Genomic DNA, 120533 nt, shown 5'->3' on the forward strand with positions numbered 1-120533 from the left:
TGAGAGCCTGAAAGGAGGTTCCTTGTAGCTTTCCAAAGGATTTCTGAAACCTTAATATGCTGGCAGCTGCCCGGATTGTTTGCAAGGAAGGTTGGCATGCAGGTTGGTATATTTATTTTGTATCAAAAGCATTGCGTAAATTAGTATAAAACTGATAAAAATAGAAGGAGCGCAAGCGGCTAAATATCTTTTGACCAAAAACAAGCAACAGCAATGGCATTGTCTGTAGCCTCCAACAATTCTTCCTCTGTACATGAGGCAGGGCATAGTGGACAAGCATACAGATGTGGAGTTGGCTGTTCTGCTCCACAGTCACATAAGGTGTTGGATTCTTTTAGGTAGTGCCATTTTGCCAGGTTGTCTTTTGATCTGCCCACTCCACTTCTGAGTGTGTTCAGGGACTTCCAAGTTGCCCATTCTTGGTTTGCCCCTGAAGGAAGACCCTTGTGGGTGGTCATCACATGATTCACATGCAGGTTGGCATGTGAAGCAATTTATTTATCATGTCAGAAGCAAATTGAGGGTACAGTTAAAATGCATAAAAAACACAAAGTTTAAAAACTTGGCATTATTTTAAATGTCTTTTGACCAGAAGCTGGCCACTTGAAGTGCCTCTGGTGTTGCTATAAGAAGGTTCTCCATTGTGCATGTGGCAGGGCTCAGGTTGCATTGCAGCAGATGGTCTGTGGTTTGCTCTTCTCCACATTCACATGTCATGGATTCCACTTTGTAGCCCCATTTCTTTAGGTTGGTTCTGCATCTCGTGGTGCCAGAGCGCAGTCTGTTCAGCGCCTTCCAAGTCGCCCAGTGAGTACTAAGTAAGTACAGTGAGTACTAAGCAGTGATATAGCTGTAAATGTGGAAGCGCTGGCATTCATTGCAATAACCCCCGTCTCTACACTCCCAAGGAAAGTCCCAATTATAGCATTAGTTCTTTTTGCCTTTTACATCAGGTTAGAACAGCATTTCTCAACCTGGGGGTTGTGAGGGGGTGTCAAAGGGTCAACAAAGACCATCAGAAAACATAGTATTTTCTGTTGATCATGGGGATTCTGTGTGGAAAGTTTGGCCGAATTCTATCATTGGTGGGGTTCAGAAGGCTCTTTGATTGTAGGTGAACTATACATTCCAGCAACCACAACTCCGAAATTTCAAGGTCTATTTTCTCCAAACTCCACCAGTGTTCACATTTGGGCATATTGACTATTCGTGCCAGATCCATCATGGTTTGATTCCACAGTGCTCTCTGGATGTAATTGAACTACAACTCCAAAACTCAAGGTCAATGCCCACCAAACCATTCCATTATTTTCTGTGTCATGGCAGTTCTGTGTGCCAAGTTTGGTTCAATTCGATCATTGGAATTGAACCAAACTTGCTCTTTCTTTGATTGTAGGTTAATGATAAATCCCAGCAACTACGACTCCCTAATGGCAAAATTAATGACATTAAGTCTAGTCGTGTCCGACTTGGGCGTAGTGCTCATCTCCATTTCTAAACCAAAGAGCTGGCATTGTCTGTAGACATTTCCTACATCATGTGGCTGGCATGACTTCATGGAGCACCATTACCTTCCCACAGTAGCAGTACCTATTGATCTACTTACATCTGCATGTTTCCAAACTGCTAGATTGGCAGAAACTAGGACTATCAGCAGGAGCTCACCCGGCTCCCTGGATTTAAACCGCTGACCTTTTTGTCAGCAAATTCGGCAGCTCAGAGGTTTAATGCATTGTGCCACTGAGGACTCCTTATGGACCCCAACGATTCTCTAGGATCTATAGGAAATCTTTTTTCCCTACATACAATCTCTGATTTTCGGTTGTACTTCTGAAATCAAGAAAACCTTGTGCAGGGGGAAATCAATCACACTTTTTGAAAATGTCAGCTTTATTCTTAAAAAGGCTAAATCTTTAGCAGCTTTTTAATGCAAAAGAGACCACCTCTGAGTGATCGACACCAACCCCCAGAACCTTCCCCAGTGCAAGCCCTCTTGAAATAGAGGAGACGCAGATGTGTCCTTACAGAGGTTCTTTCCTGCTTTCACTGGGGAATGACTCAGGTGCCCCCTGGCACAGCATTCATCCTTTTCCCAGCATACCATGTCCGCTCTCTTCTGCAAATGTCAAACTAATTAATACTAAGTACAGAATAACCAGCAAATTAATACTAAAATTACAATCTCTTAAGGGTCCGTACTGACCTAGACAGTTCACCCTCCCTTTTAGGGTAATTGAGTCAACATCGAAAGAGTTGGCTGTGTCAGTTCGTTTGAAAAGTAAAATCCGACGCATTCTTTGAACATGGCACTACAGGTGTCGTCATGATGGACATGAAGGCAGGACACATTCCATAATGCTTCCAAGGTTGAGGTTTCGGATCTACGGAGTTGCCCAAGCCGACAATTATACATCCGCACGCACACACACTTGAGACCAAGAGAGCAGACAAATCAGAGGAGCTACAATCGCAAGAGCCTGCAAGCGACTAGGTTATAGGGAAGGCCTTTGGACGCCGTGATTTGAAATCACTACTCGGAGCCGTAGCTTTGCAAGATGATCGCAGCCTGGCTAAAACTTGGTAATAAATTTGGAACATGCGCTGCTTTCTTTTAAATTCCTAAGCTTATAAAAAACCCTATGAAATTGTGCACTTGCTTCACAATGAGAAATCTTCCCCCCCCCCCTCCCCAAATGGCTGCCAGTCAAGTGCCTTATGTGTTGCTGTTTCAATTAAAAGCATGACACATAGTCATCTTGTGGTTGATGACGACACAGTTTTAGGCCTTCAAGGGCCTTCAGAGATCAGGTTTTGGCAAGGAAGGTGAAGATAAGAGCCTGAAGGAGTACACTCCACAAACCACCTGTACTGACATTGGCCACATGTATATGTCAGTCATCAGATCTCATAGGACTTAGCATAGTAATATTTATTTACCTTATTTACCTTACTTATATACCGCTGTTCTCAGCCCGAAGGCGACTCACAACGGTAATATTCCTGTAAACAGCAGAGTATGCTGTCCAAAATTTAAGGTACCAGCTTTCCCAAAGAAAAGGCTATTTCTCAAGTCCCAAAATAATCAAGGACATTATTCAATCAAGGCTCATGTATGCATGGTCTATTGGGAAGGGAAAACCCACTGTGTGAGGGAACAATACAAAAAACATTATTTTTACACTTTGTGGAACACTTACTTGACCAAGTCAAGCTGACAAGAGGACTCATAATGCTCCTCTTCAATAAGCCTTTCTGGGAGCCAACATTTAAATCCCCATAAAATGCATCCAGTCTAAAAGAACTACTCTAGGAGTTGCTTTGTACCAACAGAAGAAACGTTTGCTTGCTTACAACCAGCACATTATTTGAGAGCATTTTCTAGCTCCTGTACAGAACAGAATGACCAACAAGGGACAGTCTCTAAAATTTAGCCTCGGGGAATTGTTTGCTCAGCGGCTATACCCAAAGAACATTGGTTTCATAGTATTGGCGTTACTTTTACTTCCATTTCAGTGAAAGTGCCTGAACGTGGGAGAGACATTAACACTTAATTGTTTTTTAAAAAATGGAATACACACATTCACACAAACACACGCACACATACTTTGTTGAGTTGTGCCCTAAGAACCGATGCTTTGGGGCCATAGTCTATATACAGGTATTGGCTGAGCTAGCAACCCAGGGCAACCGCCAAATGGCTGATGTGCATTTTGATGTCCTTATTCAAAGAACCGAAACACCTTGCGCAAGAGAGACCTTGCATTATTTGCCGTTCCCAGGAGAAGCTTTTCTAATTGTTTCCAAGATGCGAAGAAACAACCTGATGTCTACTTGCCGTCGATATCTAGCCCACCTTCTTGAATCCTAACCTCCTCCATGTTACAGGGAAATGTTTTTGTTTTTTTTAATAAAGGAAATAAACCAGGTTATATTCTACGCTGACCCCGCAGGCGAAGCGGCCAGCTGGCCATGCTTCAAGATTGGGAAGCTGACTACATCCACCAGTCAGGCTGGGTCAAGGCGGCAGGAACGGCCTCTCTCAGGAGAGGACATGGCAAGGAGAAACAGTCATCACCCTTGGGGGGCTGGACTTATTATCAGTTGAAATTACAGCAAGTCAAATAGCTGATGTTTTTCCCTTCGCCCGGTAAGGGCGACTCCACATTGTTCACAAGCGTGTTCTGCCTTGCCTCGCTGATCAGCCGGCAAGCCAAGTCCAGAAAGAGTTTTTCCACATTATCGGACTCCTTTGCTGAGGTCTCCAGATAGTACATGTCTTGGGCTTCGGAAAACTCTTCTGCTCGTTGTTGGGAGACTTCTCGTTTGTCTGCCAAATCGATCTTATTCCCTGTGTAGAGAAAGCCAGGAGAGGGAAGATTAGTTTTTGACGCCAGAGGGAAAAACTCATAAACCCATCAGCGGTTCTGCATAATTTGGGGACTCGGCACAAAAGCCTAACACAAGTCAAAAAGAGCAATATGGGGATACGCAATAAATGAAAAAAAAGTATGTGTGTGTGTGTTTTTTTTTCTTGTCATGGGCAACTTGAGAAACTACAAGTCGCTTCTAGTGTGAGAGAAGTGGCCATCTGCAAGGATATTGCCCAGGGGATGCCCGGACGTTTTGGTATTTTACCATCCTTGTGGGGGCTTCTCTCATGTCCCCACATGGGGAGCTGAAGCTGACAGAGGGAGCTCATCCATGCTCTCCCCAAACTTGAACCTCCAACCTGTCAGTCTTCAGTCCTGCCGGCCCAAGGGTTTAACCCATTGCACTGCCAGAGGCTCCTGAGTGTGTTCGTGGGGTGGAATCTGCTTCTCTTGAGGTTTTTAAGCATCTGTCACATGTGTTGATTGTATGTTTCTACTTGGCAGAATGGGGTTGGACTGGTCGACCCTTGTGATTTTGATTTTGTGTCCCAGAAAGAGAAATCACTATAAAAACACAACAGAAAAACAAAACTATAGATCCCTTTCATTTGTGGCAGGTGTGGGCCACATATGGTCCTGGGGCCACATATTATTTTCTTAAGGCACAACACTGCAGATCCTTAGTAACTTTTTGTGGTCCCTCTCAATCAGTGGTTCTCAACTTGTCCAGGTGTTTTGGCCTACAACTCTCAGAAATCCCAGCCAGTTTACCAACTGTCAGGATTTCTGGGAGTTGAAGGCCAAAACAACTGGGGACCCACAAGTTGAGAACTGCTGACCAAAGGGTGAATCGATTTTCTAGGGTGGGAATTAACTTATTACACAGGTAGCAGAGCTCCTTTGGACTGTTCAAAAATACCCGCTTTTTAAAATCCAGAAGTGGACTTTTGAGCACTTCTATATTTTTTTTCTTTCCTTTTGAGATGTTCTTTGCAGTCTCTGCAATCCCCAAACTGTCTCAGGAGAAGGAAATTGGCCCTGAGACTTACTGCAGTTGGCCAGCTCTAATTTATGGTGTTACTATTAAAAACAGATGAAGGTGAAGATTGTGAACATGGGAAGTCAATTAATACATTTAACAACTAACTACAGTTTTGGACTAGAAGAGTTTTAGCTTTTGGAATACTTGTATCTGAATTTTCGTAGGTAAAAAGAGATCTTTGAGATTGGGCCCAAGTCTATATATGAAATTCATTTACATTTCATATACACATATACAACATTTAAAATAATATTGTGCATGAAACAAAGCTTGTGTATACTGAACCATTAGAAAGCAGTGGTGTTGCTATCTCAGCTACTGACATGGACAATTTTAGATTATTTTGGATTCCATGGAGCTGTGTTTCCCAATATTTTTTGACCAGGGGCCACTCTCCAACATTAGTACCAAAAGGGTTACGAATCTGTTTTTGGCCAACTTTAAATTTGGTTTGGTTATTTGAGTGCTGATTCAGAAAACTGCATTGGATAGACCACATCAGCTCTAATTACTGATACAAACATGTGTCATCCAGTAGTTGGCATCTGCTTGCCCACAGAAAACCATATTTAATGGTCTAGAGCTGATGTGGTAGTAGTAATCTTTTGTGGGTAGTCAGCCCCTTCCTTTCCAACATCCTTGGAAGGAAGAGGGTTTTGTGAAACCAGTCACTCTCATTGCCTCGTGGTTTCAAGACGACGATGTAGTAATGGTGAGGCCGTGGACCATATTTTCGTTCTTGGGGACCACTGGTAGTCCACAGACCACAGGTTGGGAACCACTGCCACAGAGAGATACTCAAACAAAACCCTTAAACTGTTTATAATGTTCCCATGAAATTACTTCGAGGAAAGGTGGGGATCTCATGCCTCTCCAAATGATGTTGGTTTGCAAATCCCCAAAGCCAATGGTGAAGAATGCAGGGAGTAGCAATGCAATTTTCATTCCAATTCAAGAGCCATGAATTGGGGGGAGAGAGTCCAAAGAGAAATTTGACCAGTTAGCTCTTTCCTTGAGGAACTCTTCTGGGTTCATAAACAGCTTCTGGACCACAAGTCCTAATTCTGAATTGATTGACTCCAAAAACAAACAGTGAAGCTCAGGCTGTAATGGTTTGATTGTTGAAACTCCGAACTGAAAACAGATGAGCTGTAAAAAGATTCAAGACTCTAGCAGAGAGAGGGAAGGTTGTGTTTTGTTAAAGGATTCTTTTAAATATTTTTCTATTAGAGGTCAGGATGGATGCTTCCTGCCTCACCTCCAAATGTAATGTAAATATGAGCCACAAGGAGAAATGCAATCCAAGGCAGAGTTTCTCTCTCACTCAAAGAGATTTCAAAAAACTATCCTGTGTCTCTCACGGATAAATGTGCAACACAATTCACTATATATATTCATGTATATTTCATAGAATCATGGAGTTGGAAGAGACCTCATGAGCCATCTAGTCCACCCCATTCTGCTGAGAAGCAGGAACACTGCATTCAAAGCACCCCTGACAGTTGGCCATCCAGCCTCTGTTTAAAAGCCTCCAAAGAAGGAGTCTCCACCACACTCCGGAGCAGAGAGTTCCACTGTTGAACAGCTCTCACAGTCAGGAAGTTCTTCCTAATGTTCAGGTGGAATCTCCTTTCCTGTAGTTCGAAGCCATTGTTCCGCATCCTAGTCTCCAGGGCAGCAGAAAACGAGCTTGCTCCCTCCTCCCTATGACTTCCCCTCACACCTTGATCCAAGGCCCTCATCAAATCTCCTCTCAGCCTTCTCTTTTGCAGACTAAAGATGCCCAACTCTTTAAGCCGCTCCTCATAGGGCTTGTTCTCCAGACAGTTGATCATTTTAGTCACCCTCGTCTGGACACATTCCCTTCAATTGCTATGCCCAGAATTGGACACAGAATTCCCGGTGTGGTCTGAGCAAGGCAGAATAGAGGGGTAGCATAACTTCCTTGGATCTAGACACTATGGCCCCTTTCACAAAGCTGAATAAAATCCTACACTTTCTGCTTTGAACTGGAATATATGGCAGTATGGACTCAGATATCCCAGTTCAAAACACATATTGTGGGATTTTTCTGCCTTGATATTCTGGGTTATATGGCTGTGTGGAAGGGCCTTAAATTCCTATTTATGCAGGCCAAAATCCCATTGACTTTTTTTGCTGCTGCATGACATTGTTGGCTCTTGTTCAACTTGTTGTCCATGAGGACTCCAATATCTTTTTCACACATACTGCTGTTGAGTCAGGTGTGAAAAAAGATCTTGGAGTCCTCATGGACAACATACACATGAGCCAACCTCATGTATAAAATGAGGGTAGGTTCTGGGGCCAAAATTATGGATTTTGATATGATCCATGGATAGATCAAGGGTCATTCTGTGCAAAGGGGAAAGACCAAAAGCCTCCTTAGAGGCCCAACCAACTTTGGTCACTGCTGCAATTTCCCCACCTAGACCTTCATAAAGGTCTGAAGCAGCACAACAGAAGAGAGAGAGCAGAGAGGGTCAGTGCTGCTTTCAGGTTCTCCTGGAATGGACTAATTTCTTGCGTTTCGCCACTCTTCTTAGAGAAGATGACAGTTTCTTGTTTTGATAAGAGCCAAGGTATTGATCCATGGATAAGTCAACACATTTTTGAGTAAAAATTCCAGACTTATGTATAATAATATAGGGTAATTACACAATAAAGATTTGCTAGAGCTAACAGGATTGGATGAAACTGATTTCCAGGAATCACTGTGGTCTTTGGGCATCCCTTCTTGCCAGAAAGAAATGGCTGCAGATGCCTGCTGCAGAACACGGCAACAATCCTGCCCAGGGAAGCAATGTAGCACATTGCCCTCTCCCCTCTAGAAATGCTTCCTGCTGCTCTGCCATAAGGCTACCCTCTGCTAATGTGCCGCTTACCTACGAGGACAGTTATGACCTTATTGCTGGCATATTGCTCTATCTCCCGCAGCCACTCTGGGAGGCATCGGAACGACTCTTCGCAGGTGATGTCATAGGTCAGTATTAATGCATTTGCGCTGCGATAGTAACTCTGCGTAATGGACCGGAATCTCTCTTGTCCTGCTGTGTCCCAGATCTGCAGCTTTTTTTCCAGAACAAGGAAAGGAGGGGAGGAAAAAAGGAGGAGGGGGGAAGGAGGGAAGAAAATGACTGCATTAGCACAAAACCCCTGTAACCAATCATAACACATCTTTGGCCTTCATGCACTTCTCCTCCACTGCAAGAATAAATCTAACAATGCCTCAATTGAAAGAGTCCTACTGTTTCATACTCCATGCCCCAAGGCCTGGAAAAGTTACTTTTTTTTGATGACAGCTTGCAGAATCCCACCACCACCACCACCACCAATGCAGCTAAATAGCTTATTTTTTCTATTTAATTTAGAGTCTGTCATTATCCTCGTGCAGCACTGTTTCTCAACCTTCCTAATGCGATAACCACTGATGAGATAACCACTTGGTTTGTCCTTCTGTGCTCAACAACTCAAAATATAGTAGACTCTCAGCCGGCACCATAGAGATTTGGACATGCCAGAAAAAATGAGATTCTGGTTGCCTGATAATTACTATTAAATATTGGTCTAATACAGTGGTTCTCAACCTTCCTAATGCCATGACCCCTTAATACAGTTCCTCATGTTGTGGTGACCCCCAGCCATAACATTATTTTTGTTGCTACTTCATAACTGTAGTTTTGCTACTGTTATGAATTGTAATGTAAATATCTGATATGCAGGATGTATTTTCATTCACTGGACCAAATTTGGCACAAAACCCAATATGCTCAAATTTGAATATTGATGGGGTTTGGGGGATTGATTTTGTCATTTGGGAGTTGTAGTTGCTGGGATTGATAGTTCTCCTACAATCAAAGAGCATTCTGAACTCCACCAATGATGGAATTGAACCAAACTTGGCACACAGAACTCCCATGACCAATTTATTATTTTATTTCAAATATTTGTACCCCAACCTTCTCAACCCCCAGGGGAGGGGGCAGAAAATACTGGAAGGGTTTGGTGGGCACTGACCTTAAGTTTTGGAGTTGTAGTTCACCTACATCCACCTACTGTGGACCCAAACAATGATGGATCTGAACTAAACTTGGCACAAATACTCAACATGCCCAAATGTGAACACATTTGGGGGAAACAGAACTTGACATTTGGGAGTTGTAGATGCTGAACCCCACCAATGATAGAATTGGGCCAAACTTCCCACACAGAACCCCCATGCCTTAAAGGGACTCACTGGCACAAGCCTACCTTCAGCTTCACACTCTCTCTTGCCCACACATGCACACCATGATGCTTAACCCCTCATGCCAAAAGATGTCAGTCACCAGGATCTACCCCCATAACATTTATTTATTTATTTATTTATTATATAAACTTATATGCCACCACTCCCCTGGGGCTCGGAGCAGCTTACAAGAATAGCTAAACATCACAAAGAGCTGTCCTTAAGTTTCATGTTTTGGCACTGCAATCTCAGGTTGGCAGAAAATCCTGATATGGCGACCTTGGGAATGAGCCTTGTTTTTAAGGAGAATCACCATTCCTGAAGTATTGGTTTTCTTTTTCTTTCTTTTTTTAATGATTCTAGGAGTTACTGAAAAAAATGTCTTTTCCCTGCTCCTGAACCAAGAGTTCCATCTTACAACCAAACACAGAGAAATCATGTTCATTTTAAGCTATGGTTGTTAAAAAGACTCAATCCTAAACCTTACTTTGATCCTGGCTTGTTTGAACAAACCATTGTTAGTAACTGGAGTACCCCCAAATTTAAAACTACTTTCAAACTGGAAGCAAAAGCTCTATGAGCCTTATAAATCATGTCTGCAGCATTGGAGAAGAAGGAGAAGACCTCCCTTTCCTCTGCAAAGTTGATAATGTTATTAGGTCTCTTATGAAACCTGTCTGATGGTCTTCTAGCTCCCTCATCCATCAAAGCTTCTGCCTTCAGACATTTGGATTCAGGACACAAAGCTAAGATGACACACATGGTGACTCTCCTCTGAGGAAGAAGACGTGTCTGGAAATACGCATTTGAAATTTATCACTTGTTCCTATCGGTGATGGGGAGTGGCAGCTTTTCTGATGCAGAATCTTAATGGCATCATTAAAATCTAAAGGCCCTACACAAGATACACATGTCAGAACCACAGAAACAACAACTAGCTTAAGCAAAGGGTCAGAGGCAGGGAAAAGTCTCCCTAAACCCAGATAAGGACCTAACACGCTTGTACTGGATTTTTCTCTTTGCATTGGCTTGCTTGAAAGTTGCAAGGATGAATCATTTCAAAAGTCACAGAATAGTTGAATCTTGAGGAGTTGGAAGGGGTCAAAAAGACCATCTAGTCCAGTGATTCTCAACCTGTGGGTCCCCAGGTTTTCTGACCTACAACTTCCAAAAATCCCAGCCAGTTTACCAGCTGTTAGGGTTTTTGGAGGTTGAAGATCAAAACATCTGGGGACCCACAGGTTGAGAACCAATGATCGAATCCAATCCTCTGCCATGCAGGAAAACACAACTAAAGCACTCCATTCCACCCCTGTTTAGCCACCTCCAAAGAAAGCGAGTCCACAAGCATGATTTCATTTAGCTTAGTGTTGGTACTCCAATCCATAAAAATAGTTAGAAATACGTAATTAAAATAACCATTTCAAAAACAGACATAGGTAAAATATACAAATACATGGCTAGAGAATGTATTTGTTTTATTTATTTACCCTATTATATACACCACCTTTCTTTACCTCGAAGGGGACTCAAGGTGGCTTACATATAGGCCAGTGGTTCTCAACCTGTGGGTCCCCAGATGTTTTGGCCTTCAATTCCCAGAAATCCCAACAGCTGGTAAGCTGGCTGGGATTTCTGGGAGCTGTAGGCCAAAACTTCTAGGGACCCACAAGTTGAGAATCCCTGATATAAGCAATTATTCAATGTTTTAAAACACATACAAAACATTAAGCTTAAAATAAATTCCATTAAAATTAATACATATTAAGCATTTAAAAGCATTGCATTCAATATGAAAATCACGCCATCCAGAAATCGTAGTCCAAAGCTGTTCCACGGTAATTGCAAATCTATTATTGCACTAGAATTATTCTCTAAAGGCTTGGTCCCAAAGCCACGTTTTCACTTTTCTTCTGAAAACCAGGAGAGATGGGACTGATCTAATGGGGAGGGAGTTCCACAGCCAAGGGACCACCACTGAGAAGGCCCTGTCTTGTCCCCACCAGTTGCTCTTGCGAGGAAGGTGGGACCGAGAGCAAGGCCTCCCCAGTAGATCTTAAAATCTGAGATGGTTCATAGGGAAAGATATGTTTGGACAGGCAAACTGGGGCGGAACCATTTCGAGAATTGTTTCATATAAAATCTAAAATGATACTGCAATGGGCTAAAGATAGATCAGGTACATATATCCTTTTAATTTTAAAATATTGCTAAAAAGTAAAAAAAACCACTTAATATGGGACTGCACCTGCTAGTAAATAGTTGATACCTTCCTCTTTTGACCCTGAGCGTCTTACAATAACATTGCTCAGAAATCTCCCTCTATAAAAAGGACAAAGTAAATCACAATGTTTAATACCTTCCACTTGACCTGCCTCATAGGGACAAAGGTGCTGTCTATGCTCTGAGGGAATCAGTCCCCCTTCCAAACAGTCAGATTAAATCAGTTTAAAAGGGAGGGTTGATATCGGTTTAAAAGTCAGTAGATTAATGTGCCAAAGCTAAGCAAAGTAATCCTGTGCATTTGTCTGTGTGTGCGTACACGCGCCTTCAAATCCTTTACAACTTATGATGTATCAAGGGGGCTTCTTTGCAAGATTTGTTCAGAGAGGGTTTATCTCTGCTTTCCTCTGAAGCTGAGAGAGTGTGACTTGTGAAAGGTGGGTTTGCATGACCAGGTGGGGATGCGGATCCCGATCTTCAGGCGCTCAAACCACTGCATTACAAGCAAATTATACTAATTTTAAGGACTCGAACAGAAGTTCTCTACGAACTATTATTTGCCTTCAAAGCTAATCAAATAGAAAGGGGGGTAGCTATGTCAGTCTCCTCTATCTCTTCTCTCCTCAAATAACCCCTCATGGAAATAGATTTCCCCCAGGCTGGTGAGAGATCACGATGCTTCGATTCTTTGAAGCTTTTAGCCGAATGGTCTCTGCATCCTTGCTGCCTTTTATCTGAGCTTATTTGATTTATTAATGTTCTGCAGGGTGCCTGTTCCATTGCCCTTCTACCACAGTATTATTATTTTTTTGCTCGAATTGGATTTGTTTTAATCAGATAGCTTTTATCAGCTGTTCTGCATATTTTTAAATAGAAAAAGGAAACTTTAGACTGAGGTCAGGAAAGTAAATTAGAAGTGTGCAGTCCGGATTATTCCTAGGTAAGTGTGTCTAGGATTGTAGACTCGTAGATTCACCACATAGATCAGTGGTTCCCAAGCTTTTTTTTTGACCAGGGACCACTCTCCAACATTAGTACCAAAAGGGTTACAAATCAATTTTTAGTCAACTTTAGATTTGGTTTAGTTATTTGGGGTGCTGATTCAGAAAATTGCATTGGATAGACCACATCAGCTCTAGTTTCTGATACAGAATGTATGCCGTCCAGCAGTCGCCATCTACTCGCCCACAGAAAAAAAACATATTTAATAATCTAGAGCTGATGTGGTAATAGCAATCTTTCGTGGGATTGTGCCGAGATTGTGGCGCAGCTGACTGAGTGTCAGCTGCATTAAGATCACTCTGACCAAAAGGTCATGAGTTCGAAGCCAACCCGGGTTGGAGTGGGCTTCCAACCAATTGTGTAGCCTGTTGTCGACCTTTGCAACCCAAAAGACAGTTGCATCTGTCAAGTAGGAAAATTAGGTACCACCTTGTGTGGGGAGGCTAAATTAACTAATTTATGAGGCCATAAAAAAAGACTCCAGCAAAAGCATGCGAGGAATGCATCATCAGTGTCGCAGATGGATGATGAAAGCGACAGCTCCCCTGGTGGCCAGAAAAAAATTAATAGCCTCAGTTTATGTCTGTATATGTTGTATGTCAATTGGCATTGAATGTTTGCCATATATGTGTACACTGTAATCCACCCTGAGTCCCCTGTGGGGTGAGAAGGGCGGAATATAAATACTGTAAACAATAAATAAATAATAAGTGGGTAGTCAGCTTCTCGCCTCCTTACATCCCCGTTGCCTTGGCACTACAAGAGGGTTTTGTGAAACCAGTTGCTTTTGTTGCTGTGTGGTTTCGAGGCAACAGTGTAGTAATGATGACGCTGTGGACCATATTTTCGTTCTTGGAGACCATTGGTGGTCCACGGACCACTGACATAGATTGATTGGAAGGCACCCTCTTCTGTGATTTGTTAAAGACCATTTACACACCGGAGGCCAAATATCCGCCATGACATTGAAATATCTAAATTCATTACAGTGAGACCTCTGTATCTGATTGGATTTGGTTCCAGGGCCCTCCATGGATACCAAAATTTGTGGATGATCATGTCCCATTATATACAATGGCATAGTAAAACAATGCTCCTTATAGAAAATAGCAAAATCAATGTTTGGTTTTTGGATTTAAATAAATATATATTTTCAAGCTGTGGATGGTTCAATCCATGGATATGGAGGGGGGCACAACTGTATATGCTTTGTTCTTTTACTATATACCAGACTTTTTTCATGATTACGCTTTTAACATTACTGTAGTACTTTTGGAACTTACATTGTTAGTGTTGCTTTATTTTGATTTTATTTTGATGTAGTAAACCTGACGGGCCACCTGGTGGTGCAGCGGCTTAAACCACTGAGTTGCCAAAATTGCTGACCAAAAGGTTTGCGGTTCAAATCCGGAGAGCAGGGTGAGCTCCTGCTGTTAGTCCCAGCTTCTACCAACCTAGCAGTTCGAAAACATGCAAATGTGAGTAGATCAATAGGTACTGCTTCTGCGGGAAGGGAACAGTGCTCCATGCAGTCATGCTGGCCACATGACCTTCAAGGTTTCTATGGACAACGCCAGCTCTTTGGCTTAGAAATGGAGATGAACACCACCCCTCAGAGTCGGACATGGCTAAACTTAATGTCAGGGGAAAACCTTTACCTTTACCTTAAACTTGATAAGTGGGGAGGGGGGGGGAATAAATGAGAATTCTTCTACCCACAAATATAATAAAATTTTCAAAATACAATTCCACCACACGCAGCTGAAAATTTCCTTCACTCCTCAAATTTCTAGCCCTGCAGAGAGTAAGACATTGAAAAATTGTTCACACCTGGAAACCTTATAATGTATGGTGTATTCCAATAATCTTGGTATTATTGCCTGCCACACTTTGTCTCAGAAAACACATGAATAATAGGGGATAAAAATAAGCAGAGGATGAGTGTCTGGTTTGTAGAACTGTTTCTATGCTCTTTGTTTCATGTTAGTATAGTTTGTGTGTACACATTAATGTAGGTAGGTGTTTCGTAAGTGTGTTTGCTGTTGATTTAGTTCTGTAGTATGCTGCAGCAGCTACTTAGGTGCACAGTTTTGGTGATATATATTATACAAATCTGCTCTTTTTGTGTTATATTTGCTCTTTTATTATGTTTTCATTCCCACATTTATGTATATTCATATTTGAACATTTTACAAGGAAATACAGTGCAGGTCCGTAACTGGGGGTCCTTCTGGACTCAATGCTGTCACTTTTGGTTCTCAGGTGCCGGCGGTGGCCAGGAGGGCCTTTGCACAACTCAAAAGTTGTGCGCTAGCTGCGGCCATACCTTGTGAAGTCTGACTTGGCCAGTGTGGTCCATGCCTTGGTTACATCCAGATTGGACTATTGCAATGCGCTCCACATGGGGCTACCCCTGAAGACGGCCTGGGAGCTCCAGTTGGAACAACGGGCCACAGCCAGGCTCCTTACTGGAGCAAACTATAGGGCACATACATCGCCCTTTTAAAAACAGCTTCACTGGCTGCCAGTAAGTTGCCAAATTCAAGGTGCAGGTTATGACCTATAAATCCCTAAATGGTTCGGGCCCTACCTATCTTCGCAATCGCATCTACCTCTATGAACTGGCACAAACTTTCCAGGGAGGCCCTCCTCTCGCTCCCACCACCGTCACAAGCATGGCGATGAGAGAGAGGACCTTCTCAGAGGTGGCCCCCCACCTCTGGAACGCCCTTCCTAGAGAAATAAGACAAGCCCCATCCCTCCCCTCCTTTTGTAAGAGCTTGAAGACCTGGTGGACTAAACAAGCCTTTGAGAACGACTAGTTCTAGCTCAGCCCCAGATATTGTTGAATATGGCCATATCTTTTTCTACCACTTATCCAGGTCACTTCCTCCTATTAGGCCCCAGAAATGAACAGCCATAGACTATACCTATTATTGTTGTTGCCTGCTATAGCATTGCACTTAATTTCCCGGGCCCTCTAGAAATTGCACTAGCCTCGGCCCGGCCTTTTTAAATTGCCTTGAACAGGCAGGATTATTTGAAATACATATGTACTATTGTGATTTTTATGCTTATATTGCTTTGTTAATTTTATGTTTATGTTGTTTACTCTGTATGTATTGATGATGTTACTTGGAAACCGCTCTGAGTCCCCTCGGGGAGATAGAGCGGTATATAAATAAAGTTTTATTGTTGTGGTTCTTGTTCATGGTTGAATAAAAATGGTTCAAAAATAAAAGAAAACTCATGATATGGGTTGGTATAAGTTGGTAATGATTTGGAGGCACACAGCAACAAACCCCAATCTTGCTCTCACTCCTGCTATATTTCTCTGAAACTCCACATTCCCATCCATGTGTGGCCACCTCATTCATCCACTTCTCCCGTGTTTTGGCTCCAACGCTGTTGGCATTCATCTGATATCACAGTCAGAGGGAGTGACTCACCAACTGGTCCAAAGTACAGAACGAGATCAACAACTCTTATTTCACCCTGCACGACACTGCATGAGTGAAGACACCACTGTTTCAATCTTACACATTGAGATACGGAGTGCAGTATTTTGCTCTTACAAGAAAGACTCTTCCATTCCTGGCAAGAAAGAAGAAACCGCTGCTTTCCTTGCTCTGGAATTGCAAGCTCCCCAAAGCCTTGGGAAAGCCTGTGGCTCATTTATTTACATCATTTTTCCTCTGCTCTTCAATGTAAAGCACTCCCAGAACTGTTTACTTGAGATCAATAATGACAGCCCTTGCCTGCAGGCTTACAATGTTTAAAAAGGGGAAATACAAAAGGAAACAGGGATAGTAATGGAAAGGCTGGGAGGAGATCCAACTCGTTTTTGAATTCAGAAAGTTCGTGAAACAAGGAGCTTGAAGGATATCAGAGACCCAATGGAGTCAAAAGAGCCAGATTATCAATGGTGCAAAAGTCTAAATACCCTAAAGCAGTGGTTCTCAAAAATGTATCCCAGTGACCGCCATTTCATCTATATGTGGACATCGCAACTCATCCCATTACACTGTACTATATGAATAAAAATGTTTTGTTTAGTGTACATATCTTCATTCTCACATTTATATATATTCATATTTGAATATTTTACAAGGAAATACAGACAGCCACCCACATTTATGGGTTTAACATCTGTGAATTTGATTATTTGTGGGTTTGCCATTAGTAAAGGGTAAACATTTCCCTTGACATTAAATCTAGTTGTGTCTGACTCTGGGGGGTGGTGCTCATCTCCATTTCTAAGCTGAAGAGCCGGTGTTGTCCGTACACACTTCCAAGTTCATGTGGCCAGCATGACTGCATGGAGCACCGTTACCTTCCTGCAGAAGCGGTACCTATTGATTTAATCACATTTGCATGCTTTGAACTAGTAGGTTGGTAAAAGCTGGGTCTAACAGCAGGAGCTCACCCTGTTCCCCGGATTCGAACCACTGACCTTTCGGTCAGCAAGTTCAGCAGCTCAGCGGTTTAACAGCAGGTTTGCTGTTGCTTCTCCAAAACTCAAGATGGATCAAAGCAGGGAGGAGTCTGGGAGGGCTGCTTGGACAAAGGGTGGGAAGCTGAGCCCTGCAAGCCTCCTCCTACTCCTCTACCTGCTTCTTTGACATTCTCTGCTAGCCATCTCTACCTCCTAGGGAGCCGTGGTAGGGCAATGGATTAAACCCTTGTGCTGGCTGAACTGCTGACCTGAAGGTCGGCAGTTCAAATCTGCAAGATGGAGTAAGCGCCTATATGTCAGCCCCAGCTTCCCATGCAGGGACATGAGAGAAGCCTTCCACAGGATGGTAACACATCTGGGCACCCCCTGGGCAATGTCTTGGTAGATAGACAATTTTCTCACACTAGAAACAACTTGCAGTATGTTCTCAATATGCTTCTGATATTATATTTTAAAAAAGTATTTCTCTGCCTGCCCTCTTTCCTGCCTCTTTCCCCAAAGATAAAGTGTGTGTGGAGACGCTGGGAACTGGCAAGGTGCATCCCTCAGAAGCGGGAAGCAGGATCTGCCTCAAAAGGTAGATGTTCTGTCCTTTCAGAGATGATTACCAACTGCTGCTCTGTCTTTTCCAAGCCCAATGGGTGTGTGCATGTGCATGTGTGTGTGTACATGCATGTGAGAGAGATGTAGAACCATTGGACCCAGAAAGGGATAAACACCTTTCCACACCAAGCCACTGCCATTTGCCTTTGGGAGGAGGAAAGAGAACAGAAAGCCACTTCACTCCTTCCAAATCTCTAAATCTTTCTCTCTCTCTTTTTCACACACAGACAGACAGACAGACAGACAGACAAACTCTTCCCTGTGTGTCCCTACATTAGGTTTGGGATAGATGGACCTGCAGGGATCACTGTAGCCAAGTACCTCTGCAAGTCCAGAGCAGCCAGCCACCAATTGAGTATGGCTGTGGAACAATGGGAATGTACATACACACCACAAAAGTAGGATTGCTTTTCCTCGCTGGAAGCCCCTGTTTCTTCAGAAACACATGCCATCTCAAAATGAAATCGGAAAAATCAAGGAAGGTCTTACCTTTACTTTTTCACCATTTATCTCCACTGTCTTAATCATAAAGTCCACCCCAATCGTGGCTCCTTGCCCTGGTGGGAAAAGACCCTTGAAAAAAGAAAACAAAATATCATACATAACACTATTTTAGAGACAAGAGATGCTTGGTATTTTCCCACCCTATTTGCTGAAAAGGGGAGAAAAGTGACAATTAGAAAGACACACAACCATTTCACAACTGTAAAGCAAGAGACTCCCATGATGTGGACTGAGAGCTTCCAGACGTGTAGCACTAGGAGTGTTTCTCAACCTTCCTAATGCTGTGACCCCCTTAATGCCGTTCCCCTTGTTGTGGTGACCACCCCAATCATAAAATTGTTTTCATTGATACTTCCTAACTGTAATTTTGCTACTCTTATGAATTATAATGTAAATATCTGATATGCAGGATGTAGTTTCATTCACTGGACCAAATTTGGCACAAATAACCGATACCCCCCAAATTTGAATACTGGTGTCGTGTGATGGTGGTGGTGGTGGTGTTGGGGCGGGGTTAATTTTGTCTTTGGGGAGTTGTACTTGCTGGGATTTATAGTTCACCTACAATTAAAGAGCATTCTGAACTCCACCAACAATGGAACTGAACCAAATTTGGCATACATAACAGAAATACTAGATGGATTTAGTGGGCATTGAACTTGAGTGTTTGGACTTGTAGTTCACCTATATGCAGGGAGCACTGTGGACTCAAACAATGATAGATCTGGACCAAACTTGGCACAAATATCCAATATGCCCAAATGTGAACACAGTGGAGTTGGGGGGGGGGGGGGAATAGACCTTGACATTTGAGATTTGTAGTTGCTGGGATTTATAGTTCACCTATAATCAAAGAACATTCTCAACCCCACTAACGATAGAATTGGGCCAAATTTCCCACACAGAACCCCCACACCTCGAAGGGACTTGGTGGCACGAGCATCCCTCCAGCCTCACACGCTCTCCCTCACCTGCACATGCACACCACGCTGTCATGCGCCGCTCATGCCTGCTCTCCTTTCCCCGCTTGGAGTCTCAGGGACAGTCCCCCCTTGTTGGAGGAGGGCTTTTGGTGGGAGGATTCACCATCTGTTTCCAAAAAGGAAGAGAGGGACAGGCAGAGAAATCTTTAGCCTTCTCTGCCAAAGGAGTTACTAAGACCATCAGAAATATATGTTTTCTAATGGTCTTTGGAGACCCCTCTGAAACCCCCTTGCAGCCCCCCAGAGGCCCCGACCCTAAGGTTGAGAAACACTTTCATAGTAGAAGCTCTCCTTTCTATTTCCTGAGCTGTTGTTCCTCAGGAGTATTTTGATTATGGCAGCAGTCCTTTGGCAATAAAAGGAAAAGGAAATTCATAGCCATTTCCATGTTTATGCAAGCAAAGGTTCACCCAAGAGTCCTCAGCAATCTATTTCTGCCTAGTACAAGGCTTGGCCAAGTCAACAGCTTTGTACTCCACCTTTGGTCTACCAGACCCTGTGCCAAGTGGATCATACTCAAGAATCCATCTGTGCCACATGGATGAAAACAATGGCATGGGGGTACACTGAGGTTCAGAATTAAACTGGGATTGAAGAGATGTTTTTCCAAATCCCCTTGAAATTAGCCACGATCTCTTGACCTAACCTACTTTACAGTGTTGTGTTTTGTGGACGACCTGGGTAAGGGCATTTGACAGTCAGAGAGCTGTATTTATTATTTATTTATTTATTTATTTATGACATTTATATCCCACCCTTCTCATCCCAAAGAGAACTTGGGGCAGCTTACATAAGTGGCATTATTCCATGCCCGAACAACAACAATGAAAAGCAATTAAACAACAATTTAAAACAACATTAAAACAACATATGTAAACACAGACCAGTTAGATATGATCTCACTAACATTCCTAGCGAATATACAGTGGAAGTGAAGAACAGATTTGAAGGACTAGATTTAGTAAACAGAGTCCCAGAAGAACTATGGACAGAAGTCCGCGACATTGTTCAGGAGGCGGCAACAAAGTACGTCCCAAAGAAAAAGAAAACCAAGAAGGCAAAATGGTTGTCTGCTGAGACACTGGAAGTAGCCCAAGAAAGGAGGAAAGCAAAAGGAAACAGGGATAAGGGGAGATATGCCCAGTTAAATGCGCAATTCCAGAGGTTAGCCAGAAGAGATAAGGAACTATTTTTAAATAAGCAATGCATGGAAGTGGAAGAAGACAACAGAATAGGAAGGACAAGAGACCTCTTCCAGAAAATTAGAAACATTGGAGGTAAATTTCAGGCAAAAATTGGTATGATAAGAAACAAAGATGGCAGGGACCTAACAGAAGCTGAAGAGATCAAGAGAAGGTGGCGAGACTATACGGAAGATCTGTATAGGAAGGATAATAATATTGAGGATAGTTTTGACGGTGTGGTGAATGAATTAGAACCAGACATCCTGAGGAGTGAGGTTGAATGGGCCTTAAGAAGCATTGCTAACAACAAGGCAGCAGGAGACGACGGGATCCCAGCTGAACTGTTTAAAATCTTAAAAGATGATGCTGTCAAGGTGATGCATGCCATTTGCCAGCAAATATGGAAAACACAAGAATGGCCATCAGACTGGAAAAAATCAACTTATATCCCCATACCAAAAAAGGGAAATGCGAAAGACTGCTCCAACTTCCGTACAGTGGCCCTTATTTCTCATGCCAGTAAGGTAATGCTCAAGATCCTGCAAGGAAGACTCCAGCAATACATGGAGCGAGAGTTGCCAGATGTTCAAGCTGGGTTTAGAAAAGGCAGAGGAACCAGAGACCAGATTGCCAATATCCGCTGGATAATGGAGAAAGGCAGGGAGTTTCAGAAAAACATCTACTTCTGCTTCATTGACTATTCTAAAGCCTTTGACTGTGTGGACCATAATAAATTGTGGCAAGTTCTTAGTGGGATGGGCATCCCAAGCCACCTTGTCTCTCTCCTGAGGAATCTGTACAAGGACCAAGTAGCAACAGTCAGAACTGACCACGGAACAACAGACTGGTTCAAGATTGGGAAAGGCGTACGGCAAGGCTGCATCCTCTCACCCAACCTTTTTAACTTGTATGCAGAACACATCATGCGATGTGCGGGGCTGGATGAATGCAAAGCTGGGGTGAAAATTGCTGGAAGAAACATTAACAACCTCAGATATGCAGATGACACCACTCTGATGGCCGAAAGCGAGGAGGAGCTGAGGAACCTTCTAATCAAGGTGAAAGAAGAAAGCGCAAAAGCCGGGTTGCAGCTAAACGTCAAAAAAACCAAGATTATGGCAACAAGAATGATTGACAACTGGGAAATAGAGGGAGAAACCGTGGAGGCCGTGACAGACTTAGTATTTCTAGGTGCAAAGTTTACTGCAGATGCAGACTGTGGCCAGGAAATCAGAAGACGCTTACTTCTTGGGAGGAGAGCAATGTCCAATCTCGATAAAATAGTAAAGAGTAGAGACATCACACTGGCAACAAAGATCCGCCTAGTCAAAGCCATGGTATTCCCTGTAGTCACCTACGGATGTGAGAGCTGGACCTTAGGGAAGGCTGAGCGAAGGAAGATCGATGCTTTTGAACTGTGGTGCTGGAGGAAAGTTCTGAGAGTGCCTTGGACTGCGAGAAGATCCAACCAGTCCATCCTCCAGGAAATAAAGCCCGACTGCTCACTGGAGGGAAAGATACTAGAGACAAAGTTGAAGTACTTTGGCCACATCATGAGGAGACAGCAAAGCCTAGAGAAGACAATTATGCTGGGGAAAGTGGAAGGCAAAAGGAAGAGGGGCCGACCAAGGGCAAGATGGATGGATGGCATCCTTGAAGTGACTGGACTGACCTTGAGAGAGCTGGGAGTGGTAACGGCCGACAGGGAGCTCTGGCGTGGGCTGGTCCATGAGGTCACGAAGAGTCGGAGACGACTGAACGAATGAACAACAAATGTAAACATTGGACAGCTATTGTGCATATATCCTAGTGATTCCCAACCTGTAGGCCATAAGACCTAAAATAAGGTCCATGGCTCTAGATTATTAAATATAGTTTCTGTGGGTGAGCAGAAGGCGACCATGGGATGGCATACGTTCTGTATCAGAAACTAGAGCTGATGTGGTCTATCCAGTGTATTCTTCTGAACCGGCACCCCAAATAATCAAACCGAATCTAAAGTTGACCAAAAACCAACTTTTAACCCTTTTGGTACTAATGTTGGAGAGTGGTCCCTGGTCAAGTGGTCCTTAGTCTAAGTGGTCCCTGGTCAAAAAAAGGTTGGGAACCATGGATATATTCAAAACCAGATAATCTGAAAATTATATTCAACCATCCAAAGATAATTCCAACTGTATTGCACAGATAATTATGCTGGGCCAAAAGCTTGCTCACAAAGCCAAGTTTTCACTTGTTTGCAAAATGACAGGAGGGAACGGGCCAATCTAATCCCACTAGGAAGGGAGTTCCATAGATGAGGGGCCACCACTGACAAGGCCTTGTCTCTCATCCCCAACAGTCGCACCTGTGAAGGTGCCTGCTTGGCCAAGGAAACCCACTACTGTCCTTGGATGAGTCATACGCTCTCACTCCTAGAAAACCACGTGATAGGGTTTGCCTTAGGATTGCCATAAGTCCAAAACAAATTAAAGGCAGACAACATCAGCAACAGAGCACTTAAAAGGAAGGGAGATATAGTAATTAATTAATATTCTGCTAGAAGGAAAATGAAAATTAATTATACCAAAAAAAAAAAAGGATTATTAATTCCCTGGGACAATATAATGATGAATACCAACCTAGGGAATTCATTCTTTAACATCTCGTATACTATTTTTTTTCAATGGATTCAGAAATACCACTCTCCAGCACCAGCCAAAATTCAAACAATGTAGAGTCAACATATGAAATTCCTTCCATTGCTAAAAATCAAATCCAGCAGTGTCAGCAAAACCATCATCTGGAAGTGATTGGAGGGTGGTTGAACAAGCCCAAATAGTTCTCATTTGTTAAAACACGCCTGCCTATTACCTCTCCTTCCATGGAAGAGTTGCTTTCCTTTTTAAAGAGCACACCTCAAGAAAAAAAATTACAAACATTATAAGGAAGTGCAAATCACATATACTGGATTTTTAGAAATAACTACTTCAAAAAGGATTGGACAATGCATTGCAGTCTTATCAGTCTATCTGAGATGTAGACTAGCAGGGTTTTCCCCCCTCCCATAATGTGTAAGGGAGTAGTACCATATTGAGCCATAGGCTATAATTATTTGTTTCTTTCCTGGAAACTGGGAGCTGGTGGCTCACAGACTGGTTCACCAATTTGAGTACTACAGTCTCCAATATTCTTGTTGTTGCTTGCACTCAAACTTAGAATAACCAGAAGGCAGACCTATCACAGTGTTTGCTTGGCAAGATTTCTTCAGAGCCATTTGCCATTCCGTTCCTCTGAGGCTGAGAAAGCATATTTCTCTCAAGGACACTCAATGGGTTGCCATGGCTGAGCAGGGATTCGAATTGTAGTCCAACTGGCTCTGAAGTCTACACTATTACTAGTGTTATCTCAAGTTCGTGAAGTTGGAAAAGAGAGGCAAGAAAGAGCCACCTCTCAGCTGGCTTTGCTCAATGACTTGTTCATCTTCTTACATCAGAAACATTCATTTCACAGAGCAGCTGCAGAAATACCCCAAATCTTTTTTAAATTTTTATTTTAGATTTCTCTGTGGAGTAGAGGTCACTGTCGCTCTAGTGCCCATGGCAGCAGGCCCACAGTCACGGAAAGAGAAGAATTAACTTTCCCAAAGATCAGTTCTTTCAAAGCTCGCCACAAGGAAGTGGAGCTGGCGAGTTTGTACATCAAATTGCCAAGAAACACTCCATGTGTTACATAACCTCAACACAAACTGCCTTTCTTTCTATCCAGCCACAGAAGCACGGATTGAGGGGAGAGAAACCACAAGGACATTGCTTACTTATAAGAACTTTAGAAGGGCACAGCAAGATCTGACCAAAGCGCTATGAAGAATTCCTCTGTACCAGTCTAATTCCACAAGCAACCGGCAATCAGAAACAAGGAAAGCCCACAAGCGGAACATGACCAGAGCACTATCCTCCACCCATTGGTTCAAAGAAGCTGGTATTGACCGGCACATTGTTTCTCACTCTGGAAAAAATACACAACTGGCCATCCACAACAGCAGGCTTAACTTTTCTGGATGTGATGATTCACAGATTTTATTATTATGTTTTCACAGATTTTATTATTATGTTTCACAGATTTCATTATTATGTTTTCTCTGGTCCTCCAGAATGACTCTTTGGACAACTTCCACTGAAGGTTGAACATGGAGTCATGCTGGAGGACCTACAGATTCATACAGGGATCACTTCTTTAGGTATATACAGGTATACTTCAGTTAATAAAGTCTATGACAAAGTCTTCTCTCATTTTCTGTCTATCTTACTGGGTGGTGGGGTTTCCCGAATTAACACTGGGTGAATGATGAAGGAGGGGTGGAGAAATAAAGGCTTTCAGTGTTGGGTTGCAGAAGCATGTCTACAATAAACAATGTAATAACAATTGATCTATGAAAGAATGGGATTGAATTATTCATTTATAGCTGTGCCTGCTAATGAACAACAGGCAAGATGAACAGCAGTTACCTCCAGAATCACTGACTGAGAATGGATGAAGAGCAAAACAGAAAGAAAAGGAAAAGTTAAATTAGCCTGTCTCACCAACTACCCTGGTCACTGAAAACATAGTTGCACCAAAATGGAAAACATAAGAAAAATGGAAACTGTTGAAAGAAAAAAATCAACCCAGGATTCATTATGGAAGAATCCATATGGAAGAAGCAGCAAGTAAAAGAAGATTTTAACACTTATGACAATGATTTGACCCAGGCTGGATTTTAGACTCTGATTTCAATAGGCATGTGTTAATCAATTGTTTTAATTGTTTTAATATTTTTAATATTTTAATGTATCGTTGATTGTTTTATTATGATGACACCGTATGGTGTGTGTGAGGCCGCCCTGAGTCCCCCCTCGGGGGTGAGAAGGGTGGGGTATAAATATAGGAAATAAATAAATAATAAGAAGATTTCAAATGATCTCTTTGTTGTTGTTCACCTTAGGATGATTTCTGACATATGGAAACCTAACTCAGAGTTTTCTTGGCAAAATTTGTTCAAAAGAGGTTTGCTATTGCCTTTCTCCAAGGCTGAGAGTGTGTGCCTTGCCCAAGATCACCCAGCCGGTTTAATAGCTGAGCAGGCATTCGACCTCTGGTTTCCAGATTCACAATCCCAATGCTAAAAACATTATATCACACTGCTTCCCCAAGTTGTCTCTTGAAAATTGAAAATGTTTTTGTTTGTGCAGGCAAAGCTTATTCTTTCCATATTATTTCTAGCTCTGCTACGAAAGTTTTTGTTTAAAGAAGTAAAGCCCAGGAACACATTCTCTTCAATAAGTGGAGTATACCTGTATTGCATTCATGAATACTAGCAATGATAGCTACATCCTCCATAAATTTGTCCAATTGCCTTTTAAGACCATTCAAGTTGGCGGCAGCAGCAGCAAAAAAGAAAGAAACAAACAAAAAAGAAAAAAGAAAAAAAAGGGGGGGGGGAGAAAAATACTTCCAATGGCAAATTCCATGGCTTGGGATAGATAGTCCCTAACCTTTCATATAGGAAAACTAGGGCAGTGCCCAAGCAATATTAGAATGTGATCCAAAAGATATGGCAAGTCAACAGGAACACAAAAGTTAATAATGAGGAGACACATAAAACTACTGTTTAAGCAAATAAACATGGAAATGCACATACTGAGTTTAGGAAAGCCTGAAAAAAATACTGCTAAGTAAGCATAGGGCAATCCATGGTTCTAAATGGTTCTAAAGTACTTACAAAACTAGGGAGTGCTAGTGCTTTGCTTCTAAAGTGTTGCTAAAGTTTTGGTGGTGAAAATTTCAGAACTCTAACAAAACTTTCAAAATTTCATTATAAATGGCAGTTCCCAATTGGTTCTGTCATAAAAATCGCCAATAACGAAATAATAATGAATTTTTTGAAAAATTTGTTAAAGTTCTGAAATTTTTTGCCACCAGAACTTTAGCAACACTTTAGAAGCACCAGTGCCCTCTAATTTTGTAAGTTCTTTAGAACCATTTAGAACCATGGATTACCCATGTCTACCGCTAAGCCCAAATGAGCGTAAAGGAAACTCCCTCCCCTCCTTCCAGCTGAGTAAACTCAGTAGAAAACACTTTTTTCCTTTGAACACAGTTTACAGCAAGATGAGGACAAAGAAGGAAAAAGAGGGGAGAGACACCTGGACATTTTAAAAGCAGCTGAGAAAGTAGGACAGCAGAGGGTTAACTGGAACTGTTCCTGTTATTGGAGAGTTGGAAGGCATTGTTTAACTATTTGTGAAAAAAATGTTTCTTCATCTGCAAGATTTTTTAGGGCAAGGAGTTCTGACGTGGTTGAATATAGTATTGTATAAAAGTCTTCCTGTTGCCCAGTTTTTATTCATCTGGGGAGAGTAAATACATCAGCTTTTTTCCTATACTTTTCCTATACTCTAGCCCTCCTTGTTCACTGAGGCCTCTTCTACACTGCCATATAAAATCCAGATATCTGCTTTGAGCTGGATTATATGGCAATGTAAACTCATATAATCCAGTTCAAATCAGATAATGCGGATCATATGCTTTGATAATTTGGATTATGGGGCAGTGTAGAAGGGGCCTGAGTATTATTTTTGCCTTTCTTTTTCTCTGTACCATATCTGGCATTCCAATTCCCAAGCCCCCTTTTTAATTTAGATCCTGCCTTTCTTCTCTGACCAGCTCGGAGTGAGAATGAGAACAAACAATATCAAAATGCTAAACAAGTTCAGATATTAAAACACTATTAAATTAGAAATTTAATTCAATAAAGGAAACTCAATTTGAAACACATTAGCAACAAAAGAGACAAAGAAAAAAAGCAATAACAGCACCAACTTTGCTACAACTCAGAAGTGCAGCACCAACTCTTTCCCTCAGCAACCATTCAGTTGCCAAACATTTGCTTGCCTGGCAAAAGGACAACCTCATAATGAGGATTTCAAGATAATTGTTTAAAACAATTAGACAAAAGAGCCCAGGTGGGCAATGGCATCAGTTGGAGGACATTCATATAGCTGTGTTGGCACACCATTGGCAAGTAGCATAGGTCTCAGCACACTGGTTCATTTGTTGTTCTTGTTATGTGCCTTCACTCAATTAAGGAGACGCTATCTGAAGGTTTTCTTGGCACAACTTATTCAGTGGTTAGCCATTGCCTTCCTTCAAGGTCTAGAGAACACAACCTGCCCAAGGTTACTCAGTGGGTTTTCAAAACTGACCATCATCACCATCATCATCATCATCATTAGATGGACAACAAGATGAGTCCACAGCAAACAAGATCATTATGCTGAGTGTTGTATTGGATCACATGTCGAATACTTCCCAAGTGTCTAGGACTGTGTGATGTATCAGCGAATAATGCATGCAGATCCAAGTAAGGTGGCCTTTTGCAGTTGACAGATGGTAATTCTGTCAGCGTCGATTGTTTTTAAAAGCTGGCCAAGGTCTTTAGGCACTGCATCCTGTATGGCGATCACCACTGGGACTACCTTGACTGGCTTGTGCCAGTCTTTGCAGTTTGATTTTTAAATCCTCGTATACTTTAAGCTTTTCCAGTTGCTTCTCGTCAATTCTGCTGTTGCCTGGGATTGCAACATCGATGAGCCATACTTGGTTTTTTCCATGATCTAGAGGTCAGGAGTATTGTGCTCCAAAACTGTCAGTCTGAATTGGGAAGTTCCAGAGTAGTACATTTTGTTTAACTTTTTACGGCTTGTGATTCCACCAGTTCTTTGTCATGAGCAGATGGTATTTGTGGCACAAGTTCCAGTGGATCATCTAAGCAACAGTATTGAGTCTACAGTATGGCTCGAAAAAACCCACAAGAACCTAGTATTGAGTCTCTTTGGGGAGATAGAGCAGAATATAAATATTGTTATTGTTATTATTATTATTATGCCTATGCTTATAGTCCGTCTGCGTGATCTTCTTGCAGCAGCTGAGGATGTGATCTATTGTTTCATCTGCTTCCTTGCAAAGTCTACATTTGGAATCTGTCGTAGACTTTTCAATTCTGGCTTTGATGGCATTGGTTCTAATGGCTTGTTCTCAGGCTGCAGTAATCAGCCTGCAGTAATCAGCCTGAACTCCTTGTTCAAAGTTCCATTTGTGAGCCATATCCATGTTTTTTTCCTTGTCAATTCTGCTCTCAATTTTTCCCAGGAACTGCCCATGGAGAGCCTTCTTTTGCCAGTTTTCCATTCTGCTGTGTATTGTATTTCACTCTCTGTCTTTTGCACTTTAAACAGTTTTCTACTACTGATTTCCATCAATGTTGGTTCTTGACTGCCTTTCCCATAACCTGCCAGTGAATGTTTCTCTTCTCCTACCATTTGTTTCACTTGCAGAAGCCTTCTGCCTCCTATTATTATTATTATTATTATTAGGCACTTGGATTCCACCATAACTGAGCTTGCTCACCTTCAATTTCAAAGCAATTATAAGAGATGATGAATTGCCCCTTCACTCTCACACTAAAAAAGACAAAGGCTATTTGTGTGGCTGAACAAGCAACAGGGTGTCCGTGAGTAAACATCAAAACAGAACAAACAACACCATATGGCCTTACGCTCCTCTAGGAATGTGTGTTACACAAGCTATTTGTTCATTTGGCCTCATACTGTTTACTCTGTCACTGTCTCTCCAATTCTTTTTCATCACTTGCTACAGAACTCTTCACTACACATTCCAGGGAATAAACCTAGGACCTTCTGCAGACAGCGAATGCACTCTTCCATTGAGCAACAGTCTCTGCACAGTTCATCTAGCACAAGAATGTCAACTGAAACCTTCTTGATGATTTTTGACAGCAACGTCCATAATTCAGTACGACTAGCTATGCCAGCTGGTACTAGTGACCGTTGCAAACCACCAAAATCTGAAGGAGAAGTTGCCCACCATTAGCCTAGAAGCAAGTTAAATTTATTTACCAGGATTTATTGGTAAATAGAAGCACAAATTGATAAATAACCTCACTGGCTACAGTTTAGTGAAACTAATCTGTCAGATGGAACTATGGCCCTTTCCATGCAGTTGTATAAAATCCACACTAAATTGGATTATATGTCAGTGTGGACTCAACTCAGTTCAAAGTAGATATTGTGGATTATCTGACTTTATATTCTGGATTATATGGCTATGTGGAAGGGGCCTATGTATATGTGTAACCTTGTAGTTTGTTCCACTCTTAAACTTTTCCCACTTTTAAATCTTAAGCCTGATTCCTATATCCTATCATCCGATAGCGAATGGTGATACTTGTTTTTATTAATTATAAGCCAAATGTGATGTTATTAATTGTAAATTGTTGTATTTCATCATTCTACTTTCACTTGACTTAGCAGATGGTTTGTTGACCGAAATAAAGGCTACTGACTGACTGACTGACTATATCCTAGTATACCCAATCAGGGCCAACCAATCACCTCCCAACAAAGGATGCCCCCAAGCCAGTCCTTGAAAACTGCTAAGCCATTAAATGCCAATCAAGGTGGCCAAATGCAACATTCACACCTACCTCAAACAGACAAGAGTTCTTTCTCCTAACCTGGACATTCTACAGATATAAAACCCCAATTTTCTTAGTTTCCAATAGACCTCACAACCTCTGAGGATGCCTGGCATAGATACAGGCGAAACATTAGGAGGGAATGCTTCTGGAACATGGCCATACAGCCCGGAAAACACACAGCAACTAATACTCAAATCTTTTTGTTGGTACATTACTATCTGACTGAATGAGTTTCATTTTCATTTTGATGAGCTTGAGAACCCTTCTGAACTTAACAGCTTTAGCACTATGATTCCACTTTTAGCTGCCCAGGATTATGGAATCCCAGGGCTTTAGTTTAGCTGAAAAGTCTAAATGTTTCCTGTTCTTTGCTGTCAAGTTGATTTCCATTCATGGTGGCCTTGTGAAAGAGAGATCTCCAAGAACCTCAGACATCAACTGACTTGCTCAGATCTTCAAATTTGGGGCTGTGGCTTCCCTGATTGAATCAATCCACCTATAGTTTGGTCTCCCTCTTTTCATACAAAATAGTAAACACCCCCCCCCCCCCCCCCAAATAATAGAATGCTATAAGATGCTGCCGTGGAACAAATCATAGTGCTACAATTTTGGAGTGTAAAACGGCCTCTTGGAGGAAGTTGTTCAAGCTCCTTGAAATGAAAAAAACACACAGAGAGAAATAATTTTCCTACACCTGAAACTGAACAGCAATACACACAACCATTATCCAAAGACCATAAATCATATTGCCACCTAGAATCCTAAAATCATAGAGCTGGAAGAGACTATAAGTGCCATCCAGTCTAACACCCTCTGACAGGCAGGAAGACACCATCAAAGCATTCCCAACAGATAGCCATTCAGCCTCTGTTTAAAAACCTCAACAGAAGAAGACACTACCACAGGCATGGGCAAACTTTGCCCATGAAGGTGTTTTGGACTACTACTCCCACAATTCCTAACAGCTTACTGGCTGTTAGGAATTGTGGGAGTTGAAGTCCAAAACACCTGGAGGGCTGAAGTTTGTCCATGCCTGCTCTATCACAATCCAGGGCAACGTATTCCATTACCAAACAACTCTTTCCACCAGGAAGTTCTTAGATATAGTTGGACTCTATATCCCAAATTTCTCACCCTTGACTATCTCATCTAGGGCTGTGGGGAGATGCAGTCACAGCACATATGAAAGGCCACATGATTTCCATATTCTGATTAGCATCAGAAGCCATCTCAGATTCTTTTGGGTCCTAGCATCCCTCTCGGAAAGATTGACACCGATATGAATTGTAACCAAAATCAGCAAAACGGGGCTCTGAAAATCTTGTTTTTTACCCTCCTAAAATCCTCACAGACTTTCCTAAATCATCCACTTTCTGGTAAATAAAAGATTCTAAAAAGGAACAGCAAAATCACAGTTCAAATGGGTTACAGGAGCCCCTTGCACATTCTACTGAAGCCTTTAGGGTCCAATTTCTCTTTTCTTTTAACTGAACATGTGTAGGGTTTTTAATTATTTAGCCCCTTTTCTGCTGTTTTTAATTTGGTCAGTTGTTGAACAGGCTTTTCTTTTCTTTAAATTATGTTACTGTTTTTTTTTATCTGGATTTGTTCTAAATCAGTGTTTCTCAACCCCTGGGGGCGTCGCAAAGGAGGTTTGAGTGAGGTTGCCAAAGATAATCAGAAAACACATATTTCTAATAGTCTTGGGAAACCCTTTTGGCAGAGAAGGCTGAAGATCTCTCCACCTGTCCTTCTCTTCCTTTTTGGTGTTGGTGAACTACAACTCCCAGAATTCAAAAACAGACCCTCCCCCACCTTTGACCTCACTAGTATTCAATGTTTGCCATGTAGGTAGTGTGCCAAGTTTGGTGCAGATCCACTGTGGGCTAGGTTCAGAATGCTCTTTGACTGTAGATTAACTATAAATCCCAGAAGCTACAACTCCCAAAGGTCAAGCTCTATTTTCCCCAAACTCCACCATTTGGTCATATTGAGTATTTGTGCCAAGTTTGGCCCAGATCCATCATTGTTTGAAACCACAGTGCTCTCTGGAGGTAGGTGAACTACAACTCCAAAACTCAAGGTCAACGCCCACCAAACCCTTCCAGTATTTTATGTTGGTCATGGGAGTTATGTGTGCCAAGTTTGGTTCGATTTCATTGTTGGTGGAGTTCAGAATGCTCTTTGATTGTAGGTGAACTATAAATCCCAGCAACTACAACTCCCAAAGGACAAAATCACACACACACACACACACACACCCGCAACCCCATCAGCATTCAAATTTGGGGGTATTGGGTACTTGTGCCAAATTTGGTCCAGGGAATGAAAATACATCCTGAATATCAGATATTTACATTACTATCCATAATAGTAGCAAAATGACATTTATGAAATAGCAACAAAAATAATTTTATGGTTGGGGGTCACCACAACATGAGTAAATGTATTAAGGGGTCTCGGCATTAGGAAGGTTGAGAACTACTGTTCTAAATCATTTTAATTGCATGACCTACTGAAATCCCATAGGAAGAAAAAAAACATTCTAATAACCGTAAATAAATAATCCACTTTCTGTATCAAAAGTGAGCATCCAGATTGAATTTTCATGTTTGGTCATCTCCTGGAGAGTCTGAGTATATAATTGTCCCCCAGAGCTTTCAAAGATGCCTTGCCCGTTCTAGTACACAATACATATAATACCCCATTCTTTTTTCTCATACATCACAGAAATCCAATAAGTTCTTAGTCTAAGATCTTACCTGAGTGAACCGTCGGACTAAGCAGGTCTTCCCTACACCAGCATTCCCAATCAAAACTATTTTGAAGAGAAAGTCATAATCTTCCATACTCATTTAAACAGCTGCAAAGGAAAGGAGAACAAGAAAAAAGAGGAGTTACATTAAAATGTGCCTCTGTTCAAAGGCTTTGTCCAGCCAGAAAAAGAAACACGAGGTTCCTGGTGAGACTTCTGGAATTTTACCAATCTTAAAGACTTACAAGACATAGGCTAAGGAGAGATATTAGATATCCCCGTGACTTATTTAGTCACTCGTGAACTTTGCTCCTCCAGGTATTCCAGACAAAGGTTACTGCAGTATTGGCAATGTCTTGACAAGCACATGAGCAAGCACACAGAATACAGAACATAGGCTGATCTATATAGTACTGGGAAATTCCAGCTGTCCAAGACTCCGGTACTGAATTCTTTCCCAAACTTAATACCAGTTCAAAACTTTAATAAATGATGGGGAAAAGCATTGTGGTATTGCTAGTGGTGTAATGGTTTCAGCATTAGACTACCAGAGTTTAAATCATCACATGGAAACCTACTGGGTGACTTTGGGCAAATGGCATTCTCTCAGCCCCAGAAAAACACCAAGGGCAACCCCCTCTGAACAAATCTTGCCAGGAAAACCCAATGATAAGGTCACCTTAAGATCACCAGAAGTCCACAACAATTTAAAGTCACGTAACAACAGTGAGTATTTACTTATTTATTTATTGTGTCAGGAGCAAACCAAACAGTTGTATTGCATTTTTAACAAACAAACAAACTGCAAAGTTTGCAAGGTTGGTAGTTGATTAATGTTCTGGCCACTTGGAGAGCCTCTGATGTTACTATAAGAAGGTCCTCCATTGTGCATGTAGCAGGACTCAGGTTGCATTGCACCAGATGGTCTGTGGTTTGCTCTTCTCCACACTCGCATGTCGTGGATTCCACTTTGTAACCACATTTCTTAAGGTTGGCTCTGCATCCCATGGTTCCAGAGCGCAGTCTGTTCAGCGCCTTCCAAGTCGCCCAGTGAGTACTGAGTGAGTACAGTGAGTACTAAGCAGTGATATAGCTGTAAATGTGGAAGCGCTGGTATTCATTGCAATAGCCCCCATCTCTGCACTCCCAAGGAAAGTCCCAATTATAGGCATGTGTTGATCCACATCAACACATGAGCATTAGTTCTTTTTTGCCTCAAGCAGAAACAATTCTTTTGCAAAGAAAATGGATCTTTATTCTGGGCGTTGTAGGTTTTTCAGGCTGTATGGCCATATTCTAGAAGCATTTTCTCCTGACGTTTCGCCTGCATCTATGACAGGCATCCTCAGAGGTTGTGAGGTCTCAACCTCACAACCTCTGAGGATGCCTGCCATATATGCAGGTTTTTGTTTTTTGGTTTTTTTGTCGTGTCAGGAGAGACTTGAGAAACTGCAAGTCACTTCTGGTGTGAGAGAATTGGCCGTCTGCAAGGAAGTTGCCCAGGGGACAATGGATGATTTGGATGACAAGGACGTTGCCCAGGGGCCTGGATGATTTGATGTTTTTATCATCCTTGTGGAAGGCTTCTCTCATGTCCCCGCATGAGGAGCTGGAGCTGATAGAGGGAGCTCATCCGCCTCTCCCCGGATTCGAACCTGCGACCTGTCGGTCTTCAGTCCTGCCAGCACAGGGGTTTAACCCACTGCGCCACCGGGGGCTCGATAGATGCAGGTGAAACGTCAGAAGAGAATGCTTCTAGAATATAGCCATACAGCCCGTAAAACCTACAACAACCCAGTGATTTCGGCCATGAAAGCCTTCGACAATCTTTATTCTCCATTAGAGACCACATAGTGCACAAAGCTTTTGCATAAAAATAGGTAGGGATAGTTAACAGCACTACATTGTTATTCAGAAAATCCATTTATCCCAAGTTCTGTAAAAGTACAGTTAAATTCAGAGGCTGAGAGGAGTTGCAGGTGACACCCACTATCCTTACTATTTCAATATATCAGTCCTGACCCAGAATAATACTTTATTTATATCTCGCCTTATCTCCCCGGGGGGACCCATTTTATCCTACTGGCATTAAAGAACACACCAACATATATGATATCCCCCAAAGAATGGGTCTAGGGCAGGCATGGGCAAACTTCGGTCCTCTGGGTGTTTTGGACTTCAACTCCCATAATACCTAACAGCTTACTGGCTGTTAGGAATTGTGGGAGTTGAAGTCCGAAACACCTGGAGAACTGAAGCTTGCCCATGCCTGGTCTAGGGAGAACATTTCCCTTGCAGCTTCACTCATGAAAAAGGGAGGTATACAACTGATTATGCCGGTAAAACAGTCCTAGTCATTTTGCATGATGCAAAGAAGAAGTATCAGTCTTGCAATAACAACACAGTTTTTTCTCCAGTTAAAAGGTGGATTTCAACTGTCCTGTGCCAATATTGAATTACACACACCGGTCTGTGCAGAAATGGCTATTCGGTGCCCATCCAATTGCTTGAGGCAGAAACTTGAGCCAAGACCTCGGCCTGTGGCTCCTGGAATTAATTCAGCATTTTGCTCATAAATGCACACAGCCCACAGGGTGGTTTGGAACATGGCATTTGGTTTTCCTCCACTATAAGCAGGAAGTTAATATGATATTTAAGAATGTAAATACAATCTTTGATGGATCGGACCAAGAGGTCTGTCCCAGTCAGCATCTTGTCTCCTATAGCCAAAAGAAATACTTGGCAAAGCTGGAAGCAGAACTGAACAGCCTTCTCCTGCTGCTGCCATCTAACAAATCATAATTAGATGGATACTACTCTTCTAAGGGACCAGGATGGTATAGTGTTTTTAGCATTGGACTAAATGAGCGATTGAATCCATGCTTGGCTATGCAACCATCTAAGGTGGCCTCGGGCAAGCCACAGTCTCTCAGCCTCAGCGGAAGGCAATGGCAAACCCCTTCTGAACACATCTTGCCAAGAAAAAAACATACTGTCGCCTTAGGATCTACTATAGGTCAGAAATGATTTTAAGGCCAAAAACAAATTTTCTCTGGCCTAAATACTCTAAAGACACCAGATACCATCTGATCTTGGAAGCAAAGCTCCAGCTAGTACTTTGATGGGAGACTGCCAACGAATGCCAGGTGATGAAGGTTAGAAAGGAAATGGAAAAAAACCAACACTGGATATTCCTTGCCTAAGAAATTAGGTAGTATACTTTTGATTTCAGTAAGGCTTTTGACAAAGTCTCCCTTGATGTTTTCACAAACAAACTATAGGGGTTAGACATTGCTATATGTAGGTGGATTTGTAATTGATTGACTGATTATCCCCAAAGAATGAACCCCAAATAATGCTCATTAATGGCTCTTCGTCATCCATTTCTATGTTGAGAAACCAAGAAGACATCCAATGCTTTTGGACCTTGATCTGATCCTCACTATGCCCACCCACACCCCCACACCCCAAATTGCTCAAGATGCTTTGAGATCTGAAGAAATTTCTGCAGTGGATGAAAAGATAGATTTATACAGGGAACCAGAATTGTGCCACAACAGTCGGTATATAACATGGTATAGCGGTTTGAGCGTGGGAGACCAGGATTGAAATCCCTGCTTAGCCATGGAAATCCACTGGGTGACCTTGGCAAGTGATACTCTCTCAGTCTTAAAGGAAGGCAATTAGAAATCCCCTCTGAACAAATTGCCACAACAACAACCCACGAGAGCTTCACCTTAAAGTTGTTGTAAGCCAGAAAAGACTTGAAGGCAAACAGAACAATAAAGCAGTACTACAGACTTACATGAAGGCAGATGTATTGATCTGGGTGATTTTGTTTTACACTTTACTATTAGTCTGCATAAAAGCATAATCTTTGGCTTTTATTCTAGAGCTGTAACTATATTGAACTTTATGGTTTTGCATTGATGTGGCATTGGGGCTGTGCACTGGTGGTTGGAGTGTGGAGGGATGGTCTGTGTTGCTTTTGTGATGTGTGCTGGGAAAAGCATTTAATTTCATTGTACAATTAAAGAACACAGTATAAAGTTAGGTTCTTGTGGGTTTTTTCGGGCTATATGGCCATGTTCTAGAGGCATTTTCTCCTGACGTTTCACCTGCATCTATGGCAAGCATCCTCAGAGGTAGTGAGGATGCTTGCCATAGATGCAGGCGAAACGTCAGGAGAAAATGCCTCTAGAACATGGCCGTATAGCCCGAAAAAACCCACAAGAACCTAGTGATTCCAGCCATGAAAGCCTTCGACAATACAGTATAAAGTTGTTAGTCTATTATATTCTGAAGCTACACAGCCCCATATCCTTATTGTGTATTCACAACAATATTTCTTCCCATGTTAGCCATTATCACCTCATACCCCATAAATTAGGAGTGGGGGGGAGGGGAATTAATCCAATGTATATTGTTAGCTTCTGATGAAATATATATCATTTTTTACCCACTCACCCACACAGAAGAGTTAGTTCTGCCACTCTTCCTGATACTGCCTTGAGTTTCCACTGTTCCGAATGATTTAGTCTTATTCACAACCCAAAACACAAGCCTGCTTATTCCTGACTCTTGATCCTTTGTGGATAGATATCAGTGACTACTAGTTGTGTTTGGAAATATGATTTTATTTGCCAAAAAACATGGGGTGGAAAGGTTCTATTACACTCCTGCTTGAGACTTGTGACAGTTGAAGACTACAACAGGCCAATCAATGATGTTTCATTTATATGCTAAGCCCTTTTCTAGGCCTTCTGGGGGACCTAGAAAATACCTACAGAAGTGTTGTCTCTTGGCCTCCAGAGCAATTCTATGGTCAACTTATTTATTTATTTATTTAGAGTTTTTATACCCCGGTCTTCTCACCTCCAAGGAGGGACTCAGGCCAGCTAACAACATAAGTTCAATACAATAAGAAAAACATTATAAATCATCAATATAAACACACTAAAATACAATTAATACAATTAATACAGGTTACAGCAAAAATCAATTCGTCCACAAGAATCACAAATTCATCACCATCCGCCAGAAAGGTCAATAGTTATTGACTTAGTCAGCATTCTGCAAATGCAGTATCCCAAAGCCATGCTTTTACCAGCTTTCTAAACGTAAGGAGGGAGGAGGCAGATCTAATCTCCATCGGGAGTTCCAAAGCCGAGAGGCCACCACCGAAAAGGCCCTGTCCCTCGTCCCCACCAAACGCGATTGCAAAGGCGGTGGGACCGAGAGCAGGGCCCCTCCAGAAGATCTTAATAACCTTGATGGTTCATAGGGGAGAATCCGTTCAGACAGGTAAATAGGGCCAGAGCCGTTTAGGGATTTATAGGTCAACACCAGCACTTTGAATTGTGCTTGGAAGCTGATTGACAGCCAATGGAGCTGGCGCAACAGAGGAGTAGTATACTCCCTGTACCCCGCTCCGGTTAGTAATCTGGCTGCCGTTCGTTGTACTAATTGTAGCTTCCGGGCAGTCTTCAAAGGCAACCCCACGTAGAGAGCATTGCAGTAATCTATACAGGATGTAACCAGAGCATGTACCACTATGGCCAAATCAGACTTCCCAAGGTACGGGCGCAGCTGGCGCCCACTGGAAGTTCCACCAGAAGTTCACCATATATTGGAAACATACAAAAAACACTTCTCTGGGCATTTTCTAGGTCTTCCAGAGTGATTGTACGGTATACTGTGGCATGAAGATAACATGCAGGTAAGAAAAAAAGAGTTCCAGACATGAAAGCCAGGTTCCTGGAACAGATCTCTCACACAGTATCTGGGCCTACTGTACCTGCTTTCTGAAGACATGAGCTTTCAAAGGCAAACACAGATTACACTCATGAGCCAATCAAATATAGTAAACAAGAGTGAGTCACCATGGAGGTGGAAGCTCGTAAGTGTAGAATGATGTAGCAATACCCCGCATGAATTAATCAACTGCAGTAAACAAGATGCCATTCATCAGGACGGATAAACCCACAGCTCAGGCTGCACGACTCCACATGACATCACCAGCAGTTCTGCAGTGACTTAAGCCACCTTAACAGCACTTGAATTTTATTCCATTGTTACTGCTCAAGGCACATTTATGAGACCTTGGAGGGTGTTCTCTGTAATCAGGTCACGAATGCCCTCCCCTACTAGTTAACCTTTCAAAAGAAAAGGGTTCTCTGCCCTTTCTTCAAAAAACATGTCAAATTGGGTGGTCTTTCTGCTGCCAAACTACCTGAAGAAATAAAGCAACACTCAACATTAATGGATCTCTGTGGGAATCACCCAACTTAGAAAAGCAGTCTTGGAGTGGCAAATTTGCAGCTCCACCTAATAAATAGGGGCTGAAGGAGTCACACAGACTGTCCAAATTGCAAATGTGTATAGCTATCGAGACCCTATATTTTCGCTATGCCACTTTCCTTGGAAATCTATAAAGGATCATCTCAAAAATTCCCCAGTTATACAGCCAGCAGAATCACAAATACTGAAATCAATGAATTACACAGCTTTATGCAACTAGCTCAGGTTCTAACAGCATTTCGACCAGATTTATGGTAGGAAAAGTTTAAAGGAGAGAATGCAAGTGAAATAAACCCACATCTCTGCCTTGAAGAAGTAGTTTATAACAGTTTTCTCCCACTTTAACTGCCACAGCTCCATCTTACAGAATATTAGAACTTGTAGTTTTGGTGAGACACTGGAACGCTCTAGCAGAGAATCTACTTACCTTACAAAACTATGATTTCCAAAACACTATAGGATAAGGTCATGGTACTTAAAGTGGAATCAAAGTCCTAGAATTGTTAATGTAGACACGCTGCTATATATGTTTAATGTGCAATCAAAACAGCAGTTAAAAGATACACAACTTTTCCTTTTTGTCTGGAAGGTAATGAGTTGTACAGATCCATTTGGAAGATGGTGGATCTATGCTGTAAGTCTGTTTTTTGATTTACAAAAATACCTGTAATCTCAGTAGGAGTATACATTATTTTCAAGTGTGAACAAATGATGTTGCATTCCCTAAAGGGCATAAAGAAGACAAGGATGGAGACATATTCCAAGGCATCAGAATTAAGCAGAGCTCTCCCCAAAAAGGTTCATCCTTTCAAATCAACGTCCTTTTTCAATGTTACAGTTTTCCCCATGGCAAACAGCTGGGCCAATCCAAAGCAACTGTCTTGTAAAGCTTGGGTGTTCTATCACAGTGGTTCTCAACCTGTGGGTCCCCAGGTGTTTTGGCCCAGAAATCCTGACAGCTGGTAAACTGGCAGGGATTTCTCGGAGTTGTAGGCCAAAACATCTGGACAAGTTGAGAACCACTGATTGAGAGGGACCACAAAAAGTTACTAAGTATCTGCAGTGTTCTCAACCTGTGGGTCCCCAGGTGTTTTGACCTACAACTCCCAGAAATTCCAGCCAGTTTACCAGCTGTTAGGATTTCTGGGAGTTGAAGGCCAAAACATCTGGGGACCCACAGGTTGAGAACCACTGTCCTATCAGTAATGTCCCTGAATTTCTTACCTCATCCCTTCCCCTGTACATGACTACATGGCCTGCAGTACCAGGGACAAAGAAAGAAGGAAGAATCTCTGTTTCAGCAAACACACAACAGGCGGGAAAGCTCAGTTGGAAGGAAAAATATCTGTTGGCAGGCAGGAGCTAGTACTCTGGAAGCTCAAAAAGCGTTGAAGCCAAATACATTTTGGAAAGGGGAGAACAAAAGAGAAATGTGCTCCTCTCCAGAGCCTAAATATTTATTGGAATCACTCTGGTTGCTTGAGATGCATTTCTTGCTCCTGGAATGCATTGTCTGGCCTGTTAAAAATGTCAGAAATAACTTTGAATGGTTGTATCTTCACTGCCATCAATGTTTTCGGAAACATGGGGCAAATAGCAAATGAAAAGCCATTTGATGCAGGTAAGTGAAGTAAAGGTTTCCCCCTGACATTGTCTAGTAATGTCTGACTCTGGGGGGTGGTGCTCATTTCCATTTCTAAGCTGAAGAGCCAGCGTTGTCCATAGACAGCTCCAAGGTCATGTGGCCCAGCATGACTGCATGGAACGCCGTTACCTTCCCACAGAAGTGTACCTATTGATCTACTCACATTTGCGTGTTTCAAACTGCTAAATTGGCAGAAGCTAGGCCTAACAGCAGGAGTTCACTGCGCTCCCCAGATTAGAACCGCTGACCTTTCGGACAGCAAGTTCAGCAGCTCAGTGGTTCAACCTGCTTTGCCTCCCGGACCTCCTTGATGCAGGTACAGTAGTACTAATAGCGGCCAAAATGCCCTAAAGGCACCTGTTCCTATCTCATCTTGGAGGCTAAGCTAGATCATCCCTTGTTAACTCATGGATGTCAGACCACCTACAAATACATGTATTTCAGAAGAAAGAGCAGACAAAACTACCTTTTGCTTACGAAAACCCTATGAAATTTATAGGATCATTGTAAATCAATAAGCAACTTGAAGGTGCATACGCACAGTATTACTGTGCTCTGAATGCTGATGGCAAGGCAGGTTCGGAGTAACAGAGAAACTACTAGTTGTATTATTCTAGAAATGAACACAAAGGAAGGAGTCAAAGAAAGAAAGAATCATCTTTATTTGGTGTTCTCCAGAGTGAGAAGTCCAACCCAGCTAGAAAATGCATTCATGGGTTTGGCATTTGCAGACCTGATTATTCACACATTTGATACACCCCCTCCTGAGGAGTCTGTACATACATTCATGTGGCAGCCTTGGACTTTAGTGATTGGAACACCACTACTCTCCCTTTCGCCAAGTACCACCTGGAGCCAGCTGCTGCATAGCTTCAGGAGGTGATAGATGGGCCACTGCTGCTCCTCTGCCCGAGCCAAATCTTCCAGGGAAGCAGAGCAGCAGCAATCTTTCCAGAAAACTATTTATTGAACCTCACTGTTACAAGTTCAGGATGCAATTTGCCAGTGAGATAGCTCTGCTTCACCCTGCAACTCTGAGGGAGACAAAACAAGCGGACAAATGTCAGCATGCTGGAAGAAGCAAAGACCACCAGCACTGAAGCAATGGTCCTCCGCCATCAACTCCACTGGATCAGCCATGTTGTCCGGATGCCCGACCACTGTCTCCCAAAGCAGTTGCTCTACTCCGAACTCAAGAATGGAAAATAAAATGTTGGAGGATAGAAAAAGAGGTTTAAAGATGGGCTCAAAGCCAACCTTAAAAACTCTGGCATAGACACTGAGAACTGGGAAATCCTGGCCGTTGAGCGCTCCAGCCGGAGGTCAGCTGTAACCAGCAGTGCTGTAAGATTTGAAGAGGTTCAAATGGAGGGCGAAAGAGAGAAACGTGCCAAGAGGAAAGCGCATCAAGCCAACCACGACCGGGACTGCCTTCCACCTGGAAACCAATCCCCTCACTGCAGGAGAACATGCAGGTCAAGAATAGGGCTCCACAGTCACCTACGGACCCACTGCCAGTACACCAATCTTGGAAGGCAATCCTACTCAGACAACGAGGGATCACCTAAGTAAGTATATGGGATAAAGGGGGTTAGCTCCCCTCATTCAATCTTGGGAGGGGTTCAAACCCCCTGCTTCAGGTCCATGCATTCAGGAATTACAAGGCACATGTGATCATACTTTTTCCACCCGTGCTGTAAAAGCTTAAATATCACCTGGTTGTTTCTTTTGATGTTTTAAGTTATACGAGGAAAAACACACTAGCCAAGAGAGGCTGCAGCAGTTTGCTTGCACTTGAACCTGGTGAAAATGGAAAGATTCTGCTGCTGTTCTCCTCTCCTCTGTGCTGATGCAAATTGAGTACAATACACTTTGCAGCATTTTTAAGTAAGCTGTTGATCAAGCAGGAAAGTGGAAGAAGGAGAAACTGGAATATTTTAAAATCTGCTGGAAAAGTGGTGCAACACAGAGTTATTTGGGACTGTCCCTGCCAAATTGGGACAGTTGGGTTTGCTGTGTGTTGACTAGAATTTAGGCTTCGGAGCACTGGAATATCGCGTAACAATTTCTCTTGTGTGCACCTGGAAATATCTGCTGCCAGAAAATCCAGCATTTGGCTCTATCAGTTATTATTGGACCATAACAAAGATTGTATAGCTTCATTCCTTTTCTACAACACCCCTCCTCATTGTTTAGGATACAGCCCAATCAAAAGATATGTGTTAAAATGTTTCTCCCAATATGTGAACAGACTTTAAGTAGGATTGAGACAATAAGCATAGTGTCTTTTTTTTTTTTTTTTTTTTTGCACCTTAAGCATTTACAGGGAAGAAATCCATGCTGCATCCCTGCCAGACTGCACAGCAGTATAGAAGATCTGCCCAGGAACAGCAACGCAAAGAGGAGGAGTTGAGAGCAGCCAGGCTGTCGGTCAGCCAGAACACGCACAGTGGAGAAAAGCCAGTGCCAAGAGTGTGTTTCCGTTGTGTACTCAGAGGCTGTTGGCTCCTTTGAAGAGAAAGGAAAAGGCAGAACTTTGCAAGCATAATACAGCTGAAATGCTAATTGAAATGCCGTAACGGTGTGTGTGTTTCCAGAGGAAAAAGAGAACAAATAGTGATGTGGATCTTTTCAGTGTTGTGTGTGAAATAGTACTTTTCCTAGCTACAAATCTAAAGAACTTTTAACTGAGTTAAGATTTAAAAGAGACATGTACAAGAAACCGGCACATGTAGGAAGAGAGTCAGAAAAGCTAAAGCACAGAACAAGCTCAGGATTGGGTTGCTGTAAGTTTTTCGGACTGTATGGCCATGTTCCAGAAGCATTCTCTCCTGACGTTTTGCTGCATCTATAGTAGGCATCCTCAGAGGCTATGAGGTCACAACGTCTGAGGATGCCTGCCATAGATGCAGGTGAAACATCAGGAGAGAATGTTTCTGGAACATGGCAATACGGTCTGAAAAACTTACAGCAACCCAGTGATTCCGGCCATGAAAGCCTTCGACAACACAAGCTCAGGATTGCTAGAGAGGTTATAAACAATAAAACAAAGAACAAAATGCTAACAAGGGACAGAAAAAAGGCATGACAACTCAACATCTTGTTATTGGAAATTTCATGACATATTGAAATCAGTGCACCATAATCTTACTGAAAAGATAAACATGATGTCACTTTTATTTATTATTTATTTATTTCGGTTACTTCTACCCCGCCCTTCTCACCCCAGAGGGGGACTCAGGGCGGCTTACAAAGGCACAATTCGATGCCGGCATCAACATAACAGTAGAATAAAAACAATATAAAAACACATCCATTTGGCCAATGCGAATCTCCATGAACGTGTGGAGATCACCTTTTGAAAACTACTAGTCAAGACAAGCATGACCTTGTTAGAAGTCAACCCTTTGAACAACTGATATTCATAAGCATTCATGTAATGGCACACAGATAACTCAGCTGTTAAACTGAAGAACCATGTCTTTAAACTGCCAAGGATAAAGATATGCCACTACAAATATATATTGGGATAACACAGGACGGTTGTTTCTTTGAAGTTGCAGTTGTAATTGCCCAAAAGATATACACTCCCTTAAAACCTCTTAGTTAAAACATGTACTCAAGAGACAAAACAAAGTACTCTTCTTTGAAAATAACATCTCAGGTTTACTAACAAACTTCTTGCATATATTCACCATATGGGTACATTTCTTATTAGAGGTCAGTTAGATAAGATGTCGTTTCTTCTCTGTGTTGACTACACTTAATCATTTTTTTTTGTCGTGTCAGGAGTGACTTGAGAAACTGCAAGTCACTTCTGGTGTGAGAGAATTGTCTGTCTGTAAGGACGTTGCCCAGGGGACGCCCAGATGATTTTTGATGTTTTTATCATCCTTGTGGGAGGCTTCTCTCATGTCCCCACATGAGGAGCTGGAGCTGATACAGGGAGCTCATCCGCCTCTCCCCAGATTTGAACCTGTGACCTGTCGGTCTTCAGTCCTGCCGGCACAGGGGTTTAACCCACTGCGCCACCGGGGTCTCCTACTTAATCAATTGTCCATAGTCTAAAAGTCCGTAAGTCATACTTCTCTACGAAAGTCCCAATAGCAACATGCATTGACCTCCACTGAGGTCTGATGCAAACTGAATACAAAATAGAGTCCTGTATCCGAAGCCCCTTCCACACCAAAGAGGTATAGTCAAACTGGCAAACCAAAATGTACATACAATATAGGTTAACAATTAAACACATTGGGTTGTTGTAGGTTTTTTCGGGCTATATGGCCATGTTCTAGTGGCGTTCTCTCTTGACATTTTGCCTGCATCTATGTCAAGCATCCTCAGAGGTAGTGAAGTGACTACCTCACTACATCTGAAGATGCTTGCCATAGATGCAGGTGAAACGTCAGGAGAGAATGCCTCTAGAACATGGCCATATAGCCCGAAAAAACCTACAACAACCCAGTGATTCCAGCCAATAAATTAAACACATTTACAAACAATTAGTGGAGGCCTGGAAGGTTGCTTTTTCCAACACTTGTTTGCATCTATTTTCCTCCCAAAGAAAAACAGTGTTCATCTTTGAGGAGTGAATGATGCAGTAGGGGAAATGCAGCACGGAATAGGCAAAGAGAGAATGCCTATTGAGTTGTTGAGTTGTCAGGCAGTACAGGAACATCTGACTACTCCAAGGTCCCTTCTACATTGCCATATAATCCAGATGATCAAAGTAAATAATCCACATTACCTGCTTTGAACTGGATTATATGAGTCTACACTGCCATATACTCCAGTTCAAAGCAGATAATCTGGATTTTATATGGTAGTGTTGAAGAGGCCAAGACCCGGTGAATTACACCCAAGAGTATTAAAAGCATTGGCAGAAGTAATTTCAGAACCACTGACAATCATCTTTGAAAATTTCTGCAGAACAGCTGATTGAAGGAAGGGAAAGTTGTCCCCATCTGCAAAAGGGAGAAGCGGGGAAGAGGACGCAAACAATTACCGCCCAGTCAGCCTGACATCAATACCAGGACAGATTCTGGCACAGATAACTAAACAGACAATCTGGAGACTAGAATTTGATTCCTGCTCCACAAATGAACCAACTGAGTGATTTTGGATGACTCATACAATCTGAGTCCCAGAAAAACTCAAATAGGTTCACCTTACAATCACCATCAGTGCAAAATGACTTGGAGGCACAGAACAACAAAAGATGATTCAGACACATACAATGCAAACAGCCTTATAACATGTACCATGTAGGAGTGAGAAGGGCACAATGCCTCTTCTCAGGTGGTGCCTTTGAGGAACGACATACTGTAAACAAAATGTGCTTTTCCCTAGTATAACAGTTATCTTTTATTTACTTATTTATTTTGAATATTTGTACTCCGCCCTTCTCAACCCTCTGGGGGGACTCAGGGTGGCTTCCAATTGGCAGCAATTTGATACCACAATATATGCATAATAAAAACAAACAGGCAATAATTATAGTTAAAACATTGAAACAATACAATTAAAATCTACTAAGAATTACCACTCTGGTGGCCATGATTAGCCGAAAACTATGGTTGAATGCTCCATCAAACTTATCCATAATCCATTTCCAAGCCATTGTCAACATTGTTATTGTCATTGTCCGCTTAATTACTCGAAGGCCTGGTCCCGCATCCATGTTTTTAGCTTTTTTCTAAAGGTGAGGAGGGATGAAGATGACCTAATTTCCTCAGGGAATGAGTTCCACAGGCAGGGGGCCACCACCAAGAAGATCCTGCCCCTTGTCTCTGCCAAGCATGTTTGAGACAGAGGCAGGGTCGAGAGCAGGGCCTCCCCAGAAGATCTTAAACTCCAAGGTGGGATGTAGAACGAGATACGTTCGAGCAGGTAAGCTGGACCGGAGCCATATCTTTCCCTCCTAGGAAAATGTATGCAGAATTATTTCATCAGTGCTCCCAGTAAATCAACTGAGACTTGTGTAGATTGGATGACAGCAGTAAAAATTGCCAAGAGAAGCACTGTGAACACTGCAAATCTGTACAAATTGCCTAAGAAGGGTTGAATAAAAGTTCATATTGAAGCATCAATATCTGCGACTACAGGCTGTCTCATTTTCTGGTTCTCTCTGCGCCAGCTGTATTTTGCAAGCGTTCCCTCTGCACAGTTGGCCTTAAACAATAAAAAAACCTTCCAGATATCTCTCCCTGAGTAGCTCCTGCCAAGCCACAAGCGCCTCGGAGAAGCCAATTTCCTGAAACAGCCCAAAACTGGGTGCAGGGAAAGGACATTCTTTTGAGTCCCAAGATGGGATGGGAGTGAACTAGGTGAAGGCTGAAAGCATTTAGCCTTTTCCACACACAAGAAGATATCAGAAAAATATTATTTTGTCAGAAGAAAAAGAACAAGACAAAAAGAATACTGTGATAAACAGATCTTTCATAACCCAAGCAGCCAGGAAAATGAAAAATGCTAACTACTGGGTTTTTCGGCATCACCAAATTAGGCCTAGTTATACCATAGAATCATAGGAACATGGAGCTGGAAGAGACCATAAAGGCCATCCAGTCCAACCGCCCTGCCATGTAGGAACAAATAATGAAAGCACTCCCGACAGATAGCCTTCCAGTCACCACTTAAAAACTTCCAGAGAAGGAAACTCCATCACACTCCAAGGCAGCATATTCCATGCCAAATAAATCTTACTGTCAGAAGTTATTCCTAAAGTTTAGGTGGAATCTTCCTGCAATTTGAATCCATTGCTCTGTTGTGTTCTAGTCTCTAGAGCAGCAGAAAACAAGCTTGCCTCAACCTCAATGTGACATCCTTTCAAATATTTAAACATGGTCATCATGTCATCATTGCTTCCTCTTCATCCTGGAAAGAAGTGACAAGTGTAGTGCTGCAGGATTCCGTCCTGGACCCAGTTCTGTTTAACAACTTTATTAGTGACTTAGGTGAAGGGTTAGAAGGCATGATCATCAATGTGTTGTCAAAGGCTTTCATGGCTGGAATCACAGGGTTGCTGTAAGTTTTCCAGGCTGTATGACCATGTTCCAGAAGCATTCTCTCCTGATGTTTTGCCCACACCTGAGAAAGTCAGTCAGCAGAGCACCTGATGAATCAAGCTAGACACCACATATTATTTGAGAAATGCTGGACCACTCTAACAACCTAAGGCCCCTTCTAGATCCTCCATCATCTGAATCCGCAATGCTCTCTGGATATTGGTAAACACCTCCAAAACTCAAAGTCAATGCCCATCAAACCCTTCCAGTATTTTCTGTTGGTCTTGGGGGTTCTGTGTACCAAATGTGGTTCAATTCCATCGCTGATGGAGTTCAGAATGCTCTTTGATTGTAGGAGAACTATAAATCCCAGGAACTACAGCTCCCACATAACAAAATCAATCCCATCCCAACCTCACCAGTATTCAAATTTGGGCGTATCGGATATTTGTGCCAAATTTGGTCCAGTGAATGAAAATACACCCTGCATATCAAATATTGACGATTCATAACAGTAGCAAAATTACAGTTATGAAGTAGCAACAAAAATAATTTTATGATTGGGGATCAGCACAACATGAGGAAGTATATTAAGAGATCATGGCATTAGGAAGGTTGAGAAACACTGCTCTACTTGATATGGTAGCTTTCCACTTCCAAAAACTAGAAGTATGTTTTAACCAAATTATCTCTAGATTGGGGAAATCAGCCATGGACCTCCAGATGTTTTCAAACTGCAAATCCCATAGTTGTTCACCACCGGCTAAGCTCATAAGGGCTGATAGGAATTGGAAGCTTAAAAAAATCTGGAAAACCATAGCTGGCCACCCCTGCTCTGCTTTGACACAAATAATCTAATAATCCTTACTCTATTTATTAAATGCCAAAACCCTGTGCAGAGGCTTAACGTCTAAGTATAGGAATGTATATGTGAATCTGTGTGTGTGTGTAAGAGAAAGCAGGAGAGAGCAATGAGGAAAGAGAGGATGATGGAAAGAAACAGGGATTCCTTTTAAGATAAAAACAAAGAGATGCCCCACCTTCAAAACCCAGAACATTGCAAACTTATGGGTTAAAGTTGCATTGTTCAGAGAGCAAATAAAACAAGAACGGAGTTTCCAGATGTCTCTGAAATTCTTGTGTTGCTGCCTTCGGAAGCAGCAGAATCAGGCCCTTCATTAGGATGCCTGTCATGGCTTATTTTATGCCGCAGCCCAGCACTAAGCCAGCAAACCTCCTCAAGCAAGAAAACCCTCCTGGGGGATTTCTTTCCCCCCTCTGCAGAGTTCTTTCTATTAAACACACAAGTGCTAATGCAACTATGTTCTATTGCGCAGGGAACATTCAGCATTTCACGGCTCACACCTGCGAAGAGGAAATCAAGACTGGCATCAATGCACTATCAACATCTCTTCCCAAGCTGTTACAGACAATAACTTTTAAGAGACTTGGAAGCAGTTATTAAAAAGCAATTACTGCCTGGGCTGTTTCTGACAGCCTTTCCACTCAAACAGAGTTTTGTGGGTCTAAGAACAGGAAACGGGAAGGAAATCTTGGTTTTCTAAACCAGAACAAAGTTTCAAAGTCACCTTAGAAGGACCACGACTTCCACAATTTCGCCAATATCCATGCTGACTTGGAAATTTTAGTTATTATCATCTTCCTCATAAATAACTTTACCAAGTTTTGAATGATAGCATGTCCCATCTAAAGCAGTATGCCGTTTCCAACAGTCTCCATCTAGATGTTTGTGGCCATTGGCAAGCAGGGCAGGAATGTAACAATTTTCCTCCATTTTTTCAGGGCAAAAACTGAAAGTTCAAGAAAGTGTTGGAAAGCTACTCATCAGAGCTCTAGCCAGTCAAGCTTTATTTGGCATTTAGTATGATTTAGCATGGGGCCCCTGATGGCGCAGTGAGTGAAATCTCTGAACTGCTGAACTTGCTGATCGGTGGTTCGAATCTGGGGAGCAGGGTGAGCTCCCGCCACTAGCCCCAGCTTCTGCCAACTTAGCAGTTCGAAAAAACATGCAAATGTGAGTAGATCAATAGGTACCACTCCAGCAGGAAGGTAACAGCTCTCCATGCAGTCATGCTGGCTACATGACCTTGGAGGTGTCTACAGACACACCGGCTCTTCAGCTCAGAAATGCACATGAGCACTACCCCCCAGAGTCAGACACGACTAGACTTAATGTCAGGGGAAACCTTTACCTTTACAATATTAACATACCAGTAAAAAGAAGCAAAACTAACAAAATGAATTTTAAAAAGGATACATGCAAGGGAAAATGAAATATAGGATACATGACACATACCTTGGTAACAATACATGGAAATAAAAGATTTCAGGATATTTTAAGCTAAACATGACTTAAGTGTGTTTAGCAACCAAACACACTACTGCTTTCCTCAATCTGGACACTATATTTCTGTTAATGCAGCAACCAAAAAAGCCAATACCATTCTTGCAATTGGCAAGAATCGAGGGATAGCAAGTAATATCACTTCCAATTTAGATATTCTACAGATTACTTATTAATGATCTCTCCTTTTTTAAAAAAATGTGTATTTTCCTTCTAAAAACAGCAAAATTTCCCCAAATCTGCTTTGTCTTCTCCTTTTGTATAAAATCATGGAGATTAACTCCCTTGGAACTGCCGCAAAGGAACTGAGTTCACTGTCAGAGCTGCGTGCAGCACAGATGGAGGATTTCAACCTTACAGCAGAATTTGGCATGCCGGTCCTCCTCATCCAGCCTAGAAAACCATTGTTCCTTCACTTCACCCCAAGAAAGACAAAACACAACAGCTCCAACAGAGCAACAGCCTTAAAAAGTGCTTGGGAAAGCAAAGCCAGCTCCAAACTGACGCAGACTCTTGACAAAGCAAGAAAGGCAAACAATGGATAAAGCTTACTCAAACACCCACACGCACATGCAGGGATGCTGTTGTTGTTGCTTTTCTTCTTATCCTTATTATCCCACTTTTTTCTCTTGATCAAGGCCTAAAGTGGCAAATAATAAGGAATAATTTCCTGTCCTCTGACTTATGAGGTACTGTTCCCACCCACTGCAAGTAAATTTAACCATCATTAAGGGAATAGTTCCCTTAAACATGTAACTTTACTATTTCCAATGACCTGGGCCTAGAATACAGCATGACTAGTTATTGTTTGTGGTTTAAGGTATCCATGTGAAGTCTGGGAATATATTTCCCATAGATAATAGGGGTCATGTTGCACTTTTCTGATTCTTTTTAAAAAGAGTTCTGGCTTAACTTCTTATGAGTTTTTGTTGGTTTAGGACAGTGGTTCTTAACCTGTGGCCCGCAGACCACCAGTGAACCGCAAGGACGGAAATCAGGTTCGTGAGCCTCATTCTTTTATTTCTGCTCCTTTTGCACTGCCTGCCACTCTTTTCCTGTTGCTGACCAGCCCCACCCCCTTGGATAGACCTATCAGCTCTATAGTATTAGATATGGTTTTCTGTGGGCAACCAGATGGCAGCTACTGGATGGCATATGTTTTGTCTCAGATACTAAAGGTGATGTGGTCTATCCAATGCAATTTTCTGCAATAACCAAACCTACAGTTGACCAAAAATTGATTCGTAACTCTTTTGGTGCTGATGTTGGAGAGTGGTCCCTGGTCAAAGTGATGCCTGGTCAAGTGATCCTGGTTAAAAAAAAATGTTTGGAACCATTGGTTTAGGATATAAAGGTGATAGTGGTGGTGTATTACCACCAATGCTGCTTCAATGACAGCTGTCAGGTCTCCACATTTGTAGATCTGCCTTTGCCACATTTGATTAAAATGTTCTCTCTAGGAATCTCTTGGTCCTCCAGTATCACTCTACACTAGGGTTATGCGAGGATCCACTTCCCTTCAGTACCTTCGAGTGCACATATTGGGAAGGGCCCTCCCGCTACAAAAACCCACCCGCCTCCTCCCTTGCATTTTGGAGCTCTTTGCTCTTAAGCCTTTTCTTTAAACCCCGGTCTCCTCTGCAGACTGAGGGGAAAGCATCACACAGAGAGTGGTATCTTAAATAACTCTAATCCAGGCTCTCAACCTGTGAGTCCCCAGGTGCTTTGGCCTACAACGCCCAGAAATCCCAGCCAGTTTACTAGCTGTTAGGATTTCTGGGAGTTGAAGGCCAAAACATCTGGGGACCCGCAGGTTGAGAACCACTGCTCTAATGCTTTTAATCCAGGTCTTAATAAAAGATATAAGGACAAATGATGCCATTGCCTAAAATGATTTGGAGGGGAATCCTCCCGCCTGCCCTGGTCATTGCCACCAATGGACCGAAAATAGCCAGTGGAACGAAAATGCTCTTTCAGAAACGTGCCTGTTTTCGGGAGGTGCCTGAAAACAGATATGAGGGACTTTCAGTATCTGGCAAGCAGAAACAGATCAAGATTCACCTGAAATGCACAAGCATACTCTACACTGCAGTCAACTTCTGGTTCAAATTGACCATAGAATTGTGCTGAAGAAACTAGACGATTCCTAGATTCTTACCTGTTCTCTCCAGTTTTTTAAAAAGCGATTGTTTTCTTCATGGTTTTACAGTTTCATAGGCTCATAATCCTAGCAAATGTGAAAAGCTGATTGTATAAACTGAACTCTTTAATTATTACACTTAGATATCAGTGTTTCTTCCACTTACCCTTATACTTTTATAGTTAAATTGTTGTTCTGTTTTCTAGCTTTCTTACACATACCTTTTGGCTGCCCCAAACCACTCTGATCAGGGATTCTAAAGACTCCAGCAATGAAACCTCTCTTGCCTGAACTGTTCCAATCCCTGGCGTCTCTTCTCTCTCCTTGATCCATTTGACTTCACATAGGACTGCTTGAAATTCAATAGCTACAGTCTGTCCTGAAAGGAGGGGGGGACCACAGATGCGCAGGAACATATAATCAACTGTCATGTGCTTTTCTGGTGTGCGGAAACCCTGAGGGTGAAGAGATTGGACTGAAATGAGGTTTAAAGTGGTAATGGGACAATATTGCTGAATAATCAGAACGGACCGACAAGAAGCCACAGCTCTATAAACACGTGCATGGAAAATCAAATACAACATCCCAGGCCATAAGATCCTATCATTCTAAGGGATAACAAGACATGCCTGTCACTCTGTACCTCATCTACAAGGGGATATTTTCTATTTCCCTTTATAATGTGTTAGCTGTCTTTTGAGAAATTGTTCACAGAGATGTTTAACAGGGAGGTAGAACTGCCTGTGAATGTCCTTCAGTACTGCTGACAAGAAAAAATCATTTTAATTCATACCGGAAGTAATTTAAAAAAAAGTATTCTGATGGAAACAACTAAGGGTGCAGCTATATTTTAGAATATATGCATTTTGACACCACTTTTAACAGTCACGCTTCAATGCTATGGGATTTGTAATTTGGTGAGGCCCTGGCACTATTTGGCAAAGAATGCTAAAGGCCTTGTAAAACTGTTGTCGAGCATGGACCCACCCCCCCACCCCCCCCCCCAGGTCAAATTAGCCTTCACCCAACCCTTGCAATGGGGCCATCCTCTCCTTTTTCCCCATTCTAATCACGCTCCTGTCTCCCCGAACCTCTTTTGCCAATCTCCAACCCCTGTGGAGGTCTCCACAGCTATCGGGTCTCCAACGGTATCCATAGATCCCCTGTGTACGTGCCTCCCTCATCCAGTAGATACTGGGTCTCCCCAGTCGTCAGGTTCCCCCAGTATCTACCGGCCCTTCATGTGTGTTTTTGTTTAATATTTCTATATTTTATGTCTTAATATAGAACTTTAGAAAACAAAGCCACTCAGCATGACCTTGGTGATCTTTCATCAGCACCTCTTGTCCTGGGAACTCTCTCCAGCCATTTTCCCAGTCATCACCTACTTACAAAGGACGCAATCACCCATCATCTGTGACCCATACCACTGGATGTGCAAAAGACAACAGGCTTTGGAGTCGAACTACCTGTTCTTTGTGCAGCCACATGGACATATGAAAAGACATTTATCAGCTGGTATTTTCTTCCCTGATGTTGGGATGACTTGCCCTGCTTTCCACATTGCCATTTCCTCTTTTCCCAGGAACGAATTCATAATCCTATCATCATGGACAATATGCTCTTTTGAAATACAATGGACACTGTTGCAGAGTCACCAGACCCGCGTGGTAGGGGTTCATAAAGACAATCATAACCACAATAAAACTCATGGGCCCCGCTTTGTTCGACCCAGAGTTGGGACAATGTAATCCAGTCACAAAACTATGTCTTCTTTGTCTGAAGTTTCCATCCTGCCCCTCGTCAGCCATTGGAGAGCAGAAATTTGCATTAGGAGTGGGGAACGCTCATTGGTTAGCTGGTGCATGCCACCATCCCACCTCATCAGGGAATCCCGCTCAGCTGATCATAACATCAATGGGGCTTTGCCAATCATTGCGAAGCTGGCTTCAGCTGGGGCAGCAGTAGGGATTTCCAAGAACTGCACTGTATAAAAATGTCTGTTTTTCACTGTTGTGGCATGTTAGCTTACTTTGGCAGATTATCGTGAACTAGCATCACTCTCAGTTGATTGAATAAAATACCTTGGTGGCTTCTTCTTCAACTTGGTGAGATTTATTCATGAATACTGAGCTTCTTCATCTTGCCAGGCACACGGACTTCCAAGGTGGCCTGTTACTGTTACTGGTAACTACGTATCAGAACTGAGTATCCGTGCTTCAAGTTTTGCTATCCGCAACTCAGATCTCACTATATGTGGCTGTTTAAAATTGCTCTATTTCAAAACTACAAGCCTCGGGATACCATAGCACTGAGCCATGGCAACTGAAGTGATGCTCCTTTTATTCCCACCAAAGGAGCCTGAGAAGGGCAGAATCTCACCCTCAAAATCATAGAGCTCAGGGAGGCTCAATACATAGAGTTCCCTCTTATCTCCATAGATATGGAAAGCCAAATCTGAAGGGCTATATACATTTCATAGGGCTTTTGGGGTGGAGTGGAATGATAGAATGACTTAGGGAGAACAGGTTCACTCCTTTGCATTGCTGGACACCTATCAAGCTTTAGATTCATGGCATGGTGCATTGAGATTGATTGCTGGGGCTGATTTTTTGTAGTAGTCTTTCTCCCATACCATACCTTCCCTGCTCTATACAGTGAGCCTCATTTCTGGAGTTTTCTATCTGCACTTCAAACAACTATTCTTTGCTGCTTCCTAACCTTGACTGCTGCTCAAGGGGGCCGGAGTCCAGCCCACTGATAAATTCCACAAAGCTGAACCACGTGACGCCTTCTGCAGCAGCTAAAATTGCAATCCCTGAAAGCAGAGAATCAAAAGCCTCGGCAGGAGAAGGCTGCCACGGCCGCCAATACTGCACAGTCCTGGAAACTCTAGGCATTTTCCAGCTGGCTGCCTGAAGGGCAAAAACTAAGAGCTGTCAACTTTCACTGGCAAGAAATCTCCGCACCAGGGGGAGGGGAGAAGACTCATACAGAACTACAAGCAGGACACATCTGGAATCTTAATGCTTTTACTCCATTTCCTTCCTTTGTTTCTCCAAATCCTACTCAGACAGCCCTCTTGCAATCATGAAAACCTCGTTCCAGTCAACACGCATTATACTACCCTGAACATGCTTGATTTTGTCTGGTTGCAGAAGTTGAGTAGTAATACTTCTATTTCTACTAGCTCTTCCTCTATTTACTTATATCCTGCCATCTTTCTAATCTGAGATTCAAGACGGTTTATCAAAATTAAAACAAATATGCACCCCAACCATTAAAAAATTAAAATATAATTTCATTTAACATCTAGATGAAAAATTGGGTTTCAACAACAAGGGTATAGAATCCAGATCAAGAAAAAAAGTTGTTGTATACCTTCAAATTACTTCTGACGAATGGCAATCCTAAAGTGACCCTACCATGAGTTTTTCTATGGCTAAGAGTGTGTGATTTGCCCAAGGTCACTCAGTGAGTTTCCAGAACCGCAGTCAAACTACTTCACAAATGGAGAAGCAGTAATGTTATTCTACTCTACTTTGGTTAGATTTCACCTGGAATCTGTGTCCTATTCTGGCCACCAGGATATTGACAAGCTCTGAAATGTCTAGAGAAGGGTGACCAAGATAATCAAATGCCTGGAGAATCAAGCCTTACAGGAAATTATTTAAGCAACTGGATATGCTTGGAAAAGAGATGGCTGAGAGATGTCATGATAGCTATCTTTAAGTTTTTGAGGGGATGTCTAGTAGAAGATGAAGCAAAGACAAAAATGAATTGATACAAATTACTAGGAAAAGAGATTTTGCCTAAACTTGAGGAAGAACTTACTGTGATAGCTATTCAACAATGCAATGATTCCTTGGAAGGTAGCATGCTCTCCATCTTTGGAGGTCTTTAGACTTAGGTTGAATCTTTCAGAAGTGCTTTAGTTGCATATACTGCATGGCAGGGCTTCTGAGTAAGTGGCCCTTACAGCCCTTTCCAGTTCTATGATGCTGTGATTCTGTGACAATACTAGAAAATTTGCTCTTTAACCCATAGGACAATACCAACAAACCACATCCCTCTTTTAAAAATCTATGGAAGGGCCATACTACAAATCCAAGAAAGTGCTACAAACAGTTCCTGAAAAGAATGGAACAAGTGAATGTGGAGGCAGCCTGCAAAATATGACAAAATTCGCATTAAAAAACTCATGCTTCTTTAGGCTAATCTGCAATGGTCCTGAAATGATGCTCCCATGTTTGAGGCTGTTCAACAGCAACACATTCCTCATGCCTAAGATTCAAGGTCTGCTTTGGTTACAAATTCTGCTTATCCTTGATCTCTCTCATTGACCTGAACAAGCCTTTTCCATTTTAGAGGCACATCCTGTCCCTCCTTTTCAAAATTCCGTATTGTTTGTACATATTTTTAAATGCTGAACATTCACAAGAGCACCATAGTAGCCGTGCAGAAAGCATGTGTTTTCTGTGCAACATGAAGGGGAGCAGAACAGGGGAAGAAATGGGGGAAACACCTTGACATATATTAGTAGATTGTGAAATTCTCAGAACCATGTGTGGGGCAGTCTAATTTCCTTTCCTATACAGACCAAAACAACTACCAGAACAAATTAGCAAGCTTGTCTTGTGGCTTATGAACAACAACAGTGCCAGAACAAAGAGGCGTTAAGAGAAATAAATTGCAACACATCGGTCCAGACACATGAAAGGGACATTGAGCATTCATGAGGAACTATGACAACAACAAAAACCCAAGAAATGGACAAATGGTTAAAGTTCATCAGTTATTGTGTACAGACAACACCAACTCCTCATGCTGTTTTCACAGATATGGTATGTGAAAACCAGTCTTTGCATTTTTCATTCAAGGAAAAAACAAGGGTGCCTCTGGAGGTATTCAGCCATGTTCTTTGACAATAGAGTCTTGAGCATTCAAGATTTATATCTTCTCCTCTGGGATTTACGTAGGGTTTCAGCCTCATGGATCTTCTCCTATACCATATCACAATATTGTAGCTAAAATACCAGAAACATTGATGAAATCCACAACTATATAAAACAAAACAATAAAACGTGTGCATGCAGGCAAAACCATATTATTTGATGCGTCATTGTAATTGGGAAATAATGATAGCTCTGAGTAAAGTGGATGCACATTTAGGCAAGTTGGGATTTTGCCTTGTTCGAAGGAGGCATTGACCACAGCCTTCATCCACTCTTGCCAATCCCCCTCTTTCCTGTTTGATCAGCCAGGAAGGGCAACGATCTAGAACACATGTGGTGACTTTCACCTCTCCAATGATCCTGTCCACATCCTCAGTATTCATTAACACTGGAAAAGTAGGAGCCAAGATTACACCCACTGGAAGTGTATCAATGACAACATCCAAGTTGCAGTGAATCTGAGCAATTTTATCTGCAAAGTACAAGTGCAAATTATTCACAGCAGGCTGTTGACTGGTCAGCATTTTCCCCTTGAGGAGAAGTTTGTAATCATCTTCTGATCACTCGAAACGGCTCTACTGGGCAGTACTTTGCAAGGGTGCTATTGCAAGGGTAAAAAATATGATTTCTTTGCTGCCTTCATTGCTGCGAGTTGGCCTTCAAATAAGTTCTTGCCGGTAAGCAGTCAGATTTGGTTTGAGTCTTTGGCCAACATCACTCTACTCTGTCTCACTTACTTCATTGCCACCAACTCCCTGGAAAACCAGGGGTCTGGCTTGGCTCTGTTCCATAAAGGGAACACTCAGGAGCAATTTTGTCCACCACCCTGGCCATTTCCCCATTCTAGAATTCAGCCAGAGCTTCGACATAATTGCCTACTAAGGTGAGAGAAACCTTTCAGATTTTTCAGCCTTCTAGGGCAGACCATCCTAATTGGTTGCCTATCCCTGCGGAAGTTTTGAGTCCCAACAAGTCTAAACCTGATCAGATAATGATTGGTCCATGACAACTGAACTGTACGGATTTTCTCCATGCTATGATCACCATCATCCCATTTAGCACATTAATATCAGTAATCATCATTGTCTATCTGAAGAAGTATATTGATATCAACAAAAGTGCATGCTACTATAAACCAACAATGCTTTAAATATGTTGCTAGACTCCTCTCCCAACCCCTCCTTTTTTCTTTTACATCTGTATCTTAAATGCTTCACATCACTTGTTGATTTGAGTTCAGCTAATGGAGATGTTGAGCAAACCAAGCCTGAGCTCTCGCTAGAAGACTAGATGACTAAACTGAGTTTGTTGTAATTTGGACATAACAAGAGACAACATGACTCTCTAGAAATGGCAACGGATTAATAGGAGACAACAATCAAAGAGGCAAACTGCTTACAAGTATTCAATCAAGGAAGCCAAGGCCATGAGTTTCTAAGACCTCAGCAGAATAGCTGAAGACTGAGGATCTTGCAGATCTTTTATTTAAAGGGATATCATGTTGTTGTTCATTCGTTCAGTCGTCTCCGACTCTTCGTGACCTCATGGACCAGCCTACGCCAGAGCTCCCTGTCGTCCGTTACCACCCCCAGCTCCCTCAAGGTCAGTCCAGTCACTTCAAGGATGCCATCCATCCATCTTGCCCTTGGTCGGCCCCTCTTCCTTTTGCCTTCCACTTTCCCCAGCATAATTGTCTTCTCTAGGCTTTCCTGTCTCCTCATGATGTGGCCAAAGTACTTCAGCTTTGTCTCTAGTATCTTTCCCTCCAGTGAGCAGTCGGGCTTTATTTCCTGGAGGATGGACTGGTTGGATCTTCTCGCAGTCCAAGGCACTCTCAGAACTTTCCTCCAACACCACAGCTCAAAAGCATCGATCTTCCTTCGCTCAGCCTTCCCTAAGGTCCAGCTCTCACATCCGTAGGTGACTACAGGGAATACCATGGCTTTGACTAGGCGGATCTTTGTTGCCAGTCTGATGTCTCTACTCTTCACTATTTTATCGAGACTGGACATTGCTCTCCTCCCAAGAAGTAAGCGTCTCCTGATTTCCTGGCCACAGTCTGCATCTGCAGTAATCTTTGCACCTAGAAATACAAAGTCTGTCACAGCCTCCACGGTTTCTCCCTCTATTTTCCAGTTGTCAATCATTCTTGTTGACGCAGGCTGATAGAATTTTGCCAGGAAAACTCGCTGTGTATAACGAATACTCTCTTCCAACAACCTAAAAGACGGCTTTATACATGGACCTCACCAGATGGTCAACACCGAAATCAGATTGACTACATCCTTTGCAGCCAAAGGTGGCGGACATCCATCCAGTCGGTGAAAACAAGACCTGGGGCTGACTGTAGCTCAGATCACGAACTTCTTATTGCCCAATTTAGAATAAAACTAAAGAGATCAGGGAAAATACACAGACCAGTTAGATATGATCTCACTAACATTCCTAGCGAATATACAGTGGAAGTGAAGAACAGATTTGAAGGACTAGATTTAGTAAACAGAGTCCCAGAAGAACTATGGACAGAAGTCCGCGACATTGTTCAGGAGGCGGCAACAAAGTACGTTCCAAAGAAAAAGAAAACGAAGAAGGCAAAATGGTTGTCTGCTGAGACACTGGAAGTAGCCCAAGAAAGGAGGAAAGCAAAAGGAAACAGTGAAAAGGGGAGATATGCCCAGTTAAATGCGCAATTCCAGAGGTTAGCCAGAAGAGATAAGGAACTATTTTTAAATAAGCAATGCATGGAAGTGGAAGAAGACAACAGAATAGGAAGGACAAGAGACCTCTTCCAGAAAATTAGAAAGGGATATCATACAAATCCAAAAAAAATCTGATGGCAAGTAACAGCAACAAACAAAGAATCTGTATTTTGAAGCTGCCTTTCTAGGGGGTTGTTAATTATTCAAGGCAAATGGCTCTATAAGGAGTGGGAAGTTTCTTAATTATAGTCATTTATCAGAAGGTTGACTCATGGGAACTGGATTGGTCTGATAGGTGCAGGACTGCTCCCTGGAGAATGTCTGCTATTTTCTGGCAGGTAACTAATCACATGCTGGTCCTAAAGACAGTCATTAATGTATAGATAGCCAAAGCATCACAAAGGTAACCCCGCCGAAATAAAACCTTCCACATGACAAGGCAACCTCCTGAAAGGAAGGCTGTAGCAGCTTCACTGCATCAGAACAAAAGTGTGACTTAGGTCAGCCATATCAACCTCCTGATTTTTCTGCCACTAAAAAGTTCCATAAGAGTATTCAGGCAATTCACAACAATGAACCTCTTTTTAAAAGAAGGGCAAACCCATCCTGTGTTCTGTTTAACAAGGACAATGAAAGTAACTATGGATGAACAGCACAGCCTTAGTCAACAGATTTGCTCTGAAGCGTATGGTCAAGATAACTGATGTTGGCTACAAGAAAGGATAAAAGTTTGGGAGATTTCAAAAAACAGCAGCAGGAGGAACACTACAGAAAAAACACAAAAGGAACTGGCTTGAATCTTGAGCACTGTCAAAAGTGCAGGTAGGCAGGCCTCACCATGGCCAGCACCAGCTCTGGAAAGGAGGAAAAGGTTTTATAAAACAGTGAGAACAGAAGTATCTGGGATTCTGTTTCTGGCTTCACTTTTTGTAGGACTCTGGAAGGACACAAAGGGAAATTGGTGTTTTTTTTTTTTTTTTGGTCTAACTCAGTTTTCCTACACATTTCCAAAGAGCCACAGACATCAAACCCTTTTTTGTGTGCAGTTAATTGCATTTTTCCCACCCTGTGCTAAAACTTGAGAAAAGTCAAGGCCAAGAGAATTCAGAATCCAACAAACTAAACATCTCCATGTAAGGTAGCCTATCAGGAACATAAGTGCTCTGTTTTTGCTGCCTCCCTCAGACTGCACAAACAAGAACATTTTCTAACACCATATGTAGGGTGGGGCATAAAATCCCCCACATTTTGTAGGGGTATAAAAATGAACAAAGCCATCAAAAATGTAAAGAACATAAAATCATTCTGGAGAAATGATTTTTCTGTTGTTGGCAATATACTGCTGAAGACAGTTGAAGACATTCCTGGAATTTCTCCATTACTCTCTGGGTCATTTCAGGCAGAATGGCGTCAAAGCATGTACAGAACACTCTCTGCATCGTTATCACCAATCCAACTCATGATGAGTACTCAAAACGGCAGAGCCTAACCTACCAAATTAGACCTACCCCAACTCTCTAACCCCACTACAGCCCACACAATGCCCCCTCAAAATATGGGAGATCTTTATGCCCTACCTTGTATGTTGTCATTCCTTTTAGACAAATTATATTTCCTTTTGGGGGAACAACAGGATAGATGATATCCAACTCGGGGACATGGCTCAGGGCAAGCAAGGTGACTCTTTTCCTTGCTTTTGTCATCTGCTAACAGACTTCCAGATGATAGATGAACAGGCAGAAAACATAATGAAGGAGATACAGGTATATGGTATTCACAGTGTCTCAGCTGCAGAAGTGTGGGCCACAGGGGTTGTGTGTGGTGATGCTACTTCTGGTAGTTTTCAAATGCCAGAACTTACTCAGTTGAGCAGTGCACAATGGATAAATGGTGGGTTGGTCTTTGGCTTTGTGATTCACACATGCAGCACATCTTGGCTATGAAAATAAGGTCTTGGAAATGAAAGGAAACCCAAAGCAATCATTATATCTAGCCAACTGAAGTGGGACAGAATAGTTTGCATCATTCAGGAAAGAATTCTTGGAGGGATATTTAACTTCCATACACAATATTCCTCTTGCTGTTTTCCCAGTGAGATTAGACTTCATGGAGGCATTCAATTCACAAAAGCACAGCACTTTGCTTCTCATCTGAGTGAATTAAAAGTGGACCTCTTAACAGGGAGATTCATATTGCCAGTCTTTGCCTCTGCCCCGAGCAATGGCTCACAGCCAGAACTTAGAAATATCACTTTACAAGCAACTACAGATACCACACCACTTTTGAAGTAAATGGCAACAACAGAGTTACATAAATTCAGAGCTGAGTATGTGCCTTATGTATTTTAAAGAGCTAGTTGATTGTGAGGTAAGGAAGCTATGAACATTGAAAATATGTGTCCTGTGATTTTAGAGAAAGTAAAGAAAAGGAACTAGTACAAATGAAGCTACATTTCCCTGACAAAAGTGGAAGCTATCTGCTATCTAGGCACCACAAACGGGTATTTCCAAACTGGAATGTGTCCAGAGGAATGCCAAGATATTACAAGATGTGGAAAGCAAGCCCCCAAGAGAAATGGTTCGGAGAGTTGAGTATATTTTAAAATATGTTAAGAGTAGTCACATGGATGATCCAACAAGCTTGTTTTTATGTTTTGCCAGAGCATATGACCCAAACCAATTGATTAAATTTGTGAGAAAGGAGATTTCAAAAAACATTTTAAAAAATTCCAGTAGAATTGGAAAGGTGGTAGACTTTCATTCACTGGAGGTCTTTGAATAAATGTTGAAGGGCCATCTGTCAGAGATGCTTCGGGTGGTTTTTTTCCAATTGCAGAGGTTACATGGGATGCTTAGCAACTCTAGAGAGTTGCAATTATATGCTTAAAACTTCCTCTGCATACTAAATTTTACTACATGCTTTCTGTATGTTTGGGACTTTCTGAATGACCTCAGGGGATAGAAACTGTCCTGCACAGACTTGCATTGGATCTGTATCAGCACAGGCTGGAGCTAGAGCTACAAGGATCAATAGGCCTAGAGAACATAGCAGTAAAGCTCATGCTATTTCACGAATCCTCATAGATTAACCTCTGCTCAATATTTTCAATTAGATCTACAGAAAACAAAAGGTTTAGCTAATTACCATTCACTCACTCACTCATTCTCTCATACAGAGAGTGGGAGGGTATACACTATACCACTAACTAAACTTTAAAATAAAATCACAGAATATTCATGGATAGAAATGGATGTCACCCATTCCTAAGCTACTGCAAAAAATAAAGCTTTCCACAAGTCTCTTGTTTATGTTTTTTGTCTCTGGCTATATGACTGATTTATGAAGGCACAAAGCAAAATGCAGCACAGAGTTCAACACATTTAAGTCTGACTGCAATCGGCAGGGCTTAACCACAGAATCATGATTCAAACAAAATCAAAACACACATAAATATTCCAAACCAAAATCTTTTGAAGTCTGTCTTCATTGTAACAAGTAGAAGTTGGCAACGTGTACAGTTTGCACCACAGAGACAAAATCCATTCCAACTGTGATGCATGTGGTTGTTATAGTCAGGCTCATCTGCTGCAAGGCACTGCCTTCAAAGGCAGAACATAAGCCACAATTGTTTCAAAATGGACCCTGACTGCTAACAGCGACACATATTAACTCCTTGCTTCATGAGTTACTTTGAGTGCAGATTTGATGAGCCAATGCCCCCATCAGCCATATTATTCCGTATTTTCCTCCCAGGTAAATTCAAACCAAAAGAGAGCATGGGAGTCCTTTGTGAAAATCAATATAAATGGGTAAATGAAAGCAAACTGGATGGTTTGGGCAACATATTTATTTACTAAAGGTAACACAAAATATCAGAGGAGCTATTCACAAAGGTATGGCTCAGTTAACTAAATAGATTCATTCATGGACATTATTACTTTAACAGGAAAATTGGTACCACAGGCACAAATAACATCAACAGAATGGAGATAGGTTTTCAATGTGTGTATGTGGATCAGGGTGCTTTGCAACTTGTTATCGAACCACAGCAACTCTTCCCCAATGAAGAGATTTAAAGCAAGTTATATGATTTTTTAATTTATTTTTTAAAACATTTGCCAAGGCTCCAAAGTTGCACAATGCCAAAGCAGCTAAAGGGTCCAGGATGGACATAGCAGCAGTGGCACCCGAAAAACTCGATCAAATTTAGCCATTTAATAAATGTATCAACATTATTTTTGTGGAACTTTTATCTTTTATGTACTGTGTAAATTCTTAAAAGTATATAAACTGTATCAAATGCATGTATCAGAATCTACCTTTCTGTGCTCTCAGTTTGCATAATCCCTTGGGATAGGAGACCATGGCCAGATCATATGATCCAAATCCATTTACAAAGTCGGATAAATATCAAAACCTTTATGTGTGTATGCAGAGAGATGATCCCCTTTGTCACCAAGATGAGCTCAGGATATTTGTTCATTCAACTTGAAGCTGAGAGTATGCCGCTCCTGCAGACGAGGGGACTCAACAAACATAAATTTGTTAAGTTTCTGAATTGACAGCCAAGCCCCTGATTGTCTGGAATTACCACCTTTGTCATTTGGGTCTTGCATCCTTTGTTTCCCATGGACCAGGACACTTCAGTTAATCAAAGATTCACCTGCATATCCATATCACCACTTTGTCCAAGTTCGCACCCCTCCCATGTATAAAATGTCATGTATTTTTCTATGACTTTGTGCTTGTGCCTTTTGAAATGTCCTGTTTGTACTTACACCCCTTTTGGCCAAATTGCAGCTGTGTTTCCAGCCCAGAGTGCTGTTCTTTATCCTGGCTGATCTAGTTTAGCAGATCCTCACCAGGCATGGACCTCTCTATCTGTGGTCCTAGCTTAAATCTCAACAGACCTTCAGCAGCCCCAACAATTTCATAAGTTCTTTTTTGGCAAGGAATACTCAGAGGCTGGTTTGCCAAATACTTCCTCTGAAATAGAACCTATAGCACTTTGTATTTATTGGCGGTCTACTGCACCACAAAAAGAAGAGCACTTCAATATATTTAAGAAAATCTTTTATTGAAAACAAATAAATGCACATGTGAAATGATACAGTGAAGTCGTGTAAGTATTGAATGAACGCTCTTTCCAAAATACATTAAGAGATCCCCCCCCCCCCCCAAATCACCTTCCATCTTTCTTCTCAGTTACACAACTAGGCTTTTCTAATATACTGGGTGAGACAGTCGTATTTGCTTTCCCCTTTTCTCTCCATTTTGCTGCTTACATGCTTTTGGTAAGGTATTAATAATAATAATTCTGTATTCTATCATCAGCTGCTATCTGTAGTAAGCAAACACATATAGCTACAATGGATTGGCTACAATGTAATCCTCCTCTTTCCCAGATCAAGTTTTAATTAATTTTTAATGCAGACAAGGTGCTGCAACCCAACAAAAGTCGATGGTTTTGCAGACTCCTTTCACCATCCTGTCAATGCTGATACTGTTTAAAAAAAAAAAACCCCTTCCAATTAGGGGATTACAGTAGACCCCAGGAGACTCTGGAGGACTACGCTCCTCAAGCTGCACCCACTTCTGTAAAAAATACAGAAATCATTTGCCCCTGAATTTTGAAAGGAATAGGAAGAGATATGGGAGATATTTTGGGCCTTAGCCATGCCATTTTAGGCCAAGGTGAGGCTTTTTAGTAGCAGGGCTTCGCTTTCTATTTCTTCTGGGTATAAACTGGACAGGGAGTGAGGGACTTTTGTGGAGAACTTCCCACATTTCTTAAAAGTCATTTAGGGGCAAAGATGTTATTGAGAAAAAAAAATGGAGAACATGGTAGACACTCCCTCAGCTCCCTGTAGGGTTATTTTATGGCATTCTTGGAACAAAAAACCCCTACAAAAACAACTTTTCAGAAACCGTAAGGCCATAAAAACAACTCTGGTGGTCTGCTTGTCATCCAGGACCACATTTTGCCCATCTCATAACTTAGATAGAAGATGAGCAGGAAAAGAGGTACATACAAAAAAGACTTTGTGGAAAGGGAATTCTTTTCCTCACGTTTTGGTAACTGACATGCCTGTATGTCAATATAATGCTTTGAATGTGATTTTCCTGCTTCTTGGCAGGGGGTTGAACTGGATGGTCCGTGAGGTCTCTTCTTCCAACTCTAGGATTCTATGATCCTATATTTGCCCCGAGTACATTTGGGGAGATATGGCAGAATATAAATAAAGTTTTTTTGTTATTATTATATCCAAAATAATAATTAATAATGCAAAATAAAAGCAAAAAGAATAAAGGATGGTTTCTTGATAAGACTGATTAGGCACATTGAAATGTATGCATGCGGAGCTGAAAAGACAAATTCTCATTGGTGGCACTCCTAGTTGAGTCTTTTTGGGGAGAGAATTCTAGTGTCCAGGTATCACAAGCTCTTTCTTTTGTAAATAACCTCTTTTGTAAATAACCTTTCTGCTAAAGAGAGTATTGCGAAATGAACATCTACAGTGAATTTTAAGGCTAGTCAGTTTGGGAAAGAGGCAATTCTTTCAGATGTATTTCACTTAGGTCTTTTAAAGGTACTGAACACAAACAAATTGGACTTTGAAGAATCCAGACAGTGAGTGCAATTTTTTTCACAGTAGGTATTAAGTATTCTGATTGGGTTTGTTACTCAACTGAAGCCTCTAGGCCACAGTTAAAGTCAGCCCCACTATAACGGATTACTGTGATCCAACCTAGAGGTTAACTGACCATGAATCACTTCTGGCAGGCTGTCCCTGTTCAACAGTGGCTAGAGCTGTTTAAACAAAACTTGCAAACTGAGTCTGCGTTTGTGGTGCTTTGAACGTTGAACTAGAACCTTTGGAAACCTGCGTTCAATCCCCAGCCAGACATGGAAACCTAGTGGGTGACCTTGGGCAAGTCACATACTCTCAGCCTCAAAAGGAAGACAAGCCACCTCTCAATTAATCTTTTCCAGATAGGTTCACCATAAATTGGAAGAGACTTTTAAGACAAAACCTTCTAAACTGAATCTGTACAACCAGCTGTCTATGTCTTTCAACAACATGAGCTGAAATGAGTCATATATTATTATAATAGACAAAGTGATGCTGTATACATCTTTATCCCAACTCTACCTGTAGATTATGATATTAAGATCAAAGTAAATTTGAACTTGCAAATTTGTCACAGTAGCTCCATATGGATCCTAACACAAGGTGTTATGTGGGCCTACAGTAATCATTTTATTATTATTATTAGGCAAAGTAAACTGTAATTTCACCTGTAGTTTAGTGTTTTGGATTTGATGCACAAGTAAAAATGGGTTGTTGCCCCCAACTTTACAAAAAAATGTGTCTATCAAACTCCCCAAGATTGCAGAACAAACAACAAATGACAGAGCTATCTCATTCATCACAGTTTTACCTCCAGACAGGCCTTGGCTGTTCCTGACCTAGACACAAATCCATCCAGGTCATGGCTGGGTTTTGCTTGGTCAATAGCCTATTTTAGGCCATGCCCTTCTGACTCATCATCATCTTACAGCTAGCTATTATTCCCTCCAGAGAGGCACAGTTCAGGCTTTCGTCAGCCAATGTTCTCTGTGATGCCTTGAAGCTCAGGCAATCCAGTCCTAAGCGATACCAGCCTTCAATCGTACGGGCATCCACACTGGTTCCTGGCACTGTAGCCTACAGCCCAAGCATCAAAAGTTACATATGAAGTCAGCCATCGCATCAACTTTTCCTCTATGCCACTTAAATATACAGACAGTCTGAAACCACGGCTGCAACTAACATTACATAGTCTCATCAACAACCTATGGTTACTGCAAAGCGATCATTTTACCACTGAAGGAGTTATGTTAAAGTCAAACAGAGACAACTCCTTATTCATTAAGGCAAGCAACTGCCAAATCCCCAGAAGTGCTGCTAATTTGCATCTTTCGCCCCAAAAGGGTTGCTTCAATTTGCTTACAGTGTAAATAACTGATGGGACTGTCAGTTGTGGGAAGTCACAAGGCTCCAGCTCTGCATGAAAAGGATTCCAACTTACTCAACAGGCATCTGGAAAATTCAGCTAGCATGCATGCTTGGGTCTCACGTTGGGAGAAAGGCAATACAAATCTATTTACACATTTGGATTCCCCTGGATGTGTATCCAATGTTGATTATTGTCAGGCAAGGGTTTTGTCAGGCAAGAAATATTCAGTTATGGTTTAACATTGCCTTTCTCTGAAATATAGTCTACAGGAGTATTTCTCAGGGTAATGTAAGGAACTAGACTTTTTCCCAATATGCCAGAAGTTGAAACCTTATTCATACCCATTGCCTAAAACTGTTTACTTCATTCCTAAAAACCCTGCAGGAACTGATAGCCAATAGCTTAGCAACTGGCACTCATCCAAGGACCATCATTTTAAGTAGTACTGCCATGCAGAACCTGAAATTTCTGAGTGATCTCCCATCCAAGTACTAACTAGACCTAACTCAGCTTAGTTCCCACAATCTGATAGGATCTGCTGCATTCCGGTAGTATAGCAGCTGCCTCTGTGGTCAGCTTCCAGCAGAAGTCATTTATTTCTTTACTACATTTGTATACTGCCCTTCTCAACCTGAATGGGACTCAGAGCTGTCTCATGGGTAGGCAGCAATTCAATGCCATAAAAACATGCATACAGTAAAACAACATGTACTTTAAAACAAGAATTTAAAACATATCAACATTAAAACAATTGTTAAAAACCAGTTGTTAGTTAGCGAAGTTGACCACACAGTCATGATGGAAGATATAGAAATTCCTAGAGAGATCTTCACTCAGGTGGAAAAGAAAACCAATTTCTTTATTTGCATTTTTTTTGCTTTCATTGTGTTTTGCGTCTTTAAGCCAAGCAAATGCAGAGGGCTGGTTCAGGGATGAGCTATGTACATAATTTAGCCTTGGATGTTTTTCTTGCAACAACTCTGAGATAGTTGGCGAAATTGTGATTGGCCCTATCCAAATGCTTTGTACAGATCATGCTAGATCTTGTTTTAGTTTTGAAAACGAATATACAGATGGTGCTTGGTGGGTTTAACTTTTGTGGATTTGATTATTCATGGATTTGATTAACATGTTCTCTCTGTGAATATCTAAATCATCCAACACAACTCTATATTTAGCTTTGGCCAGAGATAGACCACAGAGTCATGTTGGAGAACCTAGAGACAAGACTTTTAGATCTTCCAGTGTGATTCGGTGGTCAACAGACAGATGGAAAACCTGACAGGCAGACGGAGAAACATATGGAGTTCTTTAGAGGATGGGAGGTTGATCATAAATTCATGATGACAAACCTAGAGATTTCTCAAGCAGTAAACACACACCTGAGAGGACCCACATGTATATCTATATGACACACACACACAATTTTTTTTATTTGTGGTTTCATCTTTGTTTCTTGGGGTCCTTGGCACATAACCTAGCAAACATGGAAGGTTGACTGTATACCAATCCACATTTCACATGTGAAAATTGGGACGTGTGTTCACACAACACCACAGAATGATCAAGAAGTCAAGAATTCTAGATAGTTGCCTTCATGTCAATTCCAGTTTATGGCAACCTGATCATAATGTTTTCTTGGCAACATTTAATCCCAAAAATAGTTGTCATTGCCTTCCTCTTATACCTGAGAGAGTGAACTATGTCCTAAATCACATAATGGATTTCCTAGCAACGATTCAACCCCCAGTTGAATCCTCTTTATTTTATTTCCGCTCCTTTCATGCCACCTGCCACTTCTTCCCGGTCACTGACCATGGCATATGTTTTGTATCAGAAACTAGAGCTGATGTGGCCTATCTAATACAATTTTCGGAATTAGCACCCCAAACTGAATCTAAAGGTGACAAAAAACTGATTCGTAACCCTTTTGGTACTAATGTTGGAGAATGGTCCCTGGTCAAACGGGTCCCTGGTCAAGTGGTACCTAGTCAAAAAATGGTTGGGAACCACTGCTCTAATGCATGTATTTTAATAAAGATCCAACCAGATAACACTTATGATGCTAGAACATTTTTATTTCTCTCAAGGATTTGGAACAAGCAGTGCAATACTTTTAAAAACAACATTTTTGGCCATGGAGACATAGGTGACTTGAGCCTTATATCTGGATGTGAGACACCAGCACATCATTCCCTTTTTCCCTAAAGTCTCTGTATAGTTCTCTCATAGCTCACATATCACCAATCTGCCAATGGAATACCAGCATATACTTTTCAGGCAGTTTTCCAGGACTTCAGAGCTAAGAAAAAGCTCAGGGTTTGTTTTACCCTGAACACAGGAAACTACATTTTGGCATCCTACCATATCCAGAGTCATGGATGGGGGTGGATGTTATTCTAAACACAAAAGAAATGCAGACATCAATAGAAAACAGAAGAGTCCTGAGCTGTCGTTTGATTGTTATTCTGCTTTAACAACAATCTGGGAGGAAGGAAAGGCGATCAGATCAAATATAAATGCAAGGAGAGCAAGCTGAAGAATGTTTATCCCTCCGGTATTGTACTCAAAAGATAAAAATTGTTTCAAACAGTATGTACTGCAACATCGGCTTTGTGGCCATTGTGTCGATGTTTACAAATGCGCCGATTTCAAGGAACAGGGGGGTACATTGTTCATCTTGAACTCATGCCACACACACACCCCACCAGCAATGCAATACTAAGGAAAGTTTGCCAGAGGACAAAACAGTGTCAGTTACACAAGGGAAGCACATGAACAGATCTATGCTGCAACAGCAGCAGCACGAGGGGACAGCTGGAATGGATCTTGAGCCTGCCACATGGATGCAATATGAGCCATTCCTTTGCAGGAAAGGACTCTGCCCAGAAACTAACACAAAGCAGCATAGTCTGCAATGCACTTCAAGGCAGAACAGAGATTTCATCATGTATGCAGCTATTGCTCTATGCACATTTATTCAAAAATAAGATATACTGAACTCAATCCAGGTCTCTTGAGTTATCCAGACCGTATTTTGGTGCACTGTGTCAATTGCAGAGATCAATGAGGAAGGGGCTGGCAAAACCACCTCTTGACTAAAATGTACCCCATTTTAGAGAAGTTTATATGAGGAAAAGTGTGTCCTAGAATCAAGGAAATACAGTAGTAATAGGGCTGGGTCCACATCCTTCCCTGTCTTCAGCAAGTACCAGTAAGACCAAGGACAGATCTCCAGTATAAAATTGCTATGGCTCAATCCTGGAATTTGAGGTCTGGTGAGGCACCAGGACTCGTGGTCAGAAAAGGCTAAAGATCTTGTAAAACTACAACTTCCTTGAAACTATACCATTGAGTCGAGAGCAGTACGTGTGAAAAAGATCTTGGAGTCCTCGTGGACAACAAGTTAAACATGAGCCAACAATGTGATGTGGCGGCAAAAAAAGCCAATGGGATTTTGGCCTGCATCAATAGGAGCATAGTGTCTAGATCTAAGGAAGTAATGCTACCCCTCTATTCCGCTTTGGTTAGACCACATCTGGAATATTGTGTCCAATTCTGGGCACCACAATTCAAGAGAGATATTGACAAGCTGGAATGTGTCCAGAGGAGGGTGACTAAAATGATCAAGGGTCTGGAGAACAAGCCCTATGAGGAGCGGCTTAGGGAACTGGGCATGTTTAGCCTGAAGAAGAGCAGGCTGAGAGGAGATATGATAGCCATGTATAAATATGTGAGAGGAAGCCACAGGGAGGAGGAAGCAAGCTTGTTTTCTGCTTCCTTGGAGACTAGGATGCAGAACAATGGCTTCAAACTACAAGAGAGGAGATTCCATCTGAACATGAGGAAGAACTTCCTGACTGTGAGAGCTGTTCAGCAGTGGAACTCTCTGCCCCGGAGTGTGGTGGAGGCTTCTCCTTTGAAAGCTTTTAAACAGAGGCTGGATGGCCATTTGTCAGGGATGATTTGAATGCAATATTCCTGCTTCTTGGCAGGGGGTTGGACTGGATGGCCCATGAGGTCTCTTCCAACTCTTTGATTCTATGATTCTATGAGTCAACTTGTGTCAAACAGCATTAATTCTACAGTGTAGATACACCCCCAGTCAGCTTGCTATCAACTTGAGATGCAGTCCAGGACAGATTTCTGTGGGGCTAATCCCTGATTCCACTGAAACTATATTTAGCACTTACCTATAATATGAAAAAAAAAAACTCTATATGAACCAGAATCGTAGAGTTGGAAGAGACCTCATGGGCGATGCAGTCCAACCTCCTGCCAAGAAGCAGGAAAATCGCATTCAAAGCCATGTTCCTGCCCAGAAGAACTTACAGGGTAAATTACAAAGTTTCCTTTTGAAGTCAGCCTCTAAAACAGGCATGGGCAAACTTCGACCCTCCAGGTATTTTGTTCTTCAACTCCCAGAAATCCCAGCCAGCTTACCATTTGCTCATGCCTGCTTCAAGACTAGAATCATAGAATCATAGAATCAAAGAGTTGGAAGAGACCTCATGGGCCATCCAGTCCAACCCCCTGACAAGAAGCAGGAATATTGCATTCAAATCATCCCTGACAGATGGCCATCAAGCCTCTATTTAAAAGCTTCCAATGAAGGAGCCTCCACCACACTCTGGGGCAGAGAGTTCCACTGCTGAACGACTCTCACAGTCAGGAAGTTCTTCCTCATGTTCAGATGGAATCTCCTTTCTTGTAGTTTGAAGCCATTGTTCCTTGTCCTAATTTCCATGGAAGCAGTAAACAAGCTTGCTCCCTCCTCCCTGTGACTTCCTCTCACATATTTATACATGGCTATCATATCTCCTCTCATCCTTCTCTTCTTCAGGCTAAACATGCCCAGCTCCTTAAGCCGCTCCTCATAGGGCTTGTTCTCCAGATCATTTCAATTCACTTCCTATACAGCAGTGGTGAAAGAACAACCCACAGGCAACATGTAGTAACATGAGATCCCCAGAGTGGTTTCCCAACTGCCTCACAACCTCCCTAAAAATATTTAAGATGTCAGCAGAACCCCATTCCTCCAATATCCAGAAGAAAGAATACAAACATCCTAGGCCTCTGGAAATTGTCTACTCCAGTCTACTGTGTCTCTATCCATGTTCAAATTTCTTGCTCTATACATCAAAAAGAAGGAAGTCCTTTTTCAATGCTCAGAATGAAAGCAGTGACTTTTGCCTGGAGAAAGAGGCCCAGTCTCTTCCTTTTCCGTACTGGGAGCTTCCTTGCAAGTTAGGAGCAAAGTAACAGCACTCTTATCTCAAATTGTTAAGTAAAGAAAATAGCTCTATATGCCTACTCAATGCTAAACAGACCCATCAGTCACATGGGGAATTTGTGTAGTATGGAGCTTCCCTATCCTCCTGGCTGACCTTAACTTTCTGGGATTTTAGGCAAGAGGATTTTCTAGTCCTGTCTGGAGGTGGCCGCAGTTGAACTGGAGTCTTCACACATGCAAAACACGCTTTGCATCACTACAGCAAAACTTATACTCTAGGAATCAAGAGGTCATATATTCAGGTCAGTATATTTATGATAAGGGTCTATAGGTCCATGATCAGAATGTGGCATTAATGAGAAACTCCCAAGGCCTCAGCATGACCCCCACAGCTGATTAGTGGCATTGGGCTTTTACTTCATCATCAGACAGCATGATCTGGGAAGTTGTCAATTTTTAATAACATATTTGAATTACACTTCATAAACAATATTATGCAAAGTACTGGTCAGAACATCACGGGTGACCGACCTTGCCAGGCAAGCCCTTCAGAGAGAACTACTGATTGAGGAACAGAACATAGCTTATTTCCTAGGCAGACTACAACTCTTCAGTCCCCTAGCCATCATCCCGCACCCTAGCTGTGGGGAAACCCCCTTTTAAGACCAAAAATGCTCACAAAGATCATTTCACAGCTTCCTGATCTAGCAGCTGGCACAACATGTTTCTGCCAGTGGTAGGGCTCACATGGAAATGATAAGCACTAAAAGAAAGTATGGTTTGAGTATATTCATTTTAAACAATTATAGCAATTTTACGCTACTCTAATTACCATGGTCCCATCCTAGGAATCCTGGGATTGATAGTCTGGTGATATCTTATACTCTGAAGTACAGCATTCCTGAAGAACAGCACTAAAGCTCTCTAACAGAGAATTCTAAAGGTATGAACCTTGAAATCACAGGATTTTGTAGGATGGACCCCTGCTCTAGCTGTCAAATAAATACAGACACATAAAGATATTATTGTCACATTGTCATATGTGTGTTATGTTCCTCCAAGATGCCCATTATGCCAACTCCATGGAATTTCACAGTTTTCTTAAGGCAAGGAACACTCTGAGATGGTTTTACTAGTTCCTTTCTTTGAAATATAGCCTATAGCATCTGATATTCATCTAGCAAGGCAAAATCATACTTCCCTATTCTTTCTCCATTATACACACAAATCCTAGAGAAGCAAAAATTGGGAGCCCACCTTCGTTTATTTATTTACTTCATTTATATACAGCTTTTCTCCCTCGGGGGACTCAAAGCGGTTTCCAACATATTCATGGCAAAAATTTAATGCCTTACAACATATTAAAAGCCTAGTATAAACCCAACTGTAACATGTAAGGTATTAAACCATATTAAATAGAGAAACAACATCTAAACATTTAAACATGGAATTAAAATATTAATATAAACATTAAAATAACATAATCCAGAATCTGAAGTCCGAGGCCTTTCCAAGTGTCAATTGCACATAATCCTGTACGTTTCTTGCATTGCTTATTGCCCAAAGGATTGGTCCCACATCCATGTCTTTACTTTCTTTCTGAAGACCGAAAGGGAGGGCGCTGATCTAATTTTAGTAGGAAGGAAGTTCCACAGGTGAGGGGCCACCACTGAGAAGGCCCTGTCTCTTGTCTCCACCAGTCACGCCTGTGAAGGAGCCAGGACTGAGAGCATCTTAACCTCCAAGATGATTTATTTATTTATTTACCATATTTCTATACTGCCCCTCTCAGCCTGGAGGCAACTCGAGGGAGATACATTCAGACAAGTAAGCTGGGCCAGAACCGTCTAGGGCTTTATAGGCTAAAGCCAACACTCTGAATTGTGCTCAATAGCAGATTGGAAGCCAGTGGAGCTGGTGTGACAAGGGAGTTGTATGCTCCCTGTACACCGCTCCGGTGAGCAATCTGGTTGCTGCCCATCAGACCAGTTGGAGCTTCCGAACAGTCTTTAAAGGCAAACCCATGTAGAGCGCATTGCAGTAGACATTTAGGAATATTTCCCATTTGTGTTTCTAAAACGGTATTTCTTGAATTTTAAGATGCATTTTTCCAGGTATAAACATCTCTAAAAATAGGATGTGTCTTAGAATAATTGCAGGTATATGGGTGTTTTTTTCCTGTTGGCGGTACTAAAATTAGTATGCATCTTACAGTAGATGGTGTCTTTGATTTGAAGAAATGATTGTATTTTTTTAATTCCCCAAGATAAAAAGGAAAAAAGAGTTTGACTACCCCAAAACTTCCACAATTTAGATTCTCAAAGCCCTGTAAAACTCACAAGTGAGGGATTGGGAGGTGGGGGGGGGAGCACTATCTTGTCCTTCACTTAACATGCAGGCTTATTGGAAGTAGAGGTTATGCAATCCTCCAGCTGTTCAAAGAGCTGCCAATTATTCTGCAAGGCATTCAAGCATCCAAAACTCATCCAGAAACTGCTGTGGCAACCCTCCTGCAGATCTCCTTGGGAGGAATCCCCACCAAACGCTGAGAAACTTAATTCCAAGCCAGCACAGAGAGGATCAGGCTGCAGCTGCCACTTTGGGAAAATTCAAGTCAAATTCCTCAAGAGACGGCAAAGACGGACAACAGCAATCTTTCAGCCTGTTTTACGAGGCCAGGGGGAAAGAATAGGCAGCCCAGTTCTTTGCTGTGTCAATGTTTGCTTTCCCTTCACCAATCAGGCAGCACTCCTGCTATTCCCAGGGCCCTCGGTCTCTCTGACCATCTTGGCAGCCTTTCCGAACAGCAACCTATTCCGGGCAATTGCATTTGGATGGATTTTCGTTAACAGAATAAAACTGTACCAGCAGAGTCACTCTTGTGGCAATGTATGAGTCACATATAATCATTAGGAATTTGACATTAGCGTGCGGCCAAAGTTCTTATGCCACTAAAAGCAAATGGAAATTCAAATTCCAAGAACAGGAAGGAGGAGGAATAGGGGAAAGGAATATTGCATCCAGCGCGAAAAATCTTCATCTCATTCTACTACATATCAGAGGAATATAGATGGAACACTCCTTATCTGGAATTCCAAAATCTGAAATGACATCTTTGGTTGTTGATGTTCAATGTAACAAACTTTGTTTCATGCACAAAATCATTAAGCATATTGAATAAAATTACTTTCAGGCTATGTGCATAAAGTGCCTATGAAACATATACCAATATTGTGTTTAGACTTGAATCCCATATCCAAAGTATCTAATTACACGCGTGTGTGTAAAGAAATCCAAGTTCCAAAGCACTTCAACTCCAAGCATTTTGCATAAAGGATACTCAAACTACAGCAAATTTCCTCAAGAAACTAGGCTTACTGAGTACATTGAGACTTACTCTCAAGTAAATGTCTTTCGTTGGGGATAGCTGAGGAAATGTATCTTTCATGTCAATCTTAAGCAAGTATCATTTTATTTAGCCTTTTTTCTTGTGAGCAGGCATGTAGCCAGGGGGAGGGCTTGGGGGGCTTCAGCCCCCCCCCCCCCCCCCGAAATTCTCATGGTGGTTCGCGAAAAGGCCTTACTGGTGCAATATTTAAACTGTTATGTTTATTCATATCATGATCTGATCACCCTACTCAATATATCCCATTAGTATTGGTATTGGGATAATGATACAAAAGGTTTGCTAGGGTAGACCCTCTTTCACTCGGACTCAGCCCCCCCGAAACAACCCCCCCCCCGAATCGAAATCCTGGCTACGGGCCTGCTTGTGAGTAAGTGTAACAGGACTGGGAAATCACAGCATCTTTAAGGCAGAGGTATGTGCAGTGAACTCAGTGGATCTCACTTCAGAGTCAATCAACTGCACTGGTTGGGTGACTTTTCCTTTATATTTAAAAATACCATCCAAGTTGACCACTGGATTTTTTTTCATATCAGGAGCGACTTGAAAAACTGCAAGTCTCTTCTGGTGTGAGATAATTGGCTGTCTGCAAGGACATTGCCCAGGGGACGCCCGGATGTTCTGATGTTTTACCATCCTTGTGGGAGGCTAATCTCTGCATAGGAAGCTGGAGCTGACAGACGGGCGCTCACTCCATTCCTGGATTCGAACCGCTGACCTTTCGTTCAGTAGTCCTGCCGGCACAAGTTTTTGACCCATTGTACCACTGGGATGACCACACAATAGTGAAGAAAAGCCATTTTAACAGAAAATGTTGGGATGGGGGACTTAATGGATGCATCTATACCAGGCATGGGCAAACTTTGGCCTTCCAGGTGTTCTGGACTAATAGTCCAAGACACCTGGAGCCTTGGGGAGGGTGGCTTCTTAAGAAGGAAAAGTCTTTAGGTCTCAAAGGGGATGCAGGAGGAGAAAGGGCATATTGATGATGACAAACTAATCCAAGTACCTCCAATCATAGAATCAAAGAGTTGGAAGAGACATTGTGGACCATCTAGTCCAACCCCCTGCCAAGAAGCAGGAAAATCGTATTCTAAGCACCCTGGACAGATGGCCATGCAGTCTCTGTTCAAAAGCCTCCACAGAAAGAGCCTCCACCACACTCCGGGGCAGAGAGTTCCACTGCTGAACAGCTCTCACAGTTAGGAAGTTCTTCCTCATGTTCAGGTGGGATCTCCTTTCCTGTAGTTTGAGGCCATTGTTTTGCATCCCAGTCTTCAGGGCAACAGAAAACAGTCCTCCCTATGACTTCCCCTCACATCCTGATATATGGCCCTCATCATGTCTCCTTACAGCCTTCTATTCTGTAGGCTTAACATGCACAGCTCTCTAAGCCACTCCTCATAGGGCTTGTTCTCCAAACGTTTGATCATTTTTGTTGCCCTCCTCTGGACACATACCAGCTTAGAGTCAACTTCTCATTTCAATTGTGATGCCCAGTATTGGACACAATGTGATTCCAGGTGTGGTCTGACCAGGGTAGAATAGAGGGGTAGCATGACTTCCCTGGATCTGGACTCCTGTTTAGGCAAGCCAAAATCCCATTGGCTTTTTTAGCCACCTCATGACATTGTTGGTTCATGTTTAACTTGTTGTCCACGAGGACTCCAAGATCTTTCTCACACGTACTACTGTTGAGCCAGGCATCGTTCCCCATTCTGTATCTTTGCATTTTCTTTTTTCTGCCTAAGTCGAGAATCTGGCATTTGTCCCTGGTGAACTTCATTTTGTTAGTTTTGGCCAACCATCTCTCTAATCTGTCAAGATCATTTTGAATTCTGCTCCTGTCTTCTGGGGTATTGGCTATCCCTTTCAATTTGGTGTCATCTACAAACTTGATGATCATGCCTTCTAACCCTTCATCTTAGTCTGGCATGGGCAAACTTCAGCCCTCCAGGTGTTTTGGACTCCCAACTCCCACAATTCCTAACAGCCAATTGTGGGAGTTAAAATCCAAAATACCTGGAGGGCCAAAGTTTGCTCATGCCTGGCATATACTATTGGCTGTTAGGAATTGTGGGCACTGAAGTTCAAAACTCCTGGAGGGCCGAGGTTTGCCCATGCCTGGTATATAATATTGGCTGTTAGGAATTGTGGGAGTTCTCCAAAACACCTAGAGGGCCGAGGTTTGCCCATGCCTGGTATATAGTATCAGCTGTTAGGAATTGTGGGAGTCAAAATCCAAAACACCTGGAGGGCCGAAATTTGCCCATGCCTGGTATATAGTATTGGCTGTTAGGAATTGTGGGAGTTGAAGTACAAAACACCTGGAGGGCCGAGGTTTGCCCATGCCTGGTATATAGTATCGGCTGTTAGGAATTGTGGGAGTCAAAGTCCAAAACACCTTGAGGGCCGAAATTTGCCCATGCCTGGTATATAGTATTGGCTGTTAGGAATTGTGGGAGTCGAAGTCCAAAACATCTGGAGGGCTGAAGTTTGCCCATGTCTGGTCTAAGTCATTAATAAATCCCATCCTTCTTCGCTCTCCATTCCAAAGAGTCATTCCCCGCTGAAGAAAAAAACAGAAACCCTGCCTCTTCTAAAGCAATATTGCAATTCCTGGAGTTGCTTCACCCACCCTAAAGATACTCAACATCTGGAAGAGGAGGGAGAGACCGAAAGGCACTGTCTGATAAGCATTCAGCAGGCACATGGAGCCTCCCTCAACCCAAAAGAATGCAAGGAAAAGAGGGAAAATATCAGGCTTGCAAACAATTAACTTGGGGAAGGGACTACACATTATATACACACACATACACAATAAAATAGAATAATAAATAAAAGTATATTGCATGAATAGAATTTTTAAAGTCATAAGATTACCTTATGAGTTTGGGGCAATCGTGTCCTTCTTCCAGGAGAAGGGACACTATACAGATAGATAGATAGATAGATAGATAGATGCATGATGTATGGATATACCATGAATAGAATTTTAAAAGTCATAAGATTACCTTATGAGTTTGGGGCAATGTAAGCATCGCATCCTTCTTCCAGGGGAAGGGACACTATACAGATAGATAGATTGATAGATAGATAGATGCATGATGTATGTATATACCATGAGTTTGGGGCAATGTAAGCATTGCATCCTTCTTCCAGGGGAAGGGACACTATACATATAGATAGATAGATGCATGATGTATGGATATACCATGAGTTTGGGGCAATGTAAGCATCGCATTCTTCCTCAAGGGGAAGGGACACTATATAGATAGATAGATAGATGATGTATGTATATACCATGAATAGAATTTTAAAAGTCATAAGATTACCTTATGAGTTTGGGGCAATGTAAGCATCGCCCCAAACTCCAGGGGAAGGGACACTATATATATATATATATACATTATGCATATATATGTGTGTGTATGTATGTATGTATATAACATGAATAGAATTTTAAAAGTCATAAGATTACCTTATGAGCTTGGGGCAATGTGAGCAAGGCATCCTTCCTCCAGGGGAAGGGACACTATATATATATATATATATATATATACACACACACATCATGCATATGTATGTATGTATGTATGTATATAACATGAATAGATTTTTTAAAGTCATAAGATTACCTTATGAGTTTGAGGCAATGTGAGCAACGCATCCTTCTTCCAGGGGAAGGGACACTATACATATAGATAGATAGATAGATAGATAGATGCATGATGTATGTATATACCATGAATAGATTTTTTAAAGTCATAAGATTACCTTCTGAGTTTGGGGCAATGTGAGCAACGCATCCTTCCTCCAAACCTAAAGACAAAGCGTCCTCAGCAACGCCACCCATAGACAAACATAGTGGGACGTTTGGGAACAACAAAATCTATAGGGAAAAAGGGGAAATCTATCCAAAGAAGGAGGAAAACATCACTCACCTGGTTTGGGATGGCTGCTCCCTGCCCTTTCTTTTAATTTTGTGTCTTCCCTGGAATATAAACCCCAAGAGGCTGGGTTGGAAATCAAAGTCACTGAGACATGGGGTCCTGAAGCAGCAGCAGCAGCTTGCAATGCTTATAGCTCCCTTGAGGATGCAAACTGTGGATATAGATATAGATATATTTTCCTCCTCTTCTCCCTCTTTTCCCCTCCCACTCCCGCCCCCTTTTTCTTTTTTGCTTCTTCTTGTTGCAACGAAGGAGGAACAGCAGGGGGAGGAGGAGGTTGCAAAGGGATCTGGTCCTGGCACAATGAATTTGCAGAGGGGGGAAAAAAAACCCGCCTTTCTCCAGCTTGGCGATGACATCATCCATCTCCAACTTCGAGGAGGAAGAAAAAAAAGCAGAAAACCCAAACCAAGCCTTCTCATTGGCTTTCAGTAGAGCCGCCTCGAAGTTTTCTGGGAAGTGTAGTTCTAAAGTAGAATTTCGCCTCCAGGGTGCAATAGGATCCGTGGAGACGCGAAACTACGATTCCCATCAAGCACCGCGCCGCGCAGCCGCAGAAGGAGGAGCGGCGCTAAAGGGCGGGGCCTAGCCGGGCGTCGTTCTTTCCGAGCGGCCATATTGGCGTCGGCGATTCCGAGGCGGTTAGTTCCGCAGCGGACGGAGAACGGAAGAAGGCCTGAAAGAGAAGCGGTTTAAGCGTTCGGAAATGGAAGGTGAGGGCGGAGAGGGAGGGAAAGGAAAGGAAAGGAAAGAACGCCGCCTCAGAGAGAACGAAAGAAGAGAATGGCGTATAACGGTTTGGAGAAGAAAGGCGGGGGGAAGCGAGGGTCAAAAGTCCTCGATTGCGTTTGGTAATGGCTGGAGTTCCTCCCCCTCCCGTTTGCGGGAATGCGCATGCGTCGTGCTCCATCCCGCTTGCGATGAGTGGAGGGTTAGAACAGCAGGGCTCGGAGTCCGGAAGGTGGCGGGTTCGAGTCCCGGGTCCGGTTCTTTGGAAACTAATCTTATAATTAATCCAGGCAACCTGATATTAACCTTTATAATAATAGTTTGCTAATTTAACTGTATTTTTATTAGGTATGCATGGAGGAGGTGGGTTGTTGGAGGATTTTGGAGTTAAGAGATTGGGTGGCAAATGCCCATTGAGTGGTGTCCTACCTTGCAGGGTTCTTAGAAAGGTATTATTATTATTTATACTCTCACTTTCTCCTCGTGTGGACTCAAGGCAGTTAACACTCCATACTAAGCAAGTTCAAGAGGTGCAATAATAATAATAGTAATAGCAAAACAAAATAATAATAATCTATATCAATAAAAATGTAATGTTTGTTTGTGGGATTAACATAACTCAAAAACCACCAAATTTGGTCACAATACACCTCTATTTTTTATTTATTTATTTGACCAGAAACTGCAACATTAGATAAGGAGTTGGGCAAGGAGCTAAATCACATGAAAGGATCCCAGGAAAAAAACACATGGAGCTACGGAGATTAACAAAAGTTTCTCCCCCCTCCCGTTTGCGGGAATGCGCATGCGTCGTGCTCCATCCCGCTTGCGATGAGTCTGGAAGGTGGCGGGTTCGAGTCCCGGGTCCGGCTCTTTGGAAACTAATCTTATAATGTTACCAGGCAACCTAATATTAACCTTTATAATAATAGTTTGCTAATTTAACGGTATTTTTATTAGGTATGCATGTCTAACAAAATATGTTCTCTCTAAATATTCCAATGCATATACCTCATTTCCATGGGGTTCTCTATTATCATTTTTATTGTTTTATCCCACTCACACCCTCTATTATTCACAATTTTGTGTATCCTCAGGAAGTCTTGGGCCCCTTCCACACAACTGAATAAAATCCCATTTTCTCCTTTGAAATGGAATATATGAAGTGTGAACTCAGATATCCCAATTCAAAGCAGATATTGACATTCTGTGGCTGTGTGAAAGGGCCCTTGGAATGTATCTCTCATGTATTTTTAACTCCAGTTTCTCTCAGTGTGCTTACTCTTTGATTTGTTTGTATGTTTAATTGATATTCCTCCTTTCTCCCAGTATGGGATCCATGTTCCTTAAGAATGGTTTCTGTCCAGATCCCTCAACCCAAGGTGCATCTACACTACAGAATTAATGCATTTTGACACCACTTGAATTGCCATGGCTCAGGGCCCTTCCACACAGCCATATAACCCAGATTATCAAGACAAAAAATCCCACAATATCATCTTAAAACAGGGTTATTTCAGGCCCCTTCCACACAGCTGAATAAAATCCCATGTTATCTCCTTTGAACTGGAATATATGGCATTGTGGACTCAGATAACCCAGTTCAAAGCAGATATTGTGGGGTTTTCCACCTTGATATTCTGGATTATATGGCTGCGGAAGTGCCCCGAGTCCACACTGCTACACATTCCAGTTCAAAGAAGAAAATGTGGGATTTTATTCAATGCTGTGGATTCAGTGCCTTTATACTTCTCTGCCAAAGTGTACCAATGCATCGCCAAACTACAGATCTCAAGATTCCATAATACAAAGCCATGGCAGATAAAATGGTGTCATATTGCATTCATTTTACAGTGTGTATGCAGCCAAAGTGTAAGGTTTATAAAATTCCTTTTTACTGTCTATCTATACTGGGAAAAGAGTCCCAATTGAACCTAATGGGTTTTACCTCTGCATAGGATCACATTTTACTTTTACTGCTCAATAGCAATGCAGTTCTTTACAGGGAAAACTAGGACTCTGTCAGGTGCATGTATGGCCTCAAATGGCAGCTCCAGCTTCTGTTATCATTAAGAGTCTGTAAAGGTTACTTTTTAAAATTGTACTCCAAGACAGTCCTAGACTCCCTGTAGCCTACCGGCTGTTAGGAATTGTGTGAGTTGAAGTCCAAAACACCTGGAGGGCCCAAGTTTGCCCATGCCTGCTATATAGTGTTTAAATTATTTTAATATCTTGTGGGTGGTTTAAGTTATTTTAACTCATTGTAGCCTTAATTCTATTTTTGTACCTTGCAGATTTTAAACCATATTTTAAAATGTTGTGAGCCACTTTGTGTCTCAACCAAGAAAGAAAAGCAAGCTATAAATGTAATAATAGAACTTGTTTTTTTCAGAAGGTAATTTTTTGAAATTCTGTTAATGTTAGCATTGATGTATAGTTGCGTAGTCAAGACTGCTGACAACTTCTGTGTCTTTTTATTATGTTCCGTTGTTTCTTTAGCTTTAGTAGGAACTCCACGCAGGTAAGTAGTTAAAATAAAGAGATTCCAGCTAAACATTAGGAAGAACCTCCCTACAGCAAGAGCTTTTCAACAGAGAAATACGCTGCCTCAGAGAGTGATAAGAGTTTTTTTCTCTGGAAGTCTTTAAGCAAGGGCTTGGATTGTGTCTTCCTGCCTTGCAGAAAGGGGTTGGACTGGTTGCCCCTTGGGGTCCCTTTTCTCAGTGAAGCATCAGGGGAAGGAACTCCTCATGAATTCAACATGACACTATAAGTTCTCAACTATCCACTGGAATAGATAGTATTCATTCTATGGGTCCCCAGGTGCTTTGGCCTACAACTCGCAGAAATCCCAGCCAGTTTACCAGCTTTTAGGATTTCTGGGAGTTGAAGGCCAAAACATCTGAAGACCCACAGGTTTAGAACCAGTGCAATAGGGTATTGCAGGAGATTAAAATGTTCTCTCTGTTTCTCCTCTTGACACTTTCTCCTCTCCACAGTCTAGTACATTTGCAGTGTTATTTACAGCTTTGAATTATGTAAGTAATAAGTAATTCAACTTTTTTTGTTTTTAAAACTTTCCAGTCTGAGGAGTTCACCCGTTGTAAAAACAAAAGGAAAAACTCACAAAAAAGGAGACCTGTCTCAAAATGCTGAGAAGCTTCATCACCTTTTCAAAAGCGAATGATTTTAGTGTCATGAGGCATGTTTTCTTTTCTTTTTGCACAATTTCCTGTTATCTATGTTTCGCATCATTCAAAGCATACTTTAAATTTCTCCTTGAGTTCAACTGTGCAGAAATCTTCAAATAAGATTCAGTATTTCTAATTTATAATTACTGCAAGGCAATCATTTGTACCCATTGTGGTTAAGTTATCCCTAACACTAGGACAAGGAGCCCTCGGTGGCACAGCGGGTTAAACCACTGAGCTGCTGAACTTGTTGACCAACAGGTTGTGGTTCGAATCCGGGGAGTGGGGTGAGCTCGCACAGTTAGGTCTGCCAACATAGAAGTTTGAAAACATGCCAGTGTGGGTAGATCAAGTGTTTTGGCAGGAAAGTAACTGCTCTCCATGCAGTTATGCTGGCCACATGACCTTGGAGGTTTCTACAGACAATGCCGGCTCTTTGTCTTAGAAATTGAGATTAGCACCACCGCCCAGAGTTGGACATGACTGGGCTTAATGTCGGGGGAAGCCTTTACCTTTTACTAACACTAGAATTCAGAGGTCTCATTTCAGTTAGCGATGCAGCTATATATTTATGAATTTAGGTTTTCTAGGTGCATCATTTTAAAACTTGGGTGTAAAGGCCACATGCAAACAAATATTGAAACCATGCAATAATTAAAGGTGCACATTAAAGAGAAGAGAAGAATAAACGTTGTGGGAATTAAAGACTACGAAAGGTAAGGCATACAATCTGTCATCCTCGCAGAGGAGGGCCATGGATACAACAGACACAGCATCAATTACAGAAACAGTTTGCAGGAAGATCATTTGCAGCAGCACCCACATTGATGAAAAGCTTTCTATTGTGACGTTTATTTAACAATAATTTGTGTGAAAGATTATTAAGTGTGTGAATATTAAGACATATTGATGAATGGCTTCCGAGAATTGCCATTGCATGAAGGGAAGGTGGAAGCTTTTTTTCTTAGAGCAATCATACCTGTGAAATTTAGAGCATTTCCGGACAGCCCTTTGATCCGAGAACATCGCTTTTAAAAAACGCAAATGTTCCTAGATCTTGGTCTACACACACCCCAGAAGGCGTGTGCTTTCTGGGTTGGGTGTCCAGATGTTCTCCCAGAACTTTCTGGGAGAACACCCAGACACTTAATCCCCTCCACAAAAGCCCTTTAAAAATAAAAGAATGTACCCAACCTCCATTCACGTGGGCTCTCCTGACGTGTAGGAATGACGAGCCATTAGAAAGGGGAGGGCAGGAAGCTAGGAACAATTCCCCTCCTTCTCCTGCCATGTAATTCCTACATGCCAGGAGAGCACTGGCTCCACGCAAATGGAGGCCGGTAAAGTTCTTTTGTTTTTTAAAGGGCTTTTGGGAAGAGGGATTGTGTTCTAAATTAGCCCAGAAAACCATGGGACTACTGTCTGGACTGCGCCCTTAAAAGCCCAGAACTTTTGAGGACGCAGTCCAGAGAGTGGAAGTAGTGGGTCTATCCCACGCCTTCCAAAAAGGCATGGAAAATCACTAACAAATTTGCCACAAACCAGGGTTTTTTCTGGTTTGTGGCAAATGGTTTTGTGTTTGTCTTATCCAAAAAGCTTAGGGCTAGAAGTCACCTGTGTTTCAGATTCCTTTGCATTTGGGAATCCTTGTATGTTCGTTTGTTCAGTCACTTCTGGCTCTTCATGATCTCCTGGACCAGCCCACGCCAGAGTTTGCATGTACACCAAGAGATATTTTGGAAATGAGACCCAAGTCTATACACAAAATCCATCTATGTTTCAGAGGCTTGTAATACACAAAGCCTGCAGGTAATTTTATACAAAATACATTAAATACTTCAGTGCATGGAACAAAGCTCATGTATATTGAACTAGCAGAAAGCGGAGGCTTCATTATCAGCGGACCATTTCAGATTCTGAATTCTGGGTAAGGGATATTGAACCTGTTAAATTTTCCTTTTGTTCTGTTTTCTTTCACTGTTACAAGAATCTTTTTTTAGTGTTCTTTGTATTGTAAGTATTTCTACTCTGAAGCAAACACTCCTCTTGGAAGAAAAAGAAAAAAATCACTTGACCACTTTGAGATTGGAAAGTAATGTCCCAGTCCCACTTCTAATTCTGAATAGATGTTTGGGTTAGTATCTATAGACTGAGCCAGTTCGTAGGAAACATTTATTTACTCTTTCATAATGTCATATTTTTCATGATCGATGATTGGAGAATAACTAGATTAGAAATTTTGTATGATATACTGAGCAAACATTCCAGATCTGAAGATTACTCCTTCATACAAGATGTCATAAAAGGAGGGACGGTAGGCACACATTAACTGTAATTTTGTTATGGCACCTCTGCCTTTTGTGATGTCCTATCTGATAGTTATTTTGAAGGCTTGAAAAGTTCTATACATCTTAAGTAGGTTCTAATGAAGATTTTCTCAATGAGCATTTAATTTTATGGGTTGTTGTAGGTTTTTTCGGGCTGTATGGCCATGATTTAGAGGCATTCTCTCCTGACGTTTCGCCTGCATCTATGGCAAGCATCCTCAGAGGTAGTGAGGTCTGTTGGAACTACGTCTGAGGATGCTTGCCATAGATGCAAGCGAAACGTCAGGAGAAAATGCCTCTAGACCATGGCCATACAGCCCGAAAAAACCTACAACAACCCAGTGATTCTGGCCATGAAAGCCTTTGACAATACATTTAATTTTATCTTTATTTTGTGCAGAAACCTACAGCAAAAACCTGTATGCATAAACTCAGACATATGGTCCATAATCTCCCACAGGTCTTAAGTCCTAAGTCTAAAGAAAGAGTGGTCAAAGTGTACTTGTCCAAACCAACCTGGATAGTATTGAAGAGTTGCATCCAGCAGACAATTGAATGGCTACACTTTTAATACCCCTGACAAAGTATTGCAACTTGTTGACCCTTATGAGTAACCATGCATGTAGATGTGTTCCCGGATGTTCCTTCTTTATCAAAAACCTTTGATCAGAGGTAGAAATAACAAGAAAAGAAAAGGACTAGGTTCCAATACCACAAAAGAGAAGTCCAAAATGTTTTAGCAAACCTTTTATCAACTAAAAATGCGTATGAAGTTGATGCCACCAGCTCAGGTAAGTTTTGCATAAGCAGAAGCATTTTGTATAGAAATTGCTTCTTCCATAATGTATCCAAGAATTTTAGTTATTTTACAATTTCTGTTTTGAATCTTAGGCTTAACTGTTTAGGCATTTCTTTTAATATATTGGGAACAGCTTCTGAAACTTAGCCACTCTCCTCTTTTGTCTGTGCCGTTTGCCGATGGTCAGTAAGGGATGTTGGACTTGTTTACCTTGCCTTGTTGATGCAGGCACAGGCTGTTACATGTTCAAACTCTATTTATTGTATTGTTCCCTGCAAACATGCTACTACAATGCTTCCAACGCCAAAAAAATATCTACCCCCTTCACCATACTCCGGCTAGACAGAAAAGGAGGGAAGGATGAGCTTTTGAACCCACAGTATATCTAACCAAGGTGTTTCTTGGTTAGAAGTTTTAACTAAGGTGTGTCTGCATTAAATATTGGGTTATTTTTTAAAGCTGAAAGCAGAAAACATGGAGCCATTCATTAGCCCCATTCCTAATTTTCCTCCATATTAAAGTGCCACCCTGGCCATCCAGGATGAATGAGTTCTGAGCAGAATTCCCATGTATTGCATCCGCACATGTATTTGAATGCTTTCCTGCAGTTACAGAATTGCAGAAAATGATATTTGTGTAGAAGAGAGCAGGCCAGAGTTTGCTAGTTAAAACTCAAAGAGGACTTTGTAATGGCATATGACATTCGTGTGATTATTAGTGTACGTGGTTTCTGCCCATTTTACAGGTATTTTGTTCCAGGTGAGTTTCTGAAGCAGAGCGTTTAAGAAGACCTTTTTAGGAAATGTTTAAATCTGCAGCCTTTTGGGGACTATAAGAGCAGAGGATGTGAAACATGACTTCTGTCACCTTATTTATCTATTTCCAATATTTTCACCCTGACCTCAAACCCCGAGGGAGGACTCAGGACAGCTTGAACCATGCTGAGTTTAAGAGTTTTCTGTGATCTCACTGATTCATTTTCGTGGATGGGTGGATACGTGCATCGTAGCCCTTGATCTAGCAGTGATTCTCAACCTATGGGTCCCCAGATACTTTGGCCTTCAACTCCCAGAAACCCTAATAGCTGCTAAACTGGCTGAGATTTCTGGGAGTTGTAGGCCAAAACACCTGGGGACCCACAGGTTGAGAACCACCGATCTAGCAGGAATTAAAGTGATACACTAATTTTTACCATGGCTCAGTAAGGAGAAAAACGTACACTGAAATTACTATCTTTATTCTGCAACAAGATGTGTTCCTATCACTCCATGGAGCTGTGTAGCAACAGAGGAAATGAAGATTTACTGAAAGCTCTTAATTAGAATGTTCTGTTCAGAATGTGAGAACATCCTGTTTTTTAACACCACTCATAAAATCTGATCAATTATTTTTTGACCTCTGCAGCTTCCATCCATTCATAAGTAAAGGCAGTAAGTATTTTGAAACTACGTTTTTTTCTTCCCACAAAAGAGCATCTGCTGGATTTTTCAGTATTCAAAGTGTTTTCGGACACAACTTGGAATGTGCCTTTTGTCCAAAGAGCAACTGTCAAAACAGTCCATCCTGATTGATTGCTCTCTGAGGTCAGAGGACTTTCCAAGTTGTCCTCCCTTGCAGTCTTTGAAAAGGGCAGAATCTTGGACTTGGCCCAAATCCAAAATATGTGTTCTTTCATGAAACTAATTCCTCATTTTCCAATGGGACAACTATTATAAATGCTTCACATCAACGTATATGATGCACAGGGTGTAACCTGAAACAGCATGCAGTCTAAGGTTCAGCTTGAGAGATTACAGAGGTTTACAGGAGAAGGAAGTGACCAAAGATGTGTTTTATAGCTGTAGGGTGCAAATTCTCGCACATACTTGTATTTTACTAATGGCCAATATGGGAAAGGCCGCTTTTTGACAATGTGAAGATTTGGGCAGTTTTCTTGTAGGCTTGAATACATAGCAGTTATACAGCACTTAGTCCTGCCTATGCTTACAAACCATTTCCAAAAGCTGCTAAAGGCTAAATATGCAGACTCGACAACCAGGTAAAATATACTCTGTAACTTGGCATCATACGCGTTTCAGAACAGCATGCATATATATATATATATATATATATATTCATATTCTAGAAGGTTTGGTTAAACTAATGCATTCAGACATAGGTATAAATATGGGTTAAATATGTTTAGCATATTCATTTGCTGTTCTGGCCTTGCATAATGATCCAGTCCATTGTACTTGAGAGTAAATCTGTGACTTGGCTCTTCAGAGTGGAACTGTGCACATGAAGGTTATCCAGGCTTCTTTATATCATTCACAAAGATGTCAAAAGTTGCCACTGGCTTATCAATTTCTCTGTCAAATATCACCTGCTCATCTATGTCTCATAAACAGTCTGTTTTTGGTTGAATAGGAAAAGAATTCAGCCTTTTAGTTTACTTTAACTGGTTTTTTTAAAAAAAATATTTACCTCCCTTTTTTTCTTTTCTCTTTCAGCTTCTAGAAAGGTGTGTTTACTTATCTGTTCTCTTTCAGGTTCTAGTTATTCATCAAAGTACAGCAGAGCTTGCAAAATTGAGAAAACAAATCCTTTGTCTTTCAAAAGAGGAAGGATGCTGATCTCAGACTAAGCGCAGTGCGTTGTAAATTGGCTGCGTACCGGAAGGGCTAGGTTTTTCTGTGGAGCCAATATGGAGAGCACATGTCAACATTCCTTTATAATCACAGTGTATCTTAATAGCTGGGTGAACGAGTGGTGTCATTTCCTGGCATTTGTGAAAGCGTTTTTCATACCCGGACTGCGTTCTGCTGAAGAAACATTCTCTTACATTAAGAGCAGATGAAAGTGTCATCTTTCTTCGTAACAGTTAAACCAAGTTGCATTCAGGAAGGGAAGAGGAAATGTTTTGGATTTTACAGGATTTTTAAAACTTTATAAACCCTGTTGTCCATCAAGTAGAAAGGAAGACCTGCACAAACAACCAGTTTTGAGCTCAGATGTGATGGGTGTACTTGAACCGAACTGCCATGGACTTTGTTCTCACCTACTCTGAAGATCCAGAAATCCTTGCTGACCTACTCTGAGGTTTCTCCTCTCCCAACTTGTAAAGTGATTTCTCCTGACAGTCTGTGATGGGCAGCTTACTTAAAAAACAAAAAAGCCCTTGGAGCAGGTAGTTAAGATGCTTTTTTCCTTCTCCATTCAAAGGCTTCAAGGTTTGTGCCCAGATTACTTTGCGGCCAGAAATTCAGCTAAAGGAAATTCCAGGCCAAAAGTAACTTTTCAAAGCTTTGAGATGGTGACTTTAGAGCCATTGGGTGCTTCGAATGTGAGGTATCTGTAGAAGTTATTTGGAGCTGACCTTTAAGCATGGAGAAGGTCTAAGGGAAATAGTGAATTCACAACTGTTTTCATTTTGCCTTGGACATCTCTGCAGTTGTCGGATATCTGCGGTGTTGCAAATCGCCCCAAGTTGAGCTGCACATTTATTTATTTACTTTATTTGTATACCGCTCTTCTCAGCCTTTAGGCGACTCAGAGCGGGTTACAACAGTTTAGGTATACACAATACAAAATTATTAGGCATTTAAAAGCAATAGCATCACAAGTCATTAAACATCAGAATCAATACATCAGTACATCATCAGTACATCAATATAACAAATCCATCAGGTTTCATCAATGAAATCAGAATCCAAACTCATCCATTATTCCGTGTTCCGATAATCGGTCAATCAATCACACTGCTTAGTCGAATGCCTGTTCAAACAGCCAGGTCTTTACTTTCCTCCGAAATCCCAGCAAGGAGGGGGTCGATCTAATATCTGCAGGAAGGACGTTCCACAGCCGAGGGGCCACCACTGAGAAGGCCCTGTCTCGTCCCTGCCAGGCATGCTTGTGAAGCTGGCGGGATCGAGAGCAGGGCCTCCCCAGACGATCTTAATGTCCTAACTGGTTCATAGGAGGAGATGCGTTCGGACAGGTAGGTTGGGCCAGTGTTTACTATCACCCTTAGCACCTATAGTGATAGAAAATGTATAATATAAGGGAGGGGAAAAACGGGACAAATAGTCCATCTCCATATGAAGTGGGTTAATTTTTAAGGTGGGGTCTGGCTGCATAAAGCCCAGGTGAGGGCTTTCTTTTGGGAAGCAGGACCTTGTCACACTAGAGAGTGAATCCACTTTAAATCTGGTTTCTGCCATTTGCAGAATTCTGGGGTTTGTAGTTTAGGGAGGAGCCTTTAGCAGCCTAACTTAACTACAAACCCCAGAAAGTGGATTCATTCTGTAGTGCAGTGGTTCTCAACCTGTGGGTACCCAAATGTTTTAGCCTTCAGTTTCCAAAAATCCTAACTGCTGGTAATCAGCCTGGGATTTCTGAGAGTTGTAGACCAAAACACCTGGAGACCCACAGGTTGAGAACCACTGCGCTAGTGTGATGAAGTAGAAAGTTAATATGTGACTTTATGGTTAAAGAAGAGCCCTGTTTGCAGTATAGGAGTAAAATTTTACCGTTGTGGCATGTTGGTCATTCAGCTGTCAAAGGCAAAGCAAGGGAGGGGCAGTTAATGGAGCAAGATTTCAAACTGGCAAAAAAAAAAACCCCATTAAATAAGTGAGAGTTCATACCTCAATTTAAAACATAGCAAGATGTCATTTTCAGTCATTTGTAATGACATCAGTAATTTCAGGAAAGTTGAAGTCCATTACTCAGTTGGGAACAGTGTTTCTCAAAATAAGTGACTAACTTCTGTTTTGTTTTTGTTTTTTCAGGAGCTGCTAGGACTGAAATAATGCAACTCTTTTGTCTTTTCAGGCTGATAGCCCATTAATACTTTGAAGGAATCCTAGATATCCCTTCATGCTGCACAAGCAGAACTGTGAAGCAGAGATAACCTAAATAAGGTGGCTGCTTTTCAAAGCTGCCAAATGTGCAGACCTACGATCGTCCCTTGGAAAGTTTGCTAATTGTGTGATGCAACATAAGCTACTTAGGAGCAATCCCCTCCGGCGTCTGCTAAATAGGACATGGCCCCGTGTCCTGTTGAGACAGTGTGTTCTTCATCCATCAGGGAGAAATGCATATAAAAACCCCAGAGAAATGTGTAAAAAAAAATCCTGGGAAACCAAACCACAGCATTAGCAGTAAGGCTCCGAAATATCCACAGTGACAGTAAATATGGACCTCGTGGATAATGGGGAGGAAGGCACACAATTCATTTTTGCAGAGCATCTGCTAAATGGTGGGATGACATCCTTGTTCACCCTGTTGAAACACACTAGTTGGGTAGGATGGAAGTATCAACCCTTCTCTATGCTGCAGGTTGGACAAGAGCTAGGATGAATCATAGAATCAAAGAGTTGGAAGAGACCTCATGGGCCATCCAGTCCAACCCCCTGCCAAGAAGCAGGAATATTGCATTCAAATCACCCCTGACAGATGGCCATCCAGCCTCTGTTTAAAAGCTTCCACAGAAGGAGCCTCCACCACACTCCGGGGCAGAGAGTTCCACTGCTGAACGGCTCTCACAGTCAGGAAGTTCTTCCTCGTGTTCAGATGGAATCTCCTTTCTTGTAGTTTGGAGCCATTGTTTTTGTGTCCACGTCTCCAGGGAAGCAGAAAACAAGCTTGCTCCCTCCTCCCTGTGGCTTCCTCTCACATATTTATACATGGCTATCATATCTCCTCTCTGCCTTTTCTTCTTCAGGCTAAACATACCCAGCTCCTTAAGCCGCTCCTCATAGGGCTTGTTCTCCAGACCCTTTATCATTTTAGTCGCCCTCCTCTGGACACATTCCAGCTTGTCGATATCTCTCTTGAATTGTGGTGCCCAGAATTGGACACAATATTCCAGAATAGAGCGGTAGCATTACTTCCCTAGATCTAGAGACTATGCTCCTCTTGATACAGGCCAAAATCCCATTGGCTTTTTTTTGCCGCCACATCACATTGTTGGCTCATGTTTGACTTGTTGTCCATGATAAGGTCACCCTATGTTGGAAATTACTGCACTTCTAGGGTAAGTGTAGTAGTGGTTTATGCACTGGACTATGACCAGGGTCTGAATGCTTGCTCAACCATGGAAACTCACTGGGTGACCTCAGGCAAGTCCTATTTTTCAGCTAAAAAAAAGGTCAAAACAATTCTTGCCCTGATAGGTTTACCTTAGAGTCACCATAAGCCAGAAATGAAGGCACCCAACAATTATGAGTGCCCTAACAATCTGACACAGGCTCCCCGATTGTTTTGGGCACTAGCAAACTAAAAGGGCAAGGAATTCAGGCTATTGTATTGTTGAAGGCTTTCATGGCCGGAATCACTGGGTTGCTGTGAATTTTCCAGGCTATATTACAGAAGCATTTTCTCCTGACATTTTGCCCACATCTGTGGCAGGCATCCTCTGAGGTCATGAGGACTGTTGAAAACTAGACAAGTGAGGTTTATAGATCTGTGGAATGCCCAGGGTGGGAGGAAGCAGCCAGGCTTTGAAGCTGCAAGGCCATTCAATGCTAATCAAGGTGTCCAATTGCAAAATTCACACCTCCAACAGATGAGCTCTTTTCCCTACCTTGGACATTCCACAGATATATAAACCTCAGTTGCCTAGTTTCTAACAGGCCTCACAACTTCTAAGAATGCTTCAGGAGAAAATGCTTATGGGACCTGGCCATACAGCCTGAAAACTCACAGCAACACAATTCTGACTAATCTTGCTAAGGCATTCTGAGCACTGCAGTTCAAAAAAGCAATATCCCAGACTTGTGGCACTGGCTCACATAATCAAATGTTGCCCACTGTTACTGCACTATGAAAGGCAATCTGGAGGAGGAAGCAGTTAAATGGTTGCCTCAGTTGCCCTTGTGGCTTTCAATGGTGCCAATTGTTCAAGAGCTGCCTGGAGCTCTCTTCCAGCCGAGATCATTGGGTGAGAGCTCTAACAGGCTGCCTCCTCCTATCCCTGAGTCCACCATAGGCTTCAAGGCTCAGCAAGACAATCCCGGCTCCTCCTCAACTGGATTGAATCCAACAGTTGGCATTAGCCATGGAGTCATGAGCTTTGGCAATTTTCTGATTGCAGTCTGGACCTTAATTGTTTCAGTCACAAGGTCTGCATAGGAAAAGCATTCCTTTCTTGCAGATTCACTAGATTTTTTCTCTCTCAAATGTGGAGTACATTAATATAAAGAATACAAATACTTTTGCAAGCAACTCTGCATGTCTATCTCTGTATAAAACATTCCTTAACAAATTCCAACATGAGGACTGTGGTTGTTTCTGTCTTTCAAAGGCACAAAACAAATAACCAGACTTTATGGTCACAGAGACATGCCTGCACGCAAATAGGGCCTGGTAAAATCTGAAAAACCAGAAATGAGAAGGTATCTAATCTTTTTGATGGAGTTCTGTCAATCTGTTTAACTCTTGGCCTCACCCCAATAACCTGAAGCAGAGTACACTGCAAATTAAATGAAATTATAATTAGCGTAAGTATGGTGTCTATTCAGCTTAAATTTTCACAGGGTAGATGTTTGTTTTAGCGCACAATTTTCGCTCGTGTTTATTCCTGAGCTTGCGTCTTGATGTATTGCAAATATTTATTAATTAACTGATTGTATATCCTGTTTTTCTTCCCAAATCAGGACTCGAGGCAGCAATAAAGAAGATACTCTCCAGGTGACTTAGAAATAGAACATGACAGATGGTAAAACAACCCTCGTTTGAGCCACATTTCCCTGCAAAGTTCAGGACTGAGCTGTGTAAATTATCCCTGGCCCTGTTTTCTTTACAATAGCCTTGTGGATGGGTAGGAGGGAGAGCAATGGTGGCTACCTCTAGCCCCAATATTGTATAGCCCCGGGACTTTTCAGGGGATAAGGCTTTCGTCAGATCTTGTTCAAGTTTTAGATAAGGAAAACATATCCAACATTTCACAGATGAAAATGGGAGCATGCACAGTCAAGCAGCATCAGAGTGTGGTCAAGAACATCAAGAGTGGTCAAGAAGGAATGAGGAAGCAACCACAAACTAGGAGAGGCTGCAGCAATGTGCTTTCGCCTGAGCCTGTTGCAAAGGGAACGATTCCATTCCCTCCATTCTCCCTTACTGGGGCAATGCAAACTACTTTTGCACTTTGACTTTAATTTGCAGCAATTAACATAAACTGATGAAAGCAGAAGGGTTCAGAAGCAGGCCTTTTAAAAGCAGCTCAAAATGTGAAATAGAAGATTAATGGGACTGGGTTGCTGTGAGTTTTCTAGGCTGCATTGCCATGTTCCAGAAGCATTCCCTCCCGACATTTCACCCACATCTATGGCAGGCATCCTCAGAAGTTGATGGCTACTATAGATGTGGGTAAAATGTCAGGAGGGAATGCTTCTGGGACATGGCCATACAGCCCAGAAAACTCACAGCAACTCAGTGATTCTGGCCATGAAAGCCTTCGAGAACACATTAATGAGACTGTCGCTGACAAATCAAGGCAGTTGAAGTATGTGTGTATATGCATCCACATAGACTTTAGTAATAGTGCAACACTAATCTTCTTTGTTCAGAATGTGTCCAGAGAAAGGCGACTAAAAATAATCAAAGGTCTGAAAGCCAAGCCCTATGAGAAGCAGTTTAGGGAGCTGGGTATTTTTAACTTGAATATACAAAGGTTAAGAGGAGTGCTTTGATTGCAATTTTCCTGCTTCTTGGCAGGGGGTTGGACTGGATGGCCCATGAGGTCTCTTCCAACACTATGATTCTACATAGTAGCTATATTTAAATATTTAAAAGGATGTCACATTGAGGAGGGGGTAAACATTTTTTGCTGCTCTAAAGACAGTTCGAACCCATATGGAGTAATGAATTCAAACTAAAGAAAAAGAAATTCCACCTAAACACCAGGAAGAACTTACTGATGGACCGACAGTGGAATATACTGCCTTGCAGGGTGCTGAAGTCTCCTCTGAATGTTTTTAAGCAGAATCTAGATGACCATCTGTTGGGAGTATATTGATTGTGTATTCCTGTAAGGCAGAACTGGGTTGGACTGGATGGCCTTTGTGGAACTCTGATTCATACAAACACAATACTCTAGCTCAGATCCAGACTTATTCCTACTTAAGGAAGACTGCTGAAATCAATGGCATATAAGTTAAGCAAGCACTATGTATCTTAATAGGTTGTAATATGGCTAAGGATGCAGCCAAACCTTTGTCTTATCCCGCCCTCCCTTCTTCTTCTATGGCTCCATTCCAGAAGTCAAAGGGTATATTGTGCTGCCCTTTGGTTTCAAGATTTGGCTTCCTTTTGCTCCAGTTTGCAGCATGACGACACAAACAAGAGGCGTCAGGGACATTAGCCAATCTGACTCACGCTTCTACCCAATAATCCTGCCTTTAAGAAAAAACAGATGCCAGCTCCCGTGAGATCTTAAGCTGATGTGAAACGTAACCTCCTTGCGTATTCCTTGGTGACGCTTTGCTCTAATCCTTGGAAGTAAACAAAGACGGAACCAGGGACTGGCTTAATCTGTGAATCAGGCTGGAACAATGAGATTATGCGGAAAGATGTGCAGGTTTTCAGGCAAAATGCAGAATTGAACCCAAACAATGAATGGTTTCAAATCCACATTCTTTTGAGACAGTTTTACTGGGGGAAAAATCAATTGCATGCCAAAACAAAAACAAAATACCTTGCTGCAGTCAAGGCCAAAAAGACAAAAAAAAGAGATTTGGGGCTTACATCTCAGGATGGCATGTGGAAGTTATGACCCTGCAGTGTTTGACTACAGATCCCATTATCCCCTAGCAGAGGCCTGCTGGCTGGGAGTACTGGGAATTGTCTCTCAAATACTGGAGAGCAACTTACAGCTTCTAAAAAAAGAGAGACATTTTTTTAAAAATCCACAGCAAAATAGTTTTGCTTTGCCCAGCTATGGAGTTTCTAATTTTGAACCTGACTCTTTGACAGGTGTAAAAACAAAGCAAAGATCCCGTCTGAATGCAGAACGCTGCTTCAAACTTAAGAAAAAATAGCTGAACAATAAGTCCAGTGTCTGAAAGACCAGACTTATCAGGAAGAAAGATTTCCAAGGTCCCTTCTGCAGTGTTCGGTCACTTGGAAAAACAATGCTCCCCTTGCGCATGGATGTTCCCTTGGTTTCTCTTCCCGCTGAGCCAGGAACATTCTAATTGTGTCTTGTACCTCACAGCTAGTTTCAGACGTGGCTGCCAAGGGAAGCTCAGAGTGATTTAGGATGTTCTCTTTGTCTGTGTCATTGTGAGATGGTCCATGATCAATTGCAGCCTGGGTGGAGTCTCTCCAGAGACATTACACCCAGAGTTCATTTCTTGCAAACTTTAGACCACATCAATCATTTGGATCACATTTGGCAAGTGGAGGACTTACAGCTCCCTAAAGAGAGAAGCAGTTGATTGGGACATAGGCCTTTGTGGGTTAAGGACCACATTTCCAGAGTGTCTTTTAGTTGACAATTCTCTGTACAACACAGCCACAAGAGATCAGTAATACAGTCTTGTACCATGAAGCTTTGTGCCAGCTGATCATACCTCGCAAGGTTGTTACAAGGGTGAAATCAGTATTATTGTTGAGAATTTGCCCCCTACATTCCTGATCTAAGGAGCCCCCCGATGGCACAGTGGGTTAAATCCTTGGGCCAGCAGCACTGAAGACCGACAGGCCGCAGGTTTGAATCCGGGGAGAGTGCGGATGAGCTGCATCTGTCAGCTCCGGCTCCCCATGTGGGGACATGGGAGAAACATCCCACAAAGATGGTAAAACATCAAAACATCTGGGCATCCCCAGGCAACGTCCTTGCAGACGGCCAATTCTCTCACACCAGATGCAACTTGCAGTTTCTCAAGTTGCTCCTGGCATGAAAAAAAAACCAAACCAATTCTTGATCTAGAAGTTGGATGACTTCAGGTCTTCCAGATGTTAGATCGCAATTCCAAACAGCCATCACCATTAGCTTCCTGACTATGTCTGATGGGAATTGCAGTCCAATGAGCTGTGTGTCCACTTCTGAGTTAGAATTAGATCTCCATTCTGCTATGAAGATTGCAGGATCCCCTTTGACCATGTTCTTTCTCTTCCTAATTAACCTCCTAGGGGTATTATGAAGATAACATGGAGAAGAAGAGAACCTTAAATGTCACATAGATGGACATTAGGAGTGTAAATGTAATAAAACCATAGGTACATCTGAAATACACGCAAGACAAACCCAGTGGCAACTTCAGGAACTGGTGAGCACACAGTCATTGCAGCTTCACTGTGTTAACCTATTTAAGCAGGAGAGAAAACCATTTGTTTGCTTCTAAACCCAGCTTAAACAAGTGTGATCATTTTTTAATATAGTAGTCTTGTCTTAAACTGGAATCTCTCATGAGAGTTCTTTGTGCACGAGTGGCAAATCCAAATTTAGCAGCAACATTCTGACATTTATACACCTGCCAACTCCGGGCAGTACTCTCCGTATCCAAGAATCACAGTGCCTCCAGCACCATGTATCTGTTAATCTTTAAGGTTCTATCTGGCGGTTTATTCTTTGCAAGAGCCAAACAGAACCTGACCTCTGGAATTAACACTGAGCTGAATTCTCTATTATCTCCTAGAGTCAAGGAAAAATGGCTCCTGTTGGGCTGGGCATTTCATCTAGAAATTGATAAGAACAAAGGCATAAGATCCCATGAGAAAAAGCAGGATATATGAGTTTTCGTTTAAGAAACAACACATACCTTAGGGAATCTCATGAGGAAATACAACCTACAAACTATCTATAGTTCCGCTAAGAAAATCCAACAAATTTTACATTCAGCCAAGGACAAGAGGAATCCTCTCACCTTTGCAGGAGTCTACTGTATATCATACATAGAATCACAGTTGGAAGAGACTTCATGGGCCATCCAGTCCAATCCTCTGCCAAGAAGCTGGAAATTTGCATTCAAAGGACCCCTGACAGATGGCTATCCAGCCTCTGTTTAAAAGCTTCCAAAGAAGGAGCCATACAGCTGTGGACAAGTCTATATAGGGACCACTAAATGCAGCAGTATTGCCCAAACATGAAGTCAGTCATAGCAGAGGATCTGATGAACCAACTTGGGCACAGAATATTCTTTGGGAACACAGAAATACTGGACCACTCTAACAACTACCATGTCAGGCTACACAGAGAAGCCATTGAAATCCACAGGCATGTAGACAATTTCAACAGAAAAGAAGAAATCATGAAAATGAACAAAATCTGGCTACCGGTATTCAAAAACTCTAAAATCATAGCAGTAAATAAATAACAGGGGAACTCCAGACAATAAACAATCAGGGACAGCTAATCACCTCTCAACTAAGGATTCCTCCAGGCAGTAAGAAGCCACACCGTGAAACTGCTAGGCCATTAAATGCTAATCAAGGTGGCCAGTTGAAACACTGACACCTACCTCCAACAGACAAAGAGTTCTTTATCCCACCCTGGATATCACACAGATATATAAACCCCATTTTCCTAGTTTCCAACAGACCTCACAACCTCTGGAGATGCCTGCCATAGATGCAGGTGAAATGGTAGGAGAGAATGCTTCAGGAATGTGGCCAGACAGCCTGGAAAACTCACAACAATCCAACACATACCTCCTTTACCAAAGTAATTGGAATTCACTTGTTAACTGCCATCAAACTTGATTTTGATTATATAAGGCCTATGAATGAGAGACCTCACCTTGACACCAATAGATCACCAATAGACACCAATAGTTCAGGTCTTGCAGAGTCAGGATCACGGCTTTCTTCATTGAGTCCATCTAGGATGTAGTCTTCATCTTTTCCCACTGCCTTCTGGCTTACCAAGTGCTATTGCCCTTTCTGATTTGTCCAAAATATAACTGTTGCAGTTTAGTCTTCTTGACTTATCAAGAGAAGTGAAGTTGATTCTCTCTAGGAGCCTTTTTAAAATTTTATTTATTATTATTTTTGCAGACAATGCTATCCATAGCACCACATTTCAAATTAGTTTTTATTTATTTCTATTGACTTTCTTTACTGCCCAGCTTGCTGAGCAGCACACAGAAACTGGAAATATGGATAACCTTTACTTTAGTATTCAAATGATATATTTTTTGCACTTGAGCATCTAGTCTAATTCCTTCACAGCTGCCCTTCCAAGTCCTCATCATCTTGTGTTTTATTTTACTGCAGTTCCCACCTTGATTAATGACTGAGCCAAGGCATGGAAAATCTTGAACTATTTCAATGTCTTCAACATCACCACATACTCTACAGTTACAGAAATACTCGGTAACCATTTTTTTCTTAATGCTTAACAGTAAACATGCCATTGCATTTTCTTTCTTGACATTCTTTAATCTTTGCAATTTTCTGATAATGATATGGTGTCATCTGCATATCATAAACTGTTGGTGATCCATTCCTTCTCTAATTTCCATGCTTTCTTCCTCTGAATCTAACTTTCTTAGCATGTGGGACGTCAGTGTACAAGCTGAACAGACAGAGACAAAATGCAGCTTTTTCTGGCCCATTCGTCAATTAGAAACTATTTCAGTTCTCCAAATTCTTTCCTGGTCACATGCTGAATCCAGGGCTATTGCTCGATGTCCAGGACCACACAGGACCATGGAGTTTCCTACTCCATATCATCACTGTTTCTGCTCCTAGCTAACCAAGGAACTCCATGTGAGTACCTGGCTGCTGCAGTCGCCATTACTGATCCCAGAACGGGCACCCCATGATCACCAAAAAGGAATCCCTCCATCTCCTTGCTGATCACATGGGGACAACATTTTGAGAGCAGCAGAAGTTACCACAGTGGGCAAGTGCTCAAACCGAGCTCTGTGGCCACCTAGCAGCACTCATATGAGCATGGTCCCTCACCTTTCAGTGCATGATAAGAGTGATGGCAGTGATGTCCATCTGGAAAGGGTATCAGGCTGAATCAGATTCAGTTTGGCTATTCAGACTATCTAGAAGCAGTCAGACTCCCAACTTTGTGAAATCTCCCAGGATACTCACATAGAAGTCCCTGTGCACTGTGAAGAGGGACAATAGCCCATTCGTGGTAAGTATGTTTTTTGTTTTGCTCGCGTAGACAAGCTCCGGTTATGCATCAGGACATTCAAATGTTGTGGTATGTCAATTGCTTTAAGAGCAGTCCATAGTTATTCATGATCTAGACCAGGGGTCCCCAAACTAACGCCCATGGGCTGGATGTGGCCCTCCAAGGTCATTAACCCAGCCCCCACCCTAAACTTTAGACATAGGGTTGCCTTAAATCTGAAATGAGTTAAAGACACACAACAACAATCCTAACACTTATCGTTGGAAAAACTGGTAAGTTTATGTTGGTTAAAGTTGTTCTTTTAAATATTGTATTATTGTGCCCCCCACCAACAAATAAGATATATGCAATGTGCATAGGAATTTGTTCATTGTTCCAAACTATAGTCTAAACCCCCAACAATCTGAGGAACTATGAACTGATCCTCTGTTTAAGAAGTTTGAGGACCCCTGCTCTGGAAAATCAAAGGCTTTGCTATAATCTATAAAGTACAGACCAATTTCCTTCTTAAATTCTTTGGTGTGTCCATTGTCCAGTCTACATTTGTAATATGATCTCTAATGTTGCTTCCTTTCCTAGACCCTTTTGCATCACAGGAATATGCAGTCTTACCATTGTGGAACAGTGGTGCCTCAGCCTATTCTGTGTATTATGTGAGAATTTGTCAGTAAGCCCATATTATCACTGCCTACAAGGCAACATTTGAAGATATATCCGGGTTATAATTATGTAATTATATGCTTAAACATTTATTATTGAAAATGTAAGGTAGGAAGCAGCCTGCAGTGATTGTAAGAAGGACCTACAAAGACATTGTTCTGTTGGAACACAATTTAGGAACTTAATGTTTCAATTATACTCAGAGAACATGGTGTATTGAGAGCTGGAAACATCAAGTTCTTGGAATATAATACCCATCAGGACATCAAAGTGATTCTGTTTCAGCAGATAAGAGAGAAGGTGCTCTTTGTTCTTTGGATAAAGAGCAGGAGTAGAAATATGGTGGATAAAATGAGATTATGAGTTGTAATTCTAAGGTTCATTTAGTCAGCCTACACCAGAGAGTAAGATGTGTAAACTGGTTTGCTCAACTTTACAAGGGCATGACCTCAGGAGAATCTAGACAGGGTGCTGCTTACATGTAACTTGCTGATACCGCATAAGTTTAGTAAAGCTGATGGTATGATAATGGTTCCAGGATGATTGCTTGAGGTTTCCTCACTGGCATTTGATCAGAGAAGACATCCTCCACCTCGAGAGCTGAGTTTCTCTTCTCAATCCCTTTTGCTCTGTGATCAGCATTGAGACATGGAAAGGATAATGTTTTTCCATCATGAAGAATGGAGCGACAAAGGCATTTGACAAGCTGATTCTCCAAGCCCTCATACTATGAATCTTAGCAATCAGAATGCTAAGCAACTACACAGTTTAAAAATAATTAGACTTATTCCTGCAGGCACATTATCAGCTAGCACCCTGTATAGATTAAGCCATTCATAGAAGAAGCAAAGAACACCAGCATTGAAGCAATGCTCCTACGCCATCAACTCCGTTAGACTGGCCACATTGTCCGAATTCCTGATCACCATCTCCCAAAGCAGTTACTCTATTCCCAACTCAAGAATGGAAAATGGAGTGTTGGTGGACAGGAAAAGAGATTTAAAGATGGGCTTAAAGCCAACCTTAAAAACTGTGGCATAGACCATGAGAACTGGGAAGCCCTGGCTCTCGAGTGTTCTAACTAGAGGTCAGCTGTGACCAACAGTGCTGCAGAATTCAAAGAGGCATGAATGGAGGGTAAAAGGGAAAAATATGCCAAGAGGAAGGCATGTCAAACCAACCCTGACCAGGATCTCTTTCCACTTGGAAACCAATGTCCTCACTGCAGGATAACGTGGATAAAGAATAGGATTCAACAGCCCTTTGTGGACCCACTGCCAAGACACTACACTTGGAGGACCATAATCCTTGGACTACGAGGGATTGCCTAAGTAAATAGATGCTATAGAAACCATGCTCCTATGCTATCCCAGTCAACAGATGCAATTTCATTAAACAGGTCCAAATGATCATGCCATTCTGAGCAAGAAATTTGCATGTTGCTTGATGCTTCATCTACAATCTGTAAACAATGTAACGCTCTTGTATCCTGCCTTTTGTCCAATGACTACCTAGGTTCCTTATGCCTCACTTTATCCTTATAGAAAGAGCTGGAACAGTATAGACTGGTGGTCCCACACTAGCTTTCACTATAATTTGCATTCACTTTCATTGGCTTTCACACATCTGCATCTGCACTGTCAAATGAATGCAATTTGACACCACTTGAACGGCTATGACTCTTACTTACTTACTTAGGCAATTCCTCGTTGTCGGAATAGGATTGTCTTCCAAGATTGGTGTCCTGGCAGTGGGTCCGTAGGTGATTGTGGAGCCCAATTCTTGACCTGCATGTTCTCCCGCAGTGAGAGCATTGGTTTCCAGGTGAAAGGGGGTCCCGGTCAGGGTTGGCTTGACATGCCTTCCTCTTGGCACGTTTCTTTCACCCTCCATTCGTGCCTTTTCAAATTCTACAGCACTGCTGGTCACAGCTGTCCTCCAGCTGGAGCGCTCAAGGGCCAGGGCTTCCCAGTTCTCAGTGTCTATGCCAGAGTTTTTAAGGTTGGCTTTGAGCCCATCTTTAAAACTCTTTTCCTGTCCTCCAACATCACCAGTGCACAGATCTTGGAAGACAATCTACTCGGACAATGTGGGATCGCCTAAGTAAGTGAGCTTCCACTGTTAACCCCAGCTTCTGCCACCTAGCAGTTCAAAAACATGCAAATGTGAGTAGATCGGTAGGTACCGCCCTGGTGGGAAGGTAATGGAGTTCCATGCAGTCATACCGGCCATGTGACCTTGGAGGCATCTATGGACAACGCCGTCTCTTTGTCTTAGAAATGGAGATGAGCACCCACCCACCCCCACCCCGAATCAGACACGACTAGACTTAATGTCAAGGGGAAACCTTTACCTTTTGTTTGTGCCTGCTGTATCAAAATCAAGGTGAGTATGTTGTCCCCTCCCTCTCCCCCACCCCTTTAATAGAGAAGTCCTCCGTTGAAGGCAAATGTCTGTGTTCCTGTTGTGGAACCTCTTGCCTCTGGAACGTCTCACTGCAAGTGCCTTGGTGTTGTCAGTAGGGCAATGGCTTCATCTCCTGTTGCTTTTCCAAACAGGTTCTGCTTGTCAGCTGGGTCTGGAAAGGTGAAGCCAAGTCTGGTTGTTCCCTCTTAACCGATCTGTGCTCACCGCCTTGGTATAATATGCTTTGCTAATGTAAAAGTTCAGATTTTCTCCCTCAGGGCTTGTTGATATTGTTAATGTTTTTAACATTACTTTCATGTGCCACAATCTCTCCTCTGAATGTACATGATGGTGCTCCATATACTAGCTTCATAGTTCTAATCCTATAACATAGGCAAAGTTGATGAAGAACTGTCAGCTCATTGAATGACTCAGTGAGCAGGTGAAGCTGACTTGCTCAAGTTCCAGTCTAATATGTGAATCACTGTTTCTAAACTCTGCAGCAAAGGTTGGAGAGCTAGATGTTCAGGGCTGGTTCCTTCCTGAAATAGCTGCTCACACAGTCATGTGGGCTCTGCCATCTTGCTGCTCTTGTCTTGCAGGTTTGTTGCCCTTTCTTTGATATTTTATTGCCTCTCCTTCTGTCTCCTGTGTCTTTGTATTGGAGTCGTTCTAGAGTCCACATAAGTAGAGTTTCCCTGAATTGTGATGAAACATCAGGACTGAATCATTTTCCCTTCCACAGCAACATCCTAGTGATTGATCCAGTTTCCAAATACATGAGTTCAAGAAATATTTTTAAAGCTGCAATCTGTATTTGGAAAAATCAAACTCTCCAAATATGGGTGCTCCTGAGGAATTACAGGTATATCTGGTGGCGCTCCATGCAGTCATGCCGGCCACATGACCTCGGAGGTGTCTACGGACAATGCTGGCTCTTCGGCTTAGAAATGGAGTTGAGCACCACACCCCAGAGTCAGACATGACTGGACTTAATGTCAGGGACTACCTTTACCTTTAACTGGTGGCTCAGTTCTTTTTAAAGAAGGCTTTTGTGTCTTGTTGTTGTTGTTGTGTGCCTTCAAATTGTCTCCAACTGATGTTGATCCGAAGATGAGGTTATCGCTAGGTTTCCCAGTGGGTTTTCATGGCCAAGCAGGGAATCAAACCCAGTCTCCAGAGTTGTACAGGGTTAGTCAAAATGCATAGGCCAAACATACATACAATTGTATGTATGTTTGGCCTATGCATTTTGACTAACCCTGTAGTGTGCATCTGCACTGAATATTGATTGCTTTTTGGCACCGCTTTAACTGCCATGGCATCATGTTGTGAAATCCTGAAAGTTGTACTTTGATGTGGCACCATAATTGTTTGAAGGAGAAGGCTAAAGACAACAATTCCCATGATTCCATAGCATTGAACTATGGCAGTTCAAGTGGTTTCAAATTGCATTAATTCTACAGTGTCGATTCACCCTCATCCAGCATTCGAAGAACTACTCTAGCTTTTTTTGTGCTGACATAACCCCAATTTTTCATTTTCATCCTCTGATTAATTGTAATTGTTCTCCCCAGCAGAATTGGCATTGGGAGGATGGCGAAGGAGAGGTGGAGAAACACAGCCTTTTCTGTGTAAGTTTGGAGCAATATGTCAGCATATTACTTAGGCGATCCCTTGTAGTCTGAGGATGATGGTCCTCCAAGTGTAGTATCCTGGTGGTGGGTCCGTAGATGACTGTGGAGCCCTATTCTTGATTTGCATGTTCTCCCGCAGTGAAAGCATTGGTTTCCAGGTGGAAGGTGGTCCCAGTCAGGGTTGGCTTGATGCACCTTCCTCTTGGCACATTTCTCTCTTTCGCCCTCCATTTGTGCCTCTTCAAATTCTGCAGCACTGCTGGTCACAGCTGACCTCCAACTGGAGCGCTCAAGGGCCAGGGCTTCCCAGTTCTCAGTGTCTATGCCAGAGTTTTTAAGGTTGGCTTTGAGCCCATCTTTAAATCTCTTTTCCTGTCTTCCAACATTCCGTTTTCCGTTCTTGAGTTCGGAGTACAGCAACTGCTTTGGGAGACGGTGGTCAGGCATCCGGACAACATGGCCGGTCCAGCAGAGTTGATGGCGGAGGACCATCGCTTCAATGCTGGTGGTCTTTGCTTCTTCCAGCACACTGACGTTTGTCTGCCTGTCTTCCCAAGAGATTTGCAGGATTTTCCAGAGGCTGCACTGATGGAATCGTTCCAGGAGTTGCATGTGACATCTGTAGACAGTCCACGTCTCGCAGGCATATAGCAGGGTTGGGAGGACAATAGCTTTATAGCTTTTGTTCTAGCTAATTGTATTGTGACCATGTGTTTCCATCCATAATAGGCAAAGTAAACAACAGATACCTGGGAAATCCCTTATTCATGTATATCATAAGTAAAACAAAGAAGAGAAGCATTACCAGTTCCTCTCTACCATGTTTTTGATGTGGAATTTAGACCACAATAAAATGAGCGTTATGCCAACCATAATTAATAACCACAATTCCAGATATAAAACTCACCAGTGAAGCAAAGACAAAGGGCAGAGGTGTGTTTGTTGCATCTTAGCCAAGAAGCGATGCTTGTCAGCTCCTGCTCCAAAAAGCAGTTTTATACAACCCGCGCCCCCCCCCCCCCATTGTTTCAGTTTGAATCATGCTTCTGTTTCTGGTTGGGCAGAGAAAGAGACTGGCTAGGATGTACACCTGGATTCGTCCAGAGTGGAAGCTGTAGAGCCAACCCCATGGGAGGGCCCAGCCTGGAAATGTGGCTTAATCCAGTTTTATATTTAACAGAGGCAGGGTTTGAGAAAACGACAAAAAGAAGTACATTCTAGGCCTTTGCTCCTGGAAGCAGACAAACAGATAATAGGGTTTGATAGCATTTAAAAGAAGGATAGATTAAAATCATAAAGTCGCAAGAGATCTCAAGGGACATCCAGTCTAACTTCATTATGTCATGCAGAAATATACAATCAAAGCACTCCTGGCAGATGGCCATCTAGCACCTGCTAAAGTTTTGACAACAAAATAGAAATGGTAAGAAAAGTGGAGGCTGGTGCAAGGAAAAGATCTCCCCTTGGTGCGTTATGGAAGACCTTACAAGCAGTCTCTTGGAAAAATTTTGTTTATTTATGCAAGGCTTACCTGATTGGGTTGCATTATTTCACACGTTCATCTTGGGAAGTTTTAATAAAAAGTTTTCTGAAAGATGTTGAACATGAAAGCAGTGGATAGAAGACTTTGCAGCAATGCTCTTTTTGCTTTGCATCACTTAAATTTCAGTATTTAACTCTGCTAAGCTTGTACACATTTTGGGGGGAAACTGACACTGCCTCCTGAATTACCCATTGTTAAAAATGTATATATCTTTTGGGGATACTTTAAATATCCCTAAAATATCCTTCAGGTGCTCAGAGTCTTCTTTGTGGAGAGAAAAAGAGGGGTATAAGTAAACAATCAACAGTATAGATAAATGCAAACAAAAAAATCAGGAAAACATAGCTGCCATCAGTCTCCCTAAGGAAGCTGCAGTCTCTCAAAACAAACTTAGCCTAAAAACCAATATTAATAACTGTTTGTAGTTAAACTTCATAACATAGTATACAGCTTTTTGTTTACTACAGGAAGCGTGGCAATGATGGCTACTCTAACTGCAGGGTTTTTCTTCCTTTCAGCTTTTAACCTCAGCAGAGAGATCATCGGACTGAGAAGAGCAAGTGAATTATTTATGGCTGGGTCCATACTGAAAGCAGAGTGATCTCAGTAAAGACAGTGATATACATACAGTTTTCTGCAACAGCCTTGAATCATGCTACCAAAAATAGCCATGCCACTAACTACTGTTAAGGCAGAAGACGTAAAGAATACTTCTGTGCAGAAAGAAGAGCAGGGGATCTACACATGTATTGCAGAATGGCACTAAATACTTGTGGGTCAGAAAATTGGAAGTTATAGAGCCTACAGTGCAAGGTTTTCCCGTGACATTAAGTCCAGTCATGTCCGACTCTGGGGGTTGGTGCTCATCTCCATTTCTAAGCCGAAGAGCTGCCATCGTCTGCAGACACTTTCAAGGTCATGTGGCCGGCATTACTGCATGGAATCCTGTTACCTTCCCTCCGGAACAGTACCTATTGATCTAATCACATTTGCATGTTTTTGAACTGCTAGGTTTGCAGAAGCTAGGACTAACCGGGAGCTCATGCCGCTTCCCGGATTCGAACCTGCAACCTTTCGATCAACAAGTTCAACAACTCAGCAGTTTAACCCACTGCACCATCGGGGGCTCCCACACTACATGCTAAGCACCCCTTATCCAGAAATCTGAAATACTCCAAAATTATCCACACGGATGGCTAGGGAAGTGACACCTCTGCTTTCCGATGGCTCAATGTACACAAAATCTGTTTAATGCAAAGAATTATTACAAATATAGTGCAATGCAACTATCTTTAAGCTATGAGTATAAGTTATATATGAAACATTTATAAATGTCGTGTTTAGACTTGGGTCCCATCCCCAAGAGGTCTCATTACACACACACACACGTGTAATGTTCATTTGTAGGATTAACATAACTCAAAAACCACTGGACGAATTGACACCAGATTTGGACACAATACACACATTAGGCCAACGAGTGACCATCAGACATAAAAACATTGAAAAACAGCAGAAGAAAAAAATACATTACAATGCATGTGCAAAACCATACATATATACACATATACACAAATATATACACACACATATACACACACAAAGCACATATACACAGACTGAGCCACAACAACACGTGATGGAATATATATATATATATTATATATATCCCATCACGTGTTGCTGTGGCTCAGTCTGTGTACATACATACACACACACAACTATTCCAAAATCCAAAAAATCAAACGCTAGAACACTTCTAGTCTCAAGCATGTTGGATAATGGATAGTCAACTTCTATATCATTAAAACAGGGTGGCAGATCCTTTGGCTCTCCCAATGTTACCGAAATCAGCTATCTGCCACGGGGAAGCACTGTAGGTTCGTTGCTCGGCACACCATGCCATTTTGAAAGCCAGGAAAAACATGGCCGTTTTTGAAGGCAATAACAGAAGTTTATTCAACTGGCCAGATGGATGGCAGAACAGCACAATTGCCGAAAGAGCTGACATAATCATATGGAAAACTGCAGACCATTTTATAAAGTTTGGCAGCTATTCAACCCTCCCACTTCCTCTCCTGGCTGGTTAGGAGACATACATACTAGGATTCGCCTTCTCATTGGCTGAGGATTCCTCCTTACATCACAGACCAGAGCAGAGAGGAAGACAGAACAGCCGGGATCAATGAGGTTCAGTGTGGTCCCATTGTTCAGACTAGAAAGAATCAGTATTTAGTACTAATGGACTTTGGAAGCTTGGAATATCTACACAAACAGTAAGGCTTGGAAAACTGGATAGTCAATCAAGTGATTAAACAAAGTCCTTGACAAGTCATAGAATCATAGAATCATAGAATCAAAGAGTTGGAAGAGACCTCATGGGCCATCCAGTCCAACCCCCTGCCAAGAAGCAGGAATATTGCATTCAAATCACCCCTGACAGATGGCCATCCAGCCTCTGTTTAAAAGCTTCCAAAGAAGGAGCCTCCGCCACACTCCGGGGCAGAGAGTTCCACTGCTGAACGGCTCTCACAGTCAGGAAGTTCTTCCTCGTGTTCAGATGGCATCTCCTCTCTTGTAGTTTGAAGCCATTGTTCCGCGTCCTAGTCTCCAAGGAAGCAGAAAACAAGCTTGCTCCCTCCTCCCTGTGGCTTCCTCTCACATATTTATACATGGCGATCATATCTCCTCTCAGCCTTCTCTTCTTCAGGCTAAACATGCCCAGCTCCTTAAGCCGCTCCTCATAGGGCTTGTTCTCCAGACCCTTGATCATTTTAGTCGCTCTCCTCTGGACACATTCTAGAGGAGAGTCCTGTGTCCTGAAGGTTGCTGACAATCAGTCTCTCAGCAGGGAGTCCACTGGAAGATTATGTGTTGTTTCTCAAGACACCCACACAGTCTAAAGTCACATAAGCACCACATAATATAAATTACGATAGTTGATAACCTTGGATCATTGATCCACTGTTCAGCAGGGTCTCAGTTGTAGAAACAGAATGGTAACATATTGGATCTGGCAGTTTGATTATGTAAGGTTTTGTATCAATTAAGAACAATATGAGAAAATATAAGAAGGTTTAAAGCAAACTGATAATACCAGTGTATATCAGTTTAGAGAATAGATATGAACGTTTAAATACTTTAAGTAATGATATTAAAATTTAATGGAAACAATAAATTAGGTGTAATAAACATAACTATGTACATTGCCTTTTTTCCTTCCTCCACATCCCCCTGCATAATATTAGATATTGGTCAAGACTTAATTTGCTATCAAGGACTCCATTATCCTTACTTTCCCTCTTTATTTCTTTCCTGATGTTTATACCTTTCTCCCTTGTATGTGTGTGAAAAAATTGGAAATGTCATGTGTATATCTATATAAATAAAAATGTAATGTTTGTTTGTGGAATTAACAGAACTGACAAAAAATTGAACACAAGACAATAACTAAAGCAATCTATGTCCTTCACTCAAAAAAAAAAAACCCAACAAAAATTAACTAGAAAGAATTTCTAGTTTGTGTGCTGAGAAAGCTAATCCATATTGAGTGATGGGAAGGAATTCTGGGAAATGAAGTCCAATATTCAAAGAAAGGACAAAAAGGCACGCTCTGTGAGTTAGCAAAGGCTGTCCAGGAAGGCACAATCAAAACACTCCCGAAAGATGGCCATCCATTTTTACTTTATAGTAACCTGGGCTATAATATATCTACAATAATAATATCTATATGTCCTTCACTCAAAAAAATTGATTTTGTCATTTGGGAGTTGTAGTTGCTGGGATTTGTAGTTCACCTACAATCAAAGAGCATTCTGAACCCCACCAACGATGGAATTGAACCAAACTTCGCACACAGTTCTCCCATGACCAACAGAAAATACTGGAAAGGTTTGGTGGGCAGTGTCCTTTGGTTTTGGAGTTGTGGTTCACCTACACCCAGAGAGCACAGCATGATGAAACTGGACCAAACTTGGCATGAATACTCAATATGCCCAAATATGAACACTGGTTGAGTTTGGGGAAAATAGAATCTTGACATTTGGGAGTTGTAGTTGCTGGGATTTGTAGTTCATCTACAATCACAGAGCATTCTGAACCGCACCAACGATAGAATTGGGCCAAATCTCCCACACAGAACACCCATGACCACCAGAGTAGACCACAGCAACGCGTGGCAGGGGACGGCTAGTATGTATGTTATATATATATATATATATATATATATATATATATAAAGAGAGAGAGAGCTGTAGGAAAAATGAAACACGGTAGAAATATATGTATGTATTATACATATATATATATATATATATATATATGTAAGTATTTCTTGGGGCGATGGGTTCAAGGGCTTTTTATATTTTTGTTTTTATCTTGAGACAGAGAGGGTGGGGCTTGGGAAGTGAGGGAAAGGTTAGTCTTGAGGTGTTAGAGTCTTAACAGAGAAGAGGGGGAAAGAGGGACATAATGGGCTAGCCTGAGGGGTTTCCTCAGAATCACAAAAGGAGAGTTGATTAGATTAAGGTGTTAGGGCTTCCTGGGTGTTCAGTTTCCCAATTGTTTTCCAGGCACATTTTATATCAAGTTTCTTTGGGTGTCTGAGAATATGCCTATGGTCATAGCCCAGTTTTTGTGTATATAAGTTAGTCTTTTCCCTCTCTGTTTATTAATAAAACATAAATCTGAATCAAGACATAGGAGAAGCTCTAAAAATGTTTTGCCAATGTAAACCACTGTAAGGGCAGTGGGGCCATTGTCTATGGCCTGGGGGGCATCTTGTCAAACCAGTTTAAATTATTACATTAATCTTCCCAGGAATGTTTGGGATTGTGCTGGGGCTGAGCTTGACCGAGACTCAATCAAGCTATAAAATATATTATAAATGTATAATTGTTATTAGTAGAGGAGGCTTAGATTTGCAATTTCTATAATATTTTGGCCAATTAAGGTAGAATTTGTGGAAGCTGGGGTTCAAAACATTTGCTAGCCCAGAGGTTCACCACACTTCAAACTGTTTCCCCAAGTCGATGGGTTAGGTCTACCTCTGTGTTCATAGGTTCATGGATTCAACCAACTACAGCTCAATATTTTTATAGGCAGTGAGATATATGCCATATTTACTCACTTTTTTTTGGATAAATGACCTTGCCAAAATTGGGGTGCATATTAGATTCACATCATACAGTCATCATAGAATCATAGAATCAAAGAGTTGGAAGAGACCTCATGGGCCATCCAGTCCAACCCCCTGCCAAGAAGCAGGAATATTGCATTCAAATCACCCCTGACAGATGGCCATCCAGCCTCTGCTTAAAAGCTTCCAAAGAAGGAGCCTCCACCACACTCCAGGGCAGAGAGTTCTACTGCGGAACGGCTCTCACAGTCAGGAAGTTCTTCCTCATGTTCAGATGGAATTTCCTCTCTTGTAGTTTGAAGCCATTGTTCCGCGTCCTAGTCTCCAGGGAAGCAGAAAACAAGCTTGCTCCCTCCTCCCTGTGGCTTCTCTCACATATTTATCTTAGTGCTGAGCCAAAGCAAAAAAAAGAAGGTGCTTCAAGAGCTCCTATTTCCTATTCCCAGAATAGGAAACTCCAAGCATCATGTCCCAAATTAACTTTACTATCCATTTGACCTGTCATGCCCAGCATTTTTAAAATTTTTAATCATTACATTTGGCACAGCCTTAGTTTTAAATGCAATAAACATTATTGTCTAATGTTTATTGCTATTGTTTTAATGTTTATTGCTTGTTTTATGAGTTTATTTATTGTTGTATTTGTTATGCTGTTGTTTTATTGATGGGTTGGGCCTCGGCCTTTTGTAAGCCACACCGAGTCCTTCTGGAGATGTTAGTGGGGTATAAATAAAGGTATTATTATTATTATTATTATTATTATTATTATTATTATGTGAGGTCATCTCTAACTAAAGAGCCAGGACTCAATGCTATGCAATCCTATGCTTTTGTAGTTTGGTGAGGCACCAGCAGCCTTTGGCAGTGAAGGCTCAAAACATTGTCAAACAACGGCTTCCGGGATCCTATAGCATTGAACCAAGGCAATTAAAGTGGATTCATTCTGCAGCATAGATGCACCCCAAGGTCCCTCCCCAATTGCTGGAAGCTTTGGTGTCCGAACACTTCTGTTTTTAAATAAGGAAGTCTAAGCAGACAGCCACTGTAATGCACACCTTTTTTGACCAAATTGCAGAGTGCACGTTTGTCCGCTGCGCATTACATTTGTCAGCAAATCCATTTTTTGTTTTTGTTTTAGGGTTTTGAAAATTGAGGTGTGCATTATATTCAATGCCACATTAGACTCGAGTAAATACAGGAGTATATAGGTATTATATGTGTGTGTGAATATTTCTGAGTCATGTTAGCGCTTAAACATATTAGGGAATAACATGTTTTCCTTCTCTGTATTCTTGTTGTGCTTCATGTACAATACGCATATTCCGACTGTGGCCCCTTCTGCACAGCTACATAAAATCCCACATTATCTGCTTTGAACTGGGTTATATGGCAGTGTGGACTCAGGTAACACAGTTCAAAGCAGATATTGTAGATCAGGGGTCCTCAAACTTTTTAAACAGAGGGCCAGGTCACAGTCCCTCAAACTGTTGGAGGGCTGGATTATAATTTGAAAAAGACATGAATGAATTCCTATGCACACTGCACTTATCTTATTTGTAGAGCAAAAGATACTTAAAAACAATATAATAATTAAAATGAAGAACAATTTTAACAAATATAAACTTATTAGTATTTCAATGGGGGGTGTGGGTCTGCTTTTGGCTGATGAGATAGGATTGTTGTTGTTGTTGTTGTGTGCTTTCAAGTAGTTTCAGACTTAGGTTGACCCTGAGCGAGGGCCAGGTAAATGACCTTGGAGGGCCGTATCCGGCCCGCGGGCCTTAGTTTGAGGACCCCTGTTGTAGATGGTCTGCCTTGATATTCTGGATTATATGACTGTGTTGAAGGTCCTGTAACTTTTGATTAGGAACCCAGTCTTGTAAAATAGGAGGTGAACACTGGACTGTACTACAAATGCCGTAAGGCTATATTATTATTATATGGAATTGCTGAAAGTACAAGCGGGACCCCTGTGAATTCTCAGTCTGCTTCAGAATGGCCATTAAGGTTTATTTTGGATCAATTGGAAATAACAATTAAGTGTGTTGACTTGAATGTATTCCTGGAGGTCTCATCATATGATATACTACAGAAAAAATAATTTGTCCTTAGGGGGAAAAAGATGTGTTTGTATTTCAAGGGGGTTATTAGATTACTTCAATACAATGATGTAACAGCTGAGGATAGCCCCCCTTGCCAATTGGAAACCATTCTGTTTGCATGTTCCCCTTTCATGCTTTTTAAAGGATCTATATAAATCATTGCCCTCTCCTGAGAAAACGTATAGTATTACGAAGGATTACCACCTCACCTGCCTCATAGGATATTTGCTACAAAACAGGAGCTTTTTTGTTGAATTCCAGGACCAGAGAAGCAGATGGTGAAAACAGAAGAACGAGAGAGTGTGCATGCTCCACCAGTATTTAACATTTACACAAATGATCAGCCATGGCCAGAAGGGACAGAGAGCTTCATCTATGCTGATGATCGTGCCATTACCGCTCAAGCAAGGAGCTTTGAAATGGTTGAACAGAAGCTCTCCAAAGCTTTAGGTGCTCTTACTGCCTATTACAGGGAAAGCCAGCTGATCCCCAACCCATCTAAAACACAGTCATGTGCTTTTAATCTTAAGACTAGGCAAGCACTCGAGCTCTGATGATTACCTGGGAAGGAATCCCACTGGAGCACTGCAGCAGTTACTCTGGACTGTGCTCTGATAGTTAAGCACTGCTTGATTATCAAGAAAAAAGGGGGTGCCAGAAATAATATCATATGAAAGCTGACTGGCACAACCTGAGGATCAAAACCAGACACAGTAAAGACCTCTAGCCATGTGCTTTGCCACTCTGCTGTTGAATATGCATGCCCAGTGTGGAATACATCTCACCATGTTAAAACAGCGGATGTGGCTCTTAATGTGACATGTCACATTATCACGAAGTCGAACATGACACCCCCCCCCCATAAGAGATAGTAACTTATAGTTTTGCTAAGGGCAAGGATACCAGGCTGGATAATAAGGGTTAAGCCTTGGTCAGTTTGGTGTGTATCATTTCATCAAGGCTTTATGCTCTATTTTCATATGTTTACAGCAGAAAGTAACCAATTTATTACTGAAAATCATGCCACAAAAGTATTTGAATTTTTCCATCTGAGGCACACCTGGTCTCCTGATGGTCCCCCATCTCACAAACAAGGGACTCTCTTTCCCCTCAAGAACTTTTCCCTTTATGGACTATGGACTTATGATATATTTTCATGATTTTCCTTGTGGCTGAGGTTTCCTCCTTGACCTTTTTCTCCTCTTTCCCTATGATGAAATCCCACCAGGAAGGCCCCAATACTGAAAGGGTGCAGAGCCTAAATCAATCACAAAGAACTCTTATCAGCAAATCTTTTGCATGGACAGAAACAAAGGCGACATCCTTGCCCTCGGAGTTTCGGCCAGCAGGGAGGTCACCCCTTGGCAGACTTTTGATTACTTTTCTAATTGTAGATGGGGGGCGCCTTCAAAAAGCATCCCCCTTTCTGCCCTGTTGCCCCATTCAATCATTCATCAAAAACTTCACCCAGTATTGCCCCTTTTGTCCACAGAAAGCCCGGATTTTCCTGTTTGTATTCAATTATCACCATTAATGAATCAATAGAACTGCTTGATTAGAAGGCCCTTCCTGGGACTCATTAAGCCACTGGCATTTCGTTACTTCATAATCCATTCAAGTATCCATTGTTTTTCCCTCGTCCCGCCTCCCTCCCTCCTGATTTGTCGAGACGGCAGAGCGGTAGAAGCCCTTTCATTGGCCCTGACGCACTGCAGCGGCTCCCTGATTGGTCCAGATGCACCGGGGGCGGAAAAGCCCCCTCCCAGCTGTTGGCACGTCAGCCACGATGAAGACCGGCTGGGGGGCAGGCGCGGGAGGTTTGAATCATACAACTCTGTATTTCTATAAAAATAGCATTTATTTCTGTAACCACATGCTCTGCTTGGCGAATGATTGCTGCATTGCATCCTTTTCGGCTGAACTGCAAATAAAACATCTCAGTGGCACTTCCTTCAACTTGGTGAGACCTTTTATTGGGAAAAATCAGGAATTGGGTGCTTCTCTCTGTCTCGCCAGGGTAACAAACTCTTTAAGGAGTCTGATTGGTCTCTGCCTCCTGGCAAAGACCCCTAAATTCCAGCTCTATACCATCTACGCCCCACACCACTGGAGAAATTATACTCATAATAATAATAATAATAATAATAATAATAATAATAATAATCTTTATTGATATCCTGCCACTATTTCCCCAGAGGAGACTTGGTGCAACTAACATGAGGTCAAGCCCAAAAATAATAAAGTTAGACACAAAACAAAAGTAAAATTACATCATAACTGGTATCATTAGCTGGTATCGCACCACCTGACATCCACCGGGAAGCAGCTGCAAGCCATGAAAGGACCAACGTATTGACATTTCCAGCCCATCTTCTGTTTGAATATCAGCCAGCATGCCAATGACTTAAGAAACAGCTTCCTAAGATCTACAGAGATACTTGCAGGAACACCTCAACAAGCAAGAGTCCAAAAGTGGCAGGCTAAAACCTGGAACCTCAATCAATGGCTGAGACTGGATGAGAAACTCCCTCCTGGGCACACAGAAGATTGGGCGACCTGGAAGGTGCTGAACAGACTGCGCTCTGGCACCACGAGATGCAGAGCCAATCTTAAGAAATGGGGCTACAAAGTGGAATCCTCAACATGCGAGTGCGGAGAGGAGCAAACCACTGACCACCTGCTGCAATGCAACCTGAGCCCTGCCACATGCACAATGGAGGACCTTCGTACAGCAACGTCAGAGGCACTCCAAGTGGCCAGGTCCTGGTCAAAGGAAATCCAGCATCATGCCAAATGTTTAACTTTGTTTGTAGTTTTTTAAAAAAATTATAGCTGTACTCTCAATTTAGTTTCTGACATGAAAAATAAATAAATGATCTATACAACCAAAGGCTTTGTTCAACATGTGGTTTATTTACGTTAATGTTTTGGTGAGGTAACGGCTTTCTCATAAATGAAAACGTCCTGCCAAAAGTGTACTACAAATACCATATGGCTATATTATTGGCTCTTCCACACAACCATATAATCCAAAATATGTGCTTTGAACTGGGGGCCCTTCCACACAGCCCTATATCCCAGAATATCAAGGCAGAAAATCCCACATTATCTGAGTGTGGACTCAGATATCCCAGTTCAGAGCAGACATTGTGGGATTTTCTGCCTTGATATTCTGGGTTATAAGGCTGTGTGGAAGGGCCCTGCTGTTTTTTTTGTTAATGTTTTTTTGAGGTTCCTTGCATAAAGCTGAGTAAAATCTCACATTATATGCTTTGAACTGGGTTATATGGCAGTGTGGACTCAATCCAGTTCGAAGCAGAGGTTGTGGATTATCTGTCGTGATATTCTGGGTTATATCGCTGTTGGAAGGGCCCTGAGTCCACACTGCCATATAATGCTGCTCAAAGCAGATAATGTGGATTATCAACCTTGATATTCTGCATTATATGGCTATTGGCCCTCTCTCTATCCCGACGTTGGATGGCAAACTTCTGCTAATCCCTCGTTTCCTATTGGTCGGTTTATTTGGTCACCTGTTGCTATGGGAATGAAGGCTAGTTGAGGCCTACCTCAAAGTTCTTCATCCAAATGTTCCATATTTCTATATTAGTTACACTGCCTATTCAAATGCCTATCTATCTATCTATCTATAGTTTATATATGTGATTTTGTGCATGTGTTATAATGTAATTTTTAATTTTTTTGTCTTTTAAAGTCTCTTCTGCGGTGTTGTTCAGTGGTTTTATGAGTGATGGTCACTTGTTGGCCTGATAGGTGTATTGTGTCCAAATTTGGTGTCAATTCATCGAGTGGTTTTGGAGTTATGTTAATCCCACAAACAAACATTACATTTTTATTTATATAGACTAGCCATCCCAACCCTGCTATACGCCTGCGAGATGTGGACAGTCTACAGATGTCACATGCAACTCCTCGAACGATTCAATCTGAAATCTTTGCCTCTGAAAAATCCTGCAAATTTATTTATTTCCTATATTTATATTCCCAAATCTCTTGGGAAGACAAGCAGACAAATGTCAGCATGCTGGAAGAAGCAAAGACCACCAGCATTGAAGCGATGGTCCTTCACCATCAACTCCGCCGGACCGACCACATTGTCCAAATGCCGGATCACAGTCTCCCAAAGCAGTTGCTTTACTCCGAATTCAAGAATAGAAAACAGAATTTTGGAGGACAGGAAAAGAGATTTAAAGATGGGCTCAAAGCCAACCTTAAAAACTCTGGCATAGACACTGAGAACTGGGAAGCCCTGGCCCTTGAGCGCTCCAGCTGGACGTCAGCTGTGACCAGCAGGGTGAAAGAGAGAAACGTGCCAAGAGGAAGGAGCATCAAGCCAACCCAGACCTGGACTGCCTTCTGTCTGGAAACCGATGCCCTCACTGCAGAAGAACATGCAGGTCAAGAATAGGATGCCCGACCACCATCTCCCAAAGCATTTGCTCTACTCCGAACTCAAGAATGGAAAATGGAATGTTGGTGGACAGGAGAAGAGATTTAAAGATGGGCTCAAAGCCAACCTTAAAAACTCTGGCATAGACACTGAGAACTGGGAAGCCCTGGCCCTTGAGCGCTCCAGTTGGAAGTCAGCTGTGACCAGCAGTGCTGTAGAATCTGAAGAGGCACGAATGGAGGGAGAAAGAGAGAAATGTGGCAAGAGGAAGGCACGTTAACCGCCTTCCACCTGGAAACCGACGCCCTCGCTGCAGGAGAAGATGCAGATCAAGAATAGGGCTTCACAGTCACCTACGGACCCACCGCCAGTACACTGTTCCTGGAAGACTATCCTACTCACAACGAGGGATCGCCTAAGTATATCCCAAAACATAAAAATCCCACAATATCTGCTTTGAATTGGGTTATCTCAGTCCACACTCAGATAATATGGGATTTTCTGCCTTGATATTCTGGGACATAGGGGTGTGGAAGGGCCCCAGGGCTTCCTTTCTCTTGTGGTTTTGAGAAAGCTATTTAATGCAGCTCATCACTCTAGATATATATTTAGGGCCCTTCCACACAGCTCTGTATCTCAAAATATCAAAGCAGAAAATCCCACAATATCTGCTTTGAACTGGAATATTTGGCAGTATGGATTCAGATAACCCAGTTCAAAGCGGATATTGTGGGATTTTCTGCCTTGATATTTTGGAATATGGTACTGTGTTGAAGGGCCCTTTCAGTTAAGCCACCGAGGCCCCTTCCACACAGCTGTATAAAATCCACATTGAACTGGATTATTGTGGACTCAGGGCCCTTCCAACAGCCATATAACCCAGAATATCAAGGCAGATAATCCACAAGATCTGCTTTAAACTGGATCA

General features: G+C 42.0%; 1 protein-coding gene across 2 annotated transcripts; it reads right to left on the reverse strand.

Annotated features, from left to right (window-relative positions):
- Positions 1–1872: 1872 nt before the first annotated feature.
- On the reverse strand, positions 1873–80955 carry RAB30 (RAB30, member RAS oncogene family). Of its 2 annotated transcripts, none has more exons than XM_060771197.2 (5): positions 80578–80955; positions 32890–32990; positions 18432–18515; positions 8316–8499; positions 1873–4348 (listed from the first exon to the last, which is right to left on the reverse strand). In XM_060771197.2, exons 2-5 carry the CDS (start codon positions 32980–32982, stop codon positions 4098–4100), a joined length of 612 nt encoding a protein of 203 aa, XP_060627180.1. In that variant the 5' UTR covers positions 32983–32990; positions 80578–80955; the 3' UTR covers positions 1873–4097. The 2 variants fall into 2 exon arrangements, with proteins under 2 accessions (XP_060627180.1, XP_060627181.1); XM_060771198.2 differs by lacking the exon at positions 80578–80955 and adding an exon at positions 52561–52663.
- Between the last annotated feature and the right edge of the window lie 39578 nt (positions 80956–120533).

The sequence above is a fragment of the Anolis sagrei genome, chromosome 3 (assembly GCF_037176765.1).
Source record: "Anolis sagrei isolate rAnoSag1 chromosome 3, rAnoSag1.mat, whole genome shotgun sequence".
NCBI classification, from domain to species: domain Eukaryota; kingdom Metazoa; phylum Chordata; class Lepidosauria; order Squamata; family Dactyloidae; genus Anolis; species Anolis sagrei.

Coding starts and splice junctions, on each gene's coding strand:
- RAB30 (XM_060771197.2), bottom strand. CDS start 32,982: ATGAGTATGGAAGATTATGACTTTCTCTTCAAAATAGTTTTGATTGGG. Junction 18,516..32,889: donor TAGTCCGACGGTTCACTCAG/GTAAGATCTTAG, acceptor TCTTTTTTCAAG/GGTCTTTTCCCACCAGGGCA. Junction 4,349..8,315: donor GGTCATAACTGTCCTCGTAG/GTAAGCGGCACA, acceptor TTCTCTACACAG/GGAATAAGATCGATTTGGCA.